The sequence below is a fragment of the Xiphias gladius genome, chromosome 17 (genome assembly GCF_016859285.1).
Source record: "Xiphias gladius isolate SHS-SW01 ecotype Sanya breed wild chromosome 17, ASM1685928v1, whole genome shotgun sequence".
Taxonomy (NCBI): Eukaryota; Metazoa; Chordata; class Actinopteri; order Istiophoriformes; family Xiphiidae; genus Xiphias; species Xiphias gladius.
In genome coordinates, this window is record NC_053416.1 from 23,606,610 (window position 1) to 23,750,788 (window position 144,179).

General features: G+C 40.3%; 2 protein-coding genes and 1 pseudogene across 4 annotated transcripts; 2 read left to right on the top strand and 1 right to left on the bottom strand.

The window, feature by feature from the left end:
• Positions 1 to 2,123: 2,123 nt before the first annotated feature.
• Positions 2,124 to 12,247, top strand: dgat2 (diacylglycerol O-acyltransferase 2). The gene is made up of 8 exons (XM_040149953.1): positions 2,124 to 2,425; positions 3,724 to 3,852; positions 4,114 to 4,221; positions 5,355 to 5,425; positions 7,622 to 7,826; positions 8,489 to 8,663; positions 10,121 to 10,323; positions 10,627 to 12,247. Exons 1-8 carry the CDS (start codon positions 2,386 to 2,388, stop codon positions 10,779 to 10,781), a joined length of 1,086 nt encoding a protein of 361 aa, XP_040005887.1. The 5' UTR covers positions 2,124 to 2,385; the 3' UTR covers positions 10,782 to 12,247.
• A 1,771-nt stretch (positions 12,248 to 14,018) lies between these two features.
• uvrag (UV radiation resistance associated gene) lies at positions 14,019 to 103,374 on the top strand. 3 transcript variants are annotated; one of them, XM_040150141.1, is made up of 16 exons: positions 14,020 to 14,337; positions 18,054 to 18,171; positions 18,857 to 18,891; positions 20,278 to 20,439; positions 21,709 to 21,783; positions 21,909 to 21,994; positions 29,771 to 29,876; positions 34,352 to 34,478; positions 41,540 to 41,624; positions 44,727 to 44,814; positions 45,095 to 45,155; positions 47,992 to 48,157; positions 62,553 to 62,628; positions 89,906 to 89,997; positions 100,346 to 100,815; positions 102,221 to 103,374. In XM_040150141.1, the coding sequence occupies exons 1-16, from the start codon at positions 14,233 to 14,235 to the stop codon at positions 102,223 to 102,225; spliced, it is 1,857 nt and encodes a 618-aa protein (XP_040006075.1). In that variant the 5' UTR covers positions 14,020 to 14,232; the 3' UTR covers positions 102,226 to 103,374. The 3 variants fall into 3 exon arrangements, with proteins under 3 accessions (XP_040006076.1, XP_040006075.1, XP_040006073.1); XM_040150139.1 differs by lacking the exon at positions 102,221 to 103,374 and having other exon boundaries at positions 100,346 to 101,669; XM_040150142.1 differs by lacking the exons at positions 89,906 to 89,997; positions 100,346 to 100,815; positions 102,221 to 103,374 and adding an exon at positions 70,685 to 70,998 and having other exon boundaries at positions 14,019 to 14,337.
• A 176-nt stretch (positions 103,375 to 103,550) lies between these two features.
• On the bottom strand, positions 103,551 to 106,435 carry LOC120802915 (annotated as a pseudogene).
• Between the last annotated feature and the right edge of the window lie 37,744 nt (positions 106,436 to 144,179).

The window sequence follows — 144,179 nt, forward strand, 5'->3', positions numbered from 1 at the left end:
CAAATGAAAAGCTGCATTAGCTTCAAAATATGATTATTTTTTGATCCCTAAAGTAGAAAAAATAGCAGTCCGGAATGGAAAGCAATCTTGCTTGATAACAAACTCATATCTATGCAGTAGATGATTGGGTTATTGAATTACATAAGAACATGGATTGCTGAACCACAATGTGTAAACAGGTTAGATGAATTGGGTTGTTGCATACAGTAGCACGCACAGAAAGAATTTAAGAACAGTGAAAACTAGACTTGATCTGAACATTTGAACTCATTACATCATGAGGAGAATAATCAATACCAAACTAGACATTTTAACCATTACGAGAAAGAATGAAAAGACATTAGCAGCGGATTGCTGAGACTGTACTGTAAAATTGCAGGATTATATCACTAATGGCTGTACCAGTGATGTCCCAAATTGTTAGATGGAGACATTTCTCAACAGCAGCCTCATGTCAAGGACTGTATGACTGATTTCATCCAAAAGCAGTTATGATTCTTGGACCTGGTCCCACTAGATATGTGGTATCAGTTCAGCTTTTTGGGATGAACTGCATTAGATACAAAGTGCAAACGAATTTTTCCAGCAGAGACTGGGTATAATATTTAATTTGACAAATTGACAGGGGTGGAGGTCAAGGAGTGAGACTGTGATTAAAAAAGTTCATGACTTCAGCAGAATCCTAACATCCAACTCAGACCTGAAGTGCGTATTCACTGTATCAATTTAATGTGATTTTTGTTGATATAGTTTCCCTAGAGTGTGGTGTAGAAAGAAAGCATATGATAAGCTAATAAAATGCAATGCACTGTGAAAGATTATACTTGCGGTTCCCAACAGGCAAGATACGGTCAGTGTTCAGTGTCAATTGAACACTGACCGTATCTCTTGAAAACGTCTTTAGCTGTTTATCTTCAGCAGCCGACATTAGTCGTGTGCCCACCTTCGTCACATCCTGGTTTGGTTGGTGTCTCTGCAGTGTCAGCTGGCTGACAGAGAGCAGGACATACAGTACCTGCAAGCTTCCCCTCCAGGGACGGCAGCCTCTGTAGACTTTCACAATGCAACCCACTGCTACCCGTGCTCTGAAGTCATGAGGGCACAACTGACATGTTCAGCCAATGTGAGTAATATGCAGATAAAGAGCAGGAATTGTCAGCCCTGCAGCCCCTCAGCCTGCTGCAGCCAGACTTAGCAACAGTCACTGACCCCCACCACAGCCTCCTGTGACTGGCTGGCATGCAGCCCTAACGTATGTCACCCTTTTTTAGATAACACAGACCTCCGATAGCAATATCAAAACGACCGTATTGAAAATCATAAAGTCAACTGACTCTGAGCGTGTCGTCCTGCACCTTTTGAATCAGTGTGTCCGTGGTGTACGTAAAGTAGCCATGCCAACACACATGCGAGTTTTGCATGTATTGCATTGGAACGAAACATGTGAAACAAGGTTTGATGAGTTCATCAGGTGGAGAGCTGTGGCTTGTGTTGTGTAAGGCTACGACTGCTGCCAATGCAAATTTGAACTGATACACTAAATAAATAATTCCCTACTGTTACTTACTGTTGAATATGCTGAATTATTTGTGAAATCAAAGCATGCATAAAGCACAGCACTGTATCCCAATAAGTCTGTAAGGATATTTTTGGGTATTATTGGATCATTGAGAACATAACACAGGAGGAGTACAGGCAAGAACTAGATTTCATAATGATAATGATAAATATAATAGAAATGATTATAACAAAAAAAATATATGGTAAAACTATCATGGGTCATATCACTTCAGAATAAGAAGAAGGAAAAGACTGCTGGCAACCCACCTAACCATGTCCTCATAGGAAAGTGAGTGGTTTTCATAGTGATAAAACATGAAGTAGCAGAGTAGCCTGTATCCGTAATTTTAAATGCATCAAATCGGGAAAAACCGAAGTCTTTGGCCACGTTCAGAGGCATGACAGAATGACATCAAAGAATTTGACACTGTGTGTTAGAAACACAGTTTGTCTGTCTGCTCGAAGCCTAAGACTCAGGGATGGTCAGGGTGAGGCGCTCGCCCACGTGACTGGCCCCATAAATACAGGGGGAGCGGGGCAGGAGGCACACCTCGGCTCCCGGTTTACGACCTGCGGGCGTCCTCACCTGCACGGGCTCCCCCGGCACGTCGCCGACCCACTCTCCTGCTGGCTCGCCCCGGTGCCTTGGCTCCTCCCCGCACAGATTAAATGCCCGCCCGGCGCCTCAGTCGGCTGCAGGCGACGGCGCTCACGACCGAGGAGCTGTAGGCTGGATTGCTATCACCCTGACAGCAAGCGAACGCCTTGACTTTCCCCCCCCTCTCCTCCTCCTCCTCCTCCTTCGTCGCCACCCGAGAAGCCGCTATGAGGACCATCCTTGCTGCGTACTCCGGCGTGCTCAAAGGTAAGGCGGTTTGGGGCTCGGACGGTGCGGCCAGCGCCGCGGCAGGCAGAGCAAACACAGGTGGTCGCGCCAACCGGGAGTCGTCCCCGGGAGAAGTCGGCGGGGCAGGGGACACACGCCGCCCGCCAGTCTGGATCTGTCATGCCGCGTGTTGTGCTGCGGAGAGCGCTCTTTGCGAAGTGGAGTCAGAGAGAAATGAATTAGTGTCATCGCCGTCGTTAGGAGTAGTAATCACTTCACGTCAATGCTGGTGACAGGCCAGACTAGAAAAAAAAAATAGCCTGAGATTTAAAGGTAAGTCATTTAAAAAAAACAACCCCCCCCCCTCCCAAAAAAAAAAAAGTGTCAAAACAAGAATTAGCAGGTGAAACTACAGGAGATGAAGAAATCCCTGTACAGTGCAGTGAGGGAGGGAGCGAAATATTCTCTCCCGAATATCATTATTACAGTGTTTGATGTGTGGCCTGTGACTTTATGCCACTGATAGTTCAGATGTAGGGGGTTGGCCTTTTCCTCCGGTGGAAGTGTTTAACATTTTGTGATTGTCCCAAATGCGGGGTCAGAGCATTTCTTCTGGGAAATGAACGGGCGTTCGGCTTTTAATGCCGCCTGTGCTCCGTCTGCAGGGGCTGGTGACAGTTTTTTTTTTTTTTTTTGTTTTGTTTTTTTTTCCCCGCACCTCTCAGTTTTGGAGGCCAGTTTGCTTTGGCCCGCAGCCGCACTCGGAGCACATGCGGTAAGTTGGCAGGTGCATGCGGGCCAGCGCTCCCCGGCGGTCGCTGGCACCGATTCGGGCAGGGCCGGTCTTAAGGCATCGTGGCTTCATAGTTCACAGGTATTACCGCCGTCAGCCGCGGGCTGGGTTATTTTCAGTGTGTACAGATGGGATTAGACGACAGCGTTTTCCTGGAGGGGAGATCTTCCTCTTCTTAATGTGACCGTTCCTTGACGCTGCCTCTTCGCACATTGTCTCCTCACATGTAGCGTCGTGGCTTTCGCTTTTATGGGCAGGTGACTGAGAAGGGCTGGCGAGTAGCGGGGGCTGCGCGTCGCTTGGCTGAAGCCTATATTGGTGCAGGGAAGCTTGGTTGCACGTTTGACACAGTTTTCCTGGAAATCATTAATCTCGTTATTTTGTTTGATGTTCACCTTCGGGCTGGTTTCACTCGAGCCCGGACCAGGAAAATATCAGCACTAGGAGCGAGTTGACTGCATCTTTTTCCAGTTCGATTTCGTCGAATGCTTTGATATAACTCCCCCTTTTCTGCTCCGTCTCCTCCTTCATGTGTTGTCTCCAGGCACCGGCTCCAGCATCCTGTCTGCCCTGCAGGACCTGCCTTTGGCGTTCTGGCCCTGCAGATCCAAGATGGAAAAACATCTGCAGGTCATCTCCGTGCTGCAGTGGGTCATCAGCTTCTTAGTCCTGGGTAAATGAGTGTGTGTGTGTGTGTCTGGTTGGGGGGGGGGGGGTCGCTGTGCATTTCACGTAAGCTGTAAGAAGGCAAAGAAACCTAGAAGAGTTAAGGTGTAGTCTCATTAGCCTCATACTAAGGAGGTCAAAGCCCTAAGCTGCTCACACACTTGTTCATTACTTCTGGGCCTTGATAAGTCTCCTAGCCTTTAACAGAATATTTTGGCCTTTAGATCCTTTAAGGTAGATGGTTTTTCTCTCCTGTCCCCCGTCCCAGGTGCTGCCTGCACGGTCCTGTTGATCTACATGTTCTGCACTGATTGCTGGCTTATCGCTGCCATTTACACTGCCTGGCTCATCATGGACTGGAACACCCCAAAAGAAGGTAAAAAAAAAAGAACTGTCGCCTAATGATTCTGCTTTGACCCGCACGTGAAGAGAGAGTCACTGGACTTGATGAGGAAATATGGCAGAGGCCACTGGTCTGATTTTTCTCAAAGCCTGAGTTGGATGATGCCTTTTTTTGAGTCTTAAAATATAAAGTGATAATGAAGTGTTAAAATGTCAGATAGTATGGCAGTAATGACCGAATGCACAGGCTTACCTTGGCTATCGCATGACCGCAAGTAAACGGATGCACTAAGACTGACCTCTGTATTATCTAACGCATTGGGTAACATATTTTCCAATGATTAGCACCAACAACAACTACATTATGTTTAGAGCATGTTTGTTTGTTCAAGTCTCTAATGGTTTATATCAAAACGATCACATTTTGTGAGGGTTCAACGTAACGCGTATAGGCTGTTATACTGTATGGAGCCATAGAGTTTAAAGTGGATTCGAAAACTGATGAAACAATAAGTGGATGGTGTGGAAATTGACAGCAATTCAGGTAATTGATCTATGGTTTAAGAAATTTCTCAAACCAAAATGATAAACGTTCACTGGTTCCAGCCTCTGAAATGTGAGGATTTGCTTCTTTTCTTGGGGTTATGTTACTTATAATTGGGGGGGGGGGTTTGCTTTTTTAAGCCAATAAAAGGAGCAAAGATGCTACCATGAACTCTGGAAAATTGTAGTGGATATTTAAATCTTTTTCTCACATTCTGTAAACTAAATGATTAATGTATTATACATTATATTTTTGATTATAAGGATGGAATCTCTTTGCAGCCAGTATAGACAACAGGAACAATTACAGCTACCAAAACCTGAGACATCTCTAACCTCTCAGGATTGCTTTTTTTTTTTTTTTTTTTTAAATTGAGATAAACACCAAGAGAGTTTAAAGTTATGACTATATAATACCAGGAAAAGCAGCAGATCCTCACATTGGAGATGTTGGAACAATTACAATCTCATTGACTAAAAACAGTTTGGACGTACAAAGGGAAATGTTAGTATTATACTGAGACATACTTTAAGAAATTTCAATCACTGAGGAAGTTGCAGCTCTAGTTTTAATGATGTGAGATATATAATGGAGTGACTTTTAATCTGTAATGTTGTCCTCAGGTGGAAGGAGGTCCTCTTGGGTGAGGAGCTGGACAGTGTGGACATATTTCCGTGACTACTTCCCAATCAGGGTAGGTTTCTTTGTCACTTTCTTGGTCTACTTTTGCTAATTTATCCAGACCCAGTCTTGAAAATCAAGAGCAGAGCAGAGGAATGGAGGCACCGGGATTGCACACATTAAGCAAAGGAATCGTGCAAACCTGCCTGACTCGTGAGCATAATGTTTCCGTCTGGAATGCAAGTAAAGGAAAGTCAGGACTGTATGATAACTCTAGTTCATCGTTTTCCAGTCGGGCACAGGTTTGTCGTTATAGATAACCTTATCGGGGTGGATGGGGTTTATCGATCTGCCCCATGCGGTTCCTTGTCCCGTGTTAATTATGATGAGGGCTCGACACTGGTCCGGACTTTTAGACTTTGTCCTACCTGCTAAGGAGCATTGCCAAGCTTGTTCTGTCCTCAGGTATTCCCCTGAGCATCTAGAGATGGGAGTACAAGCCTGGTCCAGGCTAAAGGGGGGAGAGTGGGAGTGAGAGTTTGTGGCGCACACGCACTACATACAGGGGCAGATATCGTACAGTGGCTGTGCATGACTAAACTGTCACTGCTGAAGCCAAGAGTCAAGGTGAGAGTGTGTTTTAAAGTGGGGACACGTGTTCTCTGAGATATCCTGCATGATTCAGTCAGTGGTCAAAGGCTGTTATTGAATCGCCACTTTTGTCAATTAGTCAATCACCAACAAAAACGTCTGGACCATTTTAATAATCAATTAATAGTTTTTACTGATTTTTCTGGTTCCAGCTTCTCCAATGAGATGATTTGCTGGTACTCTTTTATGTTTTACATCATTGTAAACTGAATATCTGTGGGTTTTGGATGTTGGTTGGACAAAACAAGACATTTGATGACGTCACTTACGACGGGGGGAATAATGTGATGGATATTTATATCGATTAATCAAAAATGAATTGACAGATTCATCAATGATGAAAACAATCATTAGTTGCAGCCCTAGTACAAACAGATATTGTTCTTGCAATATCGGTCTTACCTGTAAATGTAGTCACCTACAATTAAGTTGATCCATGTAATAAAATATTTAGTATTTGTCAAATCGAATTTGTATTCCTGTCTTTTAGTGGCTTAGCTGCGCTTTTGTTTGCCCCTCCTCTGAATGCTTGTGTGATTCCATAGTTTCTCCACTTAATGTGTTACTTGTGATGTCAAAGAAAATCTTAACCACTGACTGCGTTTCAAATGTATGGACTCACCTTAGTGAAAGGAGAAATGGTCAACGTGCTCAGGTATTGATGAGTTTATCTACTTTACTGAGAGTAGAAAATAAGAGTCGTACTCTTTGCTCTGAACTTTGTTCATTACGTTGATCTGTACTGGTTGTACAATGTAGGCGTTTGTCTCGGTGGGTTGATGAAATCATTCTCGTGTCCCCCAGAGGTTTGATGCGTGCTGGCTCTCACATTTCTCTCATTTTAAGAAATCTCTTGCAAAAGTTTAGATGTCTGTCAGTGTTGAAATGTTAGTAGCTACTCACTCGCATACTCTGAGTTGTGAAGATGAAAAGTTCATCTATTGTGACAGCATTGAACAAGTCAGTCAAAGGTGGATTAAATGAGGCTTTTACTGTCTCATAGCTCAAAACAGCCAGACTGTATCCACTGGGATCTCAGTTATCTGTAGGGCAAGCATTCTCTATTTATCATGTACCTATGACTACTATTTTAATGAGTTGGAAGCCAACTGGCCAAAGTCTGAACCAGCCTTAAAATGAGGACTGCAGGGAGTCTAGAGTGTGACTGTTACATCAACATGTGTGCAAATCTGCTTCACTGCTAGAAACAAAGAGTCTTCTGTAATATGTGGCCATTTTTTGCAGCAATCAGTGAATCTTTTCTAGCCTGCATCTCTTTACTGTCTCCAAGTAGACAAGGTGTTAAGTGTAACAGTCTTCCTGATCCAACTGTAATCCCTCACATCTGCCATACCAGCCAGATGGTGTCCCACGGTGCCACGGGGATCTTGAATGTGATCTCCTTTGCTAATGTGGTTATGCAACTGTTACGTTTGACTAGCTACCAAGGGAGCTATGTTTATGCATTTTGATGGCTCTACACCGATCAGTCTCCACATTAAAACCCACTTACTGGTTTTAATGGGGAGACAGATCAGATGTTCCTGGTCTGTGTGCACTGTGTCCCGCATATTGAAATCAGCTTCTCACTGGGGGTCTTTGTGCTATTGTCCTTCAGCTAATTAAAACCCACAACCTGCTGCCCAGCCGGAACTACATTTTTGGCTACCACCCCCACGGCATCTTCTGTTTCGGTGCTTTCTGTAACTTTGGGACAGAGGCCACCGGCTTCTCCAAGAAATTCCCGGGCATCAAGCCCTCCCTGGCAACCCTGGCAGGAAACTTCCGCCTGCCTGTGCTTCGGGACTACCTGATGTCTGGAGGTGAGATGATTTGAGAATCCATGAGGTCTTGTTTGAGCTCTTGAGCTGTCCGATAACAATGATAACTGTATCTGTAAGAAATCAGACCTTTGTCCTATTGCACAGCTGACATAGCTTCTGTTTACTTGAATGTGCTGATTTCACTGATCTATAGAGCTTCAGCTGTGCTGTTCTATGGGTTTTCCTATAGATACTATACGTACTCTCTTAGGTTATTGTACATGTTGTTTCAAAAGGTTTCATTGGTAGATAGCCCTCATCAGTGTTTCTCTGTAAACTTTGTTGTGATCTTAGAAAAAGCTGTTGTTTTGAAACAGTGTTTTTATTTTTGGCTGCAGTAAGTCAGTTTTGTCCGTGCTTAACATGGTTAGTTAAATTCTGCTTAGGTGCTAGACTAACGGACTGTTGGCCACAGAGAGCAATGCATTAAGTACAATGATGCTGAATCCGAAAACACTAATAAGTAGAATATTTGCAGCCAGCTTTTGACAAGGGCTGATAGGAATACAGCAAATATTCTTTATAAATATCTATAAAAAATACAACATTGCACATGCAGAGTATTACAAATGTGAACAGATCTAACAACTTAACAAATTTGCCCTTTGAGCAGCGCTCAATTACTGCAATTTTAATTATCTTTGCTTTTTTTCCCCCCTCAGGTATCTGTCCAGTGAACAGAAACTCTATTGACTACCTGCTTTCACGTAACGGGACAGGTAATGCTGTCATCATTGTTGTCGGAGGAGCAGCGGAGTCTCTGCACTGCACGGCAGGCATGAATACTGTGACCTTGCGGAATCGTAAAGGCTTCGTGAGGCTGGCCCTGCAGAAAGGGTGAGCCGGCTGCACAACATTCAGACACGAGGACAAGTGCAGTCACGGCGACGAAACACAGCCTAGACCAAATCTCTTTTGAACATGTAAATGTCATTCTCAGGGCTGTAGTCAATCATTGGCATGATTAAAACCCGAGATTATTACTCCCAGAAAGGCTGAAATTACCTCACAGAGAGCAGTACCAGATCTTTTAGGAATGTGCGGTGTCGTCCCTTATGAAGCTTGGAGCTCCTTGTGGCATGCAGTAGCATTTTGGAAGTGTCAGACTATGTGAGCTGGGAGGTGGCTGTGCACAGCGGTGCAGAAATCACTATAAAGGGAAGTGGCTCCCGGTTTGTCTTGCTAACCCAAACAAGCCTGATTCCCCCTCGGATATAGCTCAGGATTATCACAGGGTGCACCATGTCCAAAGGCGCTTAAAGCTTGCTAGAAAAAGACTTGCAGCTATGCAGAACTTCATTCATAACAACCAGGTTAGCATTCCGGCTGAAATAAGCATAGACTGTGAATTGAGGTCATTCTGGAATGTTTACAGCTTTGTTTCAATGCTTATAAAATCGAGATGATGTGGAAACCATTTGTATAATGATTGAAACTCAAGCTTTTTTTTTATATATTTTTTTTTTAGGTAAAATCGAGTAATTGTATTCTTTATAATCAAAATGTATCAAAAATAGACCTAAATTGCTTTCACCTGGTCCAACATAGATATGTTTACAGTATATTGAATTTTCAGGTCACTATCTTTCAATCCACGTTTCTGACAGCAAATAGTACAGAGTAGTGGCTCTCAACTCAATATCCCACAAGACGGGGGTTGCAAGATGATGAGTGGTCGTGAGTTGGCTTTGTATTGTTTTTAAAGGGCCAAAAGCCTAAAAGGTTTGGAACCACAGGTGTTTACGATGCTCTGTGCAAGGGCTGGTTAGTGAAAAAGTATGAAAAACACCCACAAGGGGCGATATTGAATAGTAATCATACTAAAAGCTCAAAGTTTTCCAGGTCCAAAAACTTTCTCTGAAAATGTCTTAGACCACTGGTCAAATGTTAAATTTCAGGATTGGCTACAGATATATGTAGATTTGAGGGCAAACAATACCAACAGTAACAGCTACATATAGACTCACACAAAAATGAGCAATGTCTGCTTTCGCAAATGGGAACTACCCTAGTCTGCCTCCATGACCAGTAACATAAACTGATTCCTGATGATTAGCGCGAATAAAATAATGGTGTAACAAGTCTTCAACACTAAAGCCCACTTGTTAATATATATATTGTAAATGTTTATTGACTTACATGTATTTCTTTATATTGTTGCTGTTTTTAGATGAGATGTCCCTTGAAATGCTGCTCAGTACACAAACATAGTTCTTGGCATTGTCCTAGCAGTGCTCTCATAACTTTTACATTTAAGGGACGTTTGTTGAGACCTCCTCCTTGTGTTCCCCCAGGTCTGACCTGGTTCCAGTGTATTCCTTTGGAGAGAACGATGCCTACAAGCAGGTGATCTTTGAGGAGGGAACCTGCTGGAGATCTCTCCAAAAGAGATTACAGAAGATCTTAGGCTTTGCCCCGTGCCTTTTCCATGGATGTAGTCTCTTCTTTGGCAACTCCTGGGGCATCGTGCCTTTTTGCAACCCTATCACCACCATAGGCAAGTTTGTCTGCTAATGTTTGGTTTGAGCTTATGATGAGAGTTAAAGAAGTACAGATTAGAGTTATCTTTCAGTTGTCAACAATCCTTAAAACTCTGCTGTGTTAGGATGGTTTACTACAGGACAATGATCGACAAACTTAGCACAACAGATTAACAGAACAGACAAAGTCAATTTTTGCTTCCTTCAGCCTCAAGGTTGTAGTAATGGTTAACATCTGACGCTGGTTCGGTTTCATCTTAGTTTGATTGATTGGCTCTTTGTTTTAATCCTCTTTTTTTCTTTTTAAAAAAAAATTATAGTTGGGGAGCCAATCACAGTGCCAAAAATTGAGGATCCAACTGAAGAGATGGTGGATCTGTACCACGCAATGTACGTCAAGTCTCTCCAGAGCCTTTTTGACAAGTACAAGACCCGCTTTGGCCTAAAAGAGAGTGACGTCCTGTACATTCAATGAAAGGATGGGGGGGGGCCCTGTTGAAGCTCTGAACTGTGGCAGCATCCTCAGACCCCTCCGCCCCCTTCCCCTCCTCCCCGTCCCATCTTGTTGCCCGGGTTGGATTATCTCTGGACAGCAAACTCTACACAAGAACACGTTTGCTACAGAAACCTCTGCGCTCTGCGTTGTCTCTCTCACACACACACACACACATAAACATACTTCTCAGGAAATGGCAGATTTGAGGAATGGTGGCCTCTCCTTGCTGTTGTCACCAGGTTAAACAGTTTTGGTTGGACAAAGTTACACATAAAATGTGTGCCTTTGTTGTTTCTATTTCCATTTTCTCAGTGAGTGCATCAAGTTCGGACTGTCTTATCAGTGCAGAAGGGGGGCGTTCCACTAGATGGCGCTGGAAGGCAACATGCAGGACTTTAAAGAAGTGCCAATGTTTTCTTTCACTCATGCATTCATATAATTTTCCCTAAGCTCTTTAATATCCTGTTATATGCTAAATGCACAAACAATGCAAATGGAAGGTACCACTTTATTTTTGGGAAAATAAGCCCAAAGTTTAATTTAGCCAAAGACCTATGTTGTCCCCACACATGCATGTATTTCTACTGTATGAAAGCTGAAAGTAAAGGAGCTCTACACAGTGGATTAATATTGTGGATACACCATACACAAGTGCCTGTGATTGCATAATGCCATAAAGTATTAATTGTATTCTGTAGAGAGGAAAAAGCCTATTTTAGTGGTTGTCTCTCAACCAATATTTCTGATGCACTTTTTGTATTATTGATTACTTTCTGAGGTTTTTGTCGTGAGAAAATTGCCTAGGATGTGAGAATTTTTCCGAGACAGTCATTGTGCTCGTTGGCTTGATTTCCCTCTTGTCCCACTGGTGTCCAGGTCTGGATGGGTGTGTTCTGTCTATGCAGCAAAAAAAAACTACAGCAATGTTTTGTATGTTCAGATGTTGTTAGCCAACTAGCTGAAGTTTTGAGCTGCCATTGAAGAAGATAAAATAGTTTAGTAGGTGAAAATGATTCCAGTGTTCAGTGCATCACTTTGCAACCATTCCATGGGTTATAACTGAAAAGGAAGGAATCACACTGGGTAATGCCTTATTACTGGGAATATTTGATGGTGTAGTTGTTATGTAAAATAAGAGTATGAGAGTGTGTGTGTGTGTGTATATATATGTGTGTATATATAATATATATATAATATATATATATTATATATAGAATGCATCCTTGGAATCATCAAAATGTGTAAGCTTGCGTCATGTTGATGGGCAGGAAGGTGGGAAAGTAAATTATAGGATTGTCATTTGAAGAGCAATTTTCCTCTGTTCTCACCATTATGACTTCTTATAAAGAGCACTGTAATCCCTATGCAATAAATCTACAAGCAATAAACTCAGTGAGACCTGTCTATATGATGAATGGCATCATCTGCCTGATATTTAAATTAAACTTTTGTATGTTTTCAGAAGGACATGTGTGTGTGTTGTGTCTTGTCTTTGGACACTTTAATAACACTACATCTTTTTCACAAAGTTACTTCAGAAGACATCCATGGTTTGATTATGACAACTGTGAAGCCACTGTCAGATAAAAAAGCTCAGGTTTCCTCAACAATGTAAGAATTACTGCATTGTCAAAATTGTCAACACACAAATTTACTGTGTGTGAGTGTGTGTGTGTGTATACAGTATTTTGTATTGAAGCTACAGTAATCAATGTTTACTCAGAGTGAGATATTCAAACCCCGGACTCCATGGTTTTATGACTAAATCATCCCATCAAATAGAAATATTCCACTAACTCTAATATTGTTTGGGTTTTAAGACTGTTAGGTTGCACAGCATGAGTTTGTACTGGCTCACCGGTGGGTCAGTGAGGTTTGACCTTAACAATACTAAAATTGGCTGTAGCGGAACAAGCACCCAGATTCTTTACTTAAGTAAAAATAGTAATACCACAAAGTAGATATACTTTATTACAAGCAAAAGTTCTGCATTCAAAATTTTGCAAATTAAGATGAAAAATCTTAATTTGCAAAGTAACTATAGCTATTAAATAAATGTGTGTGGTGTAAGAAGTATAGTTTCCGGCTGAAATGTAGTGGTGTGGAAGTATCAATTAGTAGAAAATGGAAATACCCAAGTAAAGTACTAGTACCTCAAAATTGTACTTAGGTACAACGGTTAAGTACAATTAACTTTCCTCCAATGGAAACTGGTCCATATTCATACTCATGCTCAGCGAAAGAAAATGTTCAACACGCAACATGATAGAACAATTTGGCCATCACAGATTCAACTGTTTAGGAAATTCGTATTTCGTAGACCCATAGGTCTACAGACAGGCAGTGCCTGTTTTAAATACACGAGACAGACAAAAAAGCATAAAGCAATCAATTCCTTCTGTAATATCCAATGCTCATGTATGTGGTTGATACTGCCCCCTGATGGTTGCTGGATATTCTGCAGCCAGGGCGATGAAGAACACAGTAGAGGAGGTATTTTGACGTACTCGTACTGTAATGCATTTTCACCTAATAGTATTTAATACTTCTACTCTGCTGCATTTCAGACAGAAACATTATTCTGTTGCTACATCTGATATCTGTAGTTGCGTGTTACATCAATAATATAATACAGCTCATTATACATCATAATATTATGAAATGGGTCACTTGCCTTGTGAGTACTTTACTTTCTTACATCCCTGTGATCCAGGAGCCACCTGAGGTTTTAAGGAATGATTTAATGGGACTGGGGTCGAGTGAACAGAAAATAACAGAGAACTCAGTTCGGAAATTATCGATCGGGTGTCTCACACTCAGTTCTACTGTCACTGAAGCCACCTACTTTATTTGCTGTCGGTTCATGGTCTAATGTTTGTGTACTCTGAGGTCAGAGGTTGGCTAGAGCCCCTGATATAGCCACTACAATATGAGTTTGAACTGTTTTCGTTAGTTTTTTTACTGGCTCTAACGGAGACGGTAAGTGAGAAATGGTTTGCCCCGTCTAACTGTCACCTGCATGTCACGCTGTGCTATACAACTTCCTCATATTTTGCAGCTTTGACAGATTTCAACGAACACCCGCCCCATCCTGGAAGATAAACAGACGGGAAAACCAATAGTAAGGCGTATTTTCGACAGTAGGACCCGCCTTAACGTGACGGACGTTAGGTTATGCCAATCAGTAGCCTAGCTGTCGCGCCTCCCAACCGGAGACGGATTTCCGAACGAAGTGTAGCAAATAGCCTGTACTTTGTTTACGTCCCGTTGGTTAGCTGACAGCTGCTGTAGCGCTTTCCCCAAACAAACAACCGTGTCTGCATGTCTCCGGTGGTTGGCTGGAGCTTCGTAAACTTTAAAACGAGTATCCTGGATGTCGAGAATGGGATGTTAGTTGAATGAGGGGGACCCGTTAGATGCCGACAGGAGGATGAACTCCATCACCGGTCGGGTTCTCGCCATCCCCGCCGCCTCTGTCACCAACTCTGGAGCTTCATCCTCTCGAGCCTTACATGTAGAGCTCACATCCCAGCAGGTAAATGCAAAGCCTCTGAGCGCATGTTGATTCCAACTGCATTCAAATGAACCCAGGAAAACGCGGACCGGCCGCCTCAGTGTGTTATGTACTAGTTTACAACGTCAGTTCCAACTGCTGCCCGGAGAAACACTGCAGGCCTGTCATGCTAGCTAGTTAGCTAACAACTGCTAACTTACAGTTAGCTAGCTGAATGTAGTTAACTCTACTGACACCCCAGACACACTGAATTGAGTTAGGCTGTTGTTGGGCATTTCTGAGCCCGACCTTTTCATTGTGTTGCCCTATTTTGAGTGTATATATATTTCTACACCTTTAATTGTGTACGAAGCTAGTATGCTGCTGCTAATGGTAACCTAACGCGTTGTGTCAGCATCGAGGTGTCAGCTCAGCTGAAGGGAAACGGTAGCATATGCCATTACAGTGCTGGTATATTGTATCATAGAGCTATTTTATTTTGTTTTTTTTAAAAACGTCTAATACTAATTTCATTTATGCTTAGTTAAGCTGGGGGATTCTTTGGAAACCCGAAAAACGAATTTTCTCTTCATTCATTCATTCGTTCATTCATTTATTTGGACACGACATGTAAAAAGCTAACAGTTGACAGTTAACTTCAGTCCACTTCTGGGAACAACGTATCTACAGCAGAGAACCAGTGCCGTATGTCGCCCCACATTGACTGTAAAGTTGTGAAAAAATTGACTTTAGTACACAGCGATCTGTCAGATCTCTTGTGCAAGGGATAACATTTTTTCATCAAGCTGCCCTGCTGGGTTTTTGCACAATGTGGGTTCATAATATCGGTGTCAGTGAACCGGCATGAAGTTCAGCTTTCCATTGTCTCATTGGCCTTCTCAGCTTTGTGTTACCTACTCCATATATTGAATATATTTATGAGAAAAAATGAAAAATTATATTGGGACTACAATTTAATTTCTTCTTGCACCAGTAAATCTAACTCTTTGGCCCTTGTCCCTTGTTTAGGCATGTGATTGCATTAGATGGTCATTTAGATGATATAAATAGAGTATAAACTCAGGAGAGATGACCGTTGTTGGGAGTTTCTACTCAAGACATGTAAATGACCTGTGAACTCTGTTCATAAACCTGGTATGAAAACTGTTTTGTTTTTTTTTCATTAAAAGAAAAGTTAAAAGCTCTACAAATATGTATAACCAACACTCAATGCAATACTGATGCATTGCTTTAAGAGTACTTGCTCTTGTGGAGAGCAGTGTGATATGGACAAAATCAGATATCATGTATTGGTGACCAAATACTTATATGTGTATATATCAAAGTAATAGGAATTTACTGTACTTCGACAATATTTTGGGATGAGTGTTGGTGCTTTCAGAGGCCATGGACATGCAGCAGAAATGACCCTAATTCATATTTTTACATCAGTAATGTTATAATTATATATCAGTATTATACTTGGGGCGGCTGTGGCTCAAGATATAGAAAAGCTCGTCCATTAACCAGAGGGTCGGTGGTTCGATCCCCGGCTCCTCCAGTCCACATGTCAAAGTATCCTTGGGCGAGATACGGAACCCCAAATTGCCCTCGATGTCTCATGGGTGAGTGTGGGGGTTTTCTAGAAAGCAAAGTAAGTATAGAAAAGAGCGCTGGATGAATGTGTGTGTGAACAGGTGAATGTGGCAGTAGTTTAAAGTGCTTTGAGCGGTTGAAAAGACTAGAAAAAGTGCTATCTAAGTGCAGTCCATTTACCATTTACTTTTGTATCACCCAGAGGTAAACTTTCTGACCAATTACAATTCTTGGTTTTGAGCTAACCTTGATTCACTGGTCTCCACCTCAGTAAAGACCTTTTATTACTAAAGAGACATTTTAATTGTAATATAAAATAATATACAGAGACTAGTTCTTTTTATTATGTTGTTCTCATTTTTGTAAAGAACGTCTTAGATTTGTGGATTTTACAATGTGTACTTGTGTTTTTAATTAAAAAAAATAATTCAAATTGTATGATTTATTTACAGTAGTTTGTGCAATATAAAAGTGAAAGTAGTGGTCTGTTATTTATTATATCCATTGATGTATGGCTCTATTTATTGAATGCGCTTATAAATACAGTAAAAGTGAATCTTAAATATTGAATGAAATACTCACGATTAGTCAAGTTAGCTGTAATTGGGTAACCTGAACTAAAAGATTACACAATCAAATATTTTTTGCAATTTTGTAATTTGCTACAACACATATTTAAAAAGTCCAAGCGAAATAAATGTTTTCATTATGTCTGCCTGAGGCAGCCAAAAATGGTAACACCCAGCATTACATTTTTCCGAGTCAATTAGTATGTGTAATGTAAAATGAGTTTAGCTAGGTGTCCCTGATAAACTGGAATTAAGTTAGCCTTGAAACAGAGCTGATATACTGCTTGTATATTAATTCCCTTTCAAGGTGTAGTTCCATATTAGCTGTACTCAAACAATTTTGATGTAATCCTCTAGATGAAATGAGCAGCTCTGTTTCACTAACTGTTTTAAGCCAGACCTTAGATTTAGTTATCGAGTCCAGTTTGCAAAGAAATGGGATGTTCCGGACTTACAGATTTTCAATAAAAGGCTTATGATGAGCTAATCACTTTGTCACATACCACCATCAGACTTTTTTGATCATTTTATGACCTATGGTCAACTAATACTGACCCTAACTTTAAGCTTTTTTCTGAGCTTGTAGTTTACAATGAGGACTTTGATATGTGTCTAGTTATTCTGCGGGAGGCTGACCCACCAAAGTAGTTTCATACTGCACATTTCACTCAGCCTGTGGTCCACATTAGCCCATTCAGAAATGTACACTGACATTTTTAAGGGGGGGGGGTTAAAAGTCCCTTGTAGAACAATCAGTGTTTTTGTCTCTGAGGCCCTTAGTCTTATAGTGAATCCCATGACTTAGATTTAGTGTTGGTAAGGCTACAGGAGAGAGGCCAGGCTTGCTGGTCATGGGAGAAGTTGTGCTGTGGTGATGTGTTTGCCTGAAGCAGGACCCCGCCAGATGCATCATTTATTTTTTGCACCTTCTGCATGGAGGATTTTGGGAGCAGGTCTTGAATAACTATTCAAATAATGCAAATGTTTAGAGTTTCTGGCTTGTCTTAACTGTGCATTACTGGTATGCTTTAAGATAAACTGATATACTGATGTTTGTTTTGTGTGGAAAGTCATATATTTATAAAGGATGCCTTTTCTGTAGTTGAATCATTGTGATTAGTAGATTGTGGGATAAATCATTTTAGAGCTAAAAATGGCGATACATTTCTCATGTGACTTATCATGACTGACCATGCCTGCCGAGTTAACTGGCCACTTAATTCTATCATGAAAATGTCATGCCTCTATTATTTGCCTCTACTACTGACATCTAGCAGACTTTCACAGCTTTTGTTGCGTGTGTGCGTGAGAAATAACTGCTATTTTTGGCTGTTTATACATGAGATGGACAGTGCAAAACTTCATAGATCTCTGTAGGAATCTCTTTTCACTTGTCCTAGGACCCAGTCAGGGTTCTGTGTCTTCAGAGCAGCGTAGATTGATTTGCCCAAATCCATCACATGATCAGAATAAAACTGAACCGCTCTGATGTCTGTTTATTATATTATATATATATATATAATATTTTATAATATTCATCAGTATCTATCCTCTTTCTCTCCATCTCTTTCTATATTTTCCCCTGCTAAACAGAGACGATTGCGTCATCTTCGGAGCATTGCAGCCAGAAACATTGTCAATAAGAATGGTTCCCCACTGTTGGACACATATTTCACCCTCCACCTCTGTATAGGAGACCGGATATCTCGAGGTCAGTGTGAACGCCCCTCCCACACATACCTGTCACCCTCTCAATCCTCTGTCTGAGAGCTGGCGGTCAGTAACAATGCTTAGTCTGTTATCTACATCTCACATGTAGTACATGTTAACTTTGATTAAACATACAATATGCATTATATTTCTCTGCGCTATGTTTTAACAAACAGGAGTATTTTCAGGTGGACATGACAAATATGAAAATCCAAATTACTTTAAATGTCATTATATGGTTTTTGATGAGTAATTCAGTCAGTATCTCAAGCCAAAGTTTGATTGTCTCTAACAGGGAAATTCACCCTAAAATAGAAATTATTTCTTATCATTATTTAAATGATTTTGGACAAAAAATTTGCATCTACAAACACAAACTCTGTCTCCCTAAGTTGATAATGTTATCAAATGACACTTATTGTATCTGGGCCATGGACATAGAGCCAGTGAGTGACTCTGTGGGCTCAGCGGGAGTATTTTTTTAGAGATAATCCATTCAGATACTTTTTTAAATGTATGACTCCCAACGTCCTCACTGTGTATGGAATAGCTTCAAGACTTTACTCTATATGACATTATCACTAAATTCTTGTTGTTTTAGGGGAGATTCAACCCTCAACAACCAAGTTGTTTGTGCATGAGTGTATTTTTCTTCTTTTAATCAGCATTCTTTGACATCTTTTTAGGTTTTTACAAGAGTGAAGTCATTCGAGACTCACTGGTGAGTATACTTACTTCAACCTTCAAACTCTTAAAGTCTGCCTGCTGGGATTGGCTCAGGATGATGTCCTTACTGGCAGCCTGCTGTAGTAGTGTATGTTAGTGCACTTATCATTATGTGTGGTGCCATAATGAAGGAAGACAAGCTTCCTATATTTTACTGATGCAAAGGCTGGCGAATATGCCATCTTAGGACTTGTTGTTTCACTTTAACCTCACTTAAACTGGTTTTCAGACGTCAAAGTAACGTTGATGTGCTATGAAACATGCTTCGTTGCATAAAATGTCAGACCTTGAGCAACATGAATTAAATATGACGTGCTGTTCCCTTATGCAAGTTTCTCTCTTGGTCTGTAAGCGTCAGTCAGTTACTGTAAATATGTAATTTACATTACATTAATAAATGTGTAAATGACACCGCTGTATATTACTACGTGATTTCTGGCTCTTCCCACTTCTGTTTGTGGGAAGAGCCTTCTTCTTCCCACACGAAGCAATAGATGCAGCAAGGGATCGCAAGCCATTACTGTCAGGCTTGCAGCCTAGTTATGAGCTGACATAAGCTGCTTTCCAGGCATACTGTTTACTACCCTCAGCTAAGAGACTGTATAATGCACTGCAGGAGTCAGGACTTCTGTCATCTCTCAGCCCAACTTCCTCCTGTTGAATTTAACATCCTTGCTAACATTTGTTCACTAGTATTCTGTCTCCTTCCTGTCATCGTTCGTCCAGGGAAACGTTTCTTGTTGGTCTTCCTGTTTTCATTGTAGCAGCTACGCACATACTGACTCTCTCTGCAACCCCCTGCCCCCCATGGATTGTACTTCTGCTTTCGACATTCCTCCCCAACCCTGCCCTTGAAAGCGACTCAAAGAGCAGGAGACTTTCTCTCTGATGGAGGGAAATGGTGCATAATTGAATGATGTAAAATGCCTGTAGTGCTTTATAGAATCAGTACTCAGTGCTGTCAGTTTGCAAGTTCAATGGTAGATAACGAACTGTCGTAGGGATCAGACTTCAAGGTTTACTTAAAACAGGGTGATTCAATTACTATAGAATGGATCAAGGTCACATTACGGCCTTGAATTTGTCAGAGGCACCACACAGTTCTGCTTTCCTATTTTGATCCAAACTCTTCAGCATACACATAAAAAGAGACTTTCACTTGTATTGCCTTTACTTGTCTGACATAAAAAGTAGCTGTTGCTTAAATGTATTTTCATTCTAAGAGGAATGCTGAAGTGCAAAATCATCGTTGGACTTTTATGAATGTTTGATTACGACTCAATTAAATAAAACGCTTATTGTACTGATCAGCTATTATGTCAGGTATTCATGTACTCTTACTGTAAATCCTCATGTGTATATGTGTGTGTGTATTTTTCAGAATCCAACTTGGCGGAGCCTGGACTTTGGCATGCTGCCGGACCTTCTGGACACCTCAGTGTCTTGCTTTGTGGTGAGGATCTGGGGAGGACAGGAGGAACAGTATCAGCTCCTCATAGAGTGGAAGGTCAATCTGGATGGCCTCAGATACACAGGACAGCAGGTCAGCAACCACACAATATACAATTCTGTCAAAAGGATTTGGTTGTGGGTGGAACTGTGTACAAGCTACAAAGGGAGACAAGTGGTGAGAGAAAAAACCCCAAATACAGAACTGAATTCAGTTGTCATATGTACAAATGATCTGTTTTACACAATTTTACAATTGCTTTGGCTCAGTTTTCACTACAGAGTTACAGTTTGCAAAACACCAAACACAAAATGGTATACTCTTACTTTTGGCCTCAAAATCTAATATAGCACACAAAATGAAAACAAATTAGGTTATGCATCACACAGTACGTTTATCAGAACATCATCACTGAATTAAAAAGAAATGTTTTTAAATTAAATAGTCTTAAGGTAGTCAAACAGAAAGTATCTCTCATCAAAACAGTCTGCAATTCATTTCCTGAAGATTATACCAAAAAGAATGAGTAAAAAAAAAAAAAAACATGCAATTTAGGCACGAGTCAGTATTTGGAACAATATAGAGTAAGAACGACTTCTGAAAATGTTCATTTTATTTTTTGAATATTCAGTTTATTGTAATGTGATCGAGTCTAGATTCTGACTTCACACTACAGTTAATCCTTCATTCTTGATAGGTAAAATGTGATTGTGCTTAACTGCACCAGTTTAGTGTTTCTGTTCTGTATTGACCACAAAGTTTGTTTTTATTCAAGGCACCAAACCTTATTGCCATCTCTTGTAAGTTTTATCATATAAAATATGGTGAGCTGATATGCTGGACAACATAGAGCATTACTGTAAACAACCACCACTTCTACTACTGTAACAAACACTCAATACATTACAACATTTTGACTGTTATCAGAAGGCAAGCAGCAGTTATGTTGCAGTGCTGCTCATCAGGGTAATCATGTTCAAATAATTAGAAATTTAGCTGCGCAGTAATAAACATTGAAACGTGCTAATATGAGGTGTCTGTATTCTGAGGACTGAACATGGGATTTAGAGTTTAGAATTATCTATGTCAGTTCAGCATTTTGTGTTTAAAGGTAAGAATATAGTAAGTTGTATTGGCATTTTGCATTAACAGTTTTTTATCACTGAAACTCTGTTGTGAGAACTAAGCCAAAGCACTCGTAAAATACAGTAAAAGTAGTCTGTGTCCTTACCCTTCTTTCAAAGCGAGACAATTTTCAAAGCCCATAAATAGATAGCACAGTCTCTCATTCACATCGCTGTCCTTTGTTCTTTTTGACTCAGTCCGCACAATGAGCCTCTACTTGCCTCACTTTGTCCATAGATTCGATCCAGAAATCCAAATGAGATCATATTTGGATTGAATGATGGCTACTATGCAGCTGACTTTGATCATAAGGTAGAGCCTTTTGTCCATTTTCCAGATTAACTGCATCATAATGGAATACCTAGTCCTAATCTTGTTAGCTTTATTTAGACACTGTTTGGCTTCTGCACTCAAACACTGACATGTGGCTGTTGCAGGATCAGTCGGAGCGGAAGAAAAACAGTCTGCTTCAGGTTGACCAGAGTTCAGTCAGGAACTCCTACAGTGTTTTCTCTTTGCTCAGGTAAGTTTCATGCCATGCAGCAGTATTACATCATATCATCATTTCAGTAGGCCTCAGTTTTCATCCATTTCCTCTAAAGTCTTTTCTCCCATATACAGTGGATTTCAACTGCTTACAAATAATGTCTACAGTATCTTTAGTTTATTTCAAACCACATCCGGCCTTTTTTCAAATAGAACTTTTATTTACTTCTTTGCATAATTGATAATGTGATTAGAAATTGTGTTGTTGTGTGTGGCATTTTTGTCTTGATCATTTGTTGTCCAGCAGATGGTGCCACAGGAAAGCAAACATTTAGACCCATCATCAGGGAAGCTCTGCCGTTATCCCACTTTTAATTAAAGCTGTGGAGCCTGCAGTCTATGCTGCATTTCTTGGACACGATGGGACAAATAGTTCATAAACATATGGAACAAGGAGAATGTCCCAATTAAGGCCCCGGGTCAACAGGCCGAAGTCACACTTGGGATTGTGATTTTCATTTGAATTTAAGTACGATGATGTTGAGTGTAATGGCTGCAATACAAATTCACATCACAAGAAGGAGACAGAGATTTGCTGAGTGGCTTCTTAGTAGGGGAACACTGGTACAGTAATTAAGAACTTGAGAGAAGAAACGGCAGTGTTGGCATCTGCTGACAAACATACACTTGTTGTTGTATGTTTACATTTAGATGTGGTAGAATGTAAACACTACTTTCAGAAACACCAGGGCTTCGCCAAGGGAAACCCACTGTTAACCAAAGCCTGATTGCATAACAACATAATTACACACAGTTTTGTCTCAATAAATGTATATCTGGAAGGTTCAAGTTAGACAGTTCCAAAATAAGATAAGGATCCTGTCATTAGGAGCATTATAAAAGCTTTAACTAACATTTTCCTACCGTAACAATTAAATATGAGGATATAAATGTGTCACAGTCCTTTGCAGTGTCAAGATAAAGGAGTTAGGACTAGCCAAAGCCGGCTAAACTTTAACAGTGCTCCCTCATCTCGAAGGGGTAATGGTGTATGTTTATGTGTGAGGAGACTATTACTTCCCCAGCAGCTTGCAGGAAACTAAGCCCAGTTTGAATCATAACTTTTATGACCCCTGCTCTTACTTCTTCTATTATTGCAGCCTTCTTCCATATCCTCTTCTTCTGTCCACACCCATTGGGACTCTGCAGAGTTTAACCCACTTACATTGATCCCCCTTTGCCCCCACACTGCTCCTCACCCGTCAGAGTTTTTCCTTGACTCAGAGAATTCATATGCACATGGTTTATGATTATATACTCTAGAATGATTCATCAGATATTGTACACTCCGACAGGGATTATCTTCCCAACCCTGATGGTATATAATGATATACAGTATATAACACTGAGTTTCTGGCATGTGTAAAACTCTGCTTTTGTTATTGCCTTACCTGCTTGGTTGCATGCATTGATTGATTATATACAGTATTCATGTTTATATGCCACTGGCACTGCACCATGTTCACTAGATTATCAGTGGGTAGTAGTGGGTGAAAAATGGTTTTCGCCTTTGGTTGCTTAATTCTTATTGTCCCTTGTGGAGAGAATTTGGAGTAGATACCCCCCCCCCCCAAGAACAGTGATGTATATCCACAGGGGACACCCACAGTGTGCCTCGGCCCAACCCAAAGTGCCTTTCTCAGCACAGTGCTTTAATGGAAAAGGAGGAGAGCTGCTTCGCAAAGATTGCACTGATCTTGATTAATGACGGTAATTTGTCAGCAGATTCACAGTCTTCCTTTCTGCCTGGCTCCAGTTGACAACGCTCCTCACTTGTGTGTCTAACATGGTGATGTGGGCTAGCAAACACAACACGTCTCAGATGGAGAGATGAAGAGGGAGTGCACAGATCATCAATCAGCAAACTCTTGTCTCTTCCACAGAGGCTGAGATAGAGGTTGAGCCACATCTTACAGAGAGTTGGGCCCCTGCCCCTGGGTAGAAAGAAAGCCGAGAAGGCAGTGACGAAGATGATCCAGCTGTTCAACAAAGTTTTTTTTGTTTTGTTTTTTTCCCCCTTTGAAAAGACTATTAACACAGCTTCAGATGTTCCTCAACCTTCCAAATACGCCTCTCCTTCTTGCCAGGGAAAGGCTTGATGTGTGAGCAGTAAGAGATGAAGGAAGACCTGGTAGGACTGGTGGTAGAATTGACTTCCTGTCATCATATGACTGAGCTGCTTGTTGGACTAGTTAGATATTAACAAAAAGAACAGGCAGAGAAAGTGGCAGAGTGGGCTTCTCTTACAGTTTATAGTGGTTAGAGGCCATCTTTTATGGCTTAATGTGTTTTTGAATATCAAATTGAAGTGGTGGGTAAGTTAAAGTACTTGAGTTGCCCTTCAGGTCTTACTTGTACCTTTCTGATACCATGGAGTTATGCAGTGAGTTTTACATGTTAGTGTTTATAACGACAACAAAACTGTCTTGGATTCTCATGTCTGTTGTAACACTGGCCCATGTGACACATATTAAACATCATTCTTGGGGCACAACTTCCACAGTTTAGTGCTATAACATTGCAGATTAAACCTGTCTCAAACTCCTGGAGTCTAAAGGGGAAACTTTCTTTTTTCCCCTATGCTCCTACCTGGAGTATGCATGTACGTACACTATGTTTCAACAGTAGCAGTGCACTGTGATTCTGAAGCTCTGTGGGGGGTCTCTCATGCCATCGAGGCTGTTCAGGCTGTAATGCTTTCATGCAGGCAGCCCCTGAGGTCACCTCGCCTACTGGTTGGACACTGAGGCCACAGCTCTCAGCCACAACATGTTGTTGTGGTCGTGTGTTAAACAGGCAGCTAGACTGGAGTCTATGGCTGTGCCTGGGGTCAAGCAGCAGCAACCAGACTACAGAAACAAACGAACTGCCTGATCTTTATATCACCGTGGAGATACTGATGTGAATGCTCTTTTTTTCATGTTACATCTTTGGAGTGGACTTATGCAGAATCAAAGTAACCTCCGTTTTGTGTGTGTGTGTGTGTGTGTGTGTGTGTGTGTGTGTGTGTGTGTGTGTGTGTGTGTGTGTGTGTGTGTGTGTGTGTGTATATATAAATATATGTCCTAAACTTCAGAGGTGGTCTTGGGTTGTAATTTCCCCAGCTTGTCTGCCTTACATTCTCACTACTTGCCAAACAATGTCTTTTTCTCTGTCTCCAGCATTAAAGCCTCTTTGTTACTTGCCTAGCAGTGCTGTCTCATGTTATCTCAGCTTGCTGATGAAGGCCCCCCCCCCCGAAAATTATACCTCTACTTAAAACTAAAGTTTAAGCCTTAGCCTCTCTTGAGGCTTCTCAAACACAACACAGTAGGCTTTGGCTAATAGAAATGTATAACAGGTTTTTGTACATAAAACACTGTTTTTGTAGCTAAGCCTTTTCATAGTTTACTATTTGGCTTACTACACAAGGCAGCTTAAGCAACTATGACTAACAGTGTGAGATTTTTATGTGTAAGACAAGAACAAGGAGTTTACACTTGGGATCCAAACTTATGCAATTATCTACAGAGTGTGTGACCCTTTTTTGACCCTTTGGAGACCAAAACTATCTTTTCCCAAGATCTCTTTGGCTTTCCTGCATCTTTGTTGTAGTTGTCATGTACAGTAAATATGGCTTATAGCAACTCAGCAGGTCCCCACAAAAAACATCTGCCTGGAGGACTGCATATGCAGGCTCACCAAAAAAACTTCACTCCAGTAATCTTATCTTCCATTCCATGTAGATGGAGACAATGGTGAAAGTGAGGTGAATAGCAAGTGGTTTAATGTGTTGACATTCTTTGGCAATGAGATACAAATAGAATTTACAAGTGTTGTTTGTTGTGATTTTCCAACTGTGCTGCTGTCTGTTTTGTCCTTTGCAGAGGTTTGATAGAGGGACATTATCCTTAATTTGTTGTCACAAAATGTCTCAGCTCATGTTATGAATTGGTTAATTGGCTGCCCTGTTCACCCTGTGCTGTTTGAAAAATGGTTGCTGGAAATGAATTCAGCATAATCATTAGTCCTTGGGCTTGTTTCCTCTGACCCAGGTTTGTTTGACAAGTGAATTGGGCACACTTGCATGTGATGAACAGCTGGAAGACTGGCCAGACCACACAATGTTTAATACATTCAGAATACTGCTTTAGAAAGGCCGTTGTATATGTCTACTGAATTCGAACCACCCAGTCAATTTCCTAATTTCATTGCTGATTTCTGACCTCTTTGCTAAATCCTTCCTATTGCCTGCACTTTACTCCCTCATTTTCTCTGTCACACGCACACGTTTTTGTAGTTAAGTTAAACTATTTCTCCAGAACAAAAAGCCCTTCCCAGATATGAATAAGGAATTGGAGGATTTTCTGCAAATAAGAAAGAGAAAAATTTCACGTGACCAACTTCAGTTGTTGTGTACACATGTGTATTGCCATCATGTCATTCAAACCTCTCTGTTCAAGAAACAGTGCTACATAAGCATTTAAATGTGGTCAACTTGATGTTTAAATCTTAGAAGAAAAACAATGTGCTCTCAGGTGTCTTCCTCAGATCCTATGTCTTTCTCTTGCTTATCTCTGTAAGCCAGATGACACATCCACATTTGCTGATTCCTACTCAGCGATGATTGCAAAAGTGTAGATGCTGGACCACAACACATCATGTAAACCATGGCAAATATTTATTTTAAGATAATCAGTAAAGGTAAATGAACAGTAAACAGGAGACCTGCAATGGAGAGCCTCCCAAGTCTACTACTGACCAACTGTTCTGAAAAAACTTTTAAAAAGTCCTCCAGACTTTTTAAAAGTTCTTTCATAAGTTGATGACCCTGCAGGTCGTCATTTTTTTTTTTTTTTTCATTTTTATTTACTTGATGTAAATCTGAAAAATATTTGCTATTTTCTGATTTTACTATACCTAAAAGCCCCTGTTCATTTGATGATTTTCTACAAGATGCTTTCTATTTATCAAAATATCTGAAGGTTTCAAAAGCACAAGTTTCATCTGACACCCCTGCATGATCTAGTGCCGCAGTCAAAGGAGCAAATGTTATTGTTTTTCTGATGTTTATCTCCATCAGGGGTTGAGTGCAAAGCCTCAGTCATAACTTCCTGCAAATCCCCCTTGGCAGACTTGTTAAGTACCTCTCATGCCTTGGAAAAAGAAAGTTGTCGTGGCTAGTGAGAAGACGTTCGCTGGACAGTTTCCCAGCGATTAAAGTGTTGTCCCAAGGAGGGTGCATATTGGGAACCCCCCTGCCCCCTGCTGGCTCATAGGATTGGATAGAGCCTGATGGGCAGGCGTTAGGCCAAGACTCAGGGAATGATAAGGGGGCAGACATGCGTGAAAAGGAGAGAGGAGATAACTATTCTCACCTGGGGGAAAAGGCCATATCAGATTCTCCCATTGCAATCACCTAAACAGATGAAGCTGTCAAAACAGATTTGCCCTGATGTTCCAAAGAACTATCTCCAACTGCTATCACTGTCACCTCAGACAGATTAAAAATGTGGGCAGAAAACATGAAATGATTTTCCTGTAGGACTCCTCCCCAAAGATCTATTTACATCATCATAGAAATACATATTTTTTTCTGGGTGGTTACCAGAAAGAAGCAATAATATCCAAATATGACTAAGTGAGTTTTCATAACAAAAAATCTCCCTAGGATTTGTAAAATGACCCCACCAAACTGGAAGCCCTGTTTAAAAGAGCCTCTCACGTTAAATCCACTCAAGAGGCAATTTTTTGAAGACTCAAAGCATGCGCAGCGTAAGGAAAACCTTATTCATGTCACCCTCATGACCCAAACCACAATCTCCTCTCTGTCAGTCTCCAATTTCGGCTTGTGTCTTATGAACTCAACTTGAGGGGGTTCAGTTGTTGTATCACAGACTTGTGAGTCAACACTGTTAACCATTAGTAGTAAGAAATAAAGCAATGAGCAGCCGTATCTTAATGCTTAAGAAAACTTTCCATGTCTGCCTTGCAAATACCAGTGTCTCAGTTTAAAATAGGATAGAATCTGTCATCAAACCAGCCCAAATGTTCATCACCAGAACAAGAAACCACTGATCTTTACAGGTGTTTTAATTTGCAACATAGCATCAACGCTCAACACAATTGTCACATCTAAAGCTTTTGGAATTATCAGGCTGACGTTGTTTGCATACCCTGTGGTGATTTGCATTTTAAAAATGCAATGGTTGAGGCAAGGGACAGAAAGAAACATGCTGACAAGAGGAGCTAGGAGCCTATACAGTCGAGCCATTCTGTATCCATCAAAAAAGAGAGGTAACCACTACCGTGCAATCCAACTCTTGTTACATATGGATGGCACTGAGACATTTAGCAGCACGTGGTTGATCTAACGCCAGTCTGACAGTATGACTGCTAATTGCCAGTGTGGGATTGTTTTTTGTCGATGAGTTATTTGTGTCCTTCGGGTTGTTTGAGGAAGGGTTTGTCTCTGTGCGATGGAAATCTTGTGAGCTGGTGGAAGACGTTTCGGGAGACCCAGATATCTCAAGCAGAAGAATTAATTGCGAGGAGAATAGAGATGAGCAATACAAGTTAGCACTGTGTAATGCCACACAATTCTGAAGGATTGCTTCCTGTTAAACAGTATTTTACCCCTTACTAGAACCTACACACTACAAATAAGGTTATTCTTCGTGTAACCACATCACATCCATACATGTGTGAAGATTCTATAGGGTACTTAATCCTAAACATTAAACCATGTTTTACCTAAATAACGTTGTAGATCTGTTGTAACTAATTGACCCTAAGGCACTGACTGTGTGTTATGGCTGTTACCTCCTCTACTGGAGACTCTGTCTTTCTCCTATCTCTGAGGGTCTGTTTCACAACCTTGGTTGCTATGGCATCTGCCAATGAGGATTGTGGAGCTGTGTCTTCACAGCTTCCCCAGCTTCATTAGACTTATAAACAATGAACTTTTGCTTATAATAAGTGACCAGAGAGTGACCAGAGAGTGACCTGTGTGGAAAACTACCTAAATAACATAAAAGACCCAAAGACCTAAAGAAGGGAAAATTCCTTCACACTCTGGACTTAGAGAACATACTTAGAAGTTAATTGTCCCTGTGATTTATAGTCTAAATAATGTGCTGGCTTGTCCTTTGTGTCCTGATGTTGCTGTTCCCAATTTCAGTAATGGCAGTGACACAGCATTTGGAAACAGGCGTCCGTCTTTGTAGCTTCAATTAATTAGTTGAAGGTTTGAGGGGTTGTCTTCACTTTCTTTCGAGCAGCTTTTGATCTCATATTGTGGTTAGATTCTTAAAAATAATAGTGATTAAGCTTTTGATATTTGTGGTTGTTGGTATTTAAGGTGTGGTTTGTTGTATTTCATAATTTGATCTGTCTATTCTAATGAACTGTAGACTTATTATCATGAATGTTTTCAATATTGTTTTTGTCCTTTGCTTCAATGTCAAAACTCATCAATAACTTTTACAGTTGTGGAGACTCAGCAGTCGGGCTGCAACAATGAGGGATAACAGACACACTGCACAATGACTCTCCCACGAGGAGAATCATTATTCTTATGATGCCCTCCAAACAGTCACTGTAAACATCAAGCTAAATGAAATGAATTGCTGGTGTAGTTATAACACTGATGCTCAATTTTTATTCAACCAGTCAATTTAGTGGCCTCTTAGAAACATGGGGTTGTTCTCGTGGTCCGGTGTGTGGTTACAAACAATGATCTGGATAATGACTCTGTATTTTCCTCCTCCTGCAGGCTTCACACAGCCCAGAGAGCCATCAAGCAGACCCAAGTGACAGTGCAGAAGATTGGGAAGGAGATTGAGGAAAAGCTAAGGACGACAGCAACCTGCACAGAACGGGTGAGCTGAGTCACTTATCAGTAACAAATTTCAACTCATCAGCAACTTACCTTTAGGTCATTGTCAGTGTTTAGGCAGCTTATTTCCTTATCATTAGTAGCAGTCAGTGTTGTTTCATCAGCTTATGGGATAGTGAAAATATGTAAAGATGAGGTGAATTTCATGTTTTTAAAAAATATACAAAGATGATGTGCAATTTGAGATTTGTTAATTTCAAAGAACATTCAATAATACCAGAGATCATTAATCGCTGTAATCAGCGATAACAGGCCTATTGGCTTCTACAGTAATAATAAACAACAGCAGACTGTATTGTGTTAAATACTAATATACTGTCTATAAATAAACAGTAAATGTAATGTAGAGTAATGTGAGACGTAATTATACCCTTTGGGCAGCTATTGTATCTTTGTTTTGAAAAGCTGAAAAGTGCAGAGAGGGCAACATCCCGCCTGCCTAAATGATAAAACTTTGACCAAAATGTTTATGTTTCCACCCCTTACCATATCCTCGAATGTGATCCAAAGCAAAAGCAAGAAAGCATATTTAACATTTTTGGAATTGGCAGCCACACAGCTGTGAAAACGGAGCACTGATCCCAGGTTTGACGTTGTGTTTATTGTAAACATTCACTTCAAACGCATCTTCTCTCTTCTGCTGTTATAAAAGCCCTGAGGTAGTGACACATTGGTGTTTTCATCCTCTAGGTAGACTTGTCTTTGTAAAAGGCATTTTTCTGGATTACATGCCTTACCTGCTGAACTTCATTTAGGGGCAGCTTGGATGTTTTTGTGTCCACCTACTGATTCAAATCTATGTATGAGTATGTTTGTTGTGTATGTGGTTTTGCACAGATACCAAATTTAAGTTTGGAGTACCTCTTTAGACAGCTGTTACAGCTGTTGCTCTCCGTCATGTTCTCCATCAGCTTTTGATATAGCTAATTTTTTCTGTTCCTTTCCCCAGACTTCACCCCACCTATTGAAGCAGCTCCACTATAGCCTTCTTCAGCCTTCCCACAAAAACATTGAGGCTCCATTCTTTTGCCACAAAGGATCTCTTTCAAAAACTTGCCTCTGATATTTCCCCCTCAGTGAAACATTCATTAAAACTCCTTTCAGAGCTCACAACAGCTAATAAATCACATAATCCTCGTCTTCTACCTTTCTGTAAAAACCCAGCTACTTGGAGTGAGTGGAGCATTGTGTGGCTCTTCTAAGGGTTTCCCTCAATGCCTTTGGAGAGCTCTGCACGATCCTTCTATGCGCGTCATAGTGAGCATGGATCAAAAGAGGACAGAGTTGGAGGCCACCAACGCCAGCGCATGGCCCTTTCACCCTCTCACCCACACTCTGCCATTAATCTGCTGGGTTATAACATGCTCTACCTACGCCTGCTGCTTATTTACTCAGCTGACCCACTGCTCTTTGATGTTCAGTACGAGTCAGACGGGCCCTGGTGATGGGTTACAGTCTCTCTCACACACAGACTCACATGGCTGTGACCCACTTGTCAACTATGCTGCTTAGTGAAAGTGTAGGAGGCTCATGGTTCGTGCCAAAGCCAGTGGTGGTTAACATGCAAGCATCAGGGTGCGACACATTGGAGAGATGGAGGCTCTATCAGTCTTCTCTCTGTGACTGATACCCCTCTCTGTTTTTGCCATAAAACCCTCAGAAGTCTTCAAGAAGAAGCATATCTGTGTTTCCTCAGATCCTGGCCACGATCACTATCTAAGTGTATGCGTGTGAGAGATGCCACAGTCCCTGCTTGCAAGCTACAGGATGAATAACAAGGCTGGATCTCAGTTATCCTGTGAGCAAAGTTCGCTCCCTCCCATCTCTCCATTATCCATGTCATTCTCTATAGCATCTCCATGTTTTTCGCTTCCAATTGTTCCAAGTCATGCATCTCTTTGTCATCATCCACACAGTTCTTTAATGTCAGCTCTTAAATCTCTTTTTGCAAGTTTTGAAGTTGGCCTCTGTTCATCATTATATCTTATCATTTTTCATTGTATGGTTCTATTAACCTTGAATCTCTCCCTTCATCTACTGTATACCACATTCACATCCATCAGTCCATGAATCCCTTGTACTGTTCTTAATTAGATGGTTAGCCCACTGAAGGCTCCCCCTCTAGCAGATAGAGACATGAAGCCTGATGAAGAGACACCCCATAGAGAGGGCAAGATGTTGACTAATGACCTGTACTGTGACGCTGCTGCTGGTCAGGGAGCATGTGGTGAGAGAGACGCCTGTTGAAAGTTAGAGATAAAAACAGAAACTCATCTGGAGTTGATGGACTTCATTGTGGTCTCTCACTAGGGTTTGTGTTTGAGAGTGTGTGTGTCCACACATCTGCATGTGCCATGATATTCTAGTTTCATCTTGTTAAAGGTGACTTAGCACGCTGGTCTTAGCCAGCGACTCCTTGCTTAGTACAGTTATTGCGCAGTTACATATACAGTAAATGCTCATTCACATTCTCCCAGCTCATCCAGGGAATCAAACCACTTACCACTGCCTGCAAGTGTTCTGTCCTAAATAACTTTGACTTCCTCAACTGCCACTTCACATACGTTCATAACTGTGATAACACATTGATAATGTCACTGTCTGCAGTAGTTTAAAACACCTTATGTTGACACTTGCCTGATTATACGTCTGCTCAGGCTGAAGTTGGGAAGCTATGGTGTGATATCTGCGGTCAAAAAATTCCATGTAGTAATAAAATTGTAGGTCTATTAAGCTTTTTTATGGCAGCCATTTTGACTTTGCATAGTCAGAAAGCATTAAAGAACTAGTTTGACAGTTTTGGGAGATACCCTTATTTGTTTTCTTGTAGAGAGTTAGATCAGAAGATTTTTGTCCATTAAATATGTAGCTGGATCAGGGGGACAGTTAAGTTAGCTTAACATAGCATCAAAACTGGAAACTGAATTCATAATGACTGTGTTCCATGTAGATGACCCCGTAAACCATGTCAGTGAGCCAGCATGCACAGTACTAGAGCTGAAAGTGCAACACATAAAAGGAATCCAACTATTATTAATGTTACTAATTACACCTTCGCTTTCAGTGCTGTGACAAGTCAAAATCTCTCTGGTGGAATAGGCTTTTAATGGTGAAAGTTGCCCAGCTCTTACAGGTTGAACCAATCTAAAAGGTGAATGAGGGGACTGTCAGTCAGGTACGGTCTGTACACACCCACAGCCCTGAGAAAAAGGTTTAATCAGGCAAAATAAGTCGAAACATCTGTGTGGACGCAACTGGGTTTTGCCAGACCTTTTACTATAATCAGTGGAGAGAGATGGGGTTATGGCATCAGCAAAAAGTAGCAGAATACAGAGAAAAAAATAGAACAACCCAAAAACATGTTAAATGGGATATTTTAACACTCGTTTTTATGTGTGACATAAAAAATACGTGAGAGATCCTCGAAATCATTTCTATCCAGAACATCCCATCCCATGTTATACACCCAAGCAAGCTCCAAGTAAGGCACCCTGATTAGTTTGTACAAGGAAATATCTTTTATATGGCAGACTTTATTTCTTGTTATAGCAGGAAAAGCAGAGTTGTAACTAATAACAGTGATGATGGCTCCGCTCCATTTAAGTGTTCAAGTAAACTGTGCCAGCGACCAAGACCCTGGAACCCTAACACCTGAATGGATTGCAGCTTTCAAATGATGATAATAATTACAGTTATTTCTTTCTTGTTCTGACCTGTCAAAAACGTCAGTAAAAAATTGAAATAAAATATTAAAAGTTGTAAATATAGAACTATTATAAATAATAAGCAGTGTAAAATAGGTGGCTACATGAAAAATATGTTTGAAATGCTATCATATAAATACTTTATATACACACACACACACACACACACACACACACACACACACACACACACACACACACACACACACACACACACACACACACACGTGTGTGTGATGGTTGTGAAGACATATCCTTGCTCCCCCTGACCAAATCTTTGGAAACCAGTGCCACTATTAGTCCAGGTTTGACTCTCAGCCTCATCTCCTCACATCTTATCAGAGCAGCTGCTTGCATTCTAACAGCCAGAACTCCACACCAGTTAACTTGCAGCCAGCGATTCCCATGACTTGGGCTCATCACTAAACCTTTTCAACAGCAACACTGATCTCAGGGCTTAGTGCGATGTTTTAATAGTTAAATCATTCTCCATCTTTCCTGTCATTAGTTGTTTACAGTGGATTCTGGATTACTGACAGCGAGTATTGGCTCAGTAGATATGATTTAAATCAATGGAACATGGGATCAACCTGTGAAAATATTGCTTGTTTTTGAGGGAGCAAGTAGGAATTTGGGGATTTTTACAAAGGGCAATAAACCATCAAACTGCTGTGGCCACATATTAATATTTTCCTTCATCCTCTTTCTCTGTTTTCTGTCCATATCCGTCTTGTCTTCTGTTTGCTCTGAGCAGAAGAAAGAACGGGAGTGCATGCAGCTGCGTATAGCCGTGCTGCGTAGTGAGCTGCAGCGGCAGAGGAAGGCGCTTGGCAGGGAGATAGACCTGCGGCAGAAGGAGAGGGCACAGCTTCAGAAGAAAGGTAAAGCAAATGGGATCACATACAACACGAACACTTGGACTAATGTGCCTGTTCACACCTAGTTTTACTGTTGTTGCCTTTTGCCATTGAAAGGGAGGGTGGGGCATGGACTGATCTTAACTGCTCTGTTCATCTTGTGCAGCACACACAATACTTTTATTAGTTGTAGTTTTGCAGATGACTCAATTCAATGCTAATTGGTAAGAATATTTAAAAAGGTGCAGTCCAGTAAATGATGGTATTGATGACACTATAGATTAGTTTATAAGTGAAATAAGTTGTTTCAGCCCTACAAATGCAATTTTACTGCCTTGAGGAGTGAACAGTGATCCTGTATTCCAATCTAAAATAATACGCAATGTCATCATGCCGCATCAGAAAACGAGTAGCATTAACCCACAAGCAACTAAGCCAACGATGTGAATATTGTAATGTAATGTTGTTTATTGTTGTAAAGAGAATAGAAAATATTGTTATGACATTCTTGGACCATCATTTTGTCTATATTAAAGAAAGCACAGGACTGACCGGGATATTTTTCATTTTTAACTAGAATAATACAGTAAATTCCTCTGGTTATGACTTATTAAAATAAGTAGATTACACAAATTCCTTCATTACACCCCTTTTAAATTTTCTTAGTTGCATCTTTCTACAGTTAAATCAAGAACCCTTCCCCACCCAAAATGAATGTCGTCATTAAAAGGTAATTTAAAGACAAGTTAATGACAAAGCTAGGGGACACATATCACACTATGAATTCAGTTGTTGGAAAAGTGTTGATATTTTATCTTAAATTTACAAGACATGCCATGTGAATTAAAATGTGATTTTTGTTGTTCAGGAAACTCTAATTTTAAACACCTCGGTCAAAATTTCAGTGCTGCCGGACAGTAGGTAGACTATGTGTGACTTGTATTACATGTACATTACGGAATACAGTAGAATACAGTAGAGATTGTTGTCACATACAGGAAACCTCAGTCACACTCCCAGTCAGAGCATTGTAGTCACTTGAATGAACATGCACACTAACAATGCTAACACATGTGCAGTATATAGAGCCATTCCTGTGGTTTGTGAAGCCGGTGCCAGGCCACTAAAAGAACAGTGTTGTTGTGTGGTGCAGTGGTATCACTTAGTTAACCCTGTGAAGTCTGCAGCTCTTGACTCTGATGTCTGAGTGTTTTACTGCTGCCTGTTGCTGTTCATAGGGAAATAAAAGGCTTATAAAGGCTGTAATAAAAGGCAGTGTTAGCAAAGCATGGGTTTGCAAATATACTGTATACACACACAAACCCAAACACATATGCAGTTGTACACAAGAATTCTTGCACCTTAATACTTGTGTGGGTTTTATGATTGAAAGTAAACAGAAGTTGGTATCTTGTAATTTCAGTGTGTTTTGTGCAGCTGTGGCACGTGAGTTCAGTTTTTTTCAATTTTAGTTGCCTCTATTTCCAATTCGTTTTTGTGTATCTCATGGTGTTTGTGAAAATGCAGGTTTAACAGTCAGAAAAGTTCATGATGAGCTGAGCAGCAGCATAAACCTACTATATTGTACAGTTAACCTGTTCCCGTGCAGCTTTCCAAAACTGAATGCACTGACTAGATACAGCTTGGTTCTACTGCCATCAGCAGTGGTGTTTGTCTTAAAGCAGGCCAGGTGCTCTTTATAGGAACCTTTTGTCTGTAGGATCAGCTTGCTGTTTGGCCAAAGGGCAGGGCACCTCACTGAGCCACCAACCCGAGGTGGGGATTGTCAATGATTAGCATGAAGTCTGCACATGAATGCAGACATGCACACTCACTCAGAGACACCGCACTAAGAGGGTTGGAGGAGAAATTTCCTTTGTGCTGCAATTCTAAGAAATGGCTGTTAATCCTCTGCCTCTTTACCTGTCACCACTCCGTCTACAGCCAAAACAAAAGAAACTGCTGCTCTCCTTCTTCCTTTTTTCATGGCTTTTTTCCAGACTGGACAGGTGCTTATTAAGAAACAGAGGAAAAAAATTCCTTCAGCTGACTAAAAAGGTACAACGTATTTTAGAATAAATCGAAATAGTGTAGCTGAATAGTGTTCTGCTGAAATCTTGTCCCCCCCCCCCCCAGATTCATAACTCAAAAACCAAAAACCATATGCTATGGAGCTGTGCTGTACTTCCAGCTTGTTGTTTTACTTTTCTAAGCAGCCTGCACATATTCATTTGTTTCACAATCGGAAAAAAACCCTGCAATAATTACAGACAGGATGCTGTTGAAGACAGGTGTTTATAGTATTTCATACAGCAGCTGATTTTGTGTCTGATTATATTTAAGTTGGCACTGCAGCCTGTTTGTTTCATATGATCTCATCTTTCGTTTTGGAGACACATAGGATTTTATCAATTGTAGCTTTAATTTCAAACCTGTCCTTTCCCACACAAGCTTGAAGAAGCAAAATTAGTCCCATTCATTTAATACAGATTGCTCAACAGGCAAACTAATGGCTAAGGACCAATGATTTATACCCCAATGTTGATTCACTTAGAAGCAAGTGTTTAATTTGCTGAATTTCCAGACATTCCAGTGCTTATGAGACACAGGTTTCTTTGTAAGTTTTATTGACAGTTTAACAGTATGTGTAAGTACATTGCTATGTAATACATCCCCAGAGGGCATCTCGTATGGACTCAATCTCCTCTCTCAGTCACACTCTTCAGGATGTCATCTCTACCTGGCCCTGTGGTCTTCCCATCTCTCACACAGTCATAGGGTCCATTAGCAAGTAACTCCGATCGACCTGTTATTCCCAGAAAACCAACCTCTCTCAAAACAAATGGCCCTGAAAACCCAAACATACATTTGAGGTACTGCAGGTGTGTGCATCTACATGTGAGCTAGCAGATACAGATGAGATCAAAGTTGGGTGTCTGCCTTTTTGCAAAGTAACTATTAGAATGTTGCTGCAGACTTGCTGATGCCTGTTCGGTGCTCATCTTTTTTCATGCCTATGTGCTCCGTCTTTACCATCCTGGACATTGTTAGCATAATAAACACTGAAAAACATCAGCAGTCTGCATCATCCCGATGAAAGGTAAACGACTAGCTGTTCACTGGCCGCTGATTTACAGTAATGGCAGTGAAAACATAGCAGAAGTTTAGAATAGCTGCTGATTTTCTCTGTGTCTGTCTCTGTCTTTCACACAAACCATAACAGAGGACATATGAGCATGTACACCATTTTTTTTACTTTTTTACAGCTGTGAATTTAAAATAAAAGTCCGTCTTTCCTGCCCCCGGAATTAATGGGTTTGGTTTTGGTGGGGTCACACTCTTGTCACAATTTCCTCCTGTCTAATTTCCCTCCTTCCACCTTGAGCAGACGACATAAATCAGGTCTGTGAATGGCGTTTATTGTACTTAGTAATGGTAGTTATTTTCACGCTCTGTAACACAGCCAGAGCTCCCGAGTAATAAATGTCAGTGGTTGGGTTTCCCAAGTGTAAGGAACACAGTTTTGTGAAGGTGTGGTGTGTGGAGGTATTTGTCACCTCAGAGAAAAGGTCTCATATTGAAGCTATCATCATTAGGGTTCCTTTAGCAGCAGCTCAGCTTTACACATTCACATCCTTCAGCTGGCTCAGGATAAGGGTTGACAAGTACTACGGTCCAACACTCTGCCTAATGACTCACTAGGATGTCTTTCTACCTATTTCCTGTCTTTTTTGTTAACTCCCCTGACATCCTACTCAGTCTCTATGTAACACTCAAATCTTTTCCATATATAGCATAAGGAACCTTGGTTTAAAAACAAGGCTGTTAGTGATTATTTTCTAGTTGGAAACAAAGAAATGCTCTTTACAGTTTTTTTACCAACATGCAGCATTCAAAATTTCATAGTTATTGAACTCCCATGGTGCGTTCTTTCTCAGATACTTCTACAATGTATTCCTTTGAAAGTGTTTAATGGTGATCTGCAGTTCATTTTATTGGTTGTTATTTTAATTTGACTTGATGGAAAGCCCTCTATATCATAAGCATCTTTATTTTCATCATTTTACACAGCTTCATTGAATACTGCATGGATTAAATGTCACTTGATAATGATGTCACAAAGTGATACAAAACTTGTAAAATTGTAAATTGTAAAATCATTTAGTTTTTAATGAGGATCATATTATACAGTGCCTTCAGAGAGTATTCAGAGCCCCTTTTTTTTTTTTTCATTTTTTGCCAGCCTTTAATTAAAAAATTGTTTTTTTTTTTTTTTTCTCTCATCAATTTACACTCAATATGCCATGATGACAAAGTGAAAACAGAATTTTAAAGATTTTTGCAATTTATTAAAAAGAAAAAACTGAAATATCACATTGACATAACTATTCAGACCAATTTTTCAAATTAACATTTTGTTTTGTAATTTATAACTGTTTCTCAATAGCTTCAGTCAGTTCTGTTTTGTTAAAATGTGCAAAAGACTCACAAGTTAACTGTGAAAAACATCACACAGTGGGACCACAGACTCATTGACTTATCTCTCTTGAGCAGAGTGGTTTTCCATTTTGCAGCTGGATTTCCTTCAGAATCCCACAAAGTCCACTGTCAGCTGTCAAAGAAAACTTACTGCACATTGTCTCTTGTCTGAAATCAAAAAACTGTAATGAGCTCCCTGACTGATTTATTGTCAGATTATAATTTTCAACATTAAATTCAATAGCCTTGTAGCATTATAAAACCTCTCCACATATTGGATCCTATCCACCACTCATGTTTAATATGAAAGATACAATTTCAACACACAAACAGCAAGAATGCCCCATGTATGCGGCCGTGTTATATGCTGTAGTTTGTCTGTGATGATACCGATATTGTGATGCAAACTGGAGCAGGTTAGAGGGATCACAGGATGAAAAACTGGATGGAGAGAACAGATAGTACATAGCTGGGCATTACATGAAAGCAAGACTGCAATACAAGCCCATGCAGTCAGTGTTAAGATATGTTTTCATGTCACCACTCACAGCAGAGCGATAGTCTGTCTGACACTATCTTTCTTCTAAATTAATCTGATGGAGATACTTCTGAGTACCTCTATTTTCTCCTTCCCTCTGTCTTTAGAACTCTCCCTCTCCTCTCACCCTTACGATTCCAGTGAGAGCAGCATGGATGTGAGTGGAAATTTGTGATAAAAAGTTGGTCCTTTCATCCATCTGATCATACGTGTGATTTGACAATCTAATTTCCAGGACTCACTTTTCTACCGCCCGCTGTCATCCCACTTGACTGAGGGTGTATCTCAGTCCTGCTTAGAACCTGGTTAGGTAAAACTGGAATTGCAGCTGTTTCCAAATTTGAAAGAACGGGGAGAATCCTCAGGAAATGAGGTGTTTGGTTCCTGTGATTTGGTACTGACTAAAGTTTGGAGCTCTTATTCATCTTTCTACTGTAGCTCACTGCTAACGCACAAATTTCAATGCATATGTTCAGTTTTTATGATATGGTAGGCCAGAGCTAATGTTTAAAATTGTGGCTTTCCATGCAACAGAAACGATAAAGCTCTGCTTCTTCTTGTAATTACCTGTTGTAATAGTCCTTGATTTTTAATGAAGATTAGTGGGTACTTGGTTAAAATGTGCAAAAGAAAACACTGAAGAATCATAGAATATCTGTCAATTATGACTGTTGATTGTAATACATATCTGCCTAAAATAGAGTTGTTTTTTGCTTTCAACATATTTGTCGTGTCTTTTCTTGCTCAAATAATATGCCAATAATGAAACCAGGGATCAGTAAGAACCAGAATTGATAAGCCGAATCAGAATTGGAATCGATGAGATTTTTTTTTAAATTTTTATTTATTTATTTATTTTTTTTATAAATACTTATCTGTTTTGACTGACTTCATGCTCCTACCGGGAATGTGTAGGCCCTTTAGTTTAAACCTGAATATGTAGTTGTCAGTGCATTTTAAATGGAGGCATTTGAAAAGTATCCTTATCATCATGAGACTGTGGAGCGGCAGTGATTTGACTTCAAGGTCTTCCTACAGTACATAGCTGTGCTCTTCCCCATGTCACATAGAGTGAGGCCAACCGCCTTGGGGAGAAACCTCATTACCGATGTTTATATTCATAGTCTGAACATAAAGCATATGGGATTTTTGGCATGAAGAGCTTTGCTTTGTTACTCTGCTCTCTCATCATCACCACAGTCTGATTCAACAGCAACAGTTCTTTAGCTGTTGCACCTGATGGTCAGCCTCATAATGCTTTGAGCCCTTATTTAGGGCAGCAATCCAAATTATTTAACAATTATCACAAGTCACATATACAGTCATCCATACGCCTTTTCCTTTTTCAGCTTCCAACCAAGATAGAGCAATAAATGAGCAAACACTTTCAGAGAAAAATTCAGAGAAATATGTGACAAACATTTAGTTTGGTCTTTCTGAACCTCTCCTTTTTCTACTTATTTACTTATAATGGGGATTGTATATGATAATTGCTGCAAAACAAAACCCATTAGACATTTTCAAAACTGAAAACAAAATTTCAAAATTGTTTTTAATGGATGTTTTTTGTGTGAAAGTGCATCAAACCGTGAAACCTCCTATTAAAATCATGTGGAGCCATAAGTCATATTTCTGTTGCATTTGCCTGCCATCGAACCACATGCAACGCTGTATGAACACAGATTAGAAAATATTTTGTTACAACCCTAAATTATACTTTCTTTCTGGTGTAATGCTACACTGAGTTATTGTGAGGTTGTCAATATTGCAGTTACAGAACTTTTACAACCTGTATCATCGCCTTCCCTTACCTGTCTGATTTTATTTACTTGCCCAGCTCTGTATTTAGAATCTGACAAATCCTATAATTTGCTTACATATGTTATTGAGTTTTATGTGGTGTCAAAAGGAAATGGTTTTGGCCTCATCAAAAGAGCTATTTGATCTTCCTCGAGCTGTAATGGTGGATGGCAGCCAACGAAACACAAGCCCACCTGGCTGTTCAGATGTAGTAGAACAGAACACACACACCTGATAATTTCCTTTTTTTTCTTTCTGTCTTTGTCAGAGGAAGCGTTCTCTGCTCAGCACAAGAATCTGAAGGAGGAGAAAGAAACCTTAACCAAGCTGCAGAAGGAATGCACTGCCAAGAGGTATGTGGGAACCTGTAATTAGTTATTGCTTAATTTCCACATAAAAACACACTTTTTAAATGAATTTATCCCCATCAGCTAGACATTGCCAGAGCCCACTGATGTGACTCAGTGTGTTGCTCAATTGTATTGAATTGTGATGCGATTTCACCCTGCACCCCACTCTGCCTCTCACCTTGTGCTTCCAAAACAAGGGGATGTTTTTGCGGCTGGTGCTGCCTATTTATGTGTTCTCGGAGTTTGCACATTGTACTAAAAACTCTATTGGCCTGTGTTTGCCTTGGCCCGCCCGCTCGTGCCGACCTTTGCGGAGGGTGCCGCCCCAGCTGTATCCAAAGCTGGATACAGCTCTTTTTGTCTGAGAAGTACCTGGCAATCACAGAGGGTAAACCAGAGCCCCAGGAAGGCAAGCAGTGTCCAAGAGACCCAGCAAACAGGAAATTAATACAGACAGTTGTACATCTGCCTAACATCCATTCCTTGGAAATATCTGTGTCGTTGATGTTTTTCATGGAAATGCCTCTGTTTGTTTAACTTTTTTTAACTCTTATCTAGGGAAAGGTTATGTATGCACAGGCACACTTTTTGTTAGCCTTTCCCCATTCCTGTCTAATATTTCACCGCTGCTGTTAAACAGCTTATCTTACAACATTGGGGCGAAAAGGAATCAGTCAAGTTATCTTTAGTTGTGGTATCTTAAGCTGTAGTAGATGTTTTTATTAATTTCAGTGCACTTTTGAAAACATAAAAGTACTTACGTTTTTCTTTCTAGATTGCTGTAGTCTACATGAGGCGTTAAACCATCTCCCCTTTGGTCACCAGTGGCAGAAAGTAATGAAGTACATTTACTAGACTTAACTTACATTTGAAGTACTGTACTTCTTTAACTGTACAATTGATGTACTTTTACTATACTTGAATATTTCCATGATGCTACTTTAAACTTGTGATCTACTATTTCAGAGGCAAGTGGGGTTTATTTTTATTTATTTTTTTTTACCCTAGCACATTGAGGCTAACATAAGACATGATAAACTTATAAAATGCAATGCATTGTGAAAGTTTAAACCAGTGGTTACCATCCTTTTGGCTTAGAAACCCTGTCAATAAAGCAGTGTCTAGTTGGGCCTCCTGTGAGTTTATATGAGTACATATGAGTTGTCAGCAGTTCCATCAAAGAGACGTTTCCCCTCTAAACTTCTCAGATGCTTTCTTTTAAATAACTGTTCCAGATGTTTAAATGAAACCATGTATTTTGTAAATAAAAAAAACACACACTGGGAAATACATTTATTTGCTTTCTAGCAGAGAGTTAGATGAGAACATTGATACCACTTTCAAATATAAGGCTAGAGCCAGTAGGTTAGCTTACCTTAGCACAAAAACTGGAGATTGGGAAACAGATATCCTGGCCCTGTCAAATGGGAACAAAATCGTGGTAACAAAATAGATCTGAATACTTCCTCCACAACTGTTGGGCATGAGCCAGGATGTGTGTATTTGCTTACTTATGCCAGCTAATATGTAGATTAACACAAAGTATTTAGTTTGAGACTACATTAAGAAGGGCAGTGGGGGGAAACATTAGTTTGTAAGTATTAGGGTAAGGGTTTGTAGAGGCCCTGTATCACAGCTTAGCCAGTTAGAAATGGCAAAGCCTGCTCGATAAATGTGTTATTTCAGGTCAAAGTATCAATCCAATCCGTGTCACTTATGCAAAGCAGCTACACACAATGAAATGGTAGTGATAAGAGACTGGTAACCACAGGGTAAGCCAAATAGGAAATTAATGTTAAAGGCGAGGAGCATGGATGAGAGGATGCATCACATTCAGTAACCATTTTTTTTAAATAAAATGATGCATGAAACTGATGGACTGTTAACCACAAGTAATGGTGTAAGTATTGTCTAGGACACACAAAGAGAGATACTCACGTTTTTTCTCTCTCACTCTCTCTCACACACTCACACACACTCACACACACTCACACACACACACACACACACACACACACACACACACACACACACACACACACACACACACACACACACACACACACACACACACACAAACCAGCCATAACAGTCAGTTATGTTAGTCGTTAAACCAGGGAATGTTGCAAGCCATTAGAATTGTGGTGGGTTTAACACAGTTCAATAACTAGATTTGTATTACATTTCATATATACAGGTATTCCATATACATTGCCTTTAGTCTCTGTACAGCCATAACCTGCTTTTAAATTTAGAAGTGTTTGATGAGAAGAACTGCCATACGTTGATGCAGGTTTCTCACTTATATTACATTGCTGTTTGATGTATGGACATCCAACAGGAAATATGTTTTCAACACACACACTGTTTCAGACAGCTTCATGTGAGAACATCCATTTACATGAGCAAGAAGACTTGGTCATAATACAGAGCATATGGTTTCTCCATGAAATTTCTGGAATACTGTGGAATTTTGAGTTTCTTGTTTTTTAATACCAAATAAGAAAAATCTGGGAAATGTATTATTTTCTCCACAAAAGTCTGAAGTTCTTTGGTATTTTTTCAGTTGTAAAGTACCAGCATATACAGTTGTATATGCAACTCGGGGGGGGTGGACCCAGCAAAGGTAATTGGGACTGTCCTGTTATGTATAAGAATAGCTAGTAATTTGGAAGTTGTGTTTTTTTACTTGTTTGTTTTACAGTTAAACCTGAATGGGAAAGTGGTCTGACTTTGAGACCCCACTGTAACTCACTGCTGACCAATAGACACTCAATTAGCTCTCTTCCAAGCGAGGCCTAGACAAAGAGCAGACTGGCCAACATGAACCTGCTATCACACATCATGATGTAGCATACATAAACTATCCTCTCTGTTCATCATTAATCTTTCTTATTTAGGTAACTTTAATTATCTTTAGCCTGGATGATTTCTAATGCTTATTTCCACTTCTTCTCATCTCTTCCTGCTACGCTCCTTCCCCTACAATCCCATCTCTGTACTTTCTCTAGTCTCTCCTTTGCTTTTCCACTCCCTGTATCCACCACTCTTAACCACAGCTTTTGTCTCATTGTGACATCCTTGTGTCTGGTTTTGTCTCCCCAGAGAGCAGTTTCTGAAGTCCAATGCCCAGCTCACCTTCCGCTGTCGTCAGCTCCTTTCTGAGCTTTCCTACATCTATCCCATTGATGTGGTGAGTTGGACCTGATGCTGCACTGCTGCACAACACATTATTGACAAAGTAACTGCAAAGAATTTTCTGATTACACAACCAAGGCTTTGATTAAAGCAGAAATGTTGCAGACAGTTAAGTTTGAAATGCTGACAACGCTAGACAAACTGAATGATTTAAAGCAAGTGCCTGTGCCAGTGGCAAAGCTGGTGTTTTGTCACATGCAGGTTTTCATCTCATCTGGGTCTGTTTCTGCTATCTGATCATCTTTTAATATGAAACCTCTCATTTAAATTCACAGGCTAATCAGTCAGATTATATCATCTGCGGAGTGAAGCTTCCAAACTCTGAAGACTTTCAAGGTAATTCATCATGTGCCCGCCTGTGTGTTTCAGGGTTACAGGGGATAAGCTGTGGGAAGACATTCAGAACAATTTTTTTTGTCTTAGGCTTTAAAGCTTGTGGTTAAATGGAGATGTTTGGTGGAGCACAGCAATTTAACATCTTACAATTTCAAGGCAGATGATCTCATAGGTAAAGTATATATGATATCATCATTTTGGCTACTATAGATGGCAATTACAGTATTATACTCTGGTACGTGCAAAAATGACATTATTTTATAATTACCAGTATGTAATTTCAATGCATAAAAGACATAATGACTTAATTATATCATCAATAGTGGGTCACTAGTTTTACTAGCTGGGAAAGGTTGACACCCTTCTTTACTCTGGCTAGTTCTATACAATCCAAATAACAGTTTACCCACGCAACAACATGTCATGGCAACATTTCCTTAAATATGTGGGATGACTCAGCAATGACTGAACACCACTGTAATCACTTTCCTATTTGAATGCATTTAATTGACACAGGCATGAACCTTGCTGGGTGTATATGTATTTCTTTTATTCTTTTTATTCCCTGACATTCATTTTAATGCGTTTTTTCTCATAAGCACAGTAAAAAAAAAAAAAAAAAGAGAGAGACAGAATAATTTAAGAAAATTGAATGTTAAATGTCCTGTAATACAAATGCCAACAAAGAGGAGGGAGATGGCTCCATACTGATCGAGCTGCATGAAGGCTGGGTAGAGAAGGACCTAAGTTGGGTTGCATTCTTCTGTTTTTTGAACACTTAGCCTTTCTGATCTCTTGTTGACTGCTGATGGAAGAGTTGTTCAGAACTACCATAGTCTTATAGAGTCTGGTCAGAAGATGCTTTTGTCTGGTTCCAACAGGCAGTTACAGCCACAAAAGCCCTAGTTATCATGTTGGTTGAGTAGGTTGGAGTAAGGCTCATGCTGAATGTGTCATGATAAATGGGATTTGCTGTCACAGCAAGGGAAACTTGATAACTTCATGAGTTCTCACCTGCTCAGATGAATTGATGGGGGACCTGACTGAAGAGGTAATGAATGGTTAGCTTTGATCTACAGCACTTGTCTAATACTGAGAACACACCCGCCACTGTCCACTCAACATTCTCAAGCTCCCCTTCCTCACAGCTGGTGAAACCAAGCAGACCTCTGAACCCATAATTCAAAAATACCACTCCCGATCTCCTCCGCTCCCCGCTGTCACACTCCACCTGTCAACATCTTTTAAGAGCTCACAGAGGTGCACAGTAGTGACAGCCAGCCCATTTGTGTTTGCAGCTATCACTTGTTCCCATAAGGTGGAGACCTGTGCCTGCTTCTGCCTGCCAGTCCAGCACAGGTGGACACCTAGCTGTGAGTAAACCACTGAGCATGTCCTGAGGCAGATAAAAGGGCTAACAGAGAACATCCCAATGCATTTAATGCTAACTACCTTTTCCCATATGCCCTCCCACCTGCTCAGGTGGCTTGTGGTGTGTGAAATGCAATTCCAATTAATATTCACTCTCTAACTGCTGTGACCTTTAGACATCTTGCAAAGGTTTGTACAACATGTAGAGACCTTGTGTAGAGATGGCAGGAAGAAAGGATGGACAAGCAGACATTTTAACCCTCCATTTTACCTCATGCCTGAGTCTGATCCCTGCTCTCATTTGTGTGAGGTCAGCCCAAGAGAGAGCCTGTTCAAGTCCAGAACTGTCTGGGTGGGTGTCAAAGTCAGTTTAAAAAAGCCTACAGGGGAGGATTCTCCACATTAGAGACCTGGGTCAGAGATAGTTGGAGTCCTAATCCCACTGGGGGTCAAAGTGGAACAGGGTGGCACTTAAGCCCATCTATGTTTTACATTTAACTAAGCCTACCTTGTCAGCTCAGCCTGACCAGGTCTCAGCAGTCTCCCGTTGCACCCTAGGGTGTTGCTTATAGTAGCATGTCCTTTAGTTGACCTAATATTCCTGTTGGTGTGACACATCATCCAAAAACACCAGAGGCCAGGAAGCTGTGTACTCCAGGTACTTTCATTGCTATGGAGTCAAAAATGCAGGAAGAAGAATGATACAAAGCAGGCTTTCTGTATTAAAGGGGAAAAACACACAGTGTGAGCCAAGGAGTCGCCCACTCACTATTGCCATAGTCTATTATTTCAAAGCATTAAAATAAAAACCACGGTGAGTCTTTGCCTCAAGCAGTGTCCGGTTGCCGTTTGAGAATGTGAAACCACTTAGCATGTTGTCTTGAAACCATTTCTTGTGCGTAAAGCGAGATGGTTTGCTGTTTCTTTCACAGAGGCATCCAGTTTTCCAACCTTTAAGTTATTTGGGCTCAGAGGGGATAGTTATACGGGATCCTTTTGCTTCTCAAGCACATATCTCAAAGAAATTGGGTATCCCACTGCAGCCAGTGTTTTTCGATACTGTGTAGGCTTTGCCACATTGTGTATCACTTTCAAAACACTTTCCCACATGAATGCAACTGCCCTTCCTCATGTGAATACTTGGCTACCAAGCTATCTCTGGCTGGAGTTTTATACATTTTTGTTTGGATTCACAAGATGTGGACATGGTTTAGGTAAACACAATTTATTTTCCCATGTAATGAAAATACATTCCAAACAAAACATGCTTGGAAGTTTTTGATATAATAAAATACTGACTTGGGTGATTAAAAGGCTGCCATTTTTAATTTAATTTGCAGTGGAATATGGGCTTTGAAGCTTTTGTGTGTTGATGTATATCCCCTTAAAACATTTTTTTCTGCTGAACATAACTCTGTCTAATGTGTCACTTACTGTAGCCACTTGTTTACTTTGTGTCCTGCAGCAAAGGATGATGGGAGCGTGGCAGTTGCCCTGGGTTACACAGCACACCTGGTCCTGATGATCTCGTGCTTCCTGCAGATCCCGCTTAGATATCCGGTGATCCACAAGGGTTCACGCTCCTCCATCAAGGACACCATCACTGACAGACTCACTGAGAAGGAGAGAGAGTAAGTAGGCTGAAAATGTGACATGGAAACACCAAACATCTGATTTTAAGATTCACATGCATCTTTTTCATCAAAAATGGTGATGTACAAGTTTTGCTAAGTCAATCTTCCTTGCTGTACAAATAGTACATTGTAAGACTCAATAAAAATCTTTTTTAAAGTAATGATAGAGGATGCTCTCTTGTGGCTGATGTTAGGGTGTAATGTAGCTCTTAGGCAGCCTTTTGTATGATTAGTTTCACTTTCCCAAAATACTTGGATCACATGCACTGATGTTCACATTAGGGGCTCTATTTTCATGGCTGTGTGGAGACTGTGGCCTGAAGTGTTGTGAGCATGAAACAAGCCTTGCAGTTAGTGTTAGGACCACATGTGTTCTCAACACAGCACCAGCCCTTGCAAGCGCAAACTAAATGCATGAGGGATATGCATAAATAACAATGCTGAATAATGTGAACAAGTGCCTTTAAACAATCTTGAAATTAATTTTTAATTGCAGTGAAGAAAGACCTTGCCTGATAGAGTATAATCATGAGTAATTGTTTTGGCTAAATTTTTGATGGTGAGTGAGGAAACAAATCATTTGTTATAGAGAAAAAAAACATTTTCTACAAGAACCTCATATAAACAGGATTATTATGGGTAATTGTCCATTTAAACAAACATGTAAAGGGCTCCAACAGACTATCCTGCACTCAGCAGTTTTGCCAGCAATGGTGATTTTATTTTTGCATGTAGACGCTGCAAACCTGCAGTAATGGAATACAAACTTATTAATTACTTAAAGAAAATAAAGGCAAAATAATGTAAAATGTTTTTATATTTACTTTTACTGTAGATTGTTTTGTACTACATAGTTAGTTAGTAGAGATATGAATTGAATTGAATTGAGTTGTGTTGTGTCAGTCCATAGCACTTCCCTCACGGGATGATAAGACACCTTTATCACCTTTAAAACATTATCAATACACATATATAAATAGAAGATGTGCGAGTCATTATGTTTTAAAATAAACCACGCTTGTATGTAAGCTTTTAGTGTCAAAAACAATTTGCTGATTCCAGAAATTATACAGTGATTTCTGCTCCCAAAGATTTGCAACACTGTAACTGAAAAATGTAACTGCCAATTTGGGCTTCAGATGTTGTACAACATCCTACAGTGTAGCATTCTACAGTGTTGCACAATCTTAGTCCCTATGTGAAAATAATTTTATTTATCCCACATTTTGACCACAAGGTTTTCATCAAGGTACAGTTTAATCATTTCAAATGTTGGATAAATAAAGACATTTTCACATTGGTACTAAGATTGTACAACACTATAAAATGCTTCCTTTAAAAGTATTTTAACTATATTAAATTTAGAAAAAAGTACAGTGTCTCAAACCCAAAGTACTGGGTTTCTAAGTATTTTTCAATTACAGTGTTGCAAGTCTTTGGGAAACAGAAATCACTGTACAGTTTTTGGCTCAGTGCCTGGACAAGAAAGATGTGCGTGTTTTTTGCACACCGATTACCAGATTGTGCAACACATTTCTCATTTCCATCTTTTCCCTCATTGCCAGCATCTCACAAGTGTTGGTAATGTGCTCTGTCTTGTTCCATTATCTGAATTCTAGTATCTTGATAAAACTGAATTAAATATAAAAACATGCACCAACTTAAACTCATCTGTTTTATATCAAAACATTTACAGTAAAGATTCTGTTTCGATCACTCCCAGAACTTGTTCTTAGATTGAAGAGCACTAAACTTTCTTTTATATTTATTGAGTAGTTTTGTCTTTAAGGAATTTCTATAGTCCGATGCTATATTATCGTTTTGATTTCGTAGCAAATGCCTGTGTCTCCGCTAGTCTCATCCCATCCTGTCTGTCTGTCTTGTTGGCTGGGTTGAGTATTTTTCAATGCTGCTATTTTCAGTTTTTCAAAACACTGCCTACCCTCTGACAATCTGGAAAATTTGCATTGTTGTATCTGTTGAAAAGACATCACTTTACTGACAGAAAAGTCTTGTTAGTAACATACAGTGTAGCTATTGCTTGTAAAACCTTGAACCTAATCTGAATATTCACTGGAAAAGACGGACTGTAAGATACAAGAGACATTGATCAGACATTTTAGCTGGTGTTCATTTCTGATGCCAACAATTGAGATTCACAAAAAATTGAACATTTTTAACATTGCTACCAATAAAGTATATATGACAAAACTTTGAATACTCGCTGAAAGGTTTTTTCACCAAGTTCCAAAAGTTTATTACACTTTTAGTAATCTGTCAAAACCATAGGAGCCACAGCAAATAACTAGTGACAGATTTCAAACACGTGGATATTGTAGTCAATGAACTGCCAGTGAACTGCCTTTTTATACTGTTATTCTCTTTGAGGCACTATATTTAAGATTTCACCAGATCATAAATTCATCTATTTTATGGTACCATGTATGTATGGAACTCTAACTTACGGAGGCTTATACTGCTTAACTAACCCAAGATTTTAGGTTGGAGCATCTGCAGTGAAATCCATTTTTAGGCAGGATTGAAATGACCAAAGTAGCCGCAAAATCTTCGAGAGGACTGTGAGATTTTCAAGACCACTTGAAAATTGTAATCAAAAGCTTTAAAAAAAAAAAAAAAAAAAAGAAGTCAGGCAGGTCTATAAATGGGGTGTTTCAGTTGAGCTGGAATCAATTGTTTCTCTTTTTTTGTCCATTTTTGTCACTCTATGCCAATGATTAAGAATGCTTGAAAATGAAATCTTGCAAATTTTTAACAATACTCATTGACCTTACCATGTGCTGAGCAACTTCTGAAAAAAAAAAAAAAAAAAATCTAAATCTACCTTGAAAGTGCCCCAGAGGTGTCTGGATTTTTCTGTGTGGGATATCCACTGTTTGTTCATGTCACTAGAGACAGTAACAGGGAAGTCTGACCTGATGTTGTACCTGTCCATCTAGCCATGCGTTTTTTAGCTACTTGTTTTGATCAGGGTGGCAGTCATCCAGGGTAAACTAGGTTACAGTGACAGCAGTAAAAGTAATTTGTTTCCTTTGCAGTGCAGAGTACAAGAGGGATTATATTTGTCTCCATCACACCCCTCAGCTACAGCTTGCTACAGTATCCTGTCTTCCATAAGCTGGTAGCTGCATTATTCTGTCTATAAGCAAAAACAAATAAATTCCAAGAAGATTTGGATTGGATTGGATAAAATATCAAAAAATGGGCCTCTCGTTCACATTTCCTTAAAAGCCTACTATGCATTATTTGAAAACTGTTTTCTCACCCAACAGCATCTTAATTCACATTTCCCTATCCATTGCCCTTGAACATAATTACTGTAGATGCAGTGCCTCATTCTTCCTTGATTCTTTATGCGTCTGTGGTGATGACAGCCATGCCAACAGGCATTATGTTTTCAGGTTGTCCATCTGTCCGTCCGTCCATCCGTCCCGTTCTCATGAATGCGATATCTCAGGAACGCCTGGAGGGAATTTCATTACATCTCTCACAAACATCCACTTGGACTCAAGGATGAACTGATTAGTCTTAGCTTGTCAAAGCTCTCTGTGACCTCACTAAATGCGCTTTTTGGACATAACGTAAGAATTCATATGCTGTATTCTGATAAAATACACTAATACCTTTCATTAAATTCCGCTCAGAGTCTTTACCACATATTTTATGAGTCTGGACAGACATGGATGTAAACTGCAACTTGACTGATTGGCGGAGGCATACAACCATGAGGCTGTAATTCTAGTTTAAATTTAAATTTTTGAAGGGGAAACAGTTTAACTCTGAGGTGCTACAGAGTCACTGAACTTTTCACCTTTTCATGAAACACAAGGCCAACCACTAGAGATAAGTTTAATATTTGCAAAGTGTATTTGGTATTGATAAATTGTTATTTCTGCACACAAAAACAGTCCAGAGGAAGAAATGTTGTTTTTCAATACACAATCAGAACCAGATATTCAGTAGTGTTGATATACAGTTTTTACTGTATTGTCAGGTTTGGATTTAAAATTTCCTCTGGTGTTTGGAATGATAAATTACTTGTTTCCTTTGTCTTTTTAGGCATCTTTTACAGTGATGTGTGAAGGCCAGTGCTTTTGCATGCTTTTTTTCTCATTTACTATCTTTGGTGTAAAAAGTTAGCTCTGCTTTGGGCTTAGCTTTGTTATTCTGTGACATATTTATGTGTTGTATAAACCTCCAACTTTTCTAACCTAATAGTCAGGTGATGGACAGCAACCTTTTAAATTAAATATCTTGCCAAAACAATTATTTTCCTTTGGCCTGGTTCAATTTTCTTTGAATTCAGTGCTGTCTGGCAGCTGACACTTGGTATCTTGAGCTTCACACCAGTGCATCAGTACATAATATAAACTCACTAACACAAACGGTAGAGCAGCCTGTGTTGTGTCTTCACTGCGGCTTGTCCTCTGGATTCAGATGCAGATCAGAATATGAAATCTTCATGTTGGGTGTACCTAACACATTGCAGAGAAAGCTCAGTATATTGTAGGTGCTTGTTTTTGCATCTAAGGACCTGCTTGGACAGGAGGTGCTGTCTTCTTCAGCTGTTTTGTTTTGCTCACGGTAACAACTTAACGTTCTCCTTTTTTCAATTTACTCGGGTGTTCATAGAGTTCATATTGAAGCTCTGCTGAGACTGTAAATCACAGTTCCCATTATATGCCCGTGTCTCTATCACGCACATCACACCCTAGGGCTGTAACCACTTGGCTTCCTATCTTCATAGCATGATATCATTTTTGATGAATCACGCACTATTAACAATTGATAAATACTGTGTTGACAGAGAGAGCAGCAAATGATGCACTGACAATTTAACCTCGCCACGGGCTTTGTCAGAGCCGTTTGTGTAAGTCATGAACTGTACAGGCACTATAATTACAGCACAGGCCAATGAAATTATTATTATATTATTATTATTAAGTTATTGTATGTGTTATGGCCTTGTAACTATCCATCAAGTCAGAATTGCTGAGTCACAATAATTGCATGCTTGGGGCACACATTCTCTGGTATGTACTTTACATGCATATCGACATTCCACACACGCAAGACCCCCTTCAGTAAATGAGAGAGGGAGAGTCATGATGAAGATTATCATCAGCGGTGTTGCCAATAGCCATGGTTGAATATGAATGCCCCTTTAGTGTTAGGGTGAATATTGTAGGTTCAAAGCTACTTGAAGAGGTGAATAAAGATGAAAGTCCAGTCATGCTTGCTCTCGTCAGTTCTTAACATCATGGGCTTGTTAATGTCAGCACAATATTTCAGTCCTGTGTCTTTATCTGTTATTTTATTTTCACAGAATATTTACTTAAAGAATTTTCACACATTTTCTATGAAGTGTTTGTTGGTTGGAAGCTGAACAAATATGGCCACTTTGGAAGTAATTGTGGGACTTTGTATTTTGAGTGCTGAGCTGTCTGCTAGGTTTCTCAGAAGGCTGTTAAGGAGCGATATGGGGGTCATTTGAAACCTGGAGTAGGCTCAGTATAGTGAATTATTTAATTGGTGAGAGAGGAGATGTAGGCTACATGTTGATGTTGTTAAAACAGGTCTGCAGGCCATAAATTCTCACAATTCTTTTGTTTCTGTTCTCACCTTTTAATGTTTTGTGTTCATGGTTTAGGTGCTCATGGTGTAGCCAACCATGGGATGAACCCCTGTAAGGGTCAACAACTCCTGTTTTTACCAGTACCACTTTGTGCTGTATTCTTAGTCCAAAACAAGTCACTGCTTATCCTCAGTGAAGGCACATGGGCATGATGTGTATATAAGACTTGACACTTTCACATCCTCATTTTTCATACTAACAAGACAAACAGCTGGGAGAAAGTATGTGAGAAAAATAGACATTATCAGACAACACAGTGAGTGAGTGGCCATCTCTCTGTGTGGGTGATTATGTCATGACGGCAGCTGGAGAGGCTCACTGGGAATCACTTTACACATTTCCCGTCCTACCATGCAGGATATTTACACCAGTGTCCAGCAACAAAAAATAAACCTGTAGGCCTTGTGGCTGTTGAACAGGCACGACAATCCAGCAGAGCCCTTAGGTGTCCCTGAGTACGGCCAAACACTGGAGCAAACGTTTAACCCCCCTCCACATGTTTATGACCCCTGAGGCCCCGTGGGCTGCAGACACACAGCAAAATGATGTGTGGGCAGATGGAAAGCAACTAGCCGGGCTCTAAAAGTGTACAAAAAAGGGGTGATTAAAGTGTCGGAAAGAGGCAGCCAATGATGATAAGTGAGGTGGCTCGGGATCAGTTTCTCAAAGTGTGGTGGGATTAGCAAACCGTCAGTCAGTTATTATGGCATGCACCTAGGAACCTTAGGTTGTTTTACATTTGTAGTATGTTGCACTGTACGCTCCCGTTGAATGGTAATTGTCCTAACCCTACTTTTGAAGTTCGATGAATACTAGATGAATACTCTTTTTTTTTTTTTTTTAGATCCACACATCCTTTTAAGTAAGGCTCAGTATCCCTGTTCTGTTGCTCTATCGCAGTACCTAGTGTCCAGATTTCAGTAGCTGCTGGCCCCAGTTACTATCCAGCATAGAATCCCTCTTGTTTATCTTTAAGAGCCTTGGCTACCTTTGAGAAAGAAAAATTTGCCTGTTAATTGGAGTGTTACTTAGACAGGACCTTCAGTGTGGAGTGAAGAATATGAATAGATTTCACTTTTTGAGTTTGGCTAATATCACTTTATTCCTTTCCACCTGCGGGGGGTGGGGCGGGTGTTTGGGGTGGTGTGTAGAATAATAGCTGCCTTATTTCATATAGTATGATATTTTGCCATAGAAAAAAAAAAGTCAAGGCATATGATGCTCTGAACTGTTTTACCCTCCAGCACTTGGGCACAGACCAGAGTTTGAGACTATCCCTGGAAGAATGTTTGAAAGTAATGTGTGGAAGATGACTGGCCTGTTTGGCACTCAGTATGATTTGGCCTTTTTTGGGATCATCCTCCTCCCTGTCAGATATGTTCTCTGAAATTAGTAGACTCTAACGACATGTTTCTCCCACATTTTGTCCCGTGGAGAGCAAAGTTCCAGTGTGTCTGATTGCATGGGGGAGAAGTAGGGAGATGTGATCCAGATGTCCAGTGTTTGATTGAGACCAGAACTCAGCCATTAAAAAGCAAGTGTTGCCTCATATAGTCTATAGTATTGAGGCAAATCAGTTTTTTTTAAATATACTTTCTCTATCATTGGCTAAAGGAAAAATTGATGTAAGTGGGATTTACACATTACTGCTTGGTTCAGTCACAAAAGAAACTGTTGGTGGAGCTACTGAATGTGAATGCCAGGGGAGGGAGTTCAACTTAAGATGAGAGGAACCTGGGAGTTCCAAGAAAAGAGGTTATTGTTCCGTGGCTTCAGCGGTTTCATGTCTCTTAACATGGACCATGCGTATAGAAGGACAGGGAGAATAACACCCAAACTACCCTGTCCTGCTGTAGATTGCACAGCAGTGAAGGAGGAAAGCACTGTGAGGCTGCAGGGCAGGTTAAACATGCTGCTCAACCTACATTATAGGAACACACAAAAGCAGAGTTTGGCTTTTTAGTCTTCCAGCATTAGTAGTTAAACAGTCAATTCACCCAAATTACAAGAAGGCATACTGCCTATCTGACCCCCTGTGGTATCTAATCATTCAGATAGGTTTGATTTTATCTACAGAGAAATCTGTTCTGAGTTTTCAGCTACCAATACTGTACAATACGTATCAATGGAATTTCATCTTTTGCACCTGATAAAATTCTCCTTCTTTAAAGGTGCTGTCTTTGTTGTTTCCTTACACTCTTGCCTACAGTATAGTACATAACTGAAATTAAAGATCTTTATGGTTTTGGTGCAATACTTATCTCCTGTGTTGCTCTCTCTATTAAAAAATAAAAATATAAAGTATAGTATTAAATTAGAGTTTTAATGGGTTCTATAAGACACTGCAGATTGTCTGGCATTGTAGAATAAATCCTTTTATCTAAGCAGTGTCATATGCACATTTGGTGGTAATTCAGTTACATTTTTACTATATTCTTTGTAGATAAGATGATGGAGGAAATCAACTTGGGAGCCAGAGAGTTTAAATCAAATTTGAACAAATATCTCGTTATATAGGTCTGTATGTCAACTACAAAGACACCCTGGGACTGGACAGAATGTTTACTTGTCTTTTGAGGTTTTCTGCCAAATCACTCAAGGACAATGGGAGGAACGGTATATTTATAATAGCTCTGAAGAAGTCAAGGAGTGTCTTCTAGGTTGACAGGTTAGTTGCATAAGCAGCCCTTCATCTTGGAGCCCTGCTGTTGTGCAGCCTATTCGAGCAGTCTTTGTCCATACTTCATTAAAAAGATAACAAGAAGCATCTGTGCTGAACAGCTTTCTGAAGAATACTGTGGGTTGAAAGGAATGGCCCAGCCAGCTGAGAACATTTAATTAATTTAATTGGTTTATAACCGAATACCTGCAAAACTAATGACATTTCCATCAGCTTCAGCTGTACTTTGTGTTTAATGCTAATTAGCAAACACTAGAATGCTAGCATCATCATGTTAGTGTTGTCACTGTGAGCATGATTAAGTTACCATTTAGCTCAAGGCACCGTTGTGCCTAAGGACAGTCCCACAGATTTGCTAGCATGACTGTGCACTCTTAGTCTTGTTACTACAGCTATGGTCATGAAAATTGGCATTGACCTGATACTGCTGTGAGGTTTGAATGTTAATCTGAAAGAGGTTTTATAGTCTTTTGATTTAGGGTCAGATGGTCTGTCATTTTTTAAAGACTACCATTGGGTTGAAGTGATGGTTTGCTTTGACTAAGTTTTTGACCAGTGAATACTATGTAGGGTGCTGGTCAGATGGAGCCGCTCATCTCCATCTCTGCTTGCGATTAAAACAATGGAAGAAAACAAAAGCAAATGAAAGAGAAAATGAGAGAGTGGGGATTGGGTTCTGGGGTCAGCGGACCGCTGGATATTCTTAAGAGGCATGATGAAAACCCAGTGTGACAGAGCGAGCAACCGCCATATCACTCAGGAGACACTTTAACGGCTGGGACCAAGATGGCGAAATGGTTATACTGGGGTCTTAAGTGCAGCAGCGGTCATTAAAATAGCATTCACTGACAGATGCTCAGTGTAATCATTTCTCAGATATTGAAAATTACAGCTCACTGTGATTTATATAGTAACCACTGCCATTACAGCTTTGACAGTTGCAAGGCAGGTGTTTTTTTTAAAAAAGCAGGCCCAGATGATTTATGGTCTCGTGCTGTTTGAAATTGCACATTAAAGACACTGTGAGACTCACAAGAACACCCCCCCTATTTACCAGCACCACCAACACCATTAAAACAGGGGTGTATGTACTGGCCAAACCTTGTCTGCACCATGTGCAGAACTGTTGTTTTGCACATTTGGAGTATTAATTAGGATGTCTAAACAGGAACGCCAACACATGTGGAGACCTCAGCCTGTGTGTACATTACACAAGGTCAGCCAGTCTCTAGGATTCTTCCCATCGTATTCTCATGAACCTCAGTATAGCTGAGCACGACCACCCACCTGTCTGTGTCCTCTTTACACTCCTTCGTTTAATACAATGGACCCAAAGTGTAAGAGAGAGGAATCTAATATACTAGAGCATGCTTAAACATGCGTTCTCTCTAGTTTTCACAAGAAGTACCCACTGACCTTGTGGCCTTGTCTTTGTAATACATTGCTTTTAACAGGGCTGCCTGGAGAGACGATGGCCATTTTAACTCAAAAAACAAAGCTGGGGTGGATTCAGTGCCCTCCATTTTGGCTCTGTCATTGTTGTATAGTAAAAATTCAGAAAGCAATACCAGTTTCAAACAGGCTGTACGTACAAAGCAAAATGCATATACAAAGCTTTAGTCTATGGGCCATAGTACCCTCACCTTTTCTCTTTGCACAAATAGCCATCAAATATGGCTATTTTAACTGGAGGCTATAAAAGACGTCATGTGCTGCTGACACCTCCTAGGAGGCCCCTGGGGTGCAGTCCAAGGAGACAGTGTAGTCACTGAGGGTAGTGGATCACCCAAAGATGAAAGAAATATAAATCAGACTGCTATTACAAGATCCCTCAACAGAACAAAAGACAGGGCAAGGAGAGTTTTTTAAAAGATTTGGACAGGAAGAAAGTGCAATGAAATATTGCTTGCTCTCATTATTGTAGTTGTATGTTTAATGGTTGTTTCCTTCTTTTAACAAGAGTCCCTGCTTTATATTGAAGGTTGTTTATGTGTAGAATGAGTGTCTAGACCCTAAAGTTAAAGAACTGGCAGGCCGGGGATGTACATATTCTCACTCATAAAGACAGGGGACTTTCCTATGAGATGTAGCTTTTGTCTTTTTACAATTTCATGGCTCCACACTTATTAAGTACATTTTTTTTAATGTCTGTAGACAAAGCCAGCACTTGGAAGTTAACTATCCTCTGGTGAGACTGCTCTGAAGGGTAGAAGAAAAGAGAAGGGCGATCTTTTTTTTTTCTTTTTTTATGACAGAGAAAAAAAAGTGACAGATTTTCTTCTGCTCCTAATTCACTGTCATTTCTTTTTCATCTTTTTGTCCAGTGCATACAGAGTTGAATATTAGCTAAATGAAAGCAGCCTTCATGTTTCAGTAATCAGTCTTTTAAATGGACGGTAAAGTGAGTGGGTGTGTTGATTATGGTGCCTGTCATATTTGGTTTGCTGTGTTAGATTCGCAGACATGACCCTTCAACAGAGCTGCCACTGAGGGGAGCAGGAGAGGGATGTGCTGACGGAAGAAACGGCTTGATTAAGGAAAGTGAGGAAATACGAGGAGGACTGCTGCGATAGAGATGATTTGAATTGATTTAAATGTACAACAAAATTAAACAAAAGATCAAACAGCATTGTGCACAAGGTGCAAGAGGTGAAGTAAGCACGACCTCATTTAAAACAACACAAAAACAAATTGTCTTGAGCCAGTGGGGAAGCACAATTTGTGCCACAAACAGTACATCTCCAACCTGCGTGTGAATCTTTCTGGTTTGTTTCTGTTTATTCTGGACACTCCATCCTGATGGACTGACAAGGTACTGATTTTGGTCTGCATATTCCTTCAGGACTAATTTATTTCATCCTGTTTAGTGTAGAGTACTGCTTCAGTTTATATCGCTGCTGCTGGCTGAATGATTAAAGACGGCATTCTGTCTCCACTTACTCTGCTTCCTTATGTCTCTACCATACACATACCATTTACATTTCTACTGTCGAAGATAAAAATGATAGCAATGGCTTTTTTGTCCCCACGGTTGATCCCTAAAGTTCCCAGAGCTGCGCTAAGTGAAAACTGAAAAAGAAAGAGAAATAACTTTAAAAGTGCTCTATGCTTTATTCTGACTTTTTTCATTGTTGTATGCTTACTCTTCATCTTTTTATGCTTATTTTGATGCTTTCTTGGTGAGGTCTTTGAACGTGTTTTAATCTCAGTGGGGTAAACCTGGACAGATTAAATAATATATAAAATAATGAAATGGCCCTAAGTGATTCACATGGTCCTTTGGTACCTTCTCCCTTCCCTCCGTCATCAGACTTCCTCTCTCCGTCCTCCCCACTGCTGTGTAATAATATATTTTACTTTACTCGACGTCCTTGGGAGGAATTCCTGGTGTTTGGTGAACCGGAGTCTGTCCAGTGTGATTTCAGATACAGTGGACAGCAGTCATTAATCACTTCACTGTGACGGAGCCTGTGTGTGTATTCATGTGTTTGCGTGTGTGTGTTGGAAGTGGCTCTGTTTTCCTTTTCATGCGTGTTCATCAGCAAACAAATCCTATCTTTTCGTGGGGAAGTGATATTGAGAATGCTAGTAGTGTAAGGGAATGCTTGTTGTGTTGTTCTTCCTCTCTCTGTTAGTTATTTCCTAGTGCTGAGATATGACCTCTCTTGCATGTCGCTTTCTCCATGGGGCCCTGGCTGCATGTCGGGGATATGGAGGACCAACAAGCGGCTGGCTGTGTGGCCCTCAGGCCATAGTGTCTCACTTTTTGCTTGCCGGCATTTGCAGCAACATCCTGTTAGAATTCATTCTAGGGCTAGAATGATCTCCATCTGTTAAGAGTTTACTTCAGAGTTGGAGTGTAATGTGTGAGTGAGGAGGAGTTTACGGTGAGCACTAGGTAAGAATGTTGTCGGAGATCTCCAGACAGGCTCAGATATAAGTACGACAAACCAAGCTTGCAAAAAATTGATTAAAACCAAATAAAAGAAATAAAAACCTCATGTTAAAAATAAGTTGATGTCAAGTTAGTAATAAGTTCAACAAGTCATCAAGGGCAAATGCTTTTACAGCTGAAATGCTGAAACGCAGGTGTCATCAAAGATTTATTCTCTAAGAGCATCAAGATCTGAGTCATATCTGGCCTTCAACATGCCACAAGCACATCAGAATCACTAAAATAACCTGCAGGGTTACAGTGCTGTTAACATGATCTTAGTTGACAGCAGAGTCCAGTGAAGTACCAGTACTGAGGAAGTGTATTTTCTGCTGTATTCTCCCATTGCCTCAGGCACCTATAGGTCATAGTAAGAGGGGGCGAAGATCCCCATATCTGCACTCACACAGGATTAAGAAAAGACCATGACCCAGTCCCCAGGGGGCACACACACAGGAAGGAGGCAAGCCGGATGCACATACCCACTAGTACACACTCGTGTACACACTCGTGCACGCACGCACGCACACACGCACGCATGCGCACGTGCAAAGCCTTCAACACGTCTGCACACACTGTACAGAATACACATCAGAATGCATCTTCTGCTTCTGGCAGCAGTGCCATATAATAACTTGTGCGTGTTTCTTATGGAATTGGTCATACTTATATATTGGTCACTTAGGATATAGCTTTTTTCTATTCTTATAGGCATTTTGTCCTTTTTTTTTTTTTTAGAATTTGTTCTGAAACTACCATTGAAGAACCTCAATTCCCCCTTCAGTTTTTCCAACCATATTTTTATGATAAAGTAACTGAACAAAATATCTTTTTATTTTTATTTTATTTATTTATTTTTTTAAAAAGTCCTAACTCTGGTAACAAATGAAAATGCTGTCACATTAAACACCGACAGCTCACTTAGAAGAGATGGTGTTTTTTTTTTGTTTTTTTTTCATCCGTGGAAGTTACTATAAAACAGATGCATCAAGGTGGTGCTTCAAACACAATTCTGTGCTGTTGTCTTTGACATCAACGGTGACACATGCTTTATTAATCAGTTTTCAGATGGAAAGGCTTATCTTTACAATGTTTCCTCTGCCCATTGTTTCCACTTGACATGGCCTTTTGGCAGCAACAGTTGCAAAAAAAAGCAACAACTGTTTTGACTAACTGCATGGATGCTGTGTCTACAGTGTGTGAATGTACTGTAAGCCTGTGACAGTACTTGACCATGGTAACATCTCACATGTTCGATGTTGGATTTTTGCTCTTACAAAGACAAGATGTTGACTTCTTGTGCAGAAATAAGCAGTGAAACCCCTCTTAAAAGAACCCATTTTTTCTGCCACCTTTTTTAAAACTACTATTTCAATGTTTGAATGAGAGGTCAAGAGTGGGATTACGTTTAAGTTACTTTGAAAGTTAAGGTGAAGCATTTAGAGATGGAGTTTAGATAGGGCTAAGCTATGAATGTAGATAACCAGTTGATACAAACAGACATGGGTATGTGTGGGTTTTGTCAGATCAAAGCCCTGCTCAGTCTGTGGAGTTGCTTTCCCAATATACTGTATCCTCCTCAGTGGCAGATTAGCAGACATAAGCACATATTCACAGGAAGCTCCTGGTAGCAGTGAGAATGTTCCCACTCTGGATGTCAGCATACTCACCTCTCTACCCTAGTCCAACACCCCAGGCTTTCTACCCCATCCTTCATGAGCACTCCCTGTGAAGTCCTAACAAAGACCTCTGACTGGCACCATTGGGACTTTCCCACCATGCTGAAAGGAAAAGTTCTCTTTGTTCCTGCTGAGAGGCGGAAGGACAGGCTGCTTGGACGCCTCTGCCCTGTTTGATATTTCAGTTTAACAAGCTACGGAGGTGGCATCTGTGGGATGGGATCATAGATCCAGACCCAGCTTCTTCAACCATCTGAAAGTGTTACCCACTGTTAATGCCAGTGGTTACATGAATGAGCACCTTCAGTAACGGGAAGAATTAATTGCCTATTGCAGAGCCAAACAGCAACAGTTGTTTGAATCCTTCAAAGTAAAATTAACAAAGAATGACAAATCACCTGTTTCTGTTTAATGCTAAGTTTTTCTCTTTCTCGTATCTTTCACAGATTCCCCTTGTACCCTAGAGGAGAGCGGTTTCATTTTGAATATGGGGTCTACTTACTCAACAAGAACATTGCCCAGGTAATATATGAACACACATTCAGTGCACAGATTGTTTCGAGCTAATGTGTGAAAGCTATAAGAATGGAAATGTATTAGGACAAATTAGAGGGAAGATAATAAATATATTAAATATGTAATATATAATATTTACACTTCTCATTTAGTGTAACATTTTTATGCTGTTATCCTATAGTCGAAGCTTTTTACCAAAGGAATCTGCGGTGTCTAAAAACTGAGGTAGGGAAAATGAAAAAGGTATTAGGAACAATAAATTCTCTGTTGCTCTCACTCCCAAGGCTATATTTTCTCAGTAAAGATGTCAAAGTTTTTTTTAATGGCTGAATAATGTCCTAACACACCTGGACACTATAGTCTTTAGCAAACGTTTTTAAATAAAAGTAAGTATTGCATATGAAATGTAATCGCACTGTTGATTCCTTACCATTTCATTTAGTACTATCATCAGGTCAATATTTCAGTTTGTCCAATACTTTGGTTTATGACCAAATACCTGCAATACTAAACGCATTACCATCAGCCTCAGATGTACATTGTGCGTAGTGATAATTAGCAAATGTTAGTACGCACATGATCATGGTTATACCAACTTTACATTATCCTATTACTATTATCACTGTGAGCACAGAAGCTCAAAGCACTGCTTAGCTTTATACAGCCTCACAGAGATGCTGGCATGGCTGTAAAGTCTTGTTAATACTTTTTGAACAACAATGGAGCTCTATGGCACAGAGGAATATGATATATTAGACTCAGAACTACTTGTTGGATCATTAGAGTTTGAATTTGGGGGGGGGGGGTGTCTCTGTCCGCCCATTTCAGTAACTTTGAAACTGACTATGAAACTGACAATCACACCCACTTCACTCCATGATCGGCCAGCTGTGTGGAGGTAAGAAAGTACACTCGGTTTGAACTTATCTCTGTAGTGCTCTGGCTTCATTTGTTACAGTCTTTTTGTCAGTTTTCATCTTTACAACTGAGTAGAACACTGAATGCCTTCCAGGAGAGACTGTCTGGAAATGTACGCCATTATTCCCATTTTTAAATAATATTACATCCCCCTACCCATGAATAGTTGAATCGAGGGCAACTAGTGTTGCATGGTATACCGATACCAAAAACAGTACCGCAATACCCTGCAGTTAAAAATTGTACAATATCACTTTTATAGTAGTATGGGTACGTAATGAGAGTGTTTTGATAATTGCCGTTTATCCTAGGGGTTGCGTCGATTTGTGACAGCGGGGCAGTGTGTGTGCAGCGCTCTGCTTCCACTCCCTTCAGGCATAATGGGCGTGCCAACTGGTACCAGTATCAGTATTGAGATTTGCTTGTAGATCTTGAAGACGTTTCACCTCTCATCCAAGAGGCTTCTTCAGTTCTGACTGACTGGTGGGGAGTCCCAGGGATTTAGCCTCTGTGGAGTTGTCATCAAGGCCATTGATTCCTATTGGCCATTGATTCCAAGTGTTCCTGGCTGTTGTAACGATGGTCGTTAGAGTTACCTGAGGCCAAGTGTAAACAATAGTCACCGGAGTTTTTGGAGTTACAGTTAGATAGTTACAACATGAAATGTACAGTGGCATGAAAAAGGTTGGGCACCCCTGGTCAAAATTTCTGTTACTGTGAATAGTTAGGCGAGTAAAAAATGAACTGATTTCTAAAAGGAATAAAGTTACAGATGACCCATTTATTTAATATTTTAAGCAAGATTACTTTTTACATTTAAAAATTTTTCAGTTTCAAAATAACAAAAAAGCACCCTGCATGGTCAGTTTTTAGTAACACCCCCTTTGCTAAGTATCACAGATTGTGAAGGCTTTTTGCAGTAAGAAAAGAGTCTTTCGGTCCTTGTTTTGGGGATTTCCGCTAATTGTAGTTCTGTGATATTCTTGGGCCGTCTTGCATGCAGTGCTCTCTGAGGTCTATTCATTAGGTCGGGGACTGTGAGGGTCATGGCATAACCTTCAGCTTGCGCCTCTTGAGGTAGTCCATTGTGGAGTTTGAGGTGTTTTTAAGATCATTATCATATTGTAGAAGCCATCCTATTTTCATCTTCAGCTTTTTTACATATGGTGTGATGCTTGCTTCTAGAATTTGCTGCTATTTAATTAAATCCATTCTTCCCTCTACCAGTGAAATATTCCCTGTGCCACTGGCTACAACACAAACCCAAAGCATGATTGATTCACCCCTGTTTTTAACAGTTTAGAGAGATGTTCTTTTCATGAAATTCCACACACTTTTTTCTCCAAACATACCTTTGCTCCTTGCAGCCAAAAAGTTCTCATTTAACTTCATCAGATTTGTTTCCAATATGCATCAGGTTTTTTTTAGATGTTCCGTTGCAAACTTCTGATACTGAATTTTGTGGTGAGGATGCAGGAAAGGTTTTCTTCTGATGACTATTCCATGAAGGTCATATTTGTGCAGGTATGGCTCCACAGTAGAACCATGGACCACCACAGAGTCTGCTAAATCTTCCTAAAGGTCTTTTGCAGTCATCTGGTTGCATGGGGATGTTGATTTTTCAAGACTTTTCAAAGTCTTCCAGACTTTAACTTGACCTCCATCATTCCCGTTAACTGCCATTTCTTAATTATAGTATGAACTGAGGAATTGGCTACCTGAAAACACTTTGATATCTTCTTACAGGCTTCTACTGCTTTGTGGACATCAATTATTTGAATTTTCACTAGGCAGCTGCTTAGAGGAGCCCATGCTGATTATTGGGACATGGTTTGAGGAGTCAGATTATTTATAAAGCTTTGAAATGTGCATCACCTGGCCTTTCTTAACAATGACTTTGAACAAGCCATACGCCTAACAGTCCCCAACAGATCTGAGACCTTGGAAAAGTTATTTGAGAGCTCGAATCTCTCCAGGTGCCCAAACTTTTGTATGTTGCTCCTCTCCTCTAAAATTGTACAAAACAAAAATAATAATCTTATCTTGTTAAGATTTTGAAAAGAATGTTTCACCTTTAACTTTATGCCTCTTGGAGATCAGTTCATCTTCTACTCACTTAACTATTTACAGTAACTATTTGACCAGGGGTGCCCAAACTTTTTCATGCCACTGTATCTATATGTGAAGGGTCACTTTCGGCACACCAGTTGAATTAAATTTGTTTCTCTTTCTCTCCCCATCTCTCATAAACACATACACCTCATGGGAGGGCTGAGCTCTTGAACTATCTGTGCTTATTAAAGTACACCTAATGTGTTCGCCTGGGTGACTCTTTCCATTCATCCCTCAGATATTTAGCACTGACTTTTAACAATTTGCATTCCATTCCCTGTTTCCCTCTGAGTCCACCCGGGAATGAAGGGCCTCTCCACTGAAAAAGACTGGGCAATTAGGGCCAGCAGGTGGTTGACTTCAAACCACTGCACATCGAAAGGTTTTAGTTCTAATACCAGACCACAAGCTGCCAGCCAGTATCCAAGTCTGCCCTTTTCACCAGAGTCCAAGAAAATAAGACAGATAACAAAACACTTTAGGCAGCAAATGAAAATAAAAGCTGTCTGAAACCACCAAAGGGAGCAACAAAACGGCCAGTTGTGTTTTGAAACAGTCTCACTGGATATAGTTTGTCATATTTCTGTATAATGATTTTTGCGTGATGAATCCAAAATGAAGCCAATATTAAAGGCTGGTACTGTACTGTATCTCATTAGATAGGTGGATGTTGTTGAGTAACGCCAAACTCTAATCTGAAACTCATTCTGTCACTGCAAATTAATCCAAGTGCTCTCAACTCAGAGGTGAAATATTAGCTGGACTGACCTACTGAGGGCAATATAATTTGATTGATTTTACTGTACTATAATAACTGTCAAGGCCAAGCACACAAACGTGTTTGATTGCTCACATATGCACAGGGGCAAGCATTTGCACCACTGTTACTTATCTAAGACCTGGCAAAAATTTTGCAGTGACGCTCAAAGGAAAATTTTTATAATGCTCATATATCCAAGAAGTTGAACAGATTGTACTTTACAGTGAAGTACAGTGGGGTCCAAAAGTCTGAGACCGCTTTCCCATCCACTTGAATGGGAATTTCATTCACTTGAATGTGAAAGTGGTCTCTGTACATTTTACTGTGTGTTGTAACAAGCAATCTAAACACTAATTTAGCTTTTAAAACAAACAAAAATAGCTAATAAAGATTGTTTAATATACAATAAAACATTAGGATGTTTTGTTTCTAATTATGCACCAGAAAGAAAGATTTGAATGTGCATGACAGTCTGCAATCTCCGTTCATACTCCTACTTATTAACTCACATAATCTCCACCCATAATCCTTTTTATCAAAGCCAAACATCATGATCTAAGTATTCTGAGATTTTTCTTTCATGAATCTTAACCATGTGATGCAATCAAATGTACTGTAGCAATGCATGCTCATTCTTGCTGAAAGCTGAATTTCACTACTGATATAAGGCACCTGTAAATGGCTTGAAGAGAAATATTCTGTACGTAAATCAGCTTCCCAGCAACAAACTGTAAAGTAATTGCTGAATTTAAATGTTAAAATTGTGCAGTAATGCATGGGGAGAGATCTTTTCTGGTTTTCTAGAGTAGATATTCTTTTTTTTTTTTCATTATAAAAATGGCTGCTTCAAAAAACAGTGTGCGTACATGGTGCTTCAAAAGGAATCTGGTCCATTGCAGATGAAAAATTAGATCCAGATAGCAGGACATTTTCACCTGTATCCATGTAACCAATGCAAAACGATTCAAATTAAAGGCTTTGAAACCAGATGTATACCATCAGCTGTAACACATGTGGGCACATGTGAGGAGTGCATAATAACTTTTTAATTAATAAACTGAGCGCAAACTTCTTTCTATAATTGGTCAATCTCTAACTTCTATGGAGGCTTGTTTCTGAAAATCTCAGTGACTGACAGTGTGCACAGCAAACTAAATCTAACACCATGCTTATGGCGGCCTTCAGTTTAAGGTCACCTAGAGGAAAACACTTCTATTTATTATTCTTTACAAGAGCTACAGTAACATGTCCTGCTTTTAACTGCTTAGTAGAGCATCAGTATTTTTATAGGATGAAATTTCAGCTTTCATTCAAAGCCCTGTCTTTTGCATTCCATGTGTGCCTGACTATGTCCATGTTAAGGATGAGTTATCAAGTTGACTCCAAAACAATATAACGGTGCCACATGAGTATTCCAGCTCCATATTATAGGGATAATAGACTTTCTTTTCAAAACTGAAGAAGTGGTGAACATGTCACACTCGATAAAATAGAACCCACTGCAAACAACACTTCCCCATCCTAGTTTGGTTGATTTCTTCTCACTGCATTAAACTTTGTAGTTCTGTGTGTCTGATCTTTCAGTTTCTTGGATTTCATATCACACATGTTTAAATTAGTAAACAGAACTCTTCAAATGTAATTTCTCCTTTTAATCTAATTAGGATTCCTTAACCTTTTCATTCTCACTTATTCACTCCTGCTCTTCTGTGTTTTTTTGTTTATTTATTGAGGCTTTTATTAGGAAAAGGCTGCTTTACTGACCGCTACACAATGAGCATGGATTTTCTACTGCTGATGTGATTTACAAACAGACAGCATCTTACAGAGAGTTTTTTTTGGTGGGTTTTGAATCTTTTTTTCTTTGTGTCTTTAATAGCCTTCTTTGGTTGAGCCATGCATATTATGCAGCCGTTGCACTGCTTGTCTGATGTCTGGCTCCATGGTACAAAGCAGAGGTCTGGTTGCACAGCAGACTTGGCCGGCTGATTGGCTGGTTTGCTGACTGACTGCTGCCTGGGTGAGAGACATTAACTGTCCATCCCTTATTAAATTTCCCTGTGTGGCTGTGTTTGAAAGTGATACAGGGAAGATGACAAAGGATCAGGGCCACAGCAAGTCGACCCTGCTTTGAAGTGGCAGAGGAAGAAGTTTGCTTTTATTAGGCCACATGTCATGAAACCAGGAATAAGGATGGGGAGGCTGCTTGGAGCACCCTGAATGTCAGGTGGTAACACACTCCAATGTTGCCACTTGAGGTTAATTTGTTTGACAAAGAGAAGTTAAGAAAGGCTTAGGGAATCCAAGTCATTATTTCTTGTAAAATCAGAAAAAATCTGCAACGCCTGAGCAAGTCATTCATGTCTATATGTAGTCTATATGAAGACGTTGCCATTTTTCTCAATATGCCATGTACTGCATTTACCTACTCCCTGTGTTATCCAATAGGCTACATTGTTGTCAAAGAGGCATGTGGAGCTGATTACATGACAGCTAATGCTACACAAAATCTCTACGTTTTAAGGAAGAGGAAGTAGTCATTACAATTAGTTCTCAGTCACTGAGCTTGGTGTATCATATTTTGTGGTCCCCAGGCACAGGAAACCAAGTATTGGGAATTAAAACTCAGTAAATCTGTTGTGGCACAGTCAGGTCACCTCTGGGTTCACCTTTATTTCTTTCTACTGGGGCAAGTCACCTACAGTCTCTCACCTTCCAAGTCTCTGGGCAATTTCACGGCATGATCTGCAGGCAGAGTGCCATACTGGTGGTCTGGAGCATACGTCAGAGCGACTATTGCCATTAAGAGTGGCAACTATGGCACCATAAAACACGGCTATGACTCATGGGGGAGCCTACTGTGTTTAGTGGTTAGTGGAGGTGGCAGCAAGCGGAACAGGAGCTAGATGGCTGGAGGTATTCTTGGTGAAGCTATTTGGAAAGTTTGTAGGTACTCTAGCAAGAATAATTTTTGCTTAAAAATGGCAATTATAGCAAAAAAGAGTGTTTCCCACAGGGTGATGATTTAGTCATGGAAGTGGTAGATATAGTATGGTGTTTTGCAGAGTTTTGCATTACTTGGTATTGTTCTGTATTAGGCTAATAAAGACTATGTAAATAAATGTTATGTATTAATTTCATTATCACAACCTGTTGTGCAATATACATTATTTACTCATTCTCTTTTGCTGTAAGGTCATTAGCTCAAAATGTTACAGAACTACATTTATGTTAAGTCTCAAACTGTGTTAAACATCTCAGATTAATTTTTAAAAAAATGCAAGGTTACACATAGCAAAGAGCCAGTGTCAAATTTGGATTCAGAATGTTGTGGTTACGTTGTATGATCCACAGGCCACTGAGGCCAATTTGTAAAAAATGTTGTCCTCACTAATCTCAAACTTACAAGGAGACCTTGTTGGTATAGATACAATACAACAAGAGAAATTGCTTTTTCCACCACTGTTAAACAAAAGTCTGACTGATCTGAAAATAAAAAGTGAGCTGGCTGGAGAGCAGTGTCTGTTTGCTATTTAAAAAAAAAAAAAAATGGAAATACACTATATGTGTCATCGGGCTTGGTCAGGGTAACTGTAAGGAATTATTAATTTCCTCTTCTCTTCTTTTGTCTCTTGCTTCTTTCAAATCCGTTTCATCTTTGTCCATATACTGTATTCCAAACTTTAGGCCCTTCCTTCAGTTCCTTTACCTCTGTGACAAAGCTCATGATCCAAGTCAAAAGAGATACAGCAAAGTCTTGGCATAGCCCTTTGTGGCCATTAGCTCATGTGATTGTGCTACGATAAAAACCATATGACCCAAGCAAAGTCATACAAAAAGTGAACATTACACAGCTCCCTTCCACTTCATAACTCCCCTTCACCTCGGACCGAGTTGTCAAGACTGTTAAAATTCCCCAATTTAAGCTATCTCCAGCTATTACCTTATTTCCTTTAGTGTGGATGTTGGAGATGGTACAGGATCTGCAACTGGGTTCTGTGAAAAGAGTCCCTATAGTGAAACAAAGGGCATACCATATTTGCACATGAACTCAGTTTTTCCACAGTTGACATTCCTGTAAGCAGTTGTGTGTTTACTCTCTCAGTCCACAAGCCTGTGAATCAGAAATGACTGTGTACAATGAGTGATTGTGTAATGTAAGTAATCAAAATATGTGCTTTCTTCCTTTTAGTTTGATACATATACTGTTTTGCTGGTCGCATGTTTTGCAAACTTAACCGCATATTATATTTAATTTTTTTTTTTTTACAGTACTGTATTAACCGTCTTAACCGTCTTAACCGTCTTTCATGGGGGGAAAAAAAGAGCTCACAACGATTCATCATTTGATCTCCAAGGCATCGCTCCCAGGAGAAAAGTTCTACTATATCTGGTCTTATCTGGAGTGTTTTTCAGTTCTCCATCAGTTTAATTCCCTTGAAAGAGAGCATAAACTGGAACGCTAGTCTATTTCTCAGCAGGATTTTTCTGAGTATTGGACTGTGTTTAGACAGAACTATTCCAGGTTTTACCTCAGAAGCCTGTTGGTCTTCTCTCCTTGTCCAGCTGAGGCGTGTGGTTCGTGACTCAATTCTCGGTGCGTTCCAGAAAACATTCCAGAAAACAAAAAGGAAGAAAAAAAGGCCATTACATCTCCACTGTCCCCCTTGAACAACAGCAGTCATTTTTCTGTCCATCTGCCTCTGCAGAAACCTCATCTCAACAAACAGACTCTTCAATGTTCAGATATCATAATGCAGCCCATGTACACTGTTTGTTTACCTGAACCCTAGACCACGGTTCCCAAGCCTCTGCCACCATCTTTACCCTAAGACCGACAGGGCCTGGAAGTAATCAGGCCATTTCAACCGCCTGCTGCCACTCATTGTCTTCATCCTTCCATAACAGCCACATCCGTTTTCTATTTTACAGGGATTGATATGATAAAACACATAATGGGTGGGATAGGCACCAGAAAACGCAGTGCCAAGTCAACATAATGTACCTCACTTTCACCCTTTACAGGATAGGGAAGAAGAAATGTGGTACCGAGTGAATTTCTCTCTTAGGAAAAACCATCAGCATGTCTGTTTTTGGTTTAGCCTGGTGATCAATAGCCTGAATCTGTATGCTCCGAGCACCATTTACCACATGGCCACATGCTGTACAAATGTTGGATAATCATCCCTTACATCTAATAGGGGATAAGTTATAGAGCATGTTTCTGACAATCTGTTTTGCATTGAACGCCATTAAGGTGCCACTTCTAACAAGAGCTCTGTACTCTGCTGACAGGAACAAAGCACTTCATTTGCGTAATTTATTTATCACATTTCAAGCAAGAAATTAGTTTTGGCAAGTTGCTTAAAATAAGAGTAGTGAAGGTTGTATTGTGAGATTGTTAACATCATGACATGAGCAGAGACAGTAGGCTGATGGCCATCGATGATGAGTGATGCAAAAAGGAAGGGGTAAAGATGGAATTTACTGGCTTCGTGGTGCTGGATTTGTGTTTAGATCTATCAACAGATTTTAATCTGAAGTTTACAGTACTGTTATCCAATTTTTATTGTACATTGCATGTATTGGGCAGATGCTATCTGAATTATTATGATAATAGGTGTGTATTTTGTATTAAATAATGAAGATTACTGGTGAATTATCCTCATATTTTTATTTTTTTTTAACATCAGCCCTTGAATTGCAATATACGTACGCACAGTCAGGTACATAAGTATTTGGCCAAACCTGGCCATGAAACGGTTGACAGTCAAATGTCCAATTATTTTGAGCCTTTGAAAATGAGGGACTAAGTATAAAAATGGCTGTAATTCCTGAACGGTTAATGTGATATTTTTGTTAAACCCCTTGAATTAAAGCTGAAAGTCTACACTTAGATCACATCTTGATGGCTTCATTTCATATAAATTGTGGTGGTGTACAGTCTAAACACTTGTGTACTTAACTGTGTGTGTGTGTGTGTGTGTGTGTGTGTGTGTGTGTGTGTGTGTGTGTGTGTGTGTGTGTGTGTGTATATGTGTGTATATATATATATACACACACACATATATATATACACATATATATATATATATATATATATATATATATATATCCCCTCAAATTTCACAATAAGCAAGAAGTAGCAGTAATTACTACTGCCATATTGTGAAGTGATAAATGTTTTGAGACACGAATTGGCGGTAACTTGTGGTCTGTGTGTCTTGGCTCAGGCTGAGCAGGAGGTGTCGGAAGAAACTTGACCATCTCACTGCAGTGTTGCAGTACAGTACAGGAAGGATGGATTCTGAGAAAATACATTTAGATAAGAACTGGTTTTCTGCTCTGAAGAAACAGCCTGTAGGGGGGAAAAAAGCTCCCAGAGGTTTAGTTGTCCTGTGGTTCACTGAAAGTTCTTGTTCAAGACATCTATAAACCAAACCCAGCCCTTAACATACACCTCTGTATGCCTATGGGTTTTCATAGCCTCACTGTGTGGTCCCTGTTTTCCATCACAAACTTTTGTTGTTAGTTACAGCTTGCATCCAGTGCCACTTACTGGCCAGGGAGAGTGGCTGGTGGGACTCTTTTTACTACCAGAAGTAGGAGCACTTTTTTCCAAAAACAGATATTTACAATATACTGTTGTAACCGGGAGAGTGTGGAAAGTAGCGCATCTGTGGTGCTATGCTTGCAAAGCCTTAACCACCCTGCCCCAGGTTCTGTTTTTTGATAAGAAAGAAGAGTGGAATAATTGATGCTGCAGAGCAAACCAGTACACTGAAGAGAGTGGTCTTTGTAGTCTGTCAGCTCTCTATTTGCCGTCGGCTGTAAGTTGCAATTTATAAGCAGGTCTCAGACCACAGTTGTAAGTGTATGTCACTGTTCTGTGGTTTCCAGTTTTGGGTGTGTGTGTGTGTGTGTGTGTGTGTGTGTGTGTGTGTGTGTGTGTGTGTGTGTGTGTGTGTGTGTGTGTGTGTGTGTGTGTGTGTGTGTGTGTGTGTGTGTGTGTGTGTGTGTGTGTGTGTGTGTGTGTGTAGTGAGGCCATCAGTGTGCTGCGATTATGCCTGAGCTCCAGGGTTTTATGGGAATTCCTCTGGACAGCCACCTATGACTTTATGAAACACTTAAATTTGTGTAATTGAATTTCCACATTTTGTGGTTGGTAGTTCCAGGTTTGCCCATCACCGCAAAGAGGTACCAGAGGAGCTAGTTCCACTAAATATAAGGGTAAAAGTAAATGTTAATCCTGTGTCTGTGTGTAGATGTGTATGTACGTCTAAAGGAGAGAGAGTGAGTGACTGGAGAAAATTTTGTATGTCCAAAACTATTCTGGTTTTGTTGCTTATTTAAGCCTCGAAGACATCATTGGTCAGTAAGGGACGATCATTGGTAGTATAGTTTATCTCATAACATTGGAATGAATAAATTGAGATCCAGAAATGATAGATTAAGTGACATGTTTCATTTGCTTTTACGTTTTGTCTTGTATAATCAATCAATGTAATCATGGTATGATCATCATCTCAGAATATTTTATTCCCACAGGTCAGACTGTGGATTTTAATTGCAAAATGTTCTGAAAACGAGGGGTTTGCTGTGTTTCTGGGTGTTTGGAAAGTGTTGGCTGCTCTGCTCCCTCATTTACTTAATAGTGCGTCTGCAGTTTCCAGCTGGTTGGAATTTGTAACTTAGAACTGTATGTTTCGAGTCTGTTCTCTTGTTGTCTTACTGCATGCTACAGTATACCACTTAGCACTAAGACCTCTCTAAAGTCCATTCACTTACAGATGACTTCTTTTTCTCAACTCCAGTTTTTAATAGTCATGTTTCTTTGGTAATATCTAGAAATGGCTTAGGTTAAAAGGCAACTAATAGCTCCATAGCTAAAAGGAAAGAGAAAACCCCATCAGACGGTACATTGCAACTTAAATAAGTTCTTTTTTCTTCACAGGAGGTTGTATCTCTTCCTTTGATCATAGTTATGTCATAGTGTGTTAAAATCACGTAGCTAAAATCAGCACTTTTTAGGGACCATTCTGCTTTTCTCTTGGTAAAGTCAAGGGAAACTGGCCTAAGGCACACAAACAAAAGAATTCTCTCTGCTTGTGGGGTTTTTTTGGCTGGCCATGCTTTGCTCCTGGGGCCCCCACCAACTTGTTATAAGAATGGAGAGGGCAGAGACCAAGTATATTTTATGTCAGCAAGTTTAGAAAAACTTGTTTTTCTTGCTAATTCATCAAACCCTGTGTACTGTCATATGGGTGTTTGGGAGTAGAGGTATTCCATCATGACCTCACGGCTTATTGCGGCTCAATGACATTAAACAGCTCTTAGGATAAAACAATGCTGGCCCCATCTGGTCAGTATTTGAAAAAATATCAGCCATGCTGGCTCTGTGTTAGTCCCTTTATCCAGTGCTGTTCTTGCTTCCATGTGGATTTCATTACAGCCCTTTGACTCTGGCCAATCAGCAGCTTTTTATCTGAATTAACACAGGGGCACTGGACCACAGAGTTCTTTCAATGGCACTCATCGTCAAGTTAAGAGAGTCAAAGTCTCGTTCCCCTAATTTTGTTTTGTTGAGTTAATCTCAGCATTAGTCTCTGAATTTCAGTCACTCCAACACACCTCTCCATCAAATAAAGCCTCACCTCATTAGAGTACTGTCTCTCTGTCACCCCCTGATGTCAGCCCCCATTACTCTGCCAGGAAGAGAGGATATGGGTGGGGTGTCTTTACTGTTGTGTCGTCATCTCTGCCATTCAGCCACAGCTTTCTCATTATTAATGAAGCGTCTGTGATGAGCCCAGGCCTGTTGCCCCAAAGGACACATAATGGTTTTACAGTTATTGGAGCAAAGGGGCTAAGTGGCTAATGAAACCAGCTGTTAAATAAACACCAGCTCAACTTAAAAAAGGAGGCTGTGAGGTGTTTTTATTTCTTTTCCTTTAAAAATAATTAGTGTAAGCTGTTTTCATTGAATCCAAATAACTTTTTATTTTCCATGATATTAGCCGCGTAAAGAATCTTACTTTCATATTGTGGTCTTGGGACAAGTAACACAATTCATAGCACTTACTGACACCTATAGTATAGACCCGCATGATGCAAAGACATATGAGATCTAATATATAGTGCAAGGATAGATTTTTTAATTGTTTATACACACATTCAGTATCAACATTAGCATGGAAAGCTGCCTTGGGAATTTTGGCTATTTATAAAATATTATAATAAATATATAGTTTAATTTTAATGAGGTAGTAGTTAAATTTCACTTGAAAATCATTGCTGAGTGTGTGAGTTCAAAGTTAATGCTAAAATGTCAATTCCAGTTATACATAATCTTAAATATTTTGATTCAGTTTCATTGCTTCTCAAATGTTTTGTTTGCTGTTGCACTCCGGGTTGTTACTTACCCATTATGACACCAAGCAGCCATCTCTAAAGTTTTAGTGGACAAATTATTGCCAATACTATTCTTGTCCCCATAGAAACTGACCTTTTTTAGGTTAAAACATTTCTCAGCCAAGTCGTTAGATAGTGCTTTTTAGAGCAATAATGATGCTGAAACAGAAACTACACCCTGCCTAAGTATACATCCAAATACAAATATAAACACAAATGCACATGCTGTAATTGTGTTATGTCAGTGCATGTATTTGGCCTTTAATCTGTTCGGAGCCATAACCTCACAACCATTACAACAGTCAGAGTGAAGCATTTTGGAACACAAAGTAATTCTTGAGAGTAGGAAATTACTGCTCCATCCCATGGCTCTGAGAAACAAGCAGCCAGAGAAGTTCACCTGCCAGCAGCAGTATCGTAATTCAACTCCTCCATCCCTGTTGACAAGGCTTTCTCCACCTGACAACCTCAGCCAATCTATAACTACTGAGAGTCTGTAGATCTCAGTCTTATGATCAATGAATCCAACTGATGAGAGTTGCTGCGTGAACAGTTGTTTCACGATTATTGGCTATGTGTTATTTCACTTGATTTTAGTTTTATTACATCATATTTTATGAATAGATCTGATAGATTTTTGAGGTCATACTTTTTTTCAGTTATTGTTGAGAGGACAGATGGTATACTAGAGCAACTTATTTTTTTAAGTGATCGGTTTTTATTAATTGGCTGTTAAGGGAGCCAGATTGGCCCGTATTTCACTTATACCTTTAATTCACTTTAGCAGTAGCCTCCTTCCAGCTCATTATAAAGTAACAGTCCTGGTTGAAATTATTGGCACCCTGAATTTTTAGTATTGAATTTAAAATATTTTCAGATATAAATGCTAATTAATCCATTTTGTATAATAAAAATATTATAATAAAATGTCCAAGGCTACTGAACAAAAGAAAATAAACAGCAAAACTTGCTTAATAGTGAAAAAATAAAAACTAAAAAATTTACCCCAGACACATTAATTGGCAGCTTTCACTACTATTTATTTGCAGAACCTATGGCAATGATGACATCCTATAAATGTTTCTTGTAGCTATCTAGAAGCTTCTTGCACCTGTTTGCTGGTAGTTTCGGCCACTTTTCCATCACTATGTGTTCAAGCTCTTTTAAGTTTGCAGGAGTCCTTTTTGCGATGACATATTTCAGCTCTCTCCAAAGGTTTTCAATGGGATTTGGTCAGGACTTACTGCTCGCAAGTTTAAAACAGTCCATCTTTTCAACCATTCTTTTGTGCTTATAAATGTTTGCTTTTGGTTGTCATCCTGCTGAGTACCAAAGACCTTTGCCTCAAACCTAGTTTTCTGACACTGGGTAACACATTTCTCTCTAAAATGTCTTGGTAATCTTCTGATTTCACCATTCCTTTGATACATTCAGTGCCTCCAGTACCAGAGGCAGCAAAGCAGCTCCACAGCATGATAGAACCTCCACCATGTTTTACTGTAGGTAGGATGTTCTTCTCCTTAATGGCTTCATTTCAAGGCCTATGAACAAACTGATGCACTGCATTCCCAAAGAGCTCTACTTTGGTTTTCTTCTGTCCTTACAATATTATCCCAGAAAGACCGTGGCTTATCGTTGAAAGTTTTTGCAAACATTAGTTTTGACTTTTTACATAATGGTGTCATCCTTGGCCTTCGCCCATGGAGTCCTACTTGGTTTACTGTTACTTTAGATGTCTTGCATGGTGTATTTTCCACAGTCTGCACCAACCTTTGTAGACTTCTCTCGTTGAGTTTCTTCTTAGCACCACGTCCTTGAAGCATCTTATCAGTTTTAGGACTGTGAAAAAGAAACTTGAAACAATCAGCCCCTTTTTATGTAATAAAACCATTGTTCATTGGTTAATTCAGGTCAAATGAACACTGAAAATTAAGCAGAAGTGAGTCTTATTTGTGTTTTATTTTGTTTTAGGGACTAATTTAAATTCAGTGCAACTAATTGTGTCAAGTGTACATTTTATGTATGTATTTTTATATTTCACTAAAGGAAAGTATTTTTTTGTTGTTGTTCAGTAACTTTTAACATTTTATTAAATATTTTGATTATACAGAATTGGTTAATTTGCATTTATTTCTGAAGATATTCTAAATTCTGTACTTAACATTCAGGGTGCAAAAATGTCAACCAGGACTGTAGAAACCACACATTCAATCTCTTACTCTTTCCTCCATGCTGAGAATAAATGGAACAGTTAACGTAGTTGGCCAGCAAAAGTGTGGTGGGGAAAAGAAGTTGACCACACAATAGCTATTTGTTGTTTTTTTTTCATCGTTCTATCTCTGTCTTTAAGTCCTAATCAGATTTGGTTCTTTGAGAATTAGTTCTCTCTTTTTTTTTTAAAATCCATGTGGCCATTTATGTGTTTGTTTATTTATTATGGAAACCTCAGGGGCTGTTTTTTGGGTAAGAGTGAGAGATACGGTGGAACTTCATAAATACACCTAATATGCATCCATATTAGGGGAAAGCAATATTATGGCTTGTTCTCATTTTACCGTACAGGGATTTTGAACTCTGGACAGCATTCAGTTTGAGGACATTATGATCTTGAATCAGTCAATGTAATCGCAGATTGTACCTCCTTTTTTAATTTTGAAAAAAATAATGAAGCAGAAACTTCACATGAGATTTTGGCCAAGAGTATTGTATTGATTCATAGGTAAAATTAAATATTGTATACAGTAGATTGTGTCTCTAAATTCCCCCATGGATTGAAAGGACAACACCGTGATTCTAATCAGCTATTCATAATGAGAAAATCTTTTTGTATTCGTCTATGACTGTTTAAATTCTAAGCGCTGTGGCCCATTGGCAGTGCAAAAAAAAACAACAAAACATCCTGAACACTGTACAGGGTCATAGTTGAACAAACCCAGATGACCAGAGAATGCTCTAGGCTCTCCAAAGTAAACCGGACACAGCCTATATTCTTCGCATACCGTGGCAGGTTTTAATTTGATACTGGGAGCCAATGAAAAGGAGAGCCATGGGTTTTTCTTTTCTTCTGTTTATTGTACCATTATGCTTTTTTTGAATTTATATCCCTCTTTCAAAGAATCATTTTCATGCACTACTGTATTTGCTGAACATACGCACAGCATTTTAAAGCACAATTTGTTTACAGTCAGATTTGTGACTCTGAATCTGTGACTGGAAATGGTGACTTCCCTTGTCTTAATGTTTATTTTACTCAAGCTGAGTCATTACCATTATTTCCTTTTTGCCAGCAGAGCAAAACTCAAAAATATTATAGTGCAATATTACTTTTTTCACCACTGAAATTCCAATTTAAGTTAATGCAGTTTGGTCTTTAATACTTTCAAGTGTGACTAAAATTGATGTGAAATGGTGCTTATCTTTTATACCATATTTCACATAAGTTGTACTTTTTCTTTCTAATATTCTCATATGAGAGTTTTTTTCTGAAACATAATGTGGACTTTGTCTTTGCCAGTGGCTATTGGAAAGCTGACTGCAATCTCAGGTCTATTCTGTGAGAGCTAAGGAATGGTTGATCTGTTGGATTATGACTAGGATTCCTTCTAATTCTTAATATGTTCATAACCCTCTCCTTATGGCCCTTTTTGGCCCGTACACCAACAAACAAACATTCACACTGAAACACAGAAAACAAAAATCTTACAAATCTGCAGTATTGCATATATGGTCTGCACAGTCAATGAAAACAAGTATACTGCATGTGATAGACACAGATAAATCCTTCTCCATGTGGATACATGAAAGACCTCATGCTCTCCAATTTATACTATCATCCTCCGAACCCAGATTCCTCCATATAGTAGTTTGATGCTACATATTTTATCCTCGTGGAATAGCAGCAGGATCTGTCTTAAAATCCCTTTGAACACTGTGAAATATTGGAAGTCTGAGCTTGAATCTGGGGCTCTTTGGTTACTGTTTTGACAGGGCATGTAGTTAGGCAGCCAGTTGTATTGTAGGCCAGACATGGTCATTTTACTGTCATCAAGGCTGTATTCATACTTGACAAACTGTTTCAATTAAGTAAGCTGAGAGAGGTTTACGATGTTAATGGCCAGATCCCAATGTTTGCTATTTTTGTGTAGTAAGGAGTAGTGAGAAAAACAACCAAATAGAGTCCCAAATCAGTTATTATTCATTCCTCATTTCTTGTGATTGCTCCCTCACACTTTCAACCTATTAAAACGGAGAGTTAAAATAAGCACACATTTGGATAAGCACCTCTCAGCAACCATCACTTTGAAAGCAATACATTTCGAAAGCTGGTAATAGATGAGGAAGAATGTACACAGTTTGCCAGCCTAGGCTCTCCCTGTGACTTCCAATCCAGCGGTAATACAAATAGAAAATCTCAGTCATAAAGCCATCCGCAAAGTAAAGAGGAATGAAAATAATATGCTTATTCACAAGGAGTGGAACGGAGTTAGAGAGAAGTTGTGGGCAACATGAAGCCAGGATAGACACCTGCCCACAAACCATATATTCATCCTCTAACCTCTGGCCTACTATTTTCCTAGGGGTCTTGTGGAAACACAACACACACATAAAAAAAAAAAAGATTTTCCTTGTAAAATATCACAACACCTTTATTCCAAATATTGAAATGAGTGTGATCAGACTGGCTAAAATTAAAATGATGTTTTAATGACTATATTTGGCAGTGTTATTTAAAAGGCACGCTACAACTAGGGCAAAGTGTGTTGTTTTTGTTCAGGAACACTTTCCTCTATTAATGTATCTTTCACTGCTAAAATAAAATAAGACATTAGACCTGTGCTGAGCTAAGGCACATTTCCCCCCAGTCACCCATCACACATCTTCTGTCCTTCACTGTCTGGCATCATTCGCCATTCATACCACAAACAGTTGTGGCTTCGTTTAAGAACAAGTTCCGTATGCTTGAATTTGAAACTACAGAGTAGTGAATTAGCATATTCTCCTAGGTGTGCCTCATTTAGGAACCAGGAGTTCTTGTGAGAGCTGCAATTGATGTTGGTCCTGCATGTCAATACTGCTTCCAGGAAGTTGACCTCAGCGTTGTGACTTCACAAACAGGGTAAGCCTGTGTGGGGAATTGGGTTACTTAGCTCAGCTCCAGTATTCCAGTGGAGAGGATCATTAGCCTTGAGGAGCAGAGCAACATCAAGGATGGTGGCTTTTCCAATAGATGTCACTGTAGCACACAACACTCATTGGCCTCCTCACTGACCAAATACACAGACTAAATAACCACATCATGAAGGGGTCTCATTAAGATTGTGGGCATGGCAGTCCCCGTCTCCGACTCTCCCTACCATGATTGGGATCAGAGGAGACTAACATTGGTCTCTTGTCACTGGTGGTCTCCCTAACTGAATTTCCTATTCATCTCACACAGCCTTAACTGTAATTATGTAAATCTGTTGACTGAATTTTGCGGCAATATGATACTCAGCAAAGTGTAACAACAAGTAATGCGACGGAAGAATCTGGTTTGAATTAGGGCTGCTTTAGAATCTGACTCGGGTGCAGTGAGTACACCACACCTGTATTACATTACCACAGTGTGGAAGAGACAGAAAGGAGGGGAGAACAGGGAGAGTAAAAGGGGAAAGTGAGCCGAGTTAAAGGATGTTAAATGAAGTGGAAGAACTTTGGGTATGCAATATTAAAAACTGTTTCATTACATGCTTTTTTGAAATGGCAACACAGACAGGAAGTACAAAGACTATTACATTTCACCTGTTAAGGAAGTTCTTAAACATTTAGTATGAACTATACAGTCAGGCAGTTCCCATAGACACTTGAGTGTTGGGTTTACTTTGGTTCTTAAACATCTTACTGTGATAAGGTCAAATCTAAAGTCAATAACTTAGTCTAACACCTTAATCTTAAACATACCCCTCCACTATATGCTATCTAATCTTCTAGAGGTGTGGATATGTTTATGAAAGTGAAAGTCTTTAGGCCTTGCACATCTTGAGAGTACTCCAAAACACAATTAAAAGAGTACTCCACTGATTTAGACTTGTACTCCTGTAACATTGCAACCCACAATTGGCAGTTTAAAAAAGGATCAAAAAGTTATTTTTTCAATCCACTCAGTCTTCTTTCTTGTAAAAACATGGCACCTAACACAGTGTAACCTGACCACCTGACATTCCTGTCAGAGATTCGGGTGTGATACACTAGCAGACTAATGTAGCATTCAGCCACTAGCCTCAAGCAGAGATGAGGAACGAAGTAACTCGACATCCCCACATTTTTTTTTTTTTTTTTTTAAACTTTTCAAACTTTACTTTGGAGAGCTTGTAAACAGCTCCATGTGGAACATTGTGTTGGACCATTTCTGTAGCTGTCCGAAACCAACAGTCCAACATTCAAACTTGGACACTGTGATTGGCCAGCTGTTTGAAGGTAAAAAAGGAACCAAGGCTTGCACTTCTCTCTCCAGCGCTCTTTTTTAGTTCTTGGTACAACTACAGTGCACCAATCCCCAACTATTTTCTAGTGTAACCCTGCCCTTAGTCCCTTTGAAGAATGGGCTTTGATTTCTACAACCTGAAAGTGTTCTTTATCTGTTTTCCATATCTAAAAATCTTTCCATATTTAAAATTTAAAATCCATCATAATCTAATTAGGGCAGGTTTTTGTAGTATTATCAGGATGGTTGATTTAATTAGTGTGAGTGTAACTGTAATTTATTATTTTAAACCATAGACTACACACATCAGTTTTTTTTTTTTTTTTTTAATTTATCGCTTATGTTGATTAATTTCTGGAATTAACAGGAGCAGCTTATCAACTGGTCAACATTTAATATTGACATAAAATCTGATAATGACTTGAAAGGCTTGATCCGACTTCTGTCCTATCAGTGCAAAATACACATTTCTGGCAATGGAATTTTGTGTCACAGCGCACTCCATAGCCTCACTTCTATTCGTTTTGTTTCTCTGAATATTTTATTTTAGAGAGTTTCTATATAGCTGCTTGTGTGAGTTTTACTTCCTTGGAACATATTTATGAAAATAAACTCCGGACATAGAAGAAGTAATAATGTGATACTTTGTTGATCCTTCTTTTCTCTTTTTGTTTGCGCTTTGGAACGTTTGAAGCCAGTCCATTTGGATGAGCAATAATTTCTCTAACCATTACGACAGTCCCTACCCATTACAATCAGGTGTGAGCATTTCAGTACGGCATTTTCTGCCCATTCATAGAGTCTAAATGTAATGTGAGTAACTGGAAATGCAATAATAATTATAATCTTACCTCCAAATTTAGCGTGTAAAATCAAGAAATCCTTTATACAAGTCAAGTATGAGACATCAGGGATTCTTCACACTAAATATGTGGGAAGATATTTTCTGGGGTAAGCAAGCGGCTGTGGTGTTTATGAATCCTGATTCCCAGTTTGGCTTGAAGACTGGATGATGATGACCGTGGCACATATTCAAGGCCAGAAAACTGTTCGAGTTTAAGGGAAGTGAATTTCTACTGTGAATGAATTATATGACTCTAGCCAGACTCAAACAACTCTTGAGCTCTGCTCTGTATATTTATTGAGACACATGAAAGACTGTAGTGATTAATCAAGTTGGATTTCATATTCCATGCTGTACCACATGATTGTTGAGGTTTTGAATCGCCATTGCACCATGTGAGGTTTTACCTACCATTGTCCAATACAAAGCTTCAAATGTTAAATCCTAAAAGGATAACTGTAAATACACATTAAATATAAACATGTATAAAAATATATATATTATTCTCATATTTTCGTTCTTCCATCTTTAGCCATTTTGTATGCATCTTGCTCAACATTTCAGTGTAATTTATTTAGCGGATGAGTGAAGGCTGTACAGAGTGACTTTTATGTGTTCAGGATAAGCCAGATGCACGTAATCATAGAAGCACCATACTGTAGCAAACATAATCAACCATTTGAAATCCACCAGTGAGCTAGAAAGAGCTTCTCAGACGGGGGGATATCTAAGTTCTCAGCCTTCATGTTTAGATACAATGTTTTTGCAACTGGTTCCTGGTATTTCTGTTATATCTGTCAGAGAGAAGCCATAGGCCAAACTAAGTCAAAATTACAAATCATGTTGCCTATATGGTGTAAATTTTAGGCCAGTTTTTTAGGCTAAATTGTGTTGCAGAAGGTTTCTTCATTTTTTTTTTCACTTTATTTCATTTTATTTTGTGCCATTGCTCAAAGCTACAAACACTACAAGGGGGAAAATACATTTTATTCGAGATTTTACAGAGGAGTTGCCATGGTAACTACCCAGTATTAATTTTCTGGATCAGCTGCAGGGTGAGAAATCAAAAATAATTTATTGTTTCCTACCTCATGTTCAAAGTGGTGGTCAAGTATAGTTCTGTTATATTGTATTGTAGGTTTTGAGTTAAAATAAATATGAAGACAACGCCAGTGTTGTAATTCTTCTGGACCAGTCAAACTGTTTATTGAAACGTCAAAACAATAGATTAGACAGAAATCTCTGAGTATGTAAATACAGTGTTCTAATGTTTTGCATCATCTCAACCCACTGAGGTGAATGAGTTGTTTATTTTCTCAAAGCTGGAGTCAGCCTTCGAATAGTTGGCAACAAGAGATCTGTTGGCAAACAGGGGAAAAAAAGATGTTGATCAGAAGACGCTGAGCTGTATGTGTGGCTCACAGAGCTGTGAACAAAAACAAAAAATAATTAGATCGACGTGCCACTGTTTGAACTGCTTGTACAAAAACAGAGACAAAATGAAAGGATTAAAACAAGAACATGCATACATAAGTTTAATGATATCTGTTATGAGCAGAGTAAAACTTCACTTGTTGCCATGAGGACAGTTGGTGCTTGTAGTGCAGTGTGAAGGAATCATCTACAGGCAAAGTCTTGGCTATAGTTGGTAGCTCCTTGAGCTTAATCATGAACAAAACACTTAGTATGGGGCATGCGTTTTACATGCTCCAGCCATACACATCTCGAGGACACTATAGATTTCCAAAAGCTGCTCTCACAAGCCAAGAAACAGTTGGTTATGGCCATTTTATTGCATGTATCACTTGAAAATACATGTATTAAAACCTTTGAGGAAAGGCCTATATACAGTACTACCCATATCAGTCCAAAAAGATATGACTGCAACATTAACTAAAAGTAAGGCACATTAGAGTCTTAACAAAGTTTTCACTATTTCATTGGACACATTAGAATAACCTGCCAGGTTGCCAGGTCAGTTTTGACTACAGCACCTGTTGCGTGTTTTGATTTTCAAAAACTAGTGACCACTTGTTTGGTGTACAGGTCACTGAAACACTGTTAGCTTTGACTTAATAATTAACAGCACAGCATGTACACTTTATAACATTTCCTGGCAGGATAAGTAGAAATAATGGTAGAAGTGACAGGAACTGTTTCATTACACTAACAAATTAGTCCACACTAATGTTCCTAATTTGTTGCAAGATATCTTGGATCGTTCAGCTACTATAATTTTTTTTTTTTTTAACATCTTGTGGGTTTTTTTAAAATTTGCTGGTATGTAAGCTCTTTGTGAATTAGTCATCTTAACCACAAGAGGCATAGCCCTGAAATATTGTCAGTGGCAGGTTATCTTCCATAGCTCCACTTCTCCACATATGAGGTCTCTGCATGGAGACTAGTGTCTGTGTTAACCTCACAGTCTCTGCTGAACTATCCAGTCCACAGATTGAAAAGAGGGATGGTGGAGGGAGGAACACCTGGTTAGCTCCTCTATAACAAGCTGTCATAGGACCTAATGAGCTCCCTGATTATTTTCCCTGGGGAGTATGTAAAACATATGTACTATGTAAAAAAAAAAAAAAAGATTTCTATTTTTATTTCAATGGACAGGCTGATTATAAATAACAGGGTAATTGTCCATTATGCAGTTTGATTTGGGGACTTTTAACCTCTTGACACATGATGATGAAAATATCCTGCATCCCAGATTTCCTCCCATCTCCATTGACAGTGGAAAAACTTTGTGTCAAATGATGCTAATAATTTGCAGTGTGTTGAACTGTTGTGATGTCTACGCTGACAAGCAGCCTCTACGGTGACCCCATAAAAAACGTGGAGGGGGGAGGTGTGCTTTGTTACCTGGGCCACCCTCCTACACCACATCATCAGCAATCAACCTCAAAATTCTCTGCAGCCCGCCCACATTTGAGGTCTGATCTGAAGGTGATTAGTACTGACAAACTCAGGGAAACAGTAATATGTGGCATAAGCCAGGCTGTGTTTGTTTAACGGCTACACAGAGCTCAGGGCAAACAAGCAGGTTTTGCCAAATGATGGATGGCATGTACTGTAAACTGACTGGTTCCCGCCAGCTCTTGTCAGTTTGAGTGTGTTTATGTGTGGTCGTGGCTCCAGTGGATTGGCAGGCTGGGGCTGTATACACTGCTGCATTCTTTTGGCTGTTACTTTATCTTTGTGATTGATTCGGATGAGTCCTCAAATCCTCAGATGTGACGGGTCAGTTGTGGTCATCCTCAAAATTCTCACACACAGTCATACCAAACCCTACAGTCATACCAAATGATTACCCACTACACATGCTGAGGAGTTTCCAAAGCCCTGAGTGGCTTTGTTGAAAAGGTAAACAGGAAAGGGAGTGTCCAGACACAAAGGTGTGAGCAGTGACGAGGAGACCTGGCCGGATCTGTTTCACTATGTCATCATGTGAAAGTGCCCCAGTGGGTGCCCCCAGTCAACCCCCTCCCCACACAGGTCCTCTCGCCTTTCAGCTCTCTACAATGGGCCCTGGGAATTTCTCATCATGATCTGGTTAGCCCCATTACAAAGAAATCCCGTGGCCAGCTTGAAAGCACTCTTCCATACCCATATGCACAATATTACAAAGAACTCCACCAGCATTCATCACAAGGATGTATAAAAGGGAAACTGGAAATGACAAGCTGTCTCAAGTGGACTGATTCTGAGCAATTTGTATGATCTGGTTTTGAGTCGATGACATAGAAACACTCAGAGATTGTTTCTAGATGCTGTGTTTATACAAAAATTATCCAAGATACTAATTTTATTGACATTTGGAGTCAGAAATTATGCATACATTTTCATTTCTGTAGTGTGCAACAGAAATCCGTCTGTTGTGTTTTTTACCTCGAGTCAATTACAACACATTACTTCACATCAGTTACAACACACTCCAAAAGAACAGTTTGGGTTTACAGACCAGAATCTAAACCTTCCCTACCAGCTGTTTGTTTCCATCATGCAGTCAAAGCTTATGTGGTGCGACAACTGGAAACGACACCCAGCTTCATGTCATTAAGCTGCCTCCTTGGTTTCTTTCTCTTTTACAAAATTCTCTGTTTTCTTTCACGCCAGATGACACAGCCGGGTCACTATTGTTTTTCTGTTTGTCCCTGGTGCGTAGAGAAGAAGGGAGGGGGCTGATGTTTGCATATTCGACAATCAGTGTCCAGAAGATATGCCTTCCCAGGACTAAGTTCATAAGGAACCCTCATACATATACATGCGGTGCGCTCTGAGGCGAAACTTAATGCGGTTTCCAGCAGGGAGGGCCAGACCAGTTTATGAATATTGATAGAGTCTGGCTGGCTGAGCGCTGGGTTAGCTGTCTTCCAACCTGCCTGAATGTGTTTAACACACCTCATTACAAAGACAGTGTGAAGCAGCAGTCACCCAGTGCTGGTGGCTCTGCACTGCTGCCAACCAGACACTTAACTCAAGTGTTGTTGGTGCCCACTGGCAGACATTTGACAAAAGCCTGAGTGAACATGCATGTAGGTGGAACTTTGAATTCTTTTTTGTTAGCTTGTTGGAGGCATACATTATGAAAAATCTTGGATGAGCCGCATTCTTCACAGAAATATAAAGCATCAACATGTGTTTCCAGTAATATCCTCCTATTTTTTAATCCTCCACAACAAGTTTCATAGTAATGAAGTGCACTCAGAGCAAGCCAGTGATGTCACCCATCACTCTCTTGTCTTCACCCATATCCAGTTTCTTTATGCTGCATGCTTGGCAAGGTCTCCACACGTAAGGAAAACAATGGGAGGCACACATGCGAATGCACGCTCATGCTCTTTCTCTCTCCCACGCACACTCAGATATACAGGCATGTAATTCGACATAGGGCTCTTGTTAGACACCTAGTGGGATTATTATACACACTACAGAGCTCAGGCCAAATAATTGGAATTCAAAAATAGCATTTTGTTACGCTTTCTAACTGAGTGTCAAAGGAAGAATATGTTATATCCAACAAATACTGTTTACCTTTGCTGAACTGCAGACTGTAACTTTGAGATTTCCATGAGATTGGGATTTTCCTTTTTTTAGCATCTGTCCACAGAACAAGCAAGCCCCCCAGCCTGATGTTGCAATGCTCTTTCTGTTTCTAAACTGGTTGTGTTATTGATCTTGGCCTACTGTTACAAAACCAATTCCGTTCAGCCGGCCATGTGGACAGCACAGTGCCGTCATTTGGTCAGACCCTGAGGTTTACTCTGAGCCATGAATGGATCTCTGTGTTGTTCTCATAGGTTTTGGACCGCTCCATCACCAGCTGGGTTTCAAGGCGACACCCTTCCCTTGTCCAACTCTTCTCAGTGTGAGCTGCTTTTGATAAAACCCTCCTCTGATATTGTCAGAACTGTTGTTTCTTTAACTCTCCTAACAGAAAGAGACCATTTAAGGTCAGATGACACACAACACACCGGAACACTGATGCAGACAACATGAACACATTGTTACATGTCATACACATACCACACCATTCATACCATACAGTTTAGACATGATTCTGGCAGCAGTTCAGACTGTGTTGGATTTAGCCATTTTATGTTGAGCAGAAAGCTGACACACATACACATGTGGCCTGCGTGTACTCTGTCAGCAGGACCTTTCGTGTTAATGCTTTTATGCCACTCCTCTGGCTATTAATCAATCTTTACAAGAGCCACTATGTACTACAGCAGTGCCCTGACTAAATATTGCAGCATTTGCCACAAGAAAACTGGTATGGATGTGTTTGGATTTTGTCTCCCTCTTAACTGTAAAACCAAACTTAACTCAAACTCAAACTTAAAAAAAGGAAATGTGTGAGCATTTATTTCTCTGTAATTCTTTTTTTATCATGCCAGTCATCCATTATGTGGACAAATATGAATGAGCAGCATGTTATCCTGGGTGAGTGGTGTGTCAGAGTCATGTCTTCTTAATCCTTTCAACAGAAGTGTGTGCATAAAAAGTAGATTGGTTGTCATGGCACCCAAGTGGAAGCAAAACAGATGTCAGTTGGTGCAGGCAGTGTGTGAGACAGAGGGGCCTCGGATATATACGCTGGATGTGCAGCATGATGCTCCTCTGCTGTTAGTAATATATAGGTTAAATAAACTCTCTGGAACAAGAGTTGGCTGCTGTGACATCGCTCAACTGTTGGAGGAGATATTTCTGGCACCAGAGCTGGAGTGCCAAGGTGGCCTTGTTTATTTTTTTTTCACTGGATTTGATTCGATCATCATGAAATAAGGCACTGTGGTACAAGGGAGGAAACATTCAAGGCCAAAGTTAGAAGTGGGTCTACTCAAGAGAGATCATGGCAGAATTTAATGGCGTTGCTGATGTGCTCTCTTTGCCCCATTTCATCCAGGTGTTTTAACAGCGAGTTGGTTTTACTTGCCACCCGCATCTCATCCCCTGTCTTTCCACACATCTTACATATTAGCACACATGCCTGGTATCAGGGAGGGATGCCCATTTTGTGTCCAGATGAGTAATAGTCCGATGGGGAGAGTAGAAATGTGTGTCATGCTGAAAGTATGTAGACTTCAGACCTCTCCTGTAGGTGGTATTTCTTTCTTCTCTTAAATACAAACATGGAGAATGTGCATACGTGTGTAAGTGATATGTGGTAGTGCTGGGCCACCACACACTATACAGTATGTATAGCTCAGTATGAGGTTATAGGTTGTTTGAGGTTAACGATTCAGTATGTGTTCCCTTTTCTTTCAGCTGAGATATCAACATGGTTTGACCACCCCAGACCTGCAGCAGACACTGCCCAACCTGAAGAACTTCCTGGAACATGGCCTTCTGGTCCGATGGTAAGAATCAAAAAGACACTTTACACCATGAATATTACATCATAAGTCACTGAAGCCTTTTTTTTTTTTCTTCAATCAAACACACGGACGAATCCCTCTGTCTTTGAAATAATCAGAATATGTTTTTCACCAGTTAATCCTTTATTAATTCATTATTTCATTATTAAGATTCCCATTAACTTAATCAAAAAAGAGAATATTCTTCTTGGGTTCCAATCACCCATCACATTAACAGACAACATAAAATCACATTACAACACACCATAACACCAATCCACAACATACAATACCAGACAAACTGAAAGACAAAATTATATTAAATAAGTAAATAATGCAAGAATTAACTGAGCAAGCAGGATTAATATAATACCTGACCATATATTACAATTTAGCATTATATCGGTATGAATTTATATGAATAGGAGGGAGACTGACTCAGGAAAATGTACAGGCAAAAAGTTCCATGAAACCATGGCCCTGTACATAATGGTATTTTTCAGTGCACTTATTTGAAGGTTTTCGTTAGCTTTTAATTAAGTGCAGTCTTATCATGTATTAATCATTCCATGACTGAATGGTATTCATTACGCATTTTGCACGGTCTAGGATTAATGGTAAATTATCTGTTAAAAAAAGAAAAAAGTAACTAATGATAGTCCTAGACAGCTCACTTGAGGTATCCCGCACCTACAGTACATTCAGAAAGTATTCAGAGCCCTTCATTTTCTTCACATTTTGTTTTATTGCAGCCTTATGCTGAAATCATCTAATTCATTTATTCCCTCATCAATCTACACTCAATACCTCATAATGACAAAGTGAAAACAGAATTTTTGAAATTTTTTGAAAATGTATTAATGTCACATGGACATAAGTATTCAGACCCTTTGCTATGACTTTTGAAATGTAGCTCAGGTGCCTCCCATTTCTCCTGATCATCTTTGAGATGTTTCTACACTTTGATTGGAGTCCACTTGTGGTAAATTTAAGTGACTGGACATGATTTGGAAAGCACACACTTGTCTATATAAGGTCTCACAGCTGACAATGCATATCAGAGCAAAACAAAGACATGAGGTCGAAGGAACTGCCTGCAGAGCTCAGAGACAGGATTGTGACAATCACTGTGGGGAAGGCTGTAAAAAAATTCTGCTGCATTGAAGGTTCCCAAGAGCACAGTGGCCTCCATAATTCTTCAATGGAAGAAGTTTGGAACAACCAGGACTCTTCCTAGAGCTGGCCGCCCGGCCAAACTGAGCAATCAGAGGAGAAGGGCTTTGGTAAGAGAGGTGACCTAGAACCCGATGGTCACTCTGGCTGAGCTCCAGAGATCCTGTGTGGAGATGGGACAAACTTCCAGAAGGACAATCATCACTGCAACACTCCACCAATCTGGGCTTTATGGCAGAGTGGCCAGACGGAAACCTCTCCTCAGTGAAAGACACATGAAAGCTGCTTAGAATTTGCAAAAAAGCACCTAAAGGACTCTCAGACTGTGAGAAACAGGATTCTCTGGTCTGATGAAACCAAGATTGAACTGTTTGGCCTCAATTCTAAGTGTAATTTCAAGAGGAAACCACACACCGCTCATCACTATCCCAATACCATCTCAATGGTGAAGCATAGTGGTTGCAGTATCATGCTGTGTTTTTCAGCAGCAGGAACAGGGAGATAGAAGTACAGAGATATTCTTAATGAAAACCTCGTCCAGAGCGCTCATGACCTCAGACTGGGCTGAAGGTTCAAATTCCAACAGGACAATGACCCTAAGCACACAGCCAAGACAATGCAGGAGGGGCTTAGGGACAACTCTGTGAATGTCCTTGAGTGGCCCTGTCAGAGCCCTGACCTGAACCCAATTGAACATCTTTGGAAAGACTTTAAAATGGCTGTCCACCGATGGCCCATATCTAACCTTACGGAGCTTGAGAGGATCTGCAGATCAAATCCAGGTGTGCAAAGCTTGTCATGTAATACCTAAGAAGACTCGAGGCTGTAATCGCTGCCAAAGGTGCTTCAACTAAATACTGAGTAAAGGGTCTGAATACTTATGTCAATGTGATATTTCAGTTTTTGTCCTTTTTTCAAATTTTCAAAAATTTCAAAAATTATTTTTTTATTTATTACTTTTTTTACTTCATTATGAGGTATTGAGTGTAGACTGATGAGGGAAAAATGAATGTAAGCTATTTTAGCATAAGGCTGCAACATAACAAAATGTGAAAAAGTGAAGGGATCTGAATAATTGCTGATTGCACTGTAGTAGATTTACACTTGAAAATCCATCCGTCTGCTATATATTTTGCATGTTTTACATGTATATAGATTACGCGGAAGGATTTACACCAGTCGGTGAGTAAATTATACCATATTGCAATCTATATCACATTGTTCATATACATTATTAGCAAAAGTAGGTTTTTTTAGGTAAGAACTTTTGTTTTGACAACAGAATATTAGTCTGACACAGCACAGTATTGTCTGAAATCATATGGATGTCTCAGGTAAAAGCTAAGAAAGCTGCACCTCGCCTTTGTAAAGATGTACCACTTCTGCACTTCGTCAGTGCCTCCACATTTAAAAAAAAAAAAAGCAGATGTTAATGAGATTTGCAGCAGTAACTTTGTCCCAGTGGAGTGGAATGCTTAGATCTCTGCCCCTCTCTCCTTCGGCAGTCTTATGGCCTGTAAGTAACCCTTCACTAAAACCTAGGAGTTGGTCTGCGTCAGGCCTCATCTCCACTGCCCTATAAGAGAGAGGGCTGTCTTTGATCTCCACTCCTCTCCCAGGGTCAACAAAGGGGAAAATATGTATTACACACATTAATTGAATAATCTTTTGTTTTGAAAGGAAAGAAGCCATGAAGAGCCCAAGCTCCCAAATCAGCCTTCCATCGCCCCGCTCCTTAATAGGAGGTGGAAGGGCCCAAAGATAGATGAGATGAAAGCATGGGCCCACTAACCCTTAAGCTATGTGTATATGTGTGTACACATGCTTGGAAGTTTTTAAAGAGGTGGAGGTGGGAGTGTAACCGTTCTACAGTGGCTTGCAACAGCCGCACTTCTGTGTGACAATGAGACCACAGGGACAGGAACAAAAGTTGCTCTATGTTGACTCAGAAGTCGAGTGAGAATTAAAACACTGCCTTTCTCATCAGGCTGGAGCAGCACTAAGCTAAAGACACACATTTACATCAGTCATTCACATTGTAATACGATATAGAGCTGTACTGCAAAGGCAATAGAGTTAGCAATACCTTAAAGGTATAATTCAACATTTAGGGAAGGTTAGCAGAGAGTTAGATGAGAAGATTGATATCAATCTCATTTCTGTTCTGTAAATATGAAGCAGCCATCAGCCATTTAGCTAAGCTTAGCAGAAAGACTGAAGAAGGGAAAATGATTTACCTGGCTATGTCCAAAGGTAACATCCATCTACTGGCACCCCTAAACTGCTGAACATATGTAAAACACATCTTTGTGTTTGTTTATTCATCCAGATATCCACTGAGTTATCAGTACAACTTGCAAGACATACTGTACTGTAAGTACAATATGTAATGATGCAATGGAGGACAGTAGTATTTATCTATTTGTAAAATAGTATATCTTAGACAAAAAAGTGCTTGATAGCAAAATAATATCAAACTTGATAAAATAATAAAAAACTTTTCCAAAAAAGAGGTAAAAGTATGTATAAAAAGTATGCTAAAATTTAAGCAGAGTCACAGTTGTTAAACTTGCCCTCCTCTCATCATAAAACCATGCATAATGCACCTTCAACCTGGATTAAAGCCTGCGGTGAGCATGAGGAGGTGACTGTTTAACAATGCCCTTTAATATGGAGGATATGCTCTGATTTTCTTCACATACTGTTGCATCATTTTCTTCCCATATCAGTTCAAGTCTTCCTGTCCATTTGAAAAAGCCTAAATTCAGATACAATTTCCAGCACTGGGACTGAGTTTATGAAATATGAATGGATTAAAAAAGCTGCATGGCAGCTGCAGGTAATTATCCTGTAGACTATATGAGAGAGGCTAATCGGTTTCCTCCATATCTCCTTGCCACCTCTCTCTTTCTTCCATGCATCCAAGCAAAGATGATGTGATGAAGGACATGACCAAGGGAACTGTTTCCAGAACAGATTTTGAAATGGTTCCTCCCTGCGTATAGAACTAATTCAGCATGCATCTAGTCTGCAGGGAGAGCCTTTCCCAAGTGCCAAGACCCACACCATGTGAGCATCACAGAATCTTTTTATACAGAAAGGATGGAAAAACTGATTAAAAGCAGAGTGTATGTAAGAATACAAAATAAGTGAACTATAAAGTATGTCCATTTTGTACAGTTGGCTGATCATATCTTTATACATTTCCAAACAGTACCGTCTCAGAAACACATCATAACATGTCATAATATATACAATCAAGCTCTGGTGAAAAATGGATAGTATAGGTCTTTTTTAATCTTGCTGAAGGATGGGAAACAGTGGAAAAATTGTGAATCTATTAGCAAGAGGGAGACAGAGACGTTACGAGAAACCAATTCTTTGTAAACTGCACAGTCTGCATAGATCAAAGGAAACACATTCAATGTGCTCCTATTTGCCCCTCCACATCCGCTGAGGGCTGGCAGACGTTCACAGGGTCCTGATCCCATTCCGGTGCATGGAAGCAGGGCTGTGTACACGAGGGGAGGCAAGGTGTGGAAGGGTGCCTGGCCAGGCAGATTCAACATTGCAGCTGGAGGGTGTGAACCTCTCCAAAGACCCCCTAGTTAGTGCATAGCAAAACCACAGTAATCCCTTTGTGTTACACGATGTACACAAAGGGTCGTAACATTTAGACAGCTGCAGTCTCATCAATGACAGATAAGAGGTAATTACCTAAAATTTATATAACTAAAATTTGCAAAAGATTTTTCTCCCTCTGTCACAGAAACCATTATTTTAACCAACCACTTGTTTATTTTTCATCTTTTAAAGGAAGTCACTATAATATTATAGCTTTTCATTTTTTATTAAGACCTTTAAATCCTCTAAAACTTGAAAACATGGTTATGGATATTAGGACTTAAACTGTAGATGTACAGTACATTTTTAACTTAGTAGTGTTTTATAGCTGTCTTGAGTAAGAATAAATGCCATGGCAGGATCTCACACATATATATGGTAGCAATGTGTCCAGTTAACCTAACCTAAACAACCTAATGTGTCCATTTTAAGTACAGTCAGTATACTGCTCATCATAGACAGAACACAGTCAATACCCCTACAATTTACTATTGTTCATGAAAGAATGTATTTGGAAAGAATGAAAGTGATCACACACAGCCCACAAGAAGTGTATACAGTACTGCTAATCACTAACTTTGATTAAACAGATAACAAGGGCAGATTAAGTTTGTTTGAATCAATAATCTTAATTCAACGTTTAGGTTATTTTATTTTAGCACTGGAAGCAGGGGGAAACAGTTAGCCTGGCTCTGCCCAAAGTTTAAGGGGGGTTATGTGCTGGACTGTTTGTTGGATTTTATGAACGCACCACGCATGGAAAAGACACAACTTGTTGTTTTTGCACTTTGGTTTTTGTGTGAATTAAATAAACAGTATTATGTGTTAATTATTGAGCTTTAAATGTACTGGAAGGCAGTTATTACTTTTTTTTTTTTTTTACTTTTTTGACAAAGCCAGGCTAGCTGTTTCCCTGCTTCCAGTCTTTATTCTAAGCTATGCCAACCGTAGAATGGTACCGATTGTCTCTTCAAATCCAAAATGGATCATCATGTTTTCCAAAATGTCAAACTATTCTTGAAGTTAATATTAAATTTCTTTTATTGCCAATATGGTTGTTTTGCATGAGATTAGCATGAAAACTGTCAAACTATAGCAGATTAAATTTATATGCATAATTTAGTTCCCTGTTGGCTTGCTGACAAAAATTAGCCAAAATAAAATGTTCAGTGAATAAATATTACTGGACAGCAGCAATATGAAAATATTGGTATTTTTGATAAAGTAATTGTTTTTATAATTAATTTACATTGACTTGTCATATTATTGTATATTTTTGTTGTAAAAAAAACAGTATTGTCTTTATAATACTGCACCAATTAGCAGTGCGAGGGTGTTGTCAGATTGTTGATCGTGTCGCTCATGCTGTGGTGTTGTGATTCCCTATCTTCAAAAGCCAGTCAATAAATCCTGCCCTATTAAAGAAAAAAGAAAACTTAACTTCCACCATAGTACATTGTAGTTTTACAGGGATTTCCCTGAACCACATCAAACAACAAAATCTTATCTGCCGTTGTTTGTTTTGGCCCAAAATCATGGCTCCTTAGCAGGATTTGGATATGAGCAGGGGCATGTTGTGAAGCCTGTTGGGGGATTGGACAGTGGAAAGGTCTGGCTCACCGAATTCCTGAGTTGGCGTGAAATATGCCCGGTTTGACATCAGCAGTGGAAAAGAAGAAAGCAGGCAAAAAGCTATGGAGGAATGAAGGCTATTTCTGGCTAAGCATGTTAAGTTTTCTGCTTGATGATTTAGGCAGAGGCCTCTAAGCAGCATTTACAGTGTGCAGTCAAGTTGTTGTCAGAATAATGCAGCGGAGAGTGAGGCCCAGTGAATCTTAAGATTTAGTGTGGTTGGGTAGCTTGGGCTAACAATGGAGGGAACCTATCACTACACAGCTGTGTATCATACATTAGAGGGGAGCAACAAGCCTTTTTACTATCAGTAGTGTATGTCGAGCTACTGGCATGAATTCACTTGGCTTCTCATGGGTGCCTTAGACAAAGTCCAAGATGCACAAAATCTAAGACCTCTATTGTTCAATTCCATTTTCACTCATAGAGTACATATGGAGGGTAATTTCTACATTATGTACATTATATATATTATAACTTAATTATTATCATTATTATTGATACAGCTAATGTAGTTAGGATAGTGGCATCAGAAGTAATTGAAAGCAACATTTCTCAAAACTTCCATCCATTTGCAGAAGAAAGTTAAAAAATAAACGTACTTATGTGATGAGGAATGCTAACGATGTGCCCAGTAACATCATTAAATGCAAAATTACAATTTCTAGTGGCCCGCAGCATCTACAAGAACAGGCATCAGTCTTTATCTATCATGACTCAGGGATGCCTGGCAACAAATTAGGGGTGAATACTGTCTCAGCAGAATTCTGATGCAGTGAATATTAAGCCCAACTAGGCTTATGTTTATAACCAAACTAAAAATCTACACTCATGCAAGCAGCTCTGTGAGGCTGTATGTAGGCACAGTGGTGCTTTGAATGAAATGCTAACATAGGCATGCTAACATTATGTCTTTAGCTTTGTATTTGGTAATAAACCAAGGTATTGGACACGTTTAAAATTCTAGTTGATGATGGTGCTAACTGACAAGTTAGGGATCTCCAAAGTCATAACCGTTCCTCCTGAATGAAATGTATGTACCACATTTTGTGGTAGTCCATCTAATAGTTGTCAAGACATTTCAATTTAATCCACAAATGTCAACCTCATGGTGGTTGTAGAGGAAAAGTCAGATCACCAGAGCCATTAGGATTCATCCTCTGGAGACCATAAACATACACTCAGTTGGAAGTTTATTAAGTAAATCTAGCTAAAACTACTGCAGTCTAATACAACAGTCCTGCAATAAACCCTCCCTTCATGAAGGTTACAATGTTAGTTGTTTTTTTTTTTTTTAACTTTTATAGAGGTCTTGATTCAACTGTATGATCATTAGGATGGGGTAGGATTTATAGCAGAACTGTTGTATTACATTGCATTACTTTTAACTAGCTGCACCTAATAAACTGTCAACTTAGTGTACAGTATGTCCCAAATATAAGGGCATTCTATCCAATGAAAGTTGAGATATTTCAGCGTGGACCAAAGTGGTGGGCCAACCCTATGACCACCACCTCTCAAAAAGGAGTTTAAAGACTAATTGTATGAATGATTTATACAAGGGGAGGGAAATTTCAGAAAGGGAAAAGAGTAAATGTTTATTAAGAATAAGAAAAATCTCACGCAGTGCACCAAGAATGTCAACAAGAGACAAAGTGCATGCAATGAGAGTATTAAGCCTTATTCTTAAATGATGCTGTATGAGTTCCAGCTTTTCCAAACAACTTTAGGAAATGTTTTTCAGCAGTTCTGTCTTGCCAGCACCCTTAATTGCCACATATGCTCACAGTGGCTATACATGTGTACCCTAATTGCCTGCATTAAAAAACATGTCATCAGTATAATAGTTAAAATGTTTCAAGAAAAGATGTTATGACTGCCCAGAGGTTCACTTGGCTGAAGTACTCACTGACACACCCATTGTCCTCTGTTACTCATACGTTGCAGCACAATTTGATACAAATAATAAAACTAATGCAGGCCTTACCAAGACAAAAAGTGTAACAAAATAACATTGTCCAAATATGAAATTCCTCATTACACAAAAGACTTTGTGTGATCACCATTTGATTTGTTTGCCAGTGTCAATAATACACTGGCGTCCATGGCCAGCTAAAATTCGAGCAAATTGATTTATACGAGAGTCAGCTGGAGGGAGGAATGGAAGAAAATGGCTGATGATCATTAAAATCAAAGCCATCTAATCGATCTTTGCCGTAAGGACATCACTCAGTTAAGCTAAAACAATGTAGTAGTCACTTATTAGCTTGTTTTAAATGATGCATTGAAACTGTCAACTTCACTCAGTACCAGCTGTCTCCAGTTTCCAAACCTGTATTGTGTTTCAAAGAGTCTGAACCACATTTTCCACTTACTTAAATAATAATTGACTTCTTATGACATCTGTCTTTATTCCTTTCCACAAAATCAGGTTTTGAGTTTTTGGACTGGTGTCCAAAGAGCCCATGATGGTTTCATTTGGAAAGTCACAGATAAGTGTTTGAGATGGTGAATCATTCAACTCCTATATATTCTTTTTTTTCCATTTGTCTCCCCAGAAAATTAGGTGTTGAAGAGAACATTGTTTCCATTTTGCCTGAAAATGCTTTGCTGCAGAATTAACTATGTGCTCGTTAGGGGGGCAGGCTAAAGCCATTTGTATCAAATTATGTGTTTTAATGGACATGCACTGCCAAGTAAAGAACAGCCCATCTCCTGTTCTGCCCACTTAAGATGAAAACTCTCACGGGATCAGGTCAGTACCCTATGCCTTTATTTTCGTAACCCTGACCTCAGTTGACCATCCAACATTTACATTTGTGTGCCTCCAATTAGCTGGAATGTTAGCCATGAGGTGCAGTATTTACAGGTTGTTAACATAAGCGGTTACATACTGTACCTTCAGATTGTGGATGGTTCTCGTTTACTGTATCACAGGCACTTTGAAGTTTGACAAGTTTCTCTTAAAACTAGACAGGCGTCTGCTCTCGTCTTAGCAGTGTCCTGCCTGTGAACCCTGTCAGGACCACCTCGACAGGGTGTCTGCATGGGTCAAGGTCAGAGCCCTTTTTACAACTCGTCATGTGTTTGGTGGTGAAACTGTCCATCAGACTGCAAGCTAGTACACAATAAATGCATATGTGAACCAGTGCTCTCATCACTCATGTTTAAGTGCCACTGTTTTAAGCAAGACTTCCTTTGCAAGTTCCAAGTGACGGTAGAAAATTTACAAGGACATCTATTATGACTGCACGACCAACTGAACAAGCAGAGATTTGTCTTTAACTCTTTAACCAACAGATGTGAATCTCCAGAGAGCATAGGGAGGCCCTGCTTCACCTTTGACCAAAACAGTACAGTGCCTCAGCTCCTGAGATAGTGGACTGGTCAGGTTAAGGAGACTGTTAAGTAGTCTGGTGAATTATACATGGCCTTGGCTATCGGAAGAGCTGGTGAGGCCCCCATTTAAGTACATTTATGGCCCAAGTACAGATCCCGAGTCTGTTATCTGTTATGGAGGAAAATTGCTGACGTACTTGGGTGGATGCCTGCTGCGCTCTTCCACTCAGCAGAACATGAATCTAGTCTCACAGGCTGCACAAATGTTTTCTGAATGTTGTAAGGTGGAGTGATTTACAGCTGCAGCTGTCTTTTCTCCTATATCAGGAGAAAGGAACTGGTTGCTTTGGGTGGAGGGGTGTTGATGAGATCAATGAAAAACCAGGTCCTAATAGAAACAGGGTGTTGCCCCCTTCGGACATCCCGGTCATGTTGGCTGTAGAGATGAATGCTTACTGTAATAAATGGAATACAGTCTAAAGCTAATCTTGAATTTAATACCGTACACTGAAGTAGTTTTATTGTGATTGCTTTTTTTTTTTTGTCCCTGCTCATTTAGTGTTCCTCTCTTTATTCCTCACAGTGACCGACACCATGTCTCTAGCTCCATCCCGGTGCCATCCAAGTCCCAGCTTGGAGTGTCCACCACCTCAGAGATAGGCTACCCCTGCCACACCAGCTCCCCAGACCGAGGCCTGAGGAAAAGGGCGAGCTCGGAGGCAGATAAGTACAAGCCAACCCCTCCACCTAGCTACAATACAGCCATGGATGAAGAGCAGACCCCGGTCGGCCTGGCACCACCCTCGCCTTCACCCAAACACCTGTCCTCATCCCTTGATGCCGGCATGGCCTCACTTAACCTGACCAAGACTACGGAGGCCAATGAGGAGGGAGAGCAGAAGAAAGGGAAGGAGCAGGGTGAGGAAAAAGCAGTGGAAGTGGAGAGACGCAGAAGCGCTGACAGAGAGAATGAAGTAGATCAAGAAGAAAAGACTGAAGAACAGCCACCCAGCAGCACAGGGCCACCTAATTCTTCTGCAGTACAGGAAACTGGTGAGGAAACAGTGGCAACTGATCAGCACATGGGCTCAATGAACGGCTCTTTGGTACCAGGACAAGCGCCAGTTAACCTGGTCCCAGAACTGCGCTGCTCTGTGGAGCAAGCTGAGGAAATCATGGGAACAGAGGCCACTGGGTTAGGTCTGGGGTTAGGAGTAGGGATGGGGTTAGGGTTAGCAGATGAGGCCCGGCTGGAAGACTACCGCTGCATCCCTGTGGATCACGCAGTAGCTGTGGAGTGTGATGAACAGGTGCTGGGCGAGCTGGACGTGGCTGGCTTTGAGGAGTTCTCTAGGCGCATCTATGCACTAAATGAGAACATGTCCAGCTTCCGCAGACCGCGCAAAAACTCTGATAAGTGAGGCAGATGACCTAAGGAGAGATGGAGGCATGAAAAAACTTGCACATGGGGATAAAGACAAATACAAGGCAGGGACATGAACCGAGAGGACTCCCTAATCACAGCATCAAAAATCATAGGAGCTATTCTGGAATAAAAACCAATTTGCACTTATTGTGAACTTTCCATAGTAATCTTTTAAATGGAACACAGTTAAAAGTGGGAGTACTGGAACAGTAAGCTTAACTTTTATTTTTAATGCCAGCATTAATATATATTTTCAACAACTGATACAAAAAAATAATTCAGGCATTTTTTTATTCACAAAATAATTTGGCCTCAGCATTAAAAATCACCCTCTAAGATTTAGTGTGAGTTATTGTACTGTGTACTGTGTTGTTCCATACCAGGGACCATTAATGTAAAATGATGCAAAAACAGTGTATATCACTCACTTTGTTTTCAAACCTTACTGCAATAAAAACCCTTAAACTGTTGTGCAAAACATTATCATCTCCAAACCTTGTTTTAAGATTGACACCCACAACCAGGGTGCAGAATCAGTAAGCCAGGGTAAAAAAAAAAAATGTTTAAGTGCTACAGCTCCAAATAAGAGAAGCTACTTCTTGCTTCTTCATCCATAGAGGGTTTTTTTTTTTTTTGGGATTTTATCAATTATAGAATAATCAACACAGACAACAGATGGACACACTGAGAATGGTTGTAACTGGAAGTTTTATCAATGTGGAACATCTTCTATCACGGGGCCTGCTGTCCCAGTACTTACACCTTTGACTGTACAAGCAAACATTTAGCTGTCTCCCGAGTGCATGGCAGTGGGCGTGTGCTGGAGGGAAGACAAGGGCATGTGTATGCCTGTGTGTGTCAGGGCTTGACATTAGCATGCAACCACAATCACACGATCACAGTTAGGTTTCAAGTAATCTCACCAATGACCTTTGAGCACAGCAGGATTTAGCTACCCCAAAGTGAGGCGGGAGTGGGAACCAATAGTAGATTCCCTAACTGTGACACGTTGCATCTCCTCCTCTTCAACAGATTAACCCACTGGTCACTCTCCACACGGGGTCAAGTTTCTCCTTCAGGTTTTAGGATGAGGATCACAAGAGTGGCAGGTTGGAGCTCACAGCACATGGCAGGGATACGGTGCAATTGTTTTTCTATCATTCTCCATGTCCTGATTTTTTTCTCTTTTTTCAATTTTAATGTATCCCATCAATATTAACATCAATGTTAATGTTACATCCACTGATTCTCTTATTCAGTAGACCAAAAATTAAATTCTGTGTCTGTGTTCTGTTGGAATTTCTCACTCAGGCTCTACTGTAATGTTAATAGCAAGTATCTCAATCCCATTGTCTGTGATTTTGTCCCTCATCTCCCTGATCTGAATGCTTTCTTGCACTGGTATTCAGTTATTACATTATTTATGTCTCTCAACAGTTGTGTGTGCTTTGTTTCAAAAGAACTCAATATTTAGTTTTATTCTCCCCAGTCACACAGGACTTCACTAAATAACACTGTCAAATGTTAGACTGATATCGTAACCCACCGGTTATGAATTGGGTCATAATGTGGTCCACTGCTTTGCATCTCCTGCCATGACAAAGATGGACTCTCCACCAGCAGCCCACTTTGTATTTCAGATCCAGTACTGTGGTTGATGACTGTTGAGAAGTATTGTATTTAAAACTAAAAGATGAACCATGTTAGATCATTTCCATAAACTGCTATACAGTTCAGTAAGTGACCATGTACATATAATTTTGTATGGAGTTTTTCTTTTCTTTTTCTTTTTTTTCAGTTATTAAAGACTTGCAGTCCAATGGCATGGATGTATGTAGCCCCCTTTAAAAGATTGGTCTTCCTGCATTTGTATTGTGGGTGTGGGTGTGCTCAAGTTTGAATGTGAGGTGGTTTTAGCCATGAAATTACAATGTAGGAAATATGTAAGATATGATGATTTCACAATAGTATGAAACTGGACAAAATCCAATATCTCCTAAATTAAAATAAGAGTCTACAACCATACTACCAGCTCTGTGAGGCGGTGCTTTGAGCTTAATGCTAATGTCAGCATGATAGCATAACTTCTTGAGATCTCTCACTCAAATCCACAAATTATTTACCTGTACCAAATATAATAGAAATCCATCCAACAGTTGTTGACATATTTCAGCCTTCACCAAAGTATTTTTACCCACCAACAAATAGATATGCATAGAACTACACCACTATGGATTCATTAAAGTCCATCATAATGGCCTAAAGGAAGACTACTTTCAGATTCATTTGAATTTCTTTTCCAAATCTTCTGAACAGCTGTAAGGTGTGTTGAAAGATACATCCTAGGATGCGCTGGAACACGTCAACAGTGATGTTTCCTGAGGTCATCGGGTGTTTCCGGTCTTTCAACATCATACACCTTGCTCAGGCGACCCAGCCAAGGCTGATCAGAACCCGGCTTGTGTCCCCGCAGCATAGGCCCACGGATCACTCCTCCTGGGTCGCCATTCCAGCATTCCAGCCCCCATTGGCACTGCTCCACCCGCTCCAGGTACTTGGACCGCTTCCGCTCATTTGCCCCCTCTATGCAGTCCTCCCAGGGAACTGCCAGCTCTATCACGAGCACCTTCTTTGTAGAGACTGATGTTAGAACCATGTTTGGCCTCAACAAAGTTGTTACAATGTCGTCTGGGAACTTGAGCTGCCTGCCCAAGTCCATTTGCAGCTCCCAGTCCAATGCAGAGGTGAGCAGACCAGCTGCTGAATTGGACTGTGTGCTAGGCTGCTCTCCAGCCCTGACAAAGGTGATGTTCCTCTGGCTGCGCACGTGCTTGGTGTTAGCCACAGCTTTGGAGATGGCCTCTGCAACACGGCATCAGCACCTGGTCATGTTGCCAGCGTCAGCAGCCTTCCCCTAGGGCTGTTGTGCAGCTGCCTAGGATGTGCTCCAGGGAACCTTTTCTGGGTAGCTGAAGACATGCTGTAGTATCACTCTTGCCCCACACATGGAGATTTGCTGGGCTGGGTAGGATATACTACACAGCTTGGACCATGAAATTAATTTGCTGTTCCGCCTGCCAGATGTCAGACCAGGTTATATTCTGCTCCAGTGCACCCTCCCACCTAGTTCATGCCCCCTTAGTGCTGCATCCCCACCATCCTCCTGGTCTGTTCGTCCTCAACCCCAGCCTGCATCTCCTCTAGGACCAGACAGCGTTTGTACTTGCCATGGGCCTTGACATAGCAAGGTTTGGTGATGGATCCCAGCCCTGCCCCTCCTGTCGCCATTTTGCCCACCAAACCCCTGTGTCTCAGCCAAGACTCAGCAATTTTCAGGCCTTCCTGGGCTCTCCACTTCCTGCCTCTTCGCACAACAATGCCTGCTGAAGACACTCAGGAGTCCCTGGGATCCCGATAAAGCAGTGCCTCTCTTGTTCGGGAAACCCTGAACTCCTCGTCAAGGCTACTGATCGGGAGCTGGAGTTTATTGGTCCTTCCATACAGTGCTGCACTGCTCAAGCTACGTGGCAGACCCAACCATTGGCGGAGGTAGCTGCTGGTCTTCCTCTCCAGGGTCTTGACTGTTGACAGTGTTACCTCATACATCATACCATGGTATCCTAGCTCGAGGCCGGAAGCCTCGAGGTAGGATACCATGTTGTTAGATCCAAGCATTGAACTTGCCAGTTAATCCAGACTTGTCTACCATGGTGAGCCAAGTCTCAAGCTCCAATATGGTTGCTCGGACTGCAGTTGTATCCCTGAGGCCACAGTCAAAGACCTTGCCTAGGCTCTTGACTGGTCTCTCGGTGATGGATGTGATTGCAAAGCTATCCAAAAAGAAGTTAAACTTGTCCACCACTTTCCCTTTCTTCAACACCATGGCCCTGGATTTGGTTGGTTTGAAACTCATCCTTCCCCATGAGATGAGCTTTTCCAGGCCCTGGAGGATCTACATACCACCTGTCACTGATGCTTTTAGTGACAGAAAGGTCGTCCATGAAGGCTCTGATGGGGTAGCTGCCGAACGCCAGACATGGACAGGGGTCGCTTGACTCCACTTCAGCTGCCTTGACCACCATGTTCATGGCAGGGGCGAAGAGAGTAACTGAGATAGTTCACCCAGGTATGATCCCCTTTTCAAGCTGATGCCAGTCTGAAGTTGTGTCCCTGGAAGTGACTCTGAGGTCCTTGATCTTGCTGGGCACTGGTGTCGGTCCAGGGTAATTTTCAACAGCTTGTGAGGTATGCATTGGAGAGGTCAAGCCAAAGCATCACCAAGTCTCCCTTCCCTTCACAGGCCTCCCTGATCAGCTAGGTGACAACTCTGGTATGTTCAATGCAGCCTGGAACTCCGGGTATGCCACCTTTCTGGATTGAAGTGTCAATATAGGCATTCTTTATGAGGAACTGTCATCCCTCTGTGAGGGACACTGAAGAGGAACTTCCCCTCCATGTTGAGCAACAGATGGATCTGAACTGCTCCAGCTTGGTTTACTCCTCCTCCTTGGGTATCCAGACGCCCTCGGCCTGACTCCACCGGTCAGCAACAGATCCCCTGCACAATTCTGAGGAGCTCTAGGCAGCGCTTGTACATTTTATAGGGTACTCCACTGGGTCCTAGAGTTGATTTAGCTCTGGCTGCAATAACCACTTCTTGGACTTCCTTCAAGCTTGCTCTCTGGTGTTGAACTCCACTGTAGGAAGTGGTATGTCCAAGAGGGCTCTGAAAGGCCCTAGCTCCCACCCTTTATCAGGGTTGCTCAGGGTGTTGTGCAGGAAGTGGTTAATCTCCTCCTTGGAACAGGCAAGACAGGGCCTCTGCCCTAGCGGCTGCTTAGTGAATCCGAATGGAATGGACATAAAGGCAGTTCGCCTCCTGGCTCTCTCTCTCCTAGTCCTGTGCCATCCTGATCTGCGCAGGGTGTTGAGTTTCTTCCTAATGATGTTCCGGAGCTCGGCCAGTGGTGGTTTCTCCTCCTCAGTTACTACCTTGAACTATCTTGCCGGAGTACGAAGCTCTTGCTGCAGTTTGTGGATCTTGTCTGCCCTTCAGTTCATGGTGTAGTTGGTTCTGGTCATCTTGCGCTCTTCAACGCCGAACCTCTCTGCAGCAAAACTGATAATGACGGTGGTCATTGCCTGAAGCCATTTGTCTGCATCTCCCCTTGTTGTTGATTCAGTTATTCTGGCCTTATCCTTATCGAACTTGTGCCACACACTATGTTGACTTGCTGGAGGCCACTTGATCCGAAGTGGGGGTGTCTCTGCACCAGGCTCCTACTGTGTCTTACCAGGAACGGATCCTGGTTGCTTCGCTGGTCTCCCCTGCACCAAGCAGTGTTGCCGCGCTTGTTCTTGCAGACCTTGCCACAAATGCATCTTTCGTGTGAGCTAACTAATGGCCATTGAGACCGTAATAAAAATTCACAGCAGGTACCACAAAGCAGATGTTAAGAACTAAATGTGGCTTGTTTTTTAAGCTGTATTTGTTTCATTTAATGATAGAAGTATTGCCACCTGTGCACACCTGCATGGGTATTTTCAGTTATTCTAGACCTCTGTTCAGGTTGAGGTTGGGTGGGAACTACTGTATGTGAGGTTACCAATTCTCCTTGTTATAAATGCAACTAACAGATATTTTCATTATAGATTAATTGGGCTGTTTCTTAATTAATTGATTATATATCTGGTTCATAAATTGTTAGAAAGTATTGAAAAATTACCATCAAAATGTCCTAAGGCCCCTTGAGACGTCATCATATTGCTTGTTGTTTTTTGATCAACCCTTCAAAACCTACAGATATACAGTTTTGTATAAGACAAAGAGAAGCTGAAACTATGAAATCTTTGGTATTTTCACTCATTTATCAAGCAGTTGCAGATTAATTTTCAGTTTTCAACTAATCAGTTAAGCAGCTAACCACTTTATCTCTGCCCCATGCACTAAGAAGCCTCTAAGTCTTTTCACTGCAGATATTGTTGACTTTCCAGGAAAGAACCAGGTGTAACTAGTAACAGTAGCAATGGCTCTGTTCCATGTAGGTGCCCCAGTAAGCACAACACATGGGTAGTGGAACTTGCATACCTAAATGGAAAGCGACCATTTTTAACTTTTAATTAATTCAATTTTAATCACACCTCTGCTTCCCCTCTTCTGTCAAGTCAAAGTGAAAAAGGTTTATACTGTTCTGTTGTGTACGCGCCAACACAGTGATGACAAGAGGTCTAATCGGGACTAATTTGAAAGAACCTGCAAGTTTGGACCAAGGGCTTTTAACTAACAATCCATGATATGATATGTTGATCTTTGTATATCTGATATGTTTATGGGCTAGTACAACACTATTTCATCAGAGTCATCTAAGGACAGGGGAAAGAATCCAGGTATGTCTTGCTTTGATATCATTTTTCTACGCCTGAATCAATCAGTGTATCTCAATTTAAGATTGTCAGACAAAACCTTTTTTTTTTTTTCTCAACTGTTTCTTTATTTAGGTTTTAGAGTCATGCTGAAAATAATTGAGAAATATTGTACTGACTTCAGAAAAATCTTTTAGTGCAGCAAAGGTTAAATAACGTCTTAAGCCTTGTTTTAATGTATTTCTTTTTATAGTTAATCTTCTCTAATAATGTGTACTGCTGCGTCTATTGTATTTTGGTTAGTTATATCACATTTGTTTTTTTCATTTGACTTGATGAAACTAATGATCTACATAGTGCAACCGCTTTGTTTCAGATTCCTAACATTATTTTTCCTATGAAATAACTAGAGCAGCTTCAGTCAGTTGGCCAGAACAGATTCAAACTTTTTACCTTCATTCACACTGACAATGTGAGCACCACAGACCTAACATACACATGTGGTTGTAAAGTTCAGAATAAAGCTCAAATAAGCTCTTTTCGAATGATATAAGCCCCTCTGCATTCCTTTAACTCATTATGCACTTAACGGAGTAATATCCAACCTTTCTGGTGGTAGGATAAACCAGGTGGCATTACTGTGTCACTTTGTTGTCAGGGCTCCAGGTAATGTATCAATTTGTTCACATTAAGTACCGGAAAACAGTAACTTAAAGCATTTTAAGTATACTGTGTGCTAGTAATTAACATCTCCCCTTGGGTGTTTCAGGCAGATTACGGTAGACTATTATCATACATTTTAGCCCATTACTCATAGAAATAAAGCTTTCTCTTTAAGAATCACCAGTTAGACTTTTTGTAGTCTTTCCCATTAGGAAGTTCAATAATGCACATGATTGCTGATTTGTCGTTTTATTTCCAGTTTCACATAAAGCGGTTTCCTGCTACTCCATCATATAAGCTACTAGTGTCACTCTGCAGACTGTCTTCTCTCATAGATAAGCCCCTACAGGTGTCTGAAGTCCTCAACACTCGGCCCTCTGGGAATGACATTTCATCCGGGCAGAGACGGGACATTAGTGCCATCATGGAAGGCAGACCTGCTTGGAGCATTACATGTCAGCCCATGTGCCTTTGCACAGGTGCACACTTTGAACATTGATATTTTGCAGGTTATTATTGTAGTTTAAAGTTTATGAGAACAAGAACCGAGGCATTGAGAGTGAGAGTAAGCAGGCCTTATTTCCTTACTCACAAAGCCATCTTCATATTTTTGAGCTGAGTGCTCAGTCAGTTCAGCACTGCTGAACTGTGTAGTCTGCTGTACTGTTCATCATCACAGGCACCTCACAAAATACACACCAGCCAAACCAGCACTGCTGGCTGTCTAAGCCCAGACCTCTGGGCTTTACACCAGTATGTGTGTGTGTGTATCTGTGTGACAGTAATGAATGAACTTTGTCTCTCTGTCTTTACCCCCATAGCGTTGCCCTCATTAACTATGATTCTTGATTTAAATAGTCACCAGCCAAATTGTCCAATCCCTCTAATCCTTGTGACCATCCTGTGGTACAGCAGAATCCACCTCAGCAGGTATCATAAGCAGGATAAACAGTGAGCACAGGGAGGAGCATAGCTGCAGTCCATCAACACCTCATTTATACAGCAGCCATGTCATCTCACACACCTTCAGTCACCAGTCAAAGTCATTCACCGTATCCTTGTCATTCTTAGTGATACTCTATACCCTAGTCATTACCTGGTCTCCACACAGTAGATCCCTTGTCATTATTACTGTGGGTATCCCTCATGCACTGTAATGCTGTCACTGCTACATGTCAGGCATAACGGCGTGAACTGTACATTTATTTTTGGAAGTCTGTGAGCAAATGGGAATATTTGATAGCTGCATTACATAATATTTTGTAGATTAATGATTATCATCCTTCTCTTGGAAATAACAGCAGAGTAGGAAGAGAAGCTTAAATACAGTAGGTCCTCCTTTTAGGCAGTTAAATTTTTTTGTTTTTAGGTAGATGACTTACATCTGGAAATTCGCTTGTTGCTTTCTTGCTGAGAGGAAAATGAAGATCAATACCACAAGACATCAATTATATCAATTATCATGTCTGCATTAAAGTGACTATGTAAGAAAAAATAAGACCCTTGTCTTAGATATGAAACTGTGAATTCATGAGAAATAAAATGGGATTTCTTGTTACCTTTGGTCAGAGCCAGGCTGGCTGTTTGCCCCTGTTTCCAGTCTTAATGATAAGACTATAAACTAACCACATCTTAGCTGTATAGTTGACTTTTTGTTGGAGGTATCACTAAACAACCTGTGCCCTAAAGTGATTGCCCCACATTTAAGCCTCATCACAGGGGACTAGAGGAGGGCAGGGTATCACCCTTGGCCAGCGTTCAGCTCTGTGGTATAAAGTCAAGACACAAAGTACTTTCTCATTCATTAGTGAGTTGAGACCTCATACTGCGTCTGTAAATCTTTATTGCCGGATTATAGTCACAATACAGGGATTGGGGGACTGAGTTACAAGAGTGGAGGGAGACGCAGCAGCTCCGGTGTTCTGTCTGAGAGCTTAGACCAGGCCCTGTTGTATCCGCTCACCTCGACCTGTCCTGGTCCTGGACTTGGTTGGTGAACAGTGTGCTGTGACCTGGCTCAGCTGTTTAAGCCATCTCAGAAACAAGACTGTCTGCCTGGATGAAATCTCAGTCACCTCTCCAGATTTTCGGCAGTAAAACCTTGCTCCTCACTATCACTCCTAGTGTTTTCTTTTTTAAAACACGAGCCCAAACCTTTCCCAGCCATTCACCAAACTCAGACTTTTATAGAGGGGACTTATTCTCTCCACATGGTCCAGTTGCACGGCCTAATGAAACACAGTGGTGTCAAGCTGATTTCAATGCCACAATATCAATATTGGGATTGGAGCGCTGTGAGTGCAGAGTTCTGGGTAAGAAATAATATCACAATGGCCGTGACGGTTTTATTATGGACCTAGTGAAAATAAAACCAATTGCTGAATACTGATGTCATCGTGCTCGTACGAGGATTTCATGGTAAACTCCTGCTTGAGGATACTGTGGCTTTCTATAATTACCTTTAGAAAGTTTGAATGACGTAACTGACACCTGACATACAGATGAAGTAGGGCATACTCCCCAAACACACAATGGGCCTGAACAACAGTCACCCTACAGCTAACAATGGGAAACAATAAGAAAAGGCATATCACAGCACCAAGGGAAAGATTAGATATTTGCCAGATGATCATTTTGCTTATGTACAGTAGGCCTTGATCTGTATACACTGTACATGTCTTGAAGTAGATGTACTTTCATGGATAACATCATGTTTTCTCCGCTCTTATTTCTGTTTGTGCCTTTGAGGTAAGGCCATGAATTGATTCACGGTCCTGATCTCGTGACTTAAGCGCTGGCTGAGTATCAGTCTCCCCAAACAACAAGGGTGTCCTGCAGAGCTGCTACCAGAGATTACATACCACTGCATGGCATCTGATGAGCAGCAACTGAAAAGAGGGAAAAGAGGTATAGTTGGTGTCTGCTGTTGTTTGCATATATTGAACCGCTACTGGCAGATTGTTTCAGCATTTTTTTTGTTCTTCTTCTGGCTGACCAAGTCCCATCCATTTACTCTGTCCTATATGTAACACCCAATATGTCCAGGTGTGATGTGGATGGAATTACTTTTTCCAGCAGTTTAATTTTGCCTTGCTTATTTGAAAATAAAAAAGAACAAAGCTCAAGTGCTTAAATGGAGCGAATTGGTGGATCTCCTCAATTCAGCTTGCATCTGAACATTAAGTAGTACCAAGACAGTGCCTGTTTACTATTCTTTTTTCTTTTTTTCTCCAGGTTGTTGTGTCCTCAGACACTGTTCTAAATTTATGTCTGCTGCACAATAAAAAAAAATTGCATGGATTTTGAATGAATGGGAAGGACATTTTGCGCAGACATTCATAGTCCACAGAGGATGAATCCTACTGACTTGCTGATCCCCTGACTTTACCTCCAGAACCACCATGAGGTTCATATTTGTGCTTTCGAGAGATATGTTTGAATAACTATCGGATTGGATTGCCATGAAATTTTGTACACACATTCATGTTCCTGTATGCTAAACCTCATCAAACATAGACATTTAGCTCAAAGCACTGCTGTGTCAAAGTATAGCCTCAAAGAGCTGCTAGCACAGCTGTAGACTGTCTTGTTAATTGTGAAATGCTCAAGAATTTTAGCTCTTCAGGCCTGTACAACTGTTGAAATGAAAGACAAAGAGAACATAACTCTTTGATGAACTGCTCACAACTCAACCTCTGACTAGGGGTCACGAGTAGCCATTGGATCAGTTTAAAAGGTCACAAGCCAAAAAGGTTGGAAACCAATGCCACAAGGAGTACAATATTTACCTGTGCTTACAAACAACAACAATTTAAATTTTGTAGATTTTTTTTTAATTTTATTTAGTTTGGTTTACTGTCAAACCCAAAATTGGCAAGTGAGGGTCAACTTCTAAAGGTCAGCCAGGTTAGGCAGCTTTACACACTGCATTCCCATAGCAGCCATCACAAACATAAGCCACAGACAGGTCATACACCTTCTCATTTTACCATATTTGTGTCCTTTCTTTGGGACAGTGCACAACTTTTCATTAGAAGCTGTATTAATAACACATGTCGTGTGAAAATGTATCAGTAACATATGCTGTGTTGGAAAGTAATTCTAATGTGTGTTGCTTTTCAAATATGGAAGATCTGCCTGTCCGCATGTGAAGACTATACTGTTATATAGAATGAGGCACATCATGAAATCTGATCAAACAAGTAATCTGACAGATTCCTTCATAAAAAACATATTAGAACAGTCTGAGGGATGCAGATAAAACGCAGTATGTGTTTGTATATTATTTACCTTTATGCAATAGCTACTGTAGATGATAACTTGTTATTAAAATGTTAACTCAATTCTCTTTTTGTTACTTTTCGAGTTCATCCCATCCCAATTCTGCTTTTAAATTCAGAATGTCCAGTGTGGTAAAGAAGATGCTGTTTTGACTCAAATCAAGACCAAAGCCACATTTTAGGGTGCAAACTCAAGTCATTTGATAATGGGACACACATGGCCACTGTCACTGAAAATCACCACTATGTCAGTATTTTATGAGGAAATCTTCAAGGTTGTGAAATTGACTCGATGTTCGCCTTACTAATTAACTTGTCATTTGTGTAATTCTCTCACCATATACATCACAGGTGCATCCAGGCCTTTAATCCCAGCAGCAATTACACACATCTGATGTTCATTGTCTACCGGTGTGAACAGTTACACAAAGGAGCAAGAGGAAGTGAAAGAGGGGAGAGGAATGATTAGTGTGTGTAGTGAATGTTTGTGTGAAGGAGAGCCACTTGAGTGCTAAGTGGTGGAGGTGAGATTCCTTGGGAGGGGTTTGGGGCCAAGCACTCTTTTCTAAAAATCCACTCAGCAGGTAGGACACTCCTGCCTGAGGATTTACTAAAGCCTGGCTGGCTGCGTCAGGGAATAAAAGCTTTCTTCACTGAAAAAGGAAGAATGTCCTCCTGGCTGCACGGACTGCTTTGATACGCCTGGAAACACTGACTGATTTGCCCAGAACGGAGTCTCAGATCTTTTTTTCTTCCTTTCTGCGCTACACTGAATTGCATGCACAGTCTAACCTGTCAAATATTGAATCCGTTTTCATAGACAGTGTTATCCGACCACCACCACTTCCCAAAGCTGGGAGCTGGATTAAGATATGTATCTGGCCGGTCATCAAACCATTCATCAATATGTCAAGTTAATTTGTGACAAATTGTATCTGTTCTTCCTCTAAAACGTGCCAAATCTCTGTGTGGAAACGCAGTTCTGTGTCTTAAGTCATTCTCCCAGAGGGCTCCCAGTATTTCACCTTGGCTTGTAAACTCCTCCAAGATTTCAGGGAGCCAGTGGGGAATATTAAAACCCACTGGTGATGAAACCTGATCAACAGGGCTGAACGCTTAACACCCTCATCAACATTTTCACAGTGCTAAAACGATCAAACACATTTTAGATTTGTTTATTAAGAGCTTCACTGTTCATTACCAGAGCTACAATGGCTAATGCTCAAGTATCTGTGCTGCGTACAGACAGTGCTGGACAATGTGAGGAGGTGAGTGAATGTGAACTTTTCATGCCTCTTTTTGTTTTTTTAATCCTGAAACAAAGTGAGGTCAAACTGTTTAATTCCTTTTTGTACCCCAAGGAAAGAATTAATTTACATTATGATTGCTACTGAATTTATACTTCACATGATGTCACTGAGCACAATCAACAAAGTGAGGATCAACAACTTTCTCCCAGGACTTTACACCAGAGGAAAAAGATCACCATGCTCCAAAAGTTTTTGGGGTTTTTTTCCCAGCAAAATTGGCTTTATGTCTGTCTGCTGTAATTATATACAGTGACAATGTATTACATACATTACATAATATATAGTGACGTATTCTCTCAGGATCTAAAAAAGATATTACTTTAATAAAAAGATTTAATAGTTCTCTCAGATAGCAGATGCTTGTCATTTCTAGTGGCCATCTGTTCCCCAGTTTTAAATAAGGTTCCTCAAATGAGTGAAACAGCACCCCTCTGGGTTGTAACAGCTGGTAAACGTCAGCCAACTTCTGTGGTTAATAGTATTGCACCCTTACCAAAGTCTACAAAGGGGTATATCAATCAGCTAGACCCACTTATTCTTTGCAGCTGACAATGGATGTGAGGCGGGGTGCGCCCTGGACAGGTTGCCAGTCTATCACAGGGCTGACACATAGAGATAGACAACTATTCACGCTCACATTCACACTGGAGATTTTAGAGTCGCCACTTAACCTAAACTTAACCTGCATGTCTTTAGACTGTGGGAGGAAGCCGGAGTAGCCACACACAGAAAGGCCCCGGCTGGCCGGCAGGGTTTAACCCAGAACCTTCTTGCTGTGAGGCCACAGTGCTAAACACTGCACCACTGTGCTGCCCCGTGATTAAATTATACAAAGTATAGAGGTAGTCACTATCATGCCACTGTGAAACTGTGAATGGACATGAATGAAGTCACCCGGGGTGTTTTTTTGTGTAAAGCTTCAGGGGGGGAAATAAGGTCAGATTGCATTTTTTTAAAACAAGCTCCATAGAAAAATTCTTTCTCTCTCTCTCTCCTTTTGACTGCCCACTGTCTGCAAAACAGGATCTTCTTAAAATCCCACGATGGCAAGGCAGATAATTTCTTATTTTGTGTGTTGCCACTAAACCTATGGCTTATCAGCTAGCAGAAGTTACATACAGTGTATTTTATGCTGGTGGGATGCTGTGCCAAAGTCTGTGTTGTTCTGTTGTTGTTTTCAGATTAGTTACTTTTTATTTGTGACAAAGCTTTGCCAAAGCAAGCGTACAGTATAACTTTGTCTTTGAAGGAGAAATAACAAAAATATATCCTCGGTCTGGGGTTGAGTCCAGTTCCCAAATTCAGATGTACCAGGTGTGTTCAGTTGGGTCGAATCCGAAAGGCGCAGACGGTATGTGTCTCAGTTTTAGGCCTGTGTAGAACACCAACAGTGAAGCCAGTCATACTTTGGCGTCACACAAAAATAGAAAGTGAACAACATCATTTAAATGAAATAACTACATTTTCCGGTGTTGCTAATGATATCATCTAATGACATCAGCCGCTGTATTTTTGTGAGATATGTTAGCTAACTGTGCCTCTGTCAACAACACACAAAAAATGTGAGCATTGAACTGCCAGTGCTTCCAAATAACTTTAACCTGATGATTTGCTTAAAACCCGTCTGATCATATGATCGCTCATGTTTCTTGACCTTTCTGACATCGTTTTTTTAGCAATGTTGCTGCATTTCCACACCTTTGAAATTTTTAGTGTACAATGGTGTCATCACCAATACGAATAATGACCAAAAAAACAATCCTTCAGAATCCCCAGCACTGACCTCAGCGTCATCCTCTGTTTAGATTCATGTGTGCCATATGACGGTTTGTAGGAAAAAAATCCTTTTGGATTGATTTAAGGAGAGAGTCTGGTTCATGCAGTGGCATGAGAATAACATAAATCCCAACATGCAACAGTCTCGAGCAGCCAAACTTTAGCCAGCCCAGACAAATATGTGGCTAGCTGATGCCACTGGCCAACTGCTGTTGTGCTCAGCGTCTCGTTGGCCTGCTTCACATCCATCTTGGCATTTTCCCTCTCTCCCCATTTGTCATATTAGAGTCTGCTTGTTTTCTCCCTCTAAAAATTTAGCTTCACTTTTAATGAACACATAAAAATCTTGGAACCAACTTGGATTCTATAAAGACTTCACTAAACTTGCCACAGACTATTCATTCTACGTACGTAGAGAGGGGGGAAACACATTACACATATAGGCTAAGCATTCCAGATGAATCACATGGCTTTGAGTGAAATTCATAACAATAAATCACGAGGGGGATTTACAGACACTAAAACAGAATGTCATGTTTCATGAGTGTACAAGTTTGTCCATTTGGATGTACAGTGGAATAAGTTTCATTATTCTCTCTTTGCTTTCACGTCAGTTTATCCAGCACAGATATAACTCTCCTTAACGTCTCACACACAGAGACACATAATTTTATGACTCCATCAGTTTCAGTTAATCAAAATGTGCAGTGTCTGCTGCCAGTTTAATTATTCTGATAAGTCTGATGAGATTCGAGATCATTCTTCATCTGTCATCCTCTGGCACACATCTCTACCAGACTGCTCCCAGACCCAGGTATGGAAAACTTGGCACTGTTACAATGCGTGTCTGTATGCCCACTGGTGCATCTAACGTATACTGTTTAGATATCAAAGTATCATCAAACCTTTTTTATAATTCTGTGACTTTAACAACAATCTCTGTCCAGATGTTCTGCTTCCTGTCCAGCCCTCTAAGTGGTCACTTACTAACATATGTGCATGTTCCATACTACTACAGAGTATGTTAAACTGAAACCGGACCATTCCCAAAACCATCAGCCCTTGCTGCTGTCTGAGAAAGTCAGTTCAAAGAAACAGATGGATTCAGACTTTGTTTGGTAGTTAAGTATCCAGCAGGCTCAATTATTAAAAGCAATAAATGTTAATGTTTACTGACTAGTAGCTTCTGTCTTTGTTTAGTTGACCAGAGGCTTCAATCAAGTTGCAGTGACCAGAAAAAGGGAGCACATTTACCTGTTGTGCAGTGATCAGCGCCAGTCAGGATACACTGTAACTATGTCGGCGCGATCTCCTTAAGTTTGAGTCAGGCATGTTGCTTTTGACAGGTCACATCATCACCGGCCCTCTCTCCACATTAATCGTAAAAGAAGGTCCTTCTATTCAGTTGTACTTCCAGAGACAGAGCAACTGCTCACAGCTATAGAGAATTACAGTTTATAATCCCAAAACTCTGATCTATATTTAAGACAGGGGTTTGTGAGGTGTATGTTTATATATGTAGAGCTGAAGTCATGTGTTTTCACAAAGGCCCTAGGTCCTCAGAGGGCACCTTGTAGTTTGAATAGGAGGAAATGCTTTGGACGTCAAGCCATATGTTAGTGATGTTTTTCAGGAAAAATAACCACCTTATTTAAGAGTTTGTGACCAAGGCTGATTTTCAGAGTGGTTCATTGGCTTCACACCCTCTCACAAGTAGATCTGCAGATGCTTGACTTGACGCTGTCAGCGGGGTCTCCTTCATCCTCTTCACATCATCAACACCATCTAATAAACTACAGTTTGCTTACTAGATTTAGATTTTTCACCCAGAGGGCTTTTACTTTGTGCAGAATACAAGGTATTGATAAGTCAAGAATATTCAAATTTTGTTTCTGAAATAGATTAGGCCCATTACTATCACAGAATTTTGATGCAGCACAATGTTTCTATACACATTAACGACGTGTGGTTCAAATATAAGCCTGTGGATATGTTGAAGTGATCTTGTTGTTTGTGTTTGTTTTTTTTTCACTGCGTTCTACGATGTTTCAACAATTCCATTGTTTTTGAATACATGCAGTTAGTGCAGTCTCTCCAATCTATGCACATCACAGTTCAAATGCACTTCAGTACATACCCTTAAATCATTCAGCGCTGATTCTGACTCTGTCTCTCTGTTCCAGTTCAAGCTGTTGCGTTCAGTTCAGTACAAAATTAGCCTGAGCTAGCACTGTTTCTAGGGTCAATGTTTTTGCAGTAGTTATGACATCATGATTGTTTCTGTGGCTCTAACTGTCTTTTAATAGGCTTTACTGTGAATCGCAGCCCAGCTGACAACGGCGCTCTCAGTCACTAGTGAGGAGCTCCACTGCTAAATGCTACTGATTCAACAATGGTGATTCAGTGTAGTCAGTCCAGTTTGAGGATCCGGTGGAAAAGATTCATTCATACATGTACTGGACACCTCTAGAGTCAAGGTTAAAATGTTTTTGGTGCAGATGAGGATAAAACCTTCAAAATATACGGTATCTCCAGTATTTGATGTACTTCGGTTTCAGTAAAATGAGCATCTTTCATTCAACATCTAGGTTACTGAAATCACAGGGGCTCTTGGGACTTTGCCCCCGGGCCTCATCTCTTGTTTTTCATCTCCCAAACATGTTGAATTTTCTCTCTGGGCTGACTTCCATGAAAGTAATGAAAAAATAATCCAGACTTTGAGAACTTTCCTAAACCGAGAAGCAACATTTTCAATTACTATTTTCTCATTTACATGTTCACCTCTTGATTATTTGAATTAAAATGTCTGTCAATATGCTAAGAGGCAGGTTTTTATTGGTGTAGTTGTTCCATGGTACTTTTTATGGGCTTATTAATTAAGTGGCGAAAGCCTTACATGTGCCCCTATTCCTGTACATTCACCAGAACATAATGCTGTTCTACTATGGTCAGTAGTGTAGTTCCAGGTGATCACAAGCAGCTGAGGGAGACACATTCTCTTATGGAACAAAGTCTTTCATTACATTAGAGGAGGAAAAATTACGCTATGGGTTTCTTTCTGGCTTTTAACATTGGGCATTGAAATTCAGTTTCATTGTTTCATGTGTCCTTCTTTTCAAGATTAGCCAACAACTGGAGCTCTGTTGTTGAACAGGAGATTTGGCTGCCATTGGTTGGCTTGGTGTTGAGGCAGTTAGCCATGAGACCACCTACTGACTCATTGTTCTTTCTGTTTCTTCATCATTTGGTTCTGAGCTATTCTGTCTTTTTTCTTTTCTTCTTTTCTTGACTCTTCCCAACCTAATGTCTGCCATTGTTGCCTAACCCTGTATGTAAATTACAGATCCATTAGATTTACAGGCATACTAAAGGATTGTTTGTTTGCTTATTTGCTTCCTTGCAAAGAGTCAGATGAGAAGACTGATGCCTCTCTCATTTCTGTAGGGTAAATGCGTTATGTAGCTACAGCCAGTCCAGTAAATAACGTCACATAAAAACCAAAATGTGTTGTTTTTACACTTTGTTTTTTGTACAGATTAAAATTAGTGAGCTCTAAAGGTGCTGGTAGGCTTTTTTTTTTTTTTTTTAATGTTTAGACAGAGCTAGGCTAGCTGTTTCCCCATATTTCCAGTATTAATGCTAAGCTAAGCTAACTGTCTCCTGACTGTATGGACAGTCATTAGACTGGCATCATCATCATCATCCCCATCATCATCATCATCATCATCGTCATCTAACTCTCATCAAAAAAGTGAATAAAAATATTTCCAAAAATGTTGAACTATGCATTTAAAGCTTCAGAGGTCACTGAACATAATAACATAAAAAACATAATGAGCCTGAAAGCCCTTAAATGTCAAGTACATTTAGGTGATTAAGGAAAAATAGAAATAGCTCCAAATATCATAGACACACAAAATGCCATGAAGATGAACTATCTGCCCTTTTAGCTGAATTATTTCTAAAAAAATATCTGAGCAAGCATTTTATGTTACTAACACATTTCTGTCATCATACTGTTAGACATGGTTACAATTAGACTGTTCCTGCACAATTATCAGCCACCAGGACAACTTTTCCACTGTGGCTGGGGCGTATAATTGCCGCTCAGGACACTGAGTACGGTTTCAGTTACCTCTTCACATGTGTGATGAATTCAGCAAAAACCATGACTGCCAGGAAGTCAAATGGATAGCTTGGTAAAGCCTGCTCACTAAAACCTGTATCCTTGTTTTTTATGATAAAAAGGGCAGTGTCCTTATCAATCTACACATTTTTCAGAGCTGTGCTGGAGACAAAATCCACATACTCCCCTATTGTGTGATATGGGGAGGATTATATTTGCTCCAGGCATTCCATGTTATTCCAGAGGGCCTCATGGTCTAGTTTTTTAACAGGGGGAAGAAACATGGCAGGCGTCTGTTTTGAAGACCCTTCCAGAAATCTGTTCCAGGGCTCCAGCTCTGCAGCCACACTGACAAACAGCAGTAACCACCCTGACCTGCCCCACCAACTTCCCCTGGAGAGGAACCCAAACAAATCTTGTTATTCAAGGCCTAATAATAATCTGGTATAAATAGGGAAAAGCAGGCTTGCGTCACGGGAATGACAGGACCTCGGGGGTTTTTGTGAGCACCAGCTAACACGAAGACCAAAGAGCTGCACCGGTACTATAGGTTTAAAGTTATTTGTTTGTCGGTTGAAACTAGTGTCAGGTCCACACAGGATTCTAGAAATAATAAGGTCAACCCACAGACACCAAGGAGAAAGTTCCTAGGACTTTTGGATTTTTCCTATTTACCTTGAGTTTTATTTAAATGAAGCAGTTTATTTGTGGAAATTCCTCTAGAAATCAACTGTATATAAACTCAACTAGCTAAACTCTAACTAATGTAACTGCCACAGAACTTTGTATTACCTCTATAAGGAACATTATTATATTATATTACATTGTACCAGATTTTCTTTGAAGTAAATTATCAGGAAAGTAGAGCCCAGCAAAACTGTCCAGGAAATAAAATCTACTGGAGAAATACTGAGTACTTTATATGTTTATTTTAAAAGTAGTTATTTCAATATACCAAGTCTAATAATAGTGGAATCAGAATACAAAAGACCCACCATGCATAAGTTTTCAACATTAGAATAGCGGCTAAACCCCCTTATAACTTCCCAGAGAAAATAAAGAGGACAAGACTTCAGCGTCCAAAGGTAGCTACAACCCTGGGTCCATCAATGAGTTGGACTTGACTCATATAATCTAGACAAGAATCAGAATGCCTCTCAGATTTCTGGCACCATGTTTAGATGCAAGGTTGCCAAAGATTTCTCATAAATATAAAGGTTGAACAAATGTAGAAGCCTCAGATGGACTGTAATGAAGTTGAAAGCATTTCCCAGGCATACTACAAAGACTTTGCTCCCTGTCTATAAAAAATAAGGAACAATGTGTGACTAAGAATGAACAAAGTTAGGAAAGAAAGTAGTGCAGAGTGACTTTTGCTGCCAGAGCTTCTTCACAGACAGCCACAGACAGTCCACAGCAGAAAAAAGAGCTCCAGCTGCTTTCAAGTTATCATCTATTCTGACCAGGATAATTTTGCATGTGTATTCTCTTTTACTGTGCAATAGAAATATTTTTATTTTGTACAAGCATAAAAACAACAGCTGTCAGGATATCTATTGTTCAGTGGCAGCGTATTTCTGTCTTGTGTTTGTAAAATGAGACCCGGAACATTCCACAGCTTCTTCTGTCACACCAGTAGTCCATTAGTGGCCCTTGAAATGGATACCCAGCCTCTCTATCATAAAACGGTGGTATTACGCCATTAACGGTAATCTTGTTACCAGTTTAGCACTGAAATCAGACACACTATCAAAGTCTTTTGTAATGTGAATAATGACATATTGCACAATATCATCTTGACTAAGCTTAAGAAAGCACATAAGTAATTTTAAGGTGTTATTATGTTATTGTAGTTTTTGTAGAAGATGTCTGTGTAATCATCCAACCCTTGAGGGGAAAATGACTGCATTTTTTGGAGACTGCTGTGATCTGGAAATGTTTTGCATTTGCTCTTTGGCGTTTGTTATTGTTGGCTCTGTCCATGCGAAAAATTACTTTGACAACATAAAGTATGCACAACATCCAAACCTTTGATACAGCATATTCAAAGGAATACTCACAGTTTTCAGGAGTTTGATCTGCAAACTCCCTGCCAGTCCTCCAGTCCTCCTTGACTGGAGGACTGGCAACATAATCCTCTTAGTGTTTTTAGCCACGCTAGCGGCATAGTTCTAGGGATGGCAATGTTGGACGGTCACACCGCCACTTTTGTCCAGACTGAAATGCCTCAACAACTATTTGGTGAATTGCCATGGACATTTGTAGAGCCACACATGGTCCCCAGAGGAGGAGTCCCACTGACTTTGGTGAGCTCCTGACTTTTCTTTTATCACTATCATGAGGCTCACATTCATGCTTTTGACTGAAATGTCTCAAAGATGTGGTTCAGACATTCTTGTCCTTCTCAGGATGAATCGTAATAACTTTGGTGATCCTCTGACTTCTCCTTGAGCGAAACCATGAGATCAAAGTTTTAATTTTTCCAATACTGTGGTAGTTTGACCAAATACCTACAGAACTAAAGGCATTCCCATCAGCCTCAGCTGTACTTTGGGTTTAGTGTTAATTTGCATTCTGAATGTTAGCATGGTAACATACACGCTACTGCAGCTTTGAAGCAGGATGGTGAGTCAACAATAAGAACACTATCACAGATACAAGTGATACAGAACAGAGTAGACTGGTAAGTTACCTATCACCAGCAGCAGGGAGGGGAAGGATCAGATAAGATGTGTGAGGCAACGCCAACAGGCAATATTATACTTTTTGTGTAACAATGGTTGGGCTGAATTCTGTATCAGGAATTTTCTACACAATATTAAACTAAGCCCGAGAAACGCAGACTAGATGGGACTACATTTTAACCAGCAGCACATGGACAGACAGCATGCAATGTCAGAAAGTGCACTGAGAAAACACGTGTTGCCTGTGGCTAACCCAAAGGTATACTTTTCAGTTATAAACGGCCGAATCAGAAATAGTGCACAGCCTGCCATGCATCTGTTACAAAGCTCTTATTCAGGAGTGATAAACCAGAGTTCATCTAACACATACTGAACTAGCAGACAGAGGAATAACATTTTTCAAAGCTTGAAATTCATTCATGTTCGCCATAAATATTCTAAGCATCTTATTTCAGTGACAAGAAAGTCTGTTCCAATGATAAGTTGGATAAACGTCACTTTAATTTGTCCCAGCAGTTCACCAGGTTTCATCGTCTGTACGTATTAACTCCACATATGACCTCCTAATAGAGATTGATGCATTTAATCAAATGTTCCCTCGGCCTTTGCCATTCCAAGGATTTTGTCCTGGTTATCATAACAATAATGTCTAATGACACTGAAATGGCAAGCAGCGAAGCAAGGGGCAAAATCGTTTCAATCTATCAAGAGTACATTAAAGTAAGTGTACACTGATTAACTGACCAGTCACACATAAGTCACACTTGCGCTGTAAAACAACACTGAGTCATATTAAAGCCTGATTAGAGTCTAATGAGGAGAGCGATTCAAGTGGTTGGAGTGCAGATTGCTTATCCATTAGTCTCCGTACAATATACCGCACAGTGCACTGGGTGTTCATGCTTTAGTAGCTACATGACAAACATACTTTAGACACTGGCTGCAGAAACATCAGCAAATGTGCTTATTTTTACGCTGCAGAAGGTAACTCATTTTAGATTGAAGGAAAACTTTGGTAATTTTCCACTCTATTTCCATATGTTATAGTTACTGTACAGACGGCTCATGTTCTGAAAGAGTTTTCTGTGTTGTTGGTTGAAATCTGTTGCTGCTTCACTTCCACCATCCACTGACATATTCTGACATCAGTTGACAGCAGCGTCATTATAGTACGTGTACCTGTATGAACTACTAGGAAGTGCAACAGCGAGTCTCGGCTGCTGCTTTGACTGTGCAGCAGTGATGGTAGCTGGGACGATAAAGGCTCAGCCTGCAGGATCCGACTTCTACTCCAACCAAGACAACACAGTTTTCTGTTGTTGTTGTTTTCTACATTGCAGATGTTGGAGACACAATGATATGATGATTTATGTGCAGTGTGTAGCGTGTAAATATATTAGAGAAGGAGGTTATGATTGGTTTAGGAGTGACCTCTGGAAGAACGGAACGGAAATTGGTTATATGATCGTGAGGGAAACCGCAAGAAAAAAGGACGATACTGATTCAATACAAGTGTTGGGAATGAAACAGAAAAAAAAGGGAAACTACGTTGATTGTATTGAAAATTGCTGATTGGATGAGTGGGAGGATTATCCAGTGAATTTAGGAGATAAAAGGCTATTAAAAAGAATAACAGGTATGTGTGAGGAGTGCTGGTCTCCATTACAAGTTTCTGCTCCAGTTGTCAAACATTCTGGGGAGAATTTTTTTTCCATCAACGTATAATTGCGTTTTATCAGCTGCATGACTTTTTATGCATCTCTTTACAGTATGAGCTGAAAGGTGTTGCTCTGGCCTGGGATTAGGACACTAACCATGTTACTGTAATGTCCCCAGTTTGAGTCTGTCCTTTCTTACACATCATCCCCTCCTTCTCATCTTTCTTCCTTTTACCTCTCTAATGTTGCTATCAAATATAGGCTTGAATACCTTATAATTAATTATGAGTTGAAAGAACATCTGAGCTACCTTACAGTAAAATGATCATGATACTGCAAATTATAAAACACGGTCAGATGTACTTCATTGTAGTTTGAGTTAATTGTCTAGAAAGCTTTCCCTGTTTTAGTTTGAGAAATGTTCTAGAGGGTGAATCACATGCCAATGTCTGATTTAAGATAAATGAAATAACGAACTTGATGAGTGACAATGGTGAGTTTGTCTTTTCCTTTTTTCAAACATACTTTGTAATGTGCAATGGGAAATTTAATTGCAAGTCTAAATCGTCAATTCGGGGCACATACTCTAACTGCAGTATGTGTCCTGAGGGTCTTCTCTGGGGAGACGATCTTCCTTTAGTGGAACTGCTGGGGAAGCAATGGGGAAACTGTACAAAAGATTGATCTGAGGTCTGAATACAGGCGCACTCTGCTTGGTCAGTAACTCTCTGCTCTGGAGGGCTGACTATACTTTCTACTGTGAAAACGTGAAATGTGACCCAGAGTTGCTTCTGTATCGGTAAACGTAGCTATCAGTGAAAATGTAAAGTTTTGGATGCAGCTTGAAAAAACATCAAAACGTTAGGCCCATTGGGAGCTTGGAGCTCTGAGAGTAGGACAAATAAATAAAGGAAATATTTTCAGACTTCAAGGTTTGCAGTCAGAAGAGCATATTGTGAAATAAGCTATCCATTTTAACGTTATGGCAGACTTGGAGAAAAGCCTGGATAACTCCTGCCCTCCCCTTAAAGCCAACTTAGAACAGGATCTATATGTGCGTGCATTGCAATTTCAAAGTGCTATGTAATGTGGTATTAATGAAAACATATGTACTGTCAGCCAGCATCTACAAGCACAGAACAAATATTAGTATTTGCTTTAGCCAAGTGTGCCAGTTTCTTCTGTCACGATCTAAACTTTGTTATGCCTCCATTGACATTAAGCTGTCACTAACACTGCAGACACGATGAAAGCTTCAATCTTAGGTTTCGCAGTGAGTCATCCATCAGCTGAGGTAAGTTATTTGTTGTTTGTGGGATGAATGGGGCGTGGTAGGGGGTGGGGGAGTGCAGAGAAAAGGTGGTGTGTGGATTCCTGAGCAGACAGCCGGGTGAGCAGGAGCAGTCTCACAGCACTAGTGCAGATGAGATGGATGAGATAGAGGCTGGAGTGCAGGCACTGTTAAAGAGAGGAGGGATGAGGGTGGGGCAGGGTGGCAGGCTCCTCTTTAAAAGCCCCAAGGGCTGTTGCATTGATCTAGAGATGTCTCCTTCAAAGTCCTCATATCTCCTATCTGACTAATATTGACTTTGCCAGATTTATATCACTGTCTTCTGATGTTTTGTCGGCCTTAGCAATGTCAACTTTGACCCTATTTCCCCGCCACTTCTTATTGGAGGCATATGTGGATACATTATCAGAATTGGTAGTCCTTCCTCATAGGAAACAATGCAGCTGTTTTGGTTGTTTTCTTTGCCGGTTCAAAGTTAACTCAATTAGCATGAAGACACAAGACTTGGGTCTGGATGGGCTTCAAATGGACTGAACTTTTACCTGTATGTCTGTGGTGTAGCCACAACATGATTTACGTCTGAGAAAACATCAGATATTGTTGAAGTCTCATTAGTTACACAGGGATTCCCCGGCGGGAGAGGATGGATAAAACATTACATACTGTAGATAACACTGTCAGAATATATATATATGTATATATGTACAAATATATATATATATATATATATATATATATATATACACATATATATATATATAAAAGAAAAAAAGTCCCCTTCCTCCTTGTACATACAACTGTTCTCAAAAGATAAAGAAAACTGTACATACTTTTTAAAAATCCTATTGATCCCAACATACAGCATCACAGATACATACTGTTTATGGTCAAAGCCTGCAAAAACATACGTTTTAAAGGAATAGGGGACAAGCAGCTTTAAAATAATGTTTTTCTCAAGCATTTGAGAAGATATTGGCAATGGGTCAAAAATGTAATTCCCAATGCAAATAAACTTTTTCCTCCAGATATCACTTTTAATCTACCTTATTCTGATGTCTTGTAACAGCTTTAGTCCTATTTAAAGAATTACTAAAAAAAAAAATGCATGTATTAACCCCTGAATTTTTTCTGCTTGCAGAAAAAAACCCTTAAAATATCACTGTATGACTGATTCCGATGAATGAAATTATGTGTGCTCTATTAGCTGTTTGGTGCTAAAAGCGCAGGTCTGACCTATTCCACAATCAAGGGTCTTTAACCAAAACAGGAAGATGAATGCCTCACTTGTTTGTTGGATGGAAGGATTAAATTACAGGTGAACAAATACACAGACAGCCCAGATGGTCTGCAGTTGGGGACAAAAGGTCAAACTGCTCTAGAGTATGAAAATATCCCAGTTGATCAACCCGGTGAGGATCACTGCAGTAAGGACACATTGCTTGACTGACAGATTGGCCTGTATTGCACATCCAGTTTTCAGTTTGCAGTTTTCTCCTGATCTGTTCTGTGTACATCTTCTGCCATGTGTAGTACAGTGGGGTGGGGGCTTTTTTGTGACAGCTATCATAAAAATCCAGCACAGAGGGATTCAAAAGGTTACCAAAGTCCTCCAGTTTCAAATTTGGGTAGAAATTGGCTGGCTCAGATGTTACAATGAGCATGAAATATGATGTATGATGCCTCTACAAACTGTAATATAGTTGGGTGGTAACTGATATGCTGTTTGAGCTTTATACTGTAAGTGCTGAAACTTAATCGATGCATGATACATCATATTTCATGCTCATTATAATGTCTAAGAAAGGGCAAAGTCTTTTCTACTTCTATCCAAACGCACACGCAGCCAACACGCAGTCTGTAATATTTCCCAGTATTTTCAGTAATAAATCCTTAACCAGCTGCTACATGTTGGATGTTCAGTAAAACACAGGTCACAGAGTGGTGTGTCTTAACCAACAGCACATGATAACCGGGTCGGTACACAGCGACACAATGTGACACATCAAGGCCAGAGCCAGTTTTCCATGAGCTTGACTGTTTCTTGTGGTGATGCTGTGACGTGACGTCGAGGCTCCAGGAAGTAATAGAGCGTCAGAGATGCTGGTAGGCTGATTTTTTTAACCTTTGGACTGGGCCAGGCTAGCTCTCTCTCCCTGCATCCAGGCTTTATGCTAAGCTATGATAACCGTCTCTTGGCTCTAGCTAAATATTTTGCATGAAGACATGAGCGTAGCATTGATTTTCTATTACAAATCTTGTTAACAAAGTGAATAAGATAATTTCCATAAAGGTCAACTATTCTTTTAACATCAGTTAATTTTGGCTATTTCTAAAATTGTTAGTGGCAACTAATAAACTAATAAGCATCTTTTCTTGAAAAGTGTCTTCTCAGCTAAGAAGGAAATTTCCCCTCAAACACTATCCACCATTGTGAGCAAGCTTCATCATACGAACGTGTCATCTTATCCTGGTGTGCAGTATGTATAAAGACACCTGTTACTCATACTGACTGACCTGCGGCTGTCCTGCGGCGACAGATGCTGTAGCTGATGTAAGAGCCACAATAGACAACAAGGCACCATAATCCCAGCTACAACAGAGCTAAGAATAGAAGCCAAGTGGATACAGGAGATGGGAATGAACAATGGTGAAGGAGGGTGAAAATACCCCTTCAGTAGGGACAATGGTATATTTTAAGCCTGAACAAGGCTTTGACATCCTGACTGCTAACCTTTGCTGTTCACCTTAATGGCTCTTACAGATTTGTAGCCTCCGGTCACATCCAGGTTCTCTTGTGATTCGGTAACAGAGATCTGATGTCTGTACAATGGGCGGTTGCTCCCTTTTCTCAGTGTTAACTTCACAGTTTGTCAGTTGTTGGCGCGCATATTCTGCCTCCGTGCTGGGATGGTTGTTAGCTTGACAGCTTGCCAGCTGTTGGCATTTGTGTGGAACCCTCCTATTTTTTAAGCAACACAAAGAACCTTTGAGGTTCAACATGTACAACAACTGATATGTACGCCACGGCTGACAGACTTGGCTGATTATAGGGTCAAAAAGTCTTTCTGACCCCTTTGGACCCTTAACAAATGACTCCCAAGGCATTACGGGCAGCAGTCATATCCGATGTGCTGCTTTGTCCATGTGAGACACATGTGCTACAACTTAAGTTGGAGGAATAAATCATCCTGTATGAGGGGAATAAGGAGGATTTCACATTAACCCCTGAATGCCTTGTACTCACATGGGATCTCCCTCTGGCTACAGGGATAAATAACATCCAGAGAGCCCTAAAAACTCTTACACAGCCAAGGATTTATTCTTCTTGAATTCCGCCTGCTGAATGGTAACGAGATCAGCCATTTTGCAGGGTATGAGGTAGGTATGACTGCCAAATGACGTCAGTGCAGCAGGACAACAATGCAACCTGCAAGGGGCCTGCAGTGTAACACCACGCTACCTGCCACCCACCAAGGTGCCGCACATCCTTTAAGGTGGGACTCGCTTTTGCACCTAATGGAAATAAATCTGCTGTGAAGGTTGCAGGTCCGGGGTGTCAAATACTGTGTTAAGAAAGAAAAAAGGAAGGGGAATGAGCAAGTGTGGACGGTTCAGAATTCACCCAAGTGCAACGTGGGAAAGCCATGAGCCTCCCTTCCCTGGTTGCCCAGGATGTGTTTGAGCAGAAGATATATGTGACCCTCTGCTTATAATACCTTGCCATATACTATACGCTGCTGCTGCACAAAGGCTGGGGGCATGTGAAGTAGCACCGAATGCCTCTCTGTAATGTTTTTCCATCTGCTGCTGTAACTTTAACTGTGTCCCATCAAAAACAGCGCTCAGCAGCCAGTCACTACAGAGGCAGCAGCGTTTAAGAGCCGTCACAATGTACGCATAGAGCTCAGTGTACAACTGTAGCTCTCACTTTATCAGACAGGTACAAAGACACAGACTGAGTTCAACTGTCTAAGGTGTTCAGGGATAGAGGCAAAGAGGGACAGAAGGAAGGGAAGCAAGGAGAAAATACAGCACAAAGGGAAAACGGAGGGAAAAGGGCAGAAAGAAGGTACAAATTAATGAAAAGGGGGATGAAAGAAAGGTGGAAAGAAAGTAAGAAGTGACACAGGCATACCAAGAAAAAGAAAAAAAGAAGAATGAGGAAGAAAGGTGTAAGAGAAGAAATGGAGAAAGAAGGGAAGCCAGTGAGGAGGAAAGAATCGAGTGAAGAGAAGAGATGGGAACAGGAGGGGGATAAGAGAAGAACTAAGTTAATGATGACAGCAAGAATGCATGAGAGTCCAGAAACGGGGTGGGAGAAAGAAGGAAAGAAGATAAAAGGGGAAAAAAATGGAGAAAAAAGTTGAAAGGAAGAGGAAAAATGGAGGATTTAATAAAAGAAGGAAGCAAGGTGAAAGAAGGAAAAAAAACAAGGGAAGATGTGGAGAGGGAAAAAAAGGCTGAACAAATATTGGAAAAAGAAGAACGAATGAGAGGGAAAAGGAAGGTATGAAAGAAAGGAGAGAAAAAGTGTGGGAAGAAGGAATGAATAACAGAGGTCTTAAGAATGTGAGAAAGAAGGGATGAAGGAAACCTGGATACTTTCTAGAGTAAGCAGGTATTGCTACATTGCAAGCTCTGTTATTTTTATTGAGTTGTTCAATTCGAAACCTGCAGACATTTCTGTCTCTCCACTGTTTGCGGGACTGGCCAGTGCACTTCCTTGTACAGAAGAACCCTCATCCTCCCTCCCTCTTGTTTGACTGGAGTGAGCTGAGCAAGTGAACACTGCTGCTCAGACTAACAGCTTCTGGCATCTCCAGACAGGAATTCATTCTTGCCCCTGTGATCACAGCAGGATGGGATTTCGACACGAGGGGAGCTGCAAAGAAGCATGTTATTATTATTTTTGTAGACGCAGAGTTCTGGGCCTCCCCATCCCTCATCCCTCTGTGCAGCGGGTTAGGGTTGTACACACACTATCTTGAAATTTTTTGGCCCCGGGCATTTCAGTGTCAAATCATACAGAGAGTGAAAACACACAGTATCAGATCATACATCAGTATCAGCGTGAGGAGGATCAGCTATCTGAGCGCTTTAGCCCTCCCAGGTGGTGCTGTACAGGCCAATATATCTGACCGCTAACACTATAGCCCAACCAGACCGTTCTTGTGCCTCTGACTGTAATCCATATAGCTGAGGATGAAACCGTGGGACGTAAACATTCAAGCCACGTATGAAGTGTGTGTGGCCTGGCTCGCTTTCACACCCCACCCAGCCGTCACTGGTTGTTAAGCCGGGAAGGTGACCATGAACTAATAACAGCATTCACCCTCATACAAACATACACGCACACACTCATCCCAGGTGGGTCACAGCTGTTGAAGGAACCGCTCCACGTTCGCTCTAAAAATACAAGCGTTGACGCAGGGAGAAAAAACAAAAAAGTAAATTAATGAAGCCCCCTCTGTCTTGATTTAGTGCTGCCAGCCTCGGGTGGAGTTTTCACATCCTGTGAGATTTCATTCAGAGAATATATCAGGTTCTTTTTTCTTTTTCTTTTTTTTCAGACCATTTCTCAGCATTATGAGCTAACTGCTCCTGTTGTGAATGATGAGATAAGGCACTCCAGGCCTGCGGCACCCCTGGTTCATTGCTCATATCGTGGTCGAACACCAGCCGTGCAGCTGGTATCTCACCATCGCAGAGAGCTCACACTGGTTTTATGGACAACAGGAATGGGAGATTGTACGAGCTTGAGATGGGGGAGTAGGAATTAATGGTTTTTCAACCATACCTTGAGAACAGCAGGATTTTCCACTGTGGGAACACATGGTGGGCTTAGCTCAAATACATTGTAATGAGATCTGAGAAGGACCCTTGAGTGTGAACGGGCTGTCCACACTGCAGGCTCCCTTTATGGGCTGCTAGAAAGACGAGATCAGGCTGGCACCACGGGCTAGCAATTGGAGGGCATGTGTGGGCGTTTGTGTGTGTATGTGTGTGTGTGTCCACCTACAACCAGTGTGTGGGAGTTTTGGTTATAGGTGGGAAAATGTTGCACCTTTTTTACTTTCCACTCTGTTGTAAACATTAATAAAGCCGCCACACACACACACACACACACACACACACACACACACACACACACACACACACACACACACACACACACACACACACACACACACATGTTTGTACTTCTATCTTTGTGAGGACACTCATTGACATAATACATTCTCTTGCTCCTTACCCTAACCTTAAACATCACAACTAAATGCCTAACCCTGACCCTGACCCTAACCCTAACCTAAACCTGATTCTAACCTGAACCCTAAAACCCAGTCTTAACCCTCAAACAGCCCTATGAAGATGTGTCAGAAAGTGAGGACAAAAATGTCCTCACCTTCCCAAAATGTCCTCACCTTCCCAAAATGTCCTCACTCCAGTGGTTTTATAACTTAAACCGGTCCTGACAATGTATAACCATACAAGTACACACACACATACCGCACACGCACACACACACACGCACACACACACACACACACACACACACACACACACACACACACACACACACACACACACACACACACACACACACACACACACAATCAGGAATATAGGCATGCAAATAATGTATACACATATGCATGCCCACACACAAACAGCCAACATCAGTGCTCCTGGATCAGAGTCCCTACTACATGCTTGAGGCTATTTACTTGGTAATGGAGAGAGTTGGAACACACACATTCTGTAAACACACACCCACTCACAAGGACATTAAAGCCTGGAGCTCAGTGATAATTAGAGGTCATTCCAGTGACAGCTGGCACAGGGCATACCACTGTGCTGCAGCGGGAGGAGGGGGATCAAACATAAAGCAGGCATTGCTGTCTGAATGTGGAGAATGCTGAGAAACGACTGCAAAGTAAGTAAGCACCTCGCCGTAACGAATGGCTTTCTAAACAGGATCTTCAGGGTAACAAGTGTGGTATGTTGTAAAACCTCCTGTCAATATGCAACTTCATTTGCTCTCTGGCATGAAAGGGAATGGTGGGAGGGATGAAAATGCCCTGATGGCTATATGCTAGTTTGTTAGAGCAAATTGTCCGGGTATATTTGAACATGGGGACTTGCAAAGACTTTCGTCTCTAGGTTGTTCCAGTTCAAACACAGGATACTTGACTTGCAGAAACAACCTCAAACAGACAAGTCAGCCCGGTTTTTAAAAACTGCTCCCAATCCATGAAGCGTATAAACATGAATCACATCTGGTAAGTTTTTCAACCCATTATGGAGAGTGTAAATTTCTCCAACAGACAAACAACAGCCTTCTAAGTAAAGCCTATAAAACGGGAATGCCTTTTCAACAGATCATCCATTGGCACTACATTTTATAGGCTTCTTCCTGTTCCAGATTTTCACAGCCAATTCTTATCTACTTCGTTACACCTTAATTGTGCTCCCTTGTATTTAGTACTGACAGTGAGAACAACGATTAACACATCAGAGGCCTGCTCAGGATTTGTGTTGCACACTGATATTAGCAATATATTTAGTGACTTTTAAGTATAACTGAGAAACAATGTACATTTATGTGCAAGAATTGTTCTGAAGAGAAGCATCCAGGCTATCAAACATCCGTGTGAAACTGGACTCACAATGAGAGGCCACCGGTTGCAAATTAAGCCATCATAATATAATATTAAAGAGTTGCAGTTTAGTTGCAGACTTGTCATATTGTAAACTTTTAATAACTGACTTTTTGGCCCCTGGGGAGCAGCAGAAACAAACTGTGATTGTAACACTGACATATTATTGCCTTATAAAGTTAATCTGGTGAGCTTGTTAGCAAGCAGATGCTTATGTACAGACAAAAAAACATTAGCAATAATTCAGAGTTGTGTTTCTGGCCAGTTCTGTAGAGTCAGGTGCTAATTCTCTGTGGGTTCATCACCATTAGTGACCCTTCTCACATACAAGTAGCCGGGATCCATTTTTAATATGAAAGTATTGATGACTGCCTTAAAGGATAGCAGTGGTCACAACATTTGACAAATTTTTAAGAGCAATAGCAAGAAGAGAATGCAGTGAATTGGAACAACTGCTTTGCTGTCAGAACGGGTGGTATGATGAAGTAATGAGGTTGTGGTTGGGTGCTCCTTGCTGTAATTTCACCAGTGCATATCATAAAATGTTGTACAGAGGGTGTCAGAACAGAATCATACTTCTTACATGCAAATTCAGTGAAGGGCTTGGTTGCCTCATGTCATTTTGGCATTTTTGAGCAACAGAGGTCATGGAGGAGAGTATTCTGTAAAATGTTTTTGTTCAGGGTTAACCTGGTTCCAGATCTCGGACTCACCACCAACATCTTGAATTTCAAACATTGCAAGAAATGTCCGTTCAGTCTGAATATCTGTACTGTCCTGTACTGTACTAGCGCTGTAATTCCAAGGGATCATGAACGATGAATGTCTTCGAAACCTAGTGAATATTTGAGGAACATTTCTAGCCATTTTTTCCTCACTTTGGAGTTGGAAAAATGACAACTATTGGTACCATATGCGTTTTTGGAGCTGCAGTCAGTTTAAGGGTGTTATAAAGGTTTGAATTTCAAAATATTAAATTTTATGATGGGAGCTCAGATTTTTGTGATAAATGATTGCCCTTTTTATTGAAAATATCAATTCCTATGGTAGTGTTAGTTTAGGGTTTGACAAGTGGGTTTTTGACAGGAAGGACTCTGCTTTGTGTGGGGATCTCTTTCCTTTCACAGTGAGTACTGAACATAATAGTCACTGTACCCCCATTTTACCCAAACTGCCCCAGTCCAGTTTGGTAGCTTCCAAGTGTGAATATGTGCAGCTTACTGAAAGTGAAGCATTAGAGTGCTGAAAAAAGAGCATGTGCACTCAGAAAAGCCGCACCTGGATAGATTGAGGTACACAGACCGGGAACAGGTTTAAATCTTTTAGGAAAGCAGTGAGGGATGAACTGAATATACAAAACCTATCACCCCCCTTACAAGCAGCAGCATTATTAGTCCCAATACCTAAGATACATGAGAGCACCACTCGGAAAGGGAGAAAAAAAAGGTTATGTGTAAAACACTTTTACAATCTGTAAAAACTGCTCACCTCTAATGTACCTCAGGGCCAGACATTTTCCACTCTTTAACATCTCTGCTTTTTAATATGGTCCCCCTGAAGCTGTTCTCCCAAGATGTTTTTTCTTCCATTTGTATTTTCCCCTTCAGCAGAAAGAGCTAGGCTATCACTTAACGCCTGACATGGTGTTTGGGGGACCAGCAACAGGAAGGAGAAGTCAACAGATAGACGTGAGGCCTGTACTACAAAGCAGGATTTGTGGTTAGTGAGGTCACTTCAGATTTAGTCCTGGGTTTTCGGGGCACAACGGTGGTTCACTTCTTACCAGACTTCATCGCCATGGTTACTTATGCCGCACGCCTATCCTGTTCCGTAGCATGTTAACTTCAGACGATCAGATCAAAACCTGTCAATGCCACAAATACTGACCAGTCAGATAACTGGAAAACTAGAGTCATCATTCCTACAGGATCCCAACAGGGACAGAAGAGTTTAAAATAAAGTGACAAATAACAGAGCAATAGATATTTTTATAGATCAGTCGAATCATTTTGCTGTTTGAGACTTTCCATGTGTCCACTCTGGTTTTAAAACAGAGCTGCTAACAAATGGAGGCAGAGAAATAACAACACAGTAATTATTATAGATTCCTTTTAATTGAACAGAGATTCTTAGATTCACGGCAGGATTCCTGACAGTGTTGATGCTTTTACACTCTTATTCCATCACTGCCACTCAGAATAACACAAGGAGATTTTGTGACGATAATTGGATATAAAAACTAAACCCTCTGATGTCTTTTATTAGAACAATTATCCAGATACTGTTAAATACTTCCCATGATTATAAATGAACATGCCAGTCAGATTGACCTGATCAGACGTGAACTACTTTTCTTCTCTCGCCCCTCTCGTTTGGGAACAGAAACAGTCTGACTTTACTTTACCTTCCTTTTTTATCTGCATCACATGTTCATAAGAGTTTGTTGATGATCAGACAAATGAGCAAAAATACTCAGTCAGAAACTTATTTACAGTGTATCCTTAGCCTGACTTTATGGATTGGAAATTGTTTCTAGAGTTTCTTTTCTATTCAAGTTACGTTATCATGTTGTTTACATTTCACCTTGCTGAATATCGCTTTTGGCCAACGCTATAACCCAATTTACCTGCAGGTGTCACTGATTCTTCTCATATCTTAAGTCCTTTATTCAGGGGTCTGACGATGTTGCCTGTAATTAACAACGCCGCCTCCTTCACATGTCGGACAGGAAAACCCAGAGTTAGCTTAGCCAGTTGATAACCAGCTTCGTGATTACAGGTTATCCAGGACGGCCAATGTCAGGCTTAGTGAAGCCAGATAACGAAAAGATATCATGGACAGGCTGAACTTGCTCCGTAGTACAGGCCTCAGATCTGCCATGGCATGGTCAAAGAGGGATGTGGGGGAGTTTGGTATTTTCAAGACAGTAGTGAAATCTGTCCTCGTCCCATCAGCTATTAAGGTTCCTCTCCAGACGTTTAAGAGTGACATCAGACTCCCTCTTGATCTCCTGGACATGGCAGTCAGAGAAAACTTTAAACTGACCTCATGTATTCTAAAAACAACACCAAAGAAAAACAGAGGAAGGGGCGCCCTGGTGGCCTAGGGGTTAATGCATCAACGATGAACCACAACTTTCAATGTGTTGCTGTCATCTCTCTACTGTCATTGCCCTATATACAATGCCTCAGTGGAAGAGGAGAACTGGTCGTGATGGGGACAGCTTTTGCTCACAGTATAGAACGTGTTAACTACTTTGACTGAGTAGGCTATAAAGATTTAAGGGAATACATACACCACTGGCCTGCTGAACAACTAAAAATTATTTTTGTTTCCACACCAGTGCCTCCAGTGTTTCATGCTAACACTTAATGATACATTCTGCATGATCGTAAGTGACAAGGATTAAACTCAGTTGCCAGTTTATTAGGTCCACTTAACTAAAACTAGCTAAAACTATTGCTATTAGTTTTGCTTAGTTTCAGTGCCTAGTCTGTTGTTTATTAGGAACACCTAACCAAAACTAACGCAGTCTAGTACAACAATCTTACAATAAATCCTTCCTCCATGAAGGTTATAATGTTCCGTTTTGCGTTGAAACTGTTTTAGAGAGGTTTTGATTCAGCTGTATGATCATTTAGAGGATGTAGTTTATGGTGTTGTTGAACAGTGTTGTGTTACACTGACGAGTGTTTCTATTTTCTAGTCTAATCTTTTAATCTGCCCTAATGGGCCGCATAAAATAATAAACAGCTGTCAGTACAATGTTGTGAATTCAACAGCACCCCAACTTGTATGGGTTAAACAAACAAGATACAGCATGTTAATTAGTGAACTTTAGAGGTGCGGTTGGGAGGATTTTGTTACTTTTGGACAAAACCAGATGGCCAGTTTCGCTGTGCTTCCAGTCTTTATGCTTGGCTAAGGTAACTGTCTCTTAGCTGTAGCTTCATATTTCACAGATAGATATGAATGTGCTATCGATCCTCTCATCTAACTCTCGGCAGTGTCCCAAAATGTTAAACTATTCATTTAAACAATATTCCTTTAAATGATATGACCTTTGGTCTGGTATTTTTTACAGGAGATAAATCAGCTTACTGAACTTCTTTTGTGATAGAAAATTAAGGTGCTGGAGTGGATTAATACCTGGTATGTAATATGTGCAGTGAGTCACCTGCCACTATCACTGGGGGACATAAAATAATTCCACTAGTACTGGTTTCAGAGGAGAGCTTTAGTAACCTTTGTCCATGTGCTGGAGACCAGCCTCAGAAGCGTAAAATCTGAGAGCAACATTTAGATCTCACACTTATACAAATGGTCAAATATCAGTAGCTTTGGAATGGTACTAGTCCAACACAGTATAACTATATCTAAAACATTACATATCTGCATGTGCTGCCATCAACCTTTTTCTACTATCAAAAATAAGGACAGAAACATGGGATATCTTCCCCGTGACCACTCTGGCTAACCTTGGCAGAAATGCGATGGGGTAATTATTCCAGGAGGAGCTCTGTCGGCTACTGTGTTCCTTCTGCCTCTGTCTACACGGAGCTGCAAGCTGCACTCGGAGTCAGGGCACTTTAAATCACAGGGGATTTTCTGGACTGAGCTGTGCTGTGTCCTCTTTCAGAGCAGACCGTGTACATTTGGACTGAGATGAATCAGACTATTATTAATTATCCAGCAGACAGGTCAGTGGCGCCATAAATAACTGTCAACTGACAGAATGATTTTAACCGGAAAAACAGACTGGGTTTGGGGGAATGGTGGATATGTGGTGAACTTTAAGAAATTTAGATTGCAAGGATATCACTACACTGAATTCTTTTTTGACCATTTCTGCTTAAGACTTAAATCAGAGGTGAATGAGAGGAAAGAGAGATGCAGGAGAAAATAAATGTCTTATCCTGGATTTGAACTTTTTAATTTTTTCTCTCTTGTCTGTTACTTAAATTGCATGTTTTTCTGGCTGGATAAAAATTCCTTCATCAGAGAATGGAAACATATTTTTCCAGTAGTCATAGTGAAATATTTTCATACAGTACCTTTACTGAATTCAAAACCTCCATTTTGACTTCAATCTTAAAAGGGCTGGCTATATGGGGTCACCAGAGTACACTGGAATACAGCTCTCTTAGAATATAGTTAAATATATCAAACCACACCATTTAAGGGTTATTATACATTAATGAAGGACTTGCTTGTTTTGAATTTAGCCTATACCAGGAATTTGTGGCAGCCAGTATGATCATACAGAATCCTGTGATTTTAAAGGTATGCTTGAAAAAAATAACTGCAAAAAAGCACCCATAAAATCTGAACACTAACAGCGTCTTAGTGTTGTTGTTCCAAACCAACATTGGGCCTGCTCTGGTTTTGTTTCTCCCACCCACCAAGGCAAACAGAAAGTTTGTGGGACATCAAAGAGCTGAGATGCCCTCAGGGCACCTTGGGGCCAAAGCATATCTGAGTTCAAGCAACATTTCACCCATACAAATCACCTCCTGATTACATCCACCTTCACTTTCTCCATTCTAGCTGTCAGTCATTTCTCAAAAATGGTAGTGATGACTGTGTTGTCGATATGTCCAGAAAGCGGTTAAGGTATCAGCTCTGAGTGCACTGTGCAGTGAGATGCAAATAAACCCAGATATCCGTTTGTTGACTTAGTTCAGACCTGCTTATGGTCGGCACAAGTCAAATATGAGGTAAGTATATTTTGAATCTCCAGCCTCCATTTCAATAGCCCCTGAGCTATGACAGGGCTTTCCACTGCAAGTCCGGTGCTAGGACTCAAATAAAAAAATAATTCCTTCCTTTTTGCCTCAAGGTGCTTATCGTTATACATATTTAGTGACGGACGATTACAATTTTAATAAGCATGAGAGAGGAGGTCAGCCTCCCTGTGTCAAAACATTTATACAGCATGCAAAAAGGCCTGTGGTTTCAGTGGCGGTCGGGGGAGAAAGAGTTGACTTTTATTTTAGTCTTCAGCCACTCTGCCTCAGTCCTTCTTCCAGAAGAGCACAGTGGTAGCATTTAGTGGAAGAGCCGCATGGCTCAGTCATACGTCTGGTTGCATGTGTGTGTGTGGTGAGATGATTCATGCTTGGGAGGAGAGAGGATAAAACACCTGCACAAAGTCATCCTTGTGCCATTTTGCTAGCTGATAGTTTAATTCACCATGGAGGTCAAGGTTTGCTAAAGTAAAAGTGCTCTGTTTTTAGGTAAGATGGCGAGAAAGCCAAAGAAAAAAAACAGGACTTGTTATGCATGACAGGGCATTAAAGCTTAATTATATTCTTATATGCAGTTCTACCTATGCTTACCTTTTTCGGTACCCCCGAAGGCCCTTTGGAGAGACATTTTTGGGATATTGGACTTTTTCAAGGCCAATGAAGCATAGGATGGTGGGCCCTGTTTGGCTTCTGTTTAATACCTGGCCATTGCATAGTCCATATGTCCTGTTCTTAAAGCTGTTTTGTGCTCTGAAATATGGACTTTTAGTTTGACCTTTCCACGCTGGTACGTCAACATGCAGATTGCATTTGTAACAAGCCTAAAGAAGGAGTTAGATTATTTCACCTACTTTCAGCACCATCCAAGTTAATCCGTTACTTTTCTTGATTCTCGTGCTTTGGTTTGTCTTGTTCTGGTGAGTTTAAAAATGTGGAGAGAGTAGGGGTTTCTGGCACAGCTTTACCAACTTTTGTCTGAGTTTTGACCTCTTCAAAATATGGATGCTTAGCTCTATAGAATTCTTGAAAATCACAAAATTGCAGTCGTAAAAAGTGGGTTTTTTTCACCATACTGGCGGAATTTGGATGGATGGAGGTGTTTTGCCATCTTAAACAGAGCAAAAACCAGCTGTTTGCTTAAATGAGAGAGTGATGGCTTTTCTTGGCTATTATAACTTGCTTTATTCAGTTGCTTGGGCAGTTTTCTCAAAGATCTGCTGATTATTACCTCGGTCTTCTTTGATCTGTTCCCACAACTGGAGGTGAGAATAATCTGTCTCTGATAGGATATGATTTATTGTTTGAAGCAACCTGAACCATTGAATTGATGTCCACATTCCTGTGAAGTCAAATACTCATTTCTTGGATGTCGATTTTTCTGTTTATTTTCAGTGTGAGATGAGCTGAAAATGTTTAGAAAAGACTACCTCAAATGCCTTTTCTTGCACAATTGATTGACAGCTGTTTATAACATGCAAACTGTAACCAAATGAGATTACTGGGTTTCAGCTGAGTGTGAAGTGTGCTTCACAGCAATTCCTTTGTGGGTTGGATTGCACTAATCATGGAAGCTCTCTTTTAAACAGCTATCCATCAGCATCCTGACAGATCATGCATGCATTTGGGACCAATGCGAGTAGAGCTGGCAGCTTAATTGCTTGTAAATGAGTACAAGATTGTTTACATTCTGTGTGATTGAGCTACAAATTTTATCCCTAGATCATCATTCCTCAAAATCTAATAAAACATTCTCAGAAGATGCCTTTGTTGATAACCGTAACAAGCTGCCCTGAGGCAGCTCACAAACTTAAAAGACACAGAACACACTGAGAAAACAAAGCTGGACATGTTTGTCTTAATGATTTAAAGACTATGTCTTATTTTTTATTATTCATAGTTCATGTTTTCTCCATGCAATATTCTCTGTTATTCAGTCTTTCTTTTGCATAAAGTCTAATTTCATCTGTCCTGGATGTTGTTTCCAGCAGCTGGGCTAGTCAGACACATAGTTCTGAAGAAAGGCTGAAAGGTTGTGTTTAGTCAGTTATTCGGTTAGTCCGAGAGGAGCTTTTTAACATTATCTGATAGTTAGACCTCTTACGACAACACATGGAAAAAGTAAAAGAACAGGTCATAGGAGCAACTGTCGAGAAGAACCCGTTCTCTTCTTCTGGTTTGAGCTGTGGGTCATCCACAGAGTCCAGATGAAGGTCACAGTAGCGCTGGCTGGCACTGTGTTATGATGAGCACGTGAGATGTTCAGCCAAAGAAAACAAACCAGAACGCATCAAGCCCAAAATGTTTACTATTGTGTCAATGATACAGGCCTATCATCCTTCTCGGCCACTGCGTTCTTCCAAGGAATGTCACACAAGGCAATCACACTCCCGACTATTCTCGTTTGAGGTTCCCCGACGGTGGAACGAGCTACCAAATGTTATCAGAGCAGGGGTGTCCACCTCTATCTTCAAGAATCTCTTGAAGACCCATCTCTTCCGAGAGCATCTCCTCTCCAAACACTTGACAAACCCCAACATGCCTAGCGAGCACTTACGGCGGACTTCCTGTGCACTTCTTTACCTGATCTCCTTACACTTTGTCTTATTGAACAGATTTAGAACTTAGTACTTATTTCAAGGTCTCCTACTGTGCTGAGGCTTTAGTGTTGTCCCTCACTTTGGATAAAAGCGTCTGCCAAATGAGTAAATGTAAATGTGCCTGATTTGTCTTTGTTCAATGGGAGTGAACTGAACACTGACACCAAATGGGATTTTTGGAGCCGTTAAATGTAAGCAAGAGCAAAGATGTTTGAAAAATGATTGAAATATGATTCTGCCCTCCTTCAAAGAGCAGGCACCACCATTTCACGCATCCCTGATTTTGAACTCTTAGGATAGTGGTTTGTTTTCATTATTAGGGTCTTTTTTCATTCTGTAAATTATTAACAAATTTTAGTTTTTTATTTTAGGCTCAAAAGAAGATGTCAGAACCAAAGCATTCGTCTTATGCTGTATGCAGAAATGTCAGGATCAAGGACATGGACATGCTGCATGCTTTGACCTAATTGCACACTTTGTACTATTTCTATAAAGTACACAGTGTGCACTAATCTTTATAGTAGACTCTTCTTTTGAATTTCAAATTTGGAAACGAGAGAGCACAATGTTTTAGATATAATCTGTTTTTTTCAGAGATGTTCCTGGAGCTGTCTCACCATTGTCCGCAGTTTGTTTAAATGTTTTCCAGCTGTGAGTAGCCCCTTCATTTCTGTTGTGCATAGCATTGGGGGGCAATTCAGTCCATCCACACCACCTGAAAAATGAATGGATTCAGTTTGGGTTCAGTATGCTTACTGACATCATGAGGATACATATGTTGTTTTTGTTGTATTGTTTTATTCTTTTCTGTCCCTGTTCTATTTCATGTCATATTTTATTATTATGCCACACTTTTTTTGTTTTGCTCTATTTTAGCACTCATTAATCTTTCGTTTTGAACTGATATGTAGCCCATCAAAAACAGCTTTGTAGAATTCAGATGGGAAAGATTGGACGTTTTCACAGATTATTAAACTCTTTCGTGACTTCCAAGTGCGTGAGTGAGTGTATCAGTTTTCCAAATATATGTGTTACACATTTCAGTGTGTCTCCGTATAAGTCATCTTCAAAGCAGGACAATTAAAAGCAGTTAGAGAGCTTTGCTTTGCCCACTTTCACAGAACATCAAATCAAAGCCTCAATTACTTCAGTTAATCTGTTTCCTGTAAAGTTGTGGTAATGAATGGGGATGAATAACACTTAAGGTGGGCATGTCTTGTTGAGAGTTTACAAACAACTCCTGAATTGGCCTAGATAATCCCATGCAGCTCTCTCACTTTGCTTCATTGGGACCTATTGTGAAGATGCTTCTTTGGACTGTGCCTATGAACAGCAGGGGACATTTTGCAGCAGCATGGGGCACAGAGGCAGACAGGAGCGGTTGCAAATGTAATCCACAGTAGTTGAGAGCTCAGATTGAGTCTAAGAAGATAAGACTGCCTTGGGGCTAACGACGGGCCACAGCGGGTACCTGACCCATCCATTTCCCTGCAATAAAGCCTAACTTATAGCCTGGTCCCCTGAGGCTTCAAAGAAAGAGTCAGACAAAACCAGGACAACCCTGCTGAGGGTCGCAGCCACTGAGAAGGAACAAGGTTGCAAACCATAGAAGCTGTCTGACTGCCTGTCTGTCTGGTCATCTATTTATCTCTCTGTAAATGAAACCTCTAACATATGCAGCTCTGCCGAGTCACGTGGGCCTGATGGCCAAGGTACAGAGGAGACACGAGGTGCTCCAGGGGTCAAGGAGGGAGGTCAGAAGGCTGTATTGATGTAGCTGCCCCCTGACCTCGTGTCTCTAGAGGAGGGCGGGGTGCCATTCAGCTCCTGGCAGCATGTGTCCACAGTCTGACCTGAAACCAAAGTCCTACAATGGCCAAAGGTCTTCATTGGGAACCTTTTCACAGGGCATTCAGGGACAGAGAGTCTCCTATTCAAGTTCCTCAGAACCCGATTCCACACAGGACATGGCTTACAGCTCTGGTTTAGCACCTTTCTCCTCTGGAACAAAGTAAACACTTTGCGACTGAAACAGAGAAAAGAGAGGGGAGCTGAAAGAAAACAAAAATGGCAGGCTGTTGATGAACCAGAGAGAAAACGCCACAGTTTGATGAAGTGGCACCGTTCCCTCAGGATATTAGGTGGTTGCCATGGCAGTCGGGAAAAGTCAGCCTAGCCTTTTCTGAAAGCTTTACTAGGTGAGTTATTTTGCTCTCTCTAACGTCAATGCGCAGAATGTGACATGTTTTTTACTATGTAACATGTACTGTCCCCTAAATATAAATATATCAGAAAAAATGCAAAATATATATAATGCAAAAAGATATCAGAAGGCAGAGGATATACAAATTATGATTTCCTTAAAAACAGACAAATTAGTAGAAAATTTGTTTCTGAGAAATCTGCACATAGATTTTTAACAGGGGAAAACCTCCTATTCACGTGGCACTCAGCTGAGCCCAGTACAACTCATTCCTTTAGAAAATGCAATTCAGGTTTTTTTTTGGGGGGGGGGGTGATTTTGGTCCTACTTCCTGTTTGTGCCTTATGTAACAGGATATCTCAAAAACCGCTGTAGATTTCAGTGACATTTGGTGAAAAGTTAGGTCCTGGGTGATTAGGCTTTGTTTTATTGATTAAGATCCAGGTGTGCATTCAGGAATTTTTAGCCACACTAGCAGCATGGCCCTCGGCTTGACACAGTTGGTCTGTTGGTGCACTGTTTTGGTCCAGTCTGAAATATCTCTCAACTACAGGATGGCTTTCCATGAAATCTTGTGCAAACATTCATGGTGTCCAGTAGTTGAATCCTAAAACTTTGGTGATCTCCTGACT

What these genes read in the sequence shown, in the direction of transcription:
- dgat2 (XM_040149953.1), top strand. Translation starts at nt 2,386, where the DNA reads ATGAGGACCATCCTTGCTGCGTACTCCGGCGTGCTCAAAG. An exon ending in GTACTCCGGCGTGCTCAAAG is followed by an intron (nt 2,426 to 3,723) that starts GTAAGGCGGTTT and finishes TGTTGTCTCCAG; the next exon opens with GCACCGGCTCCAGCATCCTG. An exon ending in CTGGAACACCCCAAAAGAAG is followed by an intron (nt 4,222 to 5,354) that starts GTAAAAAAAAAA and finishes TGTTGTCCTCAG; the next exon opens with GTGGAAGGAGGTCCTCTTGG.
- uvrag (XM_040150139.1), top strand. Translation starts at nt 14,233, where the DNA reads ATGAACTCCATCACCGGTCGGGTTCTCGCCATCCCCGCCGCCTCTGTC. An exon ending in CAGCAACCTGCACAGAACGG is followed by an intron (nt 29,877 to 34,351) that starts GTGAGCTGAGTC and finishes TGCTCTGAGCAG; the next exon opens with AAGAAAGAACGGGAGTGCAT. An exon ending in AAACTCTGAAGACTTTCAAG is followed by an intron (nt 45,156 to 47,991) that starts GTAATTCATCAT and finishes TGTGTCCTGCAG; the next exon opens with CAAAGGATGATGGGAGCGTG.